Here is a 144,179-nt window from a genome sequence, read left to right as displayed (position 1 = left end):
CCAGGTACACATGGGAACCAGAGGTGGAGACCTTGGTAGGGCCCTGGCTCAATTAGAGAGCAGATGGATTTTTCGTCTGGGAGCCATGAGTCCACAGGGTCTCAATGAGAGTCTTGGTTTTGCGGCATTTCTATAAATATACCATTGGAATATCTATGGTAGTTTTCCATGTTTAGATGTTTAGGGACATCCTTTTTAGTGTGATTTTTAACATATGTTGTATTTGTTTTGTTTTTTTATCTGTTACTAATTTACTGTTTTTATTTTTGAATTGATAATCTGGAAAGGATGTGTTATGCGATGACCACTTTTTGTCCCCCACAGCCTGAGGAGGCATATCTTAGTCTTGGAAAGCTATGATATTAGCCATCTGCACATCAGAATATTCTTGGAGAAGAATGATGAACTATAATAAGGAGTGGAGAGAGCATACGTGTTCTCCCTTATATATTATAAATAAGAATAAGTCTGCATAAAGCTTTTATGACTGTTCTACTTACTTGTACAGAGTATATAATATTATTTATAAGTGCCTGTTGTAGGCTGTATAGATATGTGGGTGTAGGTGCAATAATTGGGATCCGAGTTTTAAATATCTTTAATTATATTTTTGATCTCTATATTTGGGACTGTGAGAGCTTTGCATTAATATGCCTATGTGTATCATATTGTATCATTCACAGGCCGAGCACTTAGCACTTTGTATGGGACACATAATATGTTCCTTTTATAATATTTAATAAATCAATTTCACTATCACCCTTAGTCCTCACTATTCTTCACGTTCACATGTTTTCCTTCCCCGGATTTTTTAATCACTTTAATATTTATATATCGCTTATATTTAATCATAATGGATGATGTCGCATGGTCTGACACTTTGGTCTGGAGGATTTCACCCTTTAGATATATTAATAATAATATTCACCCCCCATCTTTAGTTTTATTTTATTTTTTTTTTTTTTTAATATATTTTTATTTTTTTATTTATACATATCTTCATCACGTTCACATATTATTAATCTATATATGTAGGCTGTCTAAAAGAAATTCATCTTCCTGTTTGTATATGGCTATCCATGATATGCAAACATGGATTTACTGATTGCGATTTTATGTCATGTTTACTTAGATTAATCATATTCCCTTATATGTGTATCCGTATCCCTCTAAGTTTATTCTATGGGCTTAGTGTCCGCTAATACGTATCAGGGCTTGATAGTTTGATCCTTTATATTGCCGTATTTCGGCACTTCTTGTGTCCTCCCCACTTAGTGCGCATGCGCTCCATGCCTGTTTCTCCGTGCTTTCCGGGAGCGCTCTGTTCTGGAGACGCTAGCGTGTCAGCTTGCGTTCCAGTGAGCGCTATCCCGGAAATGCTTGTTTGTATTTCCGGAGCAGCCAGGTGCCGCATGCGCCGTTATGCTGGGGGGACGTTCACTTTACATCTTTGGTCGCGCCTCCACTTCACTTTCCGCACTGCCATTGGTAGTAGGGGATTTATAAGGACGGTTTTATCTTCACACTAATCACGCCCCCGGAAGAAGCTAGGGCGAAACGCGCGTCGGGGCGCTTGTGGGAGTCGGAGTTCTTGGCACGATTAGGTAATATAACATCTCTTTTAGTATTCTCTTGGTCGCTGTAGCAGCAGTATCAGTGATGTGGGTGTAGCTGTCTCTAGATATAGTACGGATGCAAGGTTAATACAGTGGTGTTGGGTGGTATGAGAAAACCCCCCCTTGTATATGTATACAGTTTCCCGTTCTTATTGTGATATTCAAGTGTCAGCTACTTACCATCCTTTCACCGTAGTCTCTTTGTCATAGGGCCAGTAAGATTCATTCTACTAGATTATTGTGTCTATATACCTATTATTACATTCTTGTATATACAGTGCTAGATATTTCTCCTCCCACCGGACACTTTGTTATTTGTATCTATAAAGCCATGTTATATGTTGTTGTTTTTATATGTTTAATAAAGGTATAGTGTTTTTTATCATGATGGATCTCTTCATGCGGTTAATTTAATGTTAGTCCGCCATTGATTGCAAATAGCTAGGGGAGAGTGCAGGTAAACCAGCCCCTTTAGTGATGTCACAAGCCTAAAAGTATAAGTTACTGCCAGTCAGCCCAGGCTTCAGTCTTGCCTGAGAAGCTGTTGCACCAGGATCCTCTGATGAATTGGGATGTCTGGCTCCTCCCAACAGCATGGTTAGCTAAGATGATCTAAGCAACATGTGAGTGTTTATCTTCTTTAATCCCTGTTTTTTTGTAATTGCTGTACATACTTTAATTGTCTCATATTGTAAAATCTTTTTATACTTTCTGTAAACACTGCCTACCTTTTGGAGTAAACTATAAAATTACTAGTCGTCTCTCTATGCTCTATAATGAATTTACACGTGCCTGAAGTTAATTACGCTACTAATTTGGGTTGGCTAAAACACCTCTGTTGAGAAATCTGAGCTGGTGGCAGTGAAGTGTGTTCTGGGCTGGGTGGGTAAAACTGGCAGCGATGAAACAAGGTTTTATAAGCTATTGTCTGGCTGCGACCTGAGCATTTATACGGTAATTCCCTTGCTGCAGTGTACCTGCTAGTCAGTCCACAGTGAAGCTGCCCATCCGGCGGCTAATTATCCTAGGTGTAGTTCCCTGACTAACCTGAGGGTAAGGGGGGAGCCAGAGAGCTGCAAAGCGGAACTGGAAAGCGGGATATACATAAATCCCTGCAGTTCATGACATATTGTGGGATAACTAAACTAAGCCCCTGCAGTAAATTGATAGGTCAATAGCCTGGTTTGTGTTTTCATCACATTGTAGCAGTGGTGGGATAACTAAGATAAGCCCCCTGCACATGTGATAGCCATGTGGTGGCCAAAGGTCACCCCTTTTTTCGTGAGAACGCTCATGGGTACCAATGCAAAATAACAATACAAAATTGGTAACAGAGCTCCAGACATTGGGTGCAAGTGCTACCTCTGCACCCATTTGTCGTACTCTGTGACCATGCAGTTCTACTTAGGGAAGAGGACCCCCATATTTTGTTTTGGGCCACATTTGCAGCATTACGTCATGGGTTCCTAATATATGTAGCCACTAGTGATGAGAGATTGTGAACGGATAAGGATAAGGTAGCATTTTCGAACATATTATTCGAGCACGCTGAAGACACTCGGTTAGCACATGAGCATGCTCGGAGAACATCTATTCTGAGCACGTTCACTCATCACTAGTAGCTACCCTAAAAGTCAATGTCTATCCCATTAACAAGCTACGCAACTTGACTTACAATATTTAACCAAACTGTAGTCTTCTTCAAATTGAAAAGATACAAATCCGTAGATGGGTTTTCAAGGTTCTTGCTCTTGACTAGCACAGAGCAGGATACTGATTGGGTAGGTGAGAGGCCTTTGACAGAGGTCTAGAACCTTATTAGCTAGGTGTTACTTACCGGACTAGGCTCCAGGACTGGACCAGGCTCCTTCTCCTATGGTCTCCACCCTTTGGTGTTATCCATACCAGGTTTTACAAGTTGTCCAACCAACTACAGTTACATCATCACCAAAGACCCTTGAAGGCCGGCTCTGACACTAATGTGCATCCAGTTTAAGGTTAGCTGTGTGTTCAGTTACCTTGTGCCTTGCAGTTTGCTCAACATTTCTCCTAGCCATTGCAAACTCCTTTTTTCCTATAATATGCAGCTACTTCCCGATTCAGACCTGAAATTAACCTTTTGTCTGCTGGAAGCACAGCAAACTCTTCTCTGGACATGTTCACACTACAAATGCTACTGCAAATCCTGAATATCCTATACATCTACAATTCCTGTGTGCGTCTTTCATGGCTCTTTTGTCTTCTGGTATTCACTACTCTGCTTGTCTGCAGCCTCGTCCTCACTGTTCCACTTGCCATCTGGCATCAACTTTGGTCCATGTTTCTCACCCTGACCTTTCTACTTAGAGAATCCATTTCACTAGCTGAGCCCATATCACTAAGCTCCTTGGGAAAAAGACAATGCAAATTAACGCTTTTTCAGGAAGAAAAAGGCTGGCTTTCTTGTTTCACCTATTAAGGTAGCTACTCTATAAGTAAATGTTGACCCTTTACTGAGCCTTCCAACATTACAAGCTACATTTAGCCAAGTTAGAGTCTTCTACTCTCACCCAGCCAACCACGACCCCAGATTCACCAAGAAGAGCAAAAATCCTGAAACAGCAGTTTGCAGATAGTTGTCTTCTCTTTTCTATCCTCTGGATAGATGATAACTTTGTTATCACTGGGGGTCCAACCAGTGTGATCTTCACAAAGTCTGAAAATGGGTTCTGGAAGGCCCCAAATGAATGGAGCAGGGCCATCTGCATCACCATTCTATTTATTTTCCATGGAACAGCAGGAGATATCGTAGTAGAGGGCATGTAGATAAAGAGTGAAGTAATGTCGTATATGCATGGTCACTGTATCATTCCAACTGAGCTTTTCAGAGCCTCACTCTTGGGTTCGGTGGGGTTCCCAGCATTTACATCTCCACTGAACAGAAATCCTATGAATAATAAATAGTAAATAAAACCTCTCAATGTTGGGACTTTTTAACGCCAACTTTGAGATACTGCTGAAGTTCTAGATAAGGCAGAATAGTAATACTATACACACAATTAAAGAGGTTTCAAGGACTTAACAATTGGTCCGGTGACCTATTCACCAAATAGGCCATCAATGTGAGATCAGTGGGCATCTGACACCCTGCATCATCACCAATCATCTCAAAACTGGCTGAAACTCAGCGATATGCTGGCTGAATACAGCAGTGGCTTAGAGACCTCTATAGAGTACTGGATTTATCTCCTATTCAAGCTCCACTTCCTCGTTAATATCTGTGAGATACAGAACAGTTCCTGAAGTGTTCCATCACTCATGCCTTGTTGTTGCAGATTTCAGCTGATTGGTGGCAGTGCAAAGTGTTGGACCCGTATCGATCTCATATTGCCGACGTATTCTATAGGTAGGTCATTAGTAGCGATGAGCTGTAAAGTTCGAAGTTCATTCCAAACATCCGGTGCTGAACTCTGAACATGAACATCTCCCGGACGTCCGTTTTAGTGTTCGAGGTTCTGGGAGAAGAAAGAGACAATCCTCTGCTTACTATGACCATTTTACAGCACCAAAGTTTGGGTCCTCATTGACTTCTATGGAATTCGGGTTCTGGTTCTAGTTCGGCTAGAGTTCTGGTACCTGGAGCGAACCTTGGACTAAGGTTCGATCGAACCCAACACATCCAACCATCCAGGGGTCCGCTTATCCTTAGGTATTAGTTGTTGAGTCCTGGACAACCCACTTAGGTTTCGGTATGTAGCTCCCTAATGCTACCTGCTGGGCTGGTACTCATCACATCCTGGAGACTCTATTGGTCAATAGACATTTCTCCGTCAATTGCCCATTATTCAGCACAGCAGAAATAACACTCACCCTACCGCGCTAAGAAAGTTTTTAAGAGTAAAAAAGAGGAAATATATCAAAATTCAATAATTTTAAAAAATAGGTTCTACAAACTTACTTTAATGAGACATTACCTTTAAATAAATCCATAAACTCTATAGAGGCCTCCTAGAATACTTTTCTATCCCCCCACATCTGGGAAAGATGATGCAGGTCACAGGCAGAAAACTCCCACCAAAAATAGCCGACTTCATTCCACATGAGTAAAATATCCACAAGTTACAGAACAGTGGATAAAATATCATTATATATATATTTTTCCGGCTATGAAATATAGATCCTGTAGGATTTGATATGTCAGAGTCGATTTAAGGATACAGAGCTGGAATGGACGTGGGACCTTACTAGATGCTTTCTTACAGTCCAAACACATGGTCGTAATCAAGTCTTCGCAACGTGGAGACCTGTGCCAACTTCAATCTTACCTTTCTTGTAATGCAAAAGAATTTTCTATGTCCATGTTACTTTATGACGGCCCTAGAGGAGCGAAGAAAAATTAATTTAAAGACTCGTGTTAAAGATGTATTATCTGCTTGCTGTCAGCGAATTGTTCAATTCCTTGCTGTTATCCCGAAGATGGGACTCAGTGCTGGCTTCACAACTGAACAAGTCCTATGTGACCATCACATGGCCAGGACAGATTTGTATTTACTAAAAGTTAATGATGGAAGTTCCCATTCATTGAAGGCAAGCAGAGATCTTGAAAACCTGTGGGATATTGTGTACATGAATTATATCATTACTGTTGTAAGATAATAAGGCAAACTTATCAATACTATCTAACGTTTTGTCTTCATAACAGGGGAGTAACAGTCGTGGTCACGGAGGGTGTGGGAGGAGGGCCTGCTAATACCAGCACCTAATTCAGCGGGATGTGCACCTGAGGACGCATATTCAGAAAAAAAAAGGATTGTGGAGCAGAGACCCGCCGGCTCCCTGCACAGCACTACATGCCACTGGCCAATCAGAGGGCGGCAGCAGGTGTCTGTATGCCCATCATGACAGCGACATCATGTGATGTGCCGGGCAAGTTGAGGTCAGCTGCAGGCTCCTGCGTTGGCTGTAGAAGAGCATGCTCATGGGAGCTGGGGAAGGTAAGATAATAGTTTATTATTTTTTCTAAAAGTGTTGGAATGGAAAGGGGGACATTATTACTGGAAAGGGTTCAGAATGGGGGACATTATTACTGAGAGGTGCCAGGATGGGGGACATTATTATAGAAATAGGCCAGGATGGGAGACATTATTATTGGAAAGGGTTCAGAATGGGGGACATTATTACTGAGAGGCGTCAGGATAGGAAACATTATAACTGGAAAGAGCTCACGATGGGACATATTATTACAGAGAGGTGCCAGGATGAGGACATGATTATAGGAAGAGGCCAGGATGGGGACATTATTGCTGGAAAAGGCTCATTATGGGGGACATTATTACTGAGAGGTGCCCGGATGGGAGACATTATTACTGGAAAGGGCTCAGGAGGGGGGAAATTATTAGTGAGAGGCACCAACATGGGAAACATTATTATAGGAAGGGGCCAGGATGGGGGCATTATTACTGGAAAGGGCTCATGATGGGATACATTATTAGTGAGAGGCTCCAGGATGAGACATTATTATTGGAAGGGGCCAGGATGGGGGACTTTATTACTGGAAAGGGCTCAGGATGGGAGACATTATTAGTGAGAGGCACTAGAATGTGAGACATTACTATAGGAAGGGGCCAGGATGGGAGACATTATTAGTGAGAGGCTCCAAGATGAGAGACATTATTATAGGAAGGGGCCAGGATAGGAGACAGTATTAATGAGAGGTGCTAGAATGCGAGACATTACAGTAAGAAGGGTTCAGGATGGGGGACATTATTAATGAGAGGTGCTAGAATGCGAGACATTATTATAGGAAGGGTCCAGGATGGGGGACATTATTAATGAGTGGTGCTAGAAAGTGAGACATTATTATAGGAAGGGACCAGGGTGGGGGACAATATTAATGAGAGGTGCTAGAATGCGAGACATTACAGTAGGAAGGGTCCAGCATGGGGGACATTATTAATGAGAGGTGCTAGAATGCGAGACATTATTATAGGAAGGGTCCAGGATGGGGGACATTATTAATGAGTGGTGCTAGAAAGTGAGACATTATTATAGGAAGGGACCAGGGTGGGGGACAATATTAATGTAAGGGGCATCATTATATGGAATGATGTGTTTATAGGATACAGAATGCGACAATGGCTCATATATTTAACCTTGAAGCAGATCGGAGCCCAGATCCAAATTTTGCACTTTGACCAATCAGACTTACCGTAAGTTACAACACTGCTTAAAATGCAGCAATTTTATCACAGTGGTTCATGCAGTTTTATAAACTTGGTGCAGAACTTATACTGGTAATGTTGGGTTTATACCATCTATTGCTTGTCACCCCTAAATTCACATTTACATTTTGTCTAATGGTTTGAGCCTTCGGCAAGAATTAAATAGAACATAAATAAAGTTAAACATTTTTTTTAATTATTTTAATTCTTTTTTATGACATTTTTTATATAATATTTTATTGCCTGGCCCTGAACCAAACCCTTTGGTGCGACTCTTTGGTACAGCTCCCCCAGCAGGTCTCTGTGTTTGTTCTCACAAAAGTGAGTAGAGCAGCAGAGATCTGTGGAAAAGGACAGTGCCGTCTTTGTCATTTTAGTTGCTGCCTATGCAGAGAGAAGCAGTCGAGATGAGTTTGCTCTCTGCATTGGAAGTGACCAAGATGACCACATTCACTTTGTTATACTGAACGCTTAGTTATCTCGATTTCTGCATATGCAGGGTGCAGCAGCCAATCACAAACTCACCCTGACTGCTGCGCTCTGCATAGGAAACTGTGACACAGACCTAGATGTCAAAGAAGCCCCTGGCTGCTCTAATCTCCTAGCTGCACCATTCAAAGGTGAAGCAAAAGTGAATTTTGCATTGCGCCGTTCATCTCTTATTCCTCCTGGAAATTTATGAGGACCTGGATGCCTTTCTGGAAAATTATAATTTTACGGTTTTTGGGTAATCAAATCTGCGTTGATCCAGGGAACTAATCTGGAGGGGAGTCTGGAAGGAATTTTTCCCCTAGCATCTGCCTTGTGCTTTTTATTTTTCCTTCCTCTGGATCAACACTCTAGAATTATAGGGTGAGCTCGATAGATTTGTGCCTTCACCCACTTTGACCCCTTCACCCCCGAACCTTTTTCCATTTTTACTTTCCTGTCTTTCATTTCCCTTCTTTCCAGAGCCATAACTTTTTTATTTTTCTGTCAATATGGCCGCTCGAGGGCTTGTTTTTTGCAGGACCAGTTGTACTTTTGAACGATAGCATTGGTTTTACCATATATTGTACTGGAAAATGGAAAAAATATTCCAAGTGCAGTGAAATTGCAAAAAAGTGAAATTTTAAAAAACAACATTTTTTAACTCCATGTTCACCAAATGTCAAAAATTGACTGCCATTATGATTCTTCAGGTCATTACGAGTTCATAGGTACCAAACGTGCATAGATTCTTTTTTTATTTTGGTGGTGAAAAAAAATTGCAAATTTTGTTTTAAAAAATTGCATCATTTTCCAAGACCCGTAGCATCCCCATTTTTCTAGATCTGGTGCTGGTTATTTTTTGTGCGTCGAGCTGATGTTTTTATTGATACCATTTTGGTGTAGATATTATGTTTTGATTACCCCTTAATAATAATAATAATATTTATTTATATAGCGCCAACATATTCTGCAGCGCTTTACAAATTATAGAGGGGACTTGTACAGACAATAGACATTACAGCATAACAGAAATACAGTTCAAAATAGACACCAAGAGGAATGAGGGCCCTGCTCGCAAGCTTACAAACTATAGGAAAAGGGGAGACACGAGAGGTGGATGGTAACAATTGCTTTAGTTATTCGGACCGGCCATAGTGTAAGGCTCAGGTGTTCATGTAAAGCTGCATGAACCAGTTACCTGCCTAAGTATGTAGCAGTACAGACACAGAGGGCTAATACTGCATAAAGTGTATGAGAACATGATGCGAGGAACCTGATTATGTTTTTTTTTTTTTTATTATAAATAGGCCACACAGGGATCGTTAGGTTAATGCATTGAGGCGGTAGGCCAGTCTGAACAAATGAGTTTTTAGGGCACGCTTAAAACTGTGGGGATTGGGGATTAATCGTATTAACCTAGGTAGTGCATTCCAAAGAATCGGCGCAGCACGTGTAAAGTCTTGGAGACGGGAGTGGGAGGTTCTGATTATTGAGGATGCTAACCTGAGGTCATTAGCGGAGCGGAGGGCACGGGTAGGGTGGTAGACTGAGACCAGAGAGGAGATGTAGGGTGGTGCTGAGCCATGGAGTGCTTTGTGGATGAGGGTAGTAGTTTTGTACTGGATTCTGGAGTGGATGGGTAACCAGTGTAATGACTGGCACAAGGTAGAGGCATCGGTGTAACGGTTGGTGAGGAATATGATCCTGGCTGCAGCATTCAGGACAGATTGGAGCGGGGAGAGTTTGGTAAGAGGGAGGCCGATTAGTAGAGAGTTACAATAGTCCAGACGAGAATGAATAAGTGAAACAGTAAGAGTTTTTGTAGAGTCGAAAGTAAGAAAAGGGCGAATTCTAGAAATGGCATTTTGATGCAATGTTGCATCGACTAAAAAAACATAGTTCTAGCGTTTTGACTTTTTTTCTTGTTACGCCGTTTAATAATCGGATTAATTCCTTTTATATATTGATTAGTGATGAGCGAGTGTACTCGTTGCTCGGGTTTTCCAGAGCACGCTCGAGTGATCTCCGAGTATTTGTTAGTGTTTGGAGATTTAGTTTTCATCACGGCAGCTGAATGATTTACTACTACTAGACAGCTTGATTACATGTGGGGGGTTCCCTAGCAAACAGGCAACCCCCACATGTGCTCAGCCTGGCTAGTAGCTGTAAATCATTCTGCTGCCGTGATGAAAACTAAATCTCCGAGCTCTAACAAATGCTCGGAGACCAGCCGAGCAACGAGTATACTCGCTCATCACTAATATTGATAGATCAGTGGATTCTGAATGCGGCGGTTCCAAACGTGTATTTTTTTAATTGTTTTATTTTGAATGGGGAGAATAGGGGGTGATTTAAACTTTTAAATTTTTTTTATATTTTTTAAACTTTTTCTTTTTTACTATACACTTGCTTCAATAGTCTCCATAGGAGGCTAGAAGCTGTGTTCATCCGATTACTTGTTTAATACATAGCAGGGCTTCAGCCACAAGTTTCTTCACTCAAACGCAATGAGATAAGTACGAGGCTGCTCGGTTTGGGTTAGGAGACTTGTGGCATGTGTCATGGTCCATGTCAAGTGTTTTTTTTTCTTTGATGTTAATAAAGCTTAACCCCTTCACTATGCGATCAATTTTTCCACTATTTCATTTTTGGTTGTTTTACCTCCCCTTCTTCCAAGAGCCACAACTTTTTTTAGTTTTCCATCCAAATAGTTGAACGAGAGCTTGTTTTTTGGGGGGGAATAGTTGTAATTTTGAATAAAACCATCTGTTTTATCACATGATGCACTGGAAAGCAGGAAAAAATTCCAAGTGCGTTCAAATTGCAAAAAAAAGTGCAATTCCACAATGCTTTTTTTGAGTTTTTTAATTACCATGTACACTATATGGTAAAACTGACTTGACAATATGATTCTCCAGGTCAGTATCACTACGCAGGTAACAAACATGTATAGTTTTCTTTTATTTAAGTGGTGAAAATAAATTTGGAAATTTGTTAAAAAATTAAAAATTTTTTTGCTTGCGTAGCCATATTTTGAGACCCGTAGCATTTTCAATTTTCGGGATATGGGGCTTGGTGAGGGCTTATTTCTTGCTCTCTGAGGTGTCATTTTTAATGATCCCATTTTGGGGCAGATACGATGTTTTGATCACCTGTAAAAGTATTTTATTGCCTTAGGGGCCTTAAATCTGCGATCATCCAATCTTTTGTATCACACATAGAAATGTTACAATACTGCTGCATATAGCGAAAATCATGGTCCACTATGAATTCCAGCTAAACGCTGACTTTCACAGGAGTACCGTAATGACAGGCACAGGGGTCTTCTGCTGACCCCCAGCTGCCATGGCAACCCATCGGGATGCCAGGGTGACTAGGTGGTTCTTAGCCCTTCAAGACTTCACTTTCCATGTAGAGCATAGGCCAGGGAAGTTACATGGCAATGTGGATGCTATCTCCCGAATTCCCTGTTTAGTGTCTGAAGGTGCCAAAACCCCCAGCTATGGGCAGAGGGGGGAATATGTGACAGGGTCACTAGCACAGTGTACGAGGGGAGATATGTATCACTGCGCATGTTGACGTCAGTGGCATGAAACCAGGATATGTTTCCTCCAGCACACTAAGTGTTGGGAGGGTTAAAGAAAGCTGCATACATTGGCTGGTTTTATGTGAGCACTCATAGACTGGGAGGGAGCATGCTCACCATATCTCTTCCTGCAGAGCCAAAGCCGCATGTGTACTAGCAGGACCTGCGGTGATGTCTCAATCATGTGATCATCACATGGTCCTGGTTAAATACCTGGACATGAGAGACAGTCTCGATGGTGTCTTGGGAGAGGAGGTACTCCCACGGAGCTCCAAGGAGGAGTGGAGAACATTGCCAGGTGTCTGCAGGTTGAAACCTGCAGAGAAAATGATTCTGCTATACTTTATTTGTTTTGCTTTCTGATAAGCCAGGAAGGCTCTGCTTTTATTTTCTGAACCCTGCCTTGGTATATGCTGACTTCAATAAACCAGCAGGTGTTTCACCATCAAAGTGTTTCTGTGTCTACTTGAGGAAGTAGCTAAGCGTGGAAGCCCCTCACAGTATGTAATTATTGATTAGTCTTTGCAAAGTTATGAATTTTTGTAATATTGTTCCTTACCATATTTTATCTCCTTCTCAAGCACTATGCTGCTGTGCGGTTTCCAAGCCTTGTGCATGACCATTTTAACAGCTTCTCAGCATGATCTGTACATTTTATTCAAACAACCAGTCTATGGGAATTACCCCGTCTGATCCTCTCTGCTCTCCACCTCTGTACTCAGACAGGCTATCTGTTTGAACGTAGTACTGAGCAGCCATTGAGAGTAGCTTCTAAAGGTGCATGAACTTGGCATTGAAACAGCCCTGCAGCATGGTGTTTGGGAGAGTTGGAAGCAAAGTAAGGTGCGATGACACAGCATTTTTACTTAATCATGCCATTATGCCAGACGTAAATTCCATAGGTCCAGAATTATAGGCTATTGTCTGAATTATTCACTCTTCTTGTAGGTTAAATTGATATTTGTAAATTAATGTATGGTTGTTAGTTACCTCTTATATCAGCTCCTACAGTTTATTGCACTATTATCTCTGCAAAACAGGGATGCAGGGTCACTGAACAATGATAATGGCTGATATGTTGATTACACATTACACCAGGCCATGTAGTTTGTTGACAGACAAAGATAACTATAAATAATCAAACAATGTGAGTTAATCTCATCACCCCTTTCCCTTGACCTATGAATCATGTCTTGAAGGACAATTGTGAACTATTTAAGGAGACTTTGCCTCTGTTCCAAGTGACTCTACAGGATGTCAGCTGAAAGAACACAGATCTGCTCCACTGACCATCACTGAACCGTAAGAGACATCTTAAAGAATCCAGGTTTGGACAATCAGGTCACCTGACCACGTAGCTCACTGTTGTCGGTTAGCTTCCTAAGCTTGTCATTACATCCTCTCTGAGAGCGCCCACCAAAAGCGGGGTACCACTGGTGGGGGTAGTTGGCCCTGGAAGCGGCTCTAATCCCAGAGAGTCAGCAGAAGGTTGAAACTGTACTTTTCACCATCTTCGGTAATTGCTGGGACTATTCTATAAGTTAATGTTTGTTGATGGTTCAATAAATTATTGCCACACTGTTTTACCCTCACCCTGTGTTGTCTGAGTATTATTATGCCCACAGTTCAAGGAGTGGTAATTCAGTGGGGATGATCCCTGGTCCATGTGGTCTCAAGATAGAGGACTAGAGCTGACCTCCGTGACTTCACATAAGGTAATAAATTGTATTACAAAATAAATACCTTGGCAATGCCTAAAGGATAACTAAATAAAAGGAAAGTTTAATTCCTCTTAAATCAATGCATAGTCGCTGTATTATAAGCTTTAGAATTTTGTAAGGCTTTGGGAACACAGGTTGTATCCACTGTGGATTTCATTGTGAACATGGTGCAGATTTGGTACAATGCAAAGGGTAAAATTTGAGATGATTTATGCTACAAATTTTCTCGGCAGTGTGTGCATGAGATTTCTTACAACCCAATAACGCCGTAGACACTGGAATTCTGACCATCAACGATGTTATGTATCCAGTTATCAAAATAGAAGGGGTGATTGGGTCACTTGCCCTGGAAATCAACTACTTTTAGTATGTTGGGGTTCTCCTCCAACTATCATTCCTGTCAAGCTGGTTTATCCTCTGCAAAACCCTAGTATTTAAAGAGGATCTTTTACTGCTGCTTTTTAATTTAGTTACCAAGCTACATTGGCTGAAGAGTTTTTTTTAATGTTTTCTAAAATTAGTTGTTGAGATATGGTCTTCTGAATTTGACTGTGCCCAATATGCAAATTTCCCCTTCAACCAAGAGGGCAATTACTGAGATTCTTCTCTTTGGGTGTTTACTTTATCACCTCTAGTATGCTGGCCAATCACAAAATGGAGCATTAAAGATGGGAAAAAAGTAATTTGATTCATCCAATGGACTACATATTTTAAACACCAGGACAAATTATAGAACCGCAGTATAAGAAGAAACACTCAAGGTCGGTTTAAGTTAGAGACTTGGCCAATACATTTATATGCATCCGAATGAGTTGTAGCCATTTATCAATTCCTAATGCGCCAATAGCATTTTATTGGTTGGTATAAAAAAGTATAAAGCCTGCAGAGAATGTGAAAACAAGCATTTTCAAAGTAATCTGGAGAGGGAGTTCACTTAACAATTTGGTTACGATCACAGCCATGTATACAGAATGGGATCTAAACCTCCACCAAGAGCAATGTCTCCCAACCTTCCAGGAACAATGTGATGATGATGAACAATGTGTTTTCCGGCATGATGGAGACCATATCACAAGATAAAAGTGATAACTTAGTGACTTGGTGAATAAAACATTGACATTTTGGGTCCATGGTCAGGAAGCTCCTCAGATCTCACTCCCATTGAGAACCTGTTGTCAATCCTCAAATATTGGGTGGACAAACAAAAACACAGGAATTGTGATAAATTCCAAGCACTGATTAGGCAAAAATGGGAAGTCACCACTCAGGATTTGACTCAGAAGCTGATATCCAGCACGTCAGGGCGAGTTGCAGAAGGCTTGAAAAACAAGGGTCAACTCCGTAAATTGAGTCTGTATACATTTGATATATTTGTCAATAAAAGAGAAAAAACTTATTTATGAGATACTGATAACTGTACTTCAGTAACCATACAAACAGCTGAATAAAAGATTGAAAACACTGACTTTTGGGCACGAGCAGTAGCGTAGCTACCAGGGGGCAGAGGGTGAGGGGACCCCGGGCCCGCTGCTCTGAGGGGGTCCACCCGGAGCTACGCTACTGTAACACAGCGCACCGATACAGTTACATTCTGCGGCAGAGCAGGGGGAATCAATCTCCCTGCAATGCCGCCCGGCAGCAATGAGGCTGCCTATAGGGATGCAATATAGTATACAGGCTGCCTTTGGGAATGCAATATAGTATATTGCACCCCCATAGGCAGCCTGTATAGTATATTGCACCCCCATCCATAGGCAGCCTGTATAGTATAATGCACTCCCATAGGCAGGGCCGTATTTAGAGTTTCTGCTGCCCTAGGCACTTTTAGTGCTGCCTCCCCCTTTGGTGAGTATGGCACTATCGGCAGCGACTTTGGCAAGAATCGCTGTTGTGAAAGTAGCCTTTTGCAGCAGATCGGGCAGTTTTTCCGCATCTGCCGCGTAACGGATCACTTACGGCAACACTGCGTTTGGTTTCATTCATTCCCTTTGGGATTTGCGGCACTTGCTGTGATCTGGCAAATGCGGTATCATACCTCCCAACTTTTGAAGAAGGGTAAGAAGTCTAAAGGTGCGCCGCGGCAAATTTTAGGCCACGCCTCTGACCACACCCATTTCACAACTAGTAATTATAACCCCCCAAAAAATATGGCCACACAGTGCTCCATACTGTATAATGGCCACACATGATGCTCAATACTGTATAATAGCCACACATGATGCTCCATACTGTATAATGACCGCACATGATGCTCCATACTGTATAATGGCCATTGGCCACACATGATGCTCCATACTGTATAATGGCCACACATGATGCTCCATACGGTATAATGACCCCACATGATGCTCCATACTGTATAATGGCCACACATGATGCTCCATACTGTATAATGACCCCACATGATGCTCCATACTGTATAATGGCCACACATGATGCTCAATACTGTATAATAGCCACGAGGCGGTCGGTCGGGAGGTAAAAAAAAAAAAATACTTGCTGACTTGTTCAGGTGTCGCCCCCCGCATCGTCCCTGCCCTCGGCACGTGCCCTCGAGTGCCTAGTGGCAAATACGGCCCTGCCCACAGGCAGCCTGTAAAGTATATTGAATATACTATACATGCTGCCTACAGGGGTGCAGAATACTATACAGGCTACCTATGGGAGTGCAATATACTATACAGGCTGCCTATGGGGGTGCAATATACTATACAGGCTGCCCATGGGGGGGCAATATACTATACAGGCTGCCTATGGGGGTGCATTATACTATACAGGCTGTCTATGGGGGTGCATTATACTATATAGGCTGCCTATGGAGGTGCAATATACTATACAGGCTGCCTATGGGGGTGCATTATACTATACAGGCTGCCTATGGAGGTGCAATATACAAGCTCTTTCCACTTCCTGCCGACTTCAACTGAAAAATATTATGTATCCGTACATTCCTCATCCATGAATCTGCAAAAACCCTAGTCTATGCCTTCATCATCTCCCACCTTGACTACTGCAACCTCCTGCACTGTGGCCTCCGCTCTAACACTCTTGCACCCCTCCAATTTATTCTAAACTCTGCAGCCTGACTAATCCACCTGTCCCACCACTATTCCTCGGCCTCTCCCCTCTGTCAATCCCTTGACTGGCTCCCCACTACCCATAGACTCCAGTTCAAAACCCTAACCATGACATACAAAGCCATCCACAACCTGTGTCCTCCATATATTTGTGACTTTGTCTCCCGGTACTTACCTGCACGCAACCTCCGATCCTCACAGGATCTCCTTCTCTACTCCTCTCTTATCTTCTCTTCCCACAATCACATACAAGATTTCTCTTGCACATCACCCCTACTGTGGAGCTCTCTACCCCAACACATCAGACTCTCGCCTACCATCGAAACCTTCAAAAAGAACCTGAAGACCTACCACTTCCGACAAGCCTACAACCTGCAGTAACCATCGATCGACAAAACTGCTGCACGACCAGTTCTACCCTCACCTACTGTATCCTCACCCATCCCTTGTAGATTATGAGCCCTCGCAGACAGGGTCCTCTCCTCCTGTACCAGTTATGACTTGTATTGTTTAAGATTATTGCACTTGTTGCAGTCGTACACAACTCATCACATGTAAAGCGCCATGGAATAAATGGCACTATAATAATAAATAATAATAATAACAACAATATACTATACAAGCTGCCAATGGGGGTGCATTATACTATACAGGCTGCCAATGGGGGTGCAATACACTAGACAGGCTGCCTATGGGGGTGCAATATACTATACAGGCTGCCTATGGTGCTGCATTATACTATAGAGGCTGCCTATGGGGTTGCATTATATTAGGGGCTGCATTATACTATAGAGGCTTCCTATGGGGGTGCATTTATATTAGGGGCTGCATTATACTATAGAGGCTACCTATTGGGGTTCAATGTATTAGGGGCTGCATTACACTATAGAGGCTGCCTATGGGAAGTGCATTATACTATTGAGGCTGCCTCCTTTGAGGGTGCATTATATTAGGGGCCTATGGCAGTGCATTATATTAGGGGCTGCATTATACTATAGAGGCTGCCTATGGGGGTGCATTATATTGGGGGCTGCATTATACTATAGAGGCTGCCTATGGGGGTGCATTATATTAGGGGCTGCATAATGCTATACAGTCTGCCTATGGGGAGTGCATTATACTATTGAGTGTGCCTATGGGGAGTGCATTATACTATATGGAGGCCTATGGGGAGTGCATTATACTATATTGTGGATTGTCTGGTGTATTATACTATATGGAGTCTATCTAGGGGGGCATCATACAGTGTGGAGATTAGTGTTAGAGCTATCAAACTGTTTGGGGGATACTAAGGGGTCAGTATATATATATGTGGTGAGGGGTCATTAGACTGTATAAGAGAGCCTCATATTGTGTAGAGGGGAGTTTTAAAGTGGGGAGACATTATTAAATGTAAAGTGGGCACTTATTGTTATAGGGGAACCTTCAGGTTACTGTGACTGTCAAAGGGGCACACAGGGCAATATTACTTTTTAGGGGACAAAATGTGGGCACTGTTTTCTAGGGCACTTGCACCTGGCATTGTTATATTATAGAAAGTTGCTTTAGAATTTAGAGGGCAGAGAACCAAACAGTAGGTGCAGTAATAGGGACACATACGGCAGCAGCGGCTCAGTATTGGGGTATCAGGTGCAGTAATAGGGACACATAGGGCAGCAGCGGCTCAGTATTGGGGTATCAGGTGTAGTAATAGGGACACATACGGCAGCAGCTCAGTATTGGGGTATCAGGTGCAGTAATAGGGACACATACGGCAGCAGCGGCTCAGTATTGGGGTATCAGGTGCAGTAATAGGGACACATACAGCAGCAGCGGCTCAGTATTGGGGTATCAGGGGCAGTAATAGGGACACATACGGCAGCAGCGGCTCAGTATTGGGGTATCAGGGGCAGTAATAGGGACACATATGGCAGCAGCGGCTCAGTATTGGGGTATCAGGTGCAGTAATAGGGACACATACGGCAGCAGCGGCTCAGTATTGGGGTATCAGGTGCAGTAATAGGGACACATTCGGCAGCAGTGGCTCAGTAATGGGATATCGGCAGGATGAAGAGTTTGTGCAGGTTGGGAATAGTCCCTTTGAGACGGTGCTGTAAATCAGACGTAAAATGTGTCTTTCTTGTAATCTCTGCAGCCGAGGCTGGAAGAAGTTGTCTGGGCCAGATGGAAAAGACAGGAAAAGTGACGATTCCATCATAAAGAACGTCAGCGGTAAGTCATTATCTGTAACTGTGCTATAATATCTTATATGTTCTACAGGGCTGGTATCTACCACTGACCATATGGCGGTAATATCAATACTGGTCTTTATATAGAGATTATCTTCAGTAACAGCGCGGTCATCTGCTGAGGTTCTCCTCCACTATTAGGGTGCGTCACCAAGTTGTAATGAAGGTTACCTGGTTAGGGGCCACTCGGAAGCTTCGCCTCCCTGAACCAAAACCCTAGCTACGCCTTTGGGCACGAGTGTAGGTAGCGGATACTCTGCTTGCCTTTAGATCTCCACATATTAAGAAAAAAGTCGAGAAAGTAGAAAGGTGAAGATAAAAGTACTTGACTTTTTCACTTGAAGTCTCAAACTGACCTTCCACATTAGTATTGTAGCATTTGTTTTGCCAAATAATCTGACCATCAACATTTCAGAGTAAGTTGGCACATCAAGGAGGAATTTTAAGAAAAAGTGAACTAATAGAGTGGGCTCGTACAAAGACCACAAGCTTCCAATCACGACATTTGTGTTAGACATCGCAAGTGATTTTCTGCAAGATGTGACCAGATCGTCTTCGAAAGACTAGTGGTTCAAACTTTACTAACCAAATTACATACAGTCAACATAAGCCTTTCCTTATACAGTCAGCTTGATGGAAATGAGCCTATTGCTTATTAATCAATTACATTGTTTTAAGGCAAATTATTTACAGCTAAAGCTAAAACAATCATTGGAAAAAGTTAAAATAAAAGAGTCAATGCAGATAATTTGTAGATTGGACCAGCAAATGCCCATGATGTGGTTTGTCAGATTGGGTTCTTAGATGGTCATGGTGACTTATCTTTTAAATCCGTATTAGTATAAAATGTAGAAAAAGTAGCAAAATCATTATAATTAATACCAGAGAACGCCTGGTTCTTAGAGTTCCTGGCCAAACTTGTACAGAAGAAAGGCCGACGGGAGGTTCAAAGTATAAAATAAAAACTATAGAGTCTTAGCAAGAGCTAAAGAAATTTTACTATCCACTGAAATAAATGGAAAACACGATTCACCACAGGAATGTTCACGAGCGCAACGCCTTGTACTGGAATATAAAGATGGAACCCAAGTTGTTATCCTAAACCCGCCGACAGAATGTGAACCTCTCTACAACATCACTTATGTAGGATTGGAACTGGAAACTTTTTAGTCTAAAAACTGATGTTTCACATGTATAAGAGGGGCCAAATCTAATTGCCATTTGGAATAAAGGCATACTAAATAACTGTATACACTGAGTAGTCATTTTATTAAAGCCGCTGATCCTGTAGAGCCTTAAACCATCTTTGGCCTTCAGAACTGCAACAGTTTGATGTGGTATAGATACCATTTGGTTTGGGAATCGTTCTTAGGGAACATTGGCCAGTGCGGAAAGAATAACTCCTTGCAGTAGGTGCAAATTAGTGGAGGTACTGCCATGCCCTGAACCAAAAATATAGGAATTTTTGGGGACTGTTAAGGCCAGAAAACCACGGAAAAATTGCTGTCATGTTCCTGGAACAAATCCAAGGCTTTATGAATTTTGTGGCATGGTCCCATTATTTGTGTCCTTGCATCGTAGGTTAAACATAAATGAACTTGGTTGGCCACAATGCTTATATTCACCAAGAGGGCTCAAAGTGCGCCAAGAAAACAAGTCACTCACCATAACTCTACATCCACCAATCAGAACTGTGACCCTCCCATCGGCAGGGTGCAACAGAAATCTGTATTAATCTCTGCCAAACAATGTTTTTCCACTGCTCAGTTATCTAATTTTTTGCCTCTTTTGACCACTGAAGTTTTGCCTCAATGGCACTAGAACGGGTCATCTGCTTTTATAGCTCATTCGTGCTGAGCAACAGATGCATTAGTTGGAGCACCAGTTTTTGCAATTTTCTTGAGTGTGCACCCCCCATTCGTCAGAGTGATTCTTGATGTCCTTTTCTTATCATTTTATTGATGAGCTGGATCCAGTGTCGCTTAGTAGTTTTCCTCAATCACACTATTTCTGGTATAATCTTAATAAAACTGCAGAAAGATGGCAATTGTTGAAACCATGCCTCAATCCGATGTTTCTCAGATCCCCCAATTTTCCTATTCTAATGTAGATTAAAATCAATTTATCCCCAAAGTCAAGAGGAAAAAAAGGTTTTGTTGCTTGCCTGTCCCAGCTCCAGTGCCAAGTTTTGCTTCCTTCTCCTATTTACATCTTCATCTGTCCGGGTTCACACAGTGCATGCGTCTAACAGCCGCGAGACATGCAGCCGTGGGGGCTCAAACATATTTTTCGAGCACGTCGAAGACACTCGGCTAGCACCCGAGCATGGCGGATAACACCTTTGGACTGGACGCAGATAAGTACTTTGACCGTCTGTTGTACATAAACTGAATTCTCCATTGCCCGTTAGTTACTCAAGAAATAAACACCTACAAAATATGTGAGCAAATTTATAAATTACATTAATTTCCTTGCAAGCGAAGGGATTCAAGCTTCAGGAGGCTAATTTGCATATTCCAGGTGCCTTCTGGGAGAAGCGAAGTCTCCCTAAGCTAGAAGATCGTTGGGTACAGCCGGGACCAGCTGCTTCGAAAGCATCACCAAAATTTTTGCCTGTAGGACATTATTGCAAGAGAGCTTGGCTGAGTAGATTACACAAGAAGGAAAACACACAGCAAGTCAGCAGGATCTAGGAGCAACATGGCAGATGTGACAACCTACATGGTGAGCTGCAGCATGTGCTACATGTTCACAGATCGACCAGAAGAAGAATCCAATTTCACCTGTCAGAAGTGTAGACTAGTGGCCCTTTTAGAAGAAAAGGTGCGGGGTCTGGAAGAAAGAATAGCAACTTTGAAACTCATCAAAGAGAATGAAGACTTTCTAGACAGAACAGAAGCATCTCTACTGGTCACAGAAGGTGCAAAAAGTGTCAGAGAACCTCCAAAAGCAGATGAGTGGAAGCATGTGACCAAAAGAAGCAAGAAGACCATGGAGAAATCACCAACCACACAACTGAAGAACCGATATCAAATCTTTGTAGAGGATGAAGATGGCACACCTAAGAATGAAGCAATACCAGCAAGCAAAAAAGAAAAGGGCACACAGCAACAAGTGACAGCAAAAAGTACAGCCAAGAAGCAACGAAGAGTGGTGGTGGTGGGAGACTCACTACTGAGAGGCACCGAAGCAGCCATCTGCAGACCGGACATAACTGCAAGACAAGTATGCTGCCTTCCAGGTGCGATGATCAAGGATGTGACCGATAGGATACCAAAGCTCTTCAGCTCCAAGGACGTCCACCCATTTCTTCTGATACATGTTGGCACCAATGACACGGCAAGGAAGGACCTACCGACAATCTGCAAGGACTTTGAAGAGTTGGGGAAGAAAGTAAAGGAACTGGATGCACAGGTAGTTTTTTCTTCTATCCTTCCAGTAGACGGGCATGGCACCAGGAGATGGAACAGGATCCTTGATGCAAACAACTGGCTAAGATGATGGTGCAGACAACAAGGATTTGGATTCCTGGACCACGGTGTGAATTACTGGTATGATGGACTCCTCGCCAGAGACGGACTACACCTCAACAAACCTGGGAAACACACATTCGCCAGAAGACTCGCTACACTCATCAGGAGGGCGTTAAACTAGAAGAAGAGGGGACGGGAAGAAAAACATTAGACTCGAACAAAGACGACCCAGGAAAACATACTCAGAAGGGAGGTAAGAACATTTCTAAAACAATCCACAGTGAGGAGATTGGAACAAAACAAAATCCTCTAAACTGCATGCTCGCAAACGCCAGAAGCCTGACAAACAAGATGGAAGAACTAGAAGCAGAAATAGCTACAGGTAACTTTGACATAGTGGGAATAACCGAGACATGGTTAGATGAAAGCTATGACTGGGCAGTTAACTTACAGGGTTACAGTCTGTTTAGAAAGGATCGTAAAAATCGGAGAGGAGGAGGGGTTTGTCTCTATGTAAAGTCTTGTCTAAAGTCCACTTTAAGGGAGGATATTAGCGAAGGGAATGAGGATGTCGAGTCCATATGGGTTGAAATTCATGGAGGGAAAAATGGTAACAAAATTCTCATTGGGGTCTGTTACAAACCCCCAAATATAACAGAAAGCATGGAAAGTCTACTTCTAAAGCAGATAGATGAAGCTGCAACCCATAATGAGGTCCTGGTTATGGGGGACTTTAACTACCCGGATATTAACTGGGAAACAGAAACCTGTGAAACCCATAAAGGCAACAGGTTTCTGCTAATAACCAAGAAAAATTATCTTTCACAATTGGTGCAGAATCCAACCAGAGGAGCAGCACTTTTAGACCTAATACTATCTAATAGACCTGACAGAATAACAAATCTGCAGGTGGTCGGGCATCTAGGAAATAGCGACCACAATATTGTACAGTTTCACCTGTCTTTCACTAGGGGGACTTGTCAGGGAGTCACAAAAACATTGAACTTTAGGAAGGCAAAGTTTGAACAGCTTAGAGATGCCCTTAATCTGGTAGACTGGGACAATATCCTCAGAAATGAGAATACAGATAATAAATGGGAAATGTTTAAGAACATCCTAAATAGGCAGTGTAAGCGGTTTATACCTTGTGGGAATAAAAGGACTAGAAATAGGAAAAACCCAATGTGGCTAAACAAAGAAGTAAGACAGGCAATTAACAGTAAAAAGAAAGCATTTGCACTACTAAAGCAGGATGGCACCATTGAAGCTCTAAAAAACTATAGGGAGAAAAATACTTTATCTAAAAAACTAATTAAAGCTGCCAAAAAGGAAACAGAGAAGCACATTGCTAAGGAGAGTAAAACTAATCCCAAACTGTTCTTCAACTATATCAATAGTAAAAGAATAAAAACTGAAAATGTAGGCCCCTTAAAAAATAGTGAGGAAAGAATGGTTGTAGATGACGAGGAAAAAGCTAACATATTAAACACCTTCTTCTCCACGGTATTCACGGTGGAAAATGAAATGCTAGGTGAAATCCCAAGAAACAATGAAAACCCTATATTAAGGGTCACCAATCTAACCCAAGAAGAGGTGCGAAACCGGCTAAATAAGATTAAAATAGATAAATCTCCGGGTCCGGATGGCATACACCCACGAGTACTAAGAGAACTAAGTAATGTAATAGATAAACCATTATTTCTTATTTTTAGTGACTCTATAGCGACAGGGTCTGTTCCGCAGGACTGGCGCATAGCAAATGTGGTGCCAATATTCAAAAAGGGCTCTAAAAGTGAACCTGGAAATTATAGGCCAGTAAGTCTAACCTCTATTGTTGGTAAAATATTTGAAGGGTTTCTGAGGGATGTTATTCTGGATTATCTCAATGAGAATAACTGTTTAACTCCATATCAGCATGGGTTTATGAGAAATCGCTCCTGTCAAACCAATCTAATCAGTTTTTATGAAGAGGTAAGCTATAGACTGGACCACGGTGAGTCATTGGACGTGGTATATCTCGATTTTTCCAAAGCGTTTGATACCGTGCCGCACAAGAGGTTGGTACACAAAATGAGAATGCTTGGTCTGGGGGAAAATGTGTGTAAATGGGTTAGTAACTGGCTTAGTGATAGAAAGCAGAGGGTGGTTATAAATGGTATAGTCTCTAACTGGGTCGCTGTGACCAGTGGGGTACCGCAGGGGTCAGTATTGGGACCTGTTCTCTTCAACATATTCATTAATGATCTGGTAGAAGGTTTACACAGTAAAATATCGATATTTGCAGATGATACAAAACTATGTAAAGCAGTTAATACAAGAGAAGATAGTATTCTGCTACAGATGGATCTGGATAAGTTGGAAACTTGGGCTGAAAGGTGGCAGATGAGGTTTAACAATGATAAATGTAAGGTTATACACATGGGAAGAGGGAATCAATATCACCATTACACACTGAACGGGAAACCACTGGGTAAATCTGACAGGGAGAAGGACTTGGGGATCCTAGTTAATGATAAACTTACCTGGAGCAGCCAGTGCCAGGCAGCAGCTGCCAAGGCAAACAGGATCATGGGGTGCATTAAAAGAGGTCTGGATACACATGATGAGAGCATTATACTGCCTCTGTACAAATCCCTAGTTAGACCGCACATGGAGTACTGTGTCCAGTTTTGGGCACCGGTGCTCAGGAAGGATATAATGGAACTAGAGAGAGTACAAAGGAGGGCAACAAAATTAATAAAGGGGATGGGAGAACTACAATACCCAGATAGATTAGCGAAATTAGGATTATTTAGTCTAGAAAAAAGACGACTGAGGGGCGATCTAATAACCATGTATAAGTATATAAGGGAACAATACAAATATCTCGCTGAGGATCTGTTTATACCAAGGAAGGTGACTGGCACAAGGGGGCATTCTTTGCGTCTGGAGGAGAGAAGGTTTTTCCACCAACATAGAAGAGGATTCTTTACTGTTAGGGCAGTGAGAATCTGGAATTGCTTGCCTGAGGAGGTGGTGATGGCGAACTCAGTCGAGGGGTTCAAGAGAGGCCTGGATGTCTTCCTGGAGCAGAACAATATTGTATCATACAATTATTAGGTTCTGTAGAAGGACGTAGATCTGGGGATTTATTATGATGGAATATAGGCTGAACTGGATGGACAAATGTCTTTTTTCGGCCTTACTAACTATGTTACTATGTTACTATGTTACTATGACTGGAAGGGAACCATCTGTCAACTAATGAGCATCTAAAAACTATAATTTAATGCACGATTTGGAAAAGGAAACAAAATGCTGAGCGCAGCAGTAATGGCTGAGGGCACGACGTATATACATCCTGTCACATTAAAAAAGCCGATATATCCTGATTGCTAACATCATCATCACATCTGCGGTGCGGGTCCTGTCCGTGTTTCGTACTTTGCATCTTCATCGACATATTCATCAACTAATTAGGATTTCTGCATTTCTGGCCTATTGGGTTCATATAGATATTTACGGAGTTTAGAGGAAAACGACAGCAAAAAATACAACTTCCTATTATAATGATTTACTAAGGAGTTCTGCAGACATCAGGCAACCAAATATGTTCAATTTGACGGAATAACTAGATGGACTGATGAGGAAAAGGACTTGGGTGCTGGGGCGGATGCTGACAGCTCACTTTGGTTTGGCCATGGCACTAAGTGAATCATTACACCAGGTGAAACTAAATCTACCAATGAATCTGGTTTGGACTGACATTGAGTGGAGATGGAAATCCAAATTATATCCAGATGTAGCACCTGCCAAGCCATACTTGTATTGCAAATGTTATGCCAATGGAAAGATGGCTACATCATCGGTAAGTTTCGCACTTGCTACATCGATCCTCACAAGATCTCCTTCTCTACTCCCCTCTTATCTCCTCTTCCCACAATCGCATACAAGATTTCTCTCGCGCATCCTCCATACTATAATAATAAATAATAATCTGTATGTTACCCTGTACACCAGAGATTTCCGAGAAAGGGATCCCCTGAAAAATGTTTCCACTTCCGGTGAACCCATTTTCACGATCTTTCCTCACAGAAACTTGACAGAAAAGCAATTACAAATGTTATATTTTGAGAATTATTGCCTGCCCCGATATCAAGCATTGGCCACTGGGTTCTCTGATTTTCTTTCTATGTCCAAAAATTATATCAACCATTTTTACCACCTATGAAGTTTTGGGGATGGGAGTGCTTACTTTCATCATGGAGATCAGCTCTTAAAGGTGTTGTCCAGGACTATTTAAGTTTTTTACTATAGGCATAAGAACTAACAGGCAGATAATTGCTAACTACCTGCCTGCTGTTTGCGACACTGCTCTTCCGGCACTGAGTAATCAAAGACCGTTCCTGTCCACAATTCAGCTATTTCTTCTGACGGCACATCAACAGAACAATGGCTTTTCTTCCACTCTGCTCTGTCGATGTGGTGTGACTGCCAATGTCATGCTGATTGACAGCCTACTTCCCACTGCCTAACTGCGGGGAGCTGGCTGTCAATCAGCATGATGATGGCAGTCACACACCACCGACAGAGCAGCCCGGAAGAAGACGAGCTGCTCTGAGCCGGTGCGGGATAGAACAGGCAGTTGTCCCTGTTAGCAACTACCTGCTTGTTTTTAGGCCCAAAGTAAAAATAAATAGTCCTGGAAAACCCCTTCAATGAAATGCTTCATGTGAAAAAAATATGCCGATGGCCTCTCTCCTAGTGTCTTGTTTGGCTTATATCCCTGGTCATGTTGCAAGGCGTGTTAGACTTTCGGACATCGGCTACAATTCAGCATTGCTATTTCTCCAGTTTTTTTGGAGGAGTAATTTGCTCTTTTGCTCGTTATTAGTGTTTTTAGTATTTGAGCTTTACTGTCTTTTTTTATTTTGCGCCTTTTTGAAGCTATGTTCCTTTTTTTTGATTTAGTTAGAAACACGTGTGCACAACCATATGAGGTGCACGGGTAGGTTCCCAAACCGTAATCAGCAAATAATACAAAACCCGGCACTCAACTTTGTGGTGTGAAGAAACGAAAGATTTATTATCCCAAATCAGAAAACGTTTCGGTCCCACAACTGGACCTTCATCAGTAACTGAAATAAGTATGTACATACAATTCAGCATAATTAAAAACCATAATTGGGAAAACATAAATAAAACTGTGAACAAAAATAACCAAAGTATATACAACATATGCAACATCCTATGCATATGACTATGGCGAAAATGATGGTGGGTGGATACTAGTGGTATAAGAGAGTGACCTATGTCGTGGCACAGTGGTAGTACAGTGGTGGAGTTTTACATACCGTTTACTGGGACAATATATAGATTCAAGTGGCTATATGGCCTGCCTGGGAGGTGGAACATAAATCATAGTGAGAGAGTGGACTGAGGTACTATAAACGAGAAGACAAAAGAAGCAGGAGTGTATGGACACCTACCCGGAGGTAGCTACCAATATAGTATTGGATATCCAGAGAGAAAAGTTACAGCCTAGAAGAAATAGAACATCTATGACGGACCCTGATGGAGTTACATACTGGAGAGACGCTGAAGAGTGTAGCATGTAATTACCTATATGGGTGCTGTCATCGCGGCGTCCACCGCTGAATAGCAAGTGAGGAGAGAGGGCCGTGGGGCTGTTTATATAGTGGCAGAGACTGGGAGGATGTCAGCTGTGAGCATGAGAGCGGTGCTTAACCGCCCAGGAAGTGGGCGGAATTAGGCAGAAGTGACCTGCCAGGAAGAGCAGGTCACATGGACGGTGGTGTGCGGGCGCCATCTTGGAGGTGGCAGTGCTAAAAAGTAGATAGACTGTGCCTGACCACAGCCGCCAGTGTGCGATACATAGGGCTATAAGGGCGGCTGGAGTTCGCATGTCCAGACGCTTACATCGGGTATGAGAGGCTATGTGCGCAGCGATTTATACACTACCCGGAAAAAAGACTGTAATGCGCATGCCTGTAACTGCCTGCATTAAGCTGTGTGGAAAAAAAAAAAAAAAAGAAAGTGCGGCAATAAAAATACTGCAAATAAATGAAAATGAGCCTGTTAAAAATGAAAGAAGGCTAATTAGCAAACGCCAGGCAGGAGTAAATTAACCGCATGTACATGTACCCGAATACAGGGATACTATAATGCCCATCAGGGGCCACGGGAAGGTTGTAGTGCAGTTGTAAGGTTAAAGATGGCAGAGGAGAGGTATGTGTAACCGTCATAGAAAGAGGGTATATATAAACTGAAGCAGATTGGAAAAAAGGTATAAGGACCAAGATGCACCAACATACCGGCAGGCCAATGGTAGAAAGGATGGAAAAATGACAGCCATCAGAGGAGAGAGCAGTAGTGGAAGTGTTTTGACCGATGACAAGAACAGTACTGAGATGGTGTTGATAACACATAACAATAATAGCTATAACAGGGGGATGTGAGTATCCTGAGCATAGTGATGACAAGTGGGTGGAACTGTGCTCGTGATCCATTATGCCGACAATTCAATATAGACGACTCTAAAAAAACAGAGAAAAGCGAGTTAGTAACAAAGTAGGGTAATATTGATATACATCATATAAACGCCATCAGCTCATAGTCCCGATTCAAGCCTTTCGGAGAGAGGGTTTCCAGAGTATGGATCCAGAAAGCCTCCTTCTTTTTGAGCAAAGTGATCCTATCACCACCCCGCCTTGGGGGTGGTACATGGTCAATGACCTGGTATTTTAATTGGGAAACAGAGTGTCCTTGAGTATGAAAGTGGTATGGGATGGGAAGGAGTAGGTTGCTACAACGGATGGTGGATTTATGTTTTGAAATCCTATCCCTGACCGGTTGTGTAGTTTCCCCTATGTAAAGTAAGCCACACGGGCATTTGATAAGGTACACTACATAGGTGGAGTCGCAGGTGAAGAAGTTCTTGATATGAAATGTTTTGCCAGATCTGGGGTGTTGGAACGTGTTCCCTTTTGTATGTTATTGCACTGTGCGCAATGAAGGCACGGAAAGGTGCCAGTCTTTGGTCGTGAGAGGAAGATCTGTCGACGTGGGTCCTTAGGCCCAATGTCAGCTTTGACCAGATTGTCCCTTAAGTTGGGGGGTCTCCTAAAGCATGGTAAAAAGGGCTCCTTAAATTCTGGTATGTCAGGGTGGGCTGTAGAAAGGAGATGCCAGTGTCTCCTGATGGTTTTGTGAAGAATGAAGGAGAAGGGGTGATATGCATGCACGAAGGGAATGCGTTTTTCTGTGTTCCTCCTGGCTATTTGGGGTGGAGGGTCCCTAGACCGTGCCAGTATTGTCGAGGGATAACCCCTCTTAAGAAATTTCGTGGTCATACCCTGGAGACGTTCCTCACAGAGTATTGGATCCGGGACTATGCGTTTGACCCGTTGGTATTGTGATATAGGAATCGAGCGTTTCGTGGATGGTGGGTGGAAGCTCTGGTAGTGTAGCAAGCTATTCCTTTCCGTTGGCTTAGAGTATAGATCAGTAGTAAGTAGGCCCGCTGAATCTTTGAGCACCGTAGTGTCTAGAAAATTAATGGCGTTCTGGTCATGACTGATAGTGAATTTGATGCCTGGCCAGGCATCATTGAGGAAAAGGAAGAACTCCTGCAAGGACTCCAATGAGCCCCCCCATAGGCAAAAAACATCATCTATGTATCGTTTCCACACGGAAACGTTGTGAATAAACAAAGGATGTTTGTAGATGACGGACGTCTCGAATAATGCCATGTACGTGTTAGCGTACGGGGGCGCTACATTGGAGCCCATTGCGGTCCCCCGTCTCTGCAAGTAAAAGGAATCCTGGAAGAGAAAAAAATTAATTATAGAGTACCGTTGTCAGTAATTCAATACAAAGATTGATCTGGTCCTTAACGTCTAAAGTTACCAGGAGGGTGTTTGGAGGTACCCTATGTAGATCCCTGATACATTGTAAAAAATCCCCAGTGTCCAAGATGAATGATGCTGATCTCTGAGTAATAGGTGTGAGGATTTTTTCCAGGTATCGTGATAGTGGGGAAATGATTGAATCTGTGGAGGCCACAATTGGCCTGCCCAGGGGATTAGACAGATTTTTGTGTATTTTTGGTAAGGTATAAAATACCGGTGTGATGGGGTTCTTCTTTCTCAGAAAAACACTTGTCTTAGGATCAATGATCCCTAGGTGTGAGTATTTGGTGATGATGCTATCAATTTTACCCCTAATCTCTGTAGAGGGATCTCTCGAGAGTCGGTCATAAATAGAGGTATCATTAAGCTGGCGATGGATCTCCGCTATGTATTGTGCCTTGTCCATTATGACAAGCGCGCCACCCTTGTCTGCTGGTTTTATGATGAGGTTGGGGTCTTTCTGTAGTGTGACTAATGCCTGATATTCCGTAGCAGAGAGATTAGATGGATAGTGTAGTCTACCTTTTTCAATATCGTCGCGTATAGTGTGGAACGACTCTTGGACGAAGCCAATAAATGTCTCCACAGCGTGGGAGCCCTGAGGTGGGCGGAAGGAACTTTTGTCCCGTAGGCCTAATGTCACAATAGACATAGGGTTGGTACAGAGGGCTTCGAGTCCCCCTCCGTCCCACCCTGTTTAGTGACTGTTCTGATTATTGTCTGAGGTTTGAACAGATACTTAATAAATGTTCATTTGATCTGATAACACTCACCCTAGAACATCTTCACAAAGCAATTGATACCAACGCGGCCAAAATCAAAAGTATCGAAACTCAGCTATCTTCCACCGGTACAGCAGAGGAACTGAGCACCTTGAGGACCCAGATCCAGGAGCGGGTTGATCTACATAAAAGGGATACTGAGAACCGCAAACGCAGCAAATTCTCTCGTGACACGATTGACTACGAGACTAATCAAGTATACCGATGGCACGACAACTCGACATCAAGACGCCAACCTGCACGCAACCAGAGATCCTCTACAGACTATTCCACCTCGGGCTCAGACCAAGAGAGGAACGCCCTCCCCTCTACTTCAAGCCTTTTTTTAGGACAACGACGCCGATTTCCAAAAAGAAAACCCAACGGAGCGCCTCCAAGAAGGGACACCACGGATCAAATGCGGATCACGAGATCCAAGGTACAGAATCATTGGTGGTGAACATTTCTTCTAGATCCCTGGGGGTTGCAGAACTTGGGGTATTACAAAAGGGCTTGTCTTTCTGTCCCTCGTATCAGTGTAAAACATTTGATCTAGAGATGGACTTACAACGCTTTTTTCGTTTACTAAGACTTAAGACCCATTTTGCCTCTTCTCCAATCAACACCCCACCCCCCTGTACCAACCCTATATCTATTGTGACATTAGGCCTACGGGACAAAAGTTCCTTCCGCCCACCTCAGGGCTCCCACGCTGTGGAGACATTTATTGGCTACGTCCAAGAGTCGTTCCACACTATACGCGACGATATTGAAAAAGGTAGACTACACTATCCATCTAATCTCTCTGCTACGGAATATCAGGCATTAGTCACACTACAGAAAGACCCCAACCTCATCATAAAACCAGCAGACAAGGGTGGCGCGCTTGTCATAATGGACAAGGCACAATACATAGCGGAGATCCATCGCCAGCTTAATGATACCTCTATTTATGACCGACTCTCGAGAGATCCCTCTACAGAGATTAGGGGTAAAATTGATAGCATCATCACCAAATACTCACACCTAGGGATCATTGATCCTAAGACAAGTGATTTTCTGAGAAAGAAGAACCCCATCACACCGGTATTTTATACCTTACCAAAAATACACAAAAATCTGTCTAATCCCCCGGGCAGGCCAATTGTGGCCTCCACAGATTCAATCATTTCCCCACTATCACGATACCTGGAAAAAATCCTCACACCTATTACTCAGAGATCAGCATCATTCATCTTGGACACTGGGGATTTTTTACAATGTATCAGGGATCTACATAGGGTACCTCCAAACACCCTCCTGGTAACTTTAGACGTTAAGGACTTGTACACGTCCATTCCGCATCTGAACGGGCCAGATCAATCTTTGTATTGAATTACTGACAACGGTACTCTATAATAACTTTTTTCTCTTCCAGGATTCCTTTTACTTGCAGAGACGGGGGACCGCAATGGGCTCCAATGTAGCGCCCCCGTACGCTAACACGTACATGGCATTATTCGAGACGTCCGTCATCTACAAACATCCTTTGTTTATTCACAACGTTTCCGTGTGGAAACGATACATAGATGATGTTTTTTGCCTATGGGGGGGCTCATTGGAGTCCTTGCAGGAGTTCTTCCTTTTCCTCAATGATGCCTGGCCAGGCATCAAATTCACTATCAGTCATGACCAGAACGCCATTAATTTTCTAGACACTACGGTGCTCAAAGATTCAGCGGGCCTACTTACTACTGATCTATACTCTAAGCCAACGGACAGGAATAGCTTGCTACACTACCAGAGCTTCCACCCACCATCCACGAAACGCTCGATTCCTATATCACAATACCAACGGGTCAAACGCATAGTCCCGGATCCAATACTCTGTGAGGAACGTCTCCAGGGTATGACCACGAAATTTCTTAAGAGGGGTTATCCCTCGGCAATACTGGCACGGTCTAGGGACCCTCCACCCCAAATAGCCAGGAGGAACACAGAAAAATGCATTCCCTTCGTGCATGCATATCACCCCTTCTCCTTCATTCTTCACAAAAACATCAGGAGACACTGGCATCTCCTTTCTACAGCCCACCCTGACATACCAGAATTTAAGGAGCCCTTTTTACCATGCTTTAGGAGACCCCCCAACTTAAGGGACAATCTGGTCAAAGCTGACATTGGGCCTAAGGACCCACGTCGACAGATCTTCCTCTCACGACCAAAGACTGGCACCTTTCCGTGCCTTCATTGCGCACAGTGCAATAACATACAAAAAGGGGAACACGTTCCAACACCCCAGATCTGGCAAAACATTTCATATCAAGAACTTCTTCACCTGCGACTCCACCTATGTAGTGTACCTTATCAAATGCCCGTGTGGCTTACTTTACATAGGGGAAACTACACAACCGGTCAGGGATAGGATTTCAAAACATAAATCCACCATCCGTTGTAGCAACCTACTCCTTCCCATCCCATACCACTTTCATACTCAAGGACACTCTGTTTCCCAATTAAAATACCAGGTCATTGACCATGTACCACCCCCAAGGCGGGGTGGTGATAGGATCACTTTGCTCAAAAAGAAGGAGGCTTTCTGGATCCATACTCTGGAAACCCTCTCTCCGAAAGGCTTGAATCGGGACTATGAGCTGATGGCGTTTATATGATGTATATCAATATTACCCTACTTTGTTACTAACTCGCTTTTCTCTGTTTTTTTAGAGTCGTCTATATTGAATTGTCGGCATAATGGATCACGAGCACAGTTCCACCCACTTGTCATCACTATGCTCAGGATACTCACGTCCCCCTGTTATAGCTATTATTGTTATGTGTTATCAACACCATCTCAGTACTGTTCTTGTCATCGGTCAAAACACTTCCACTACTGCTCTCTCCTCTGATGGCTGTCATTTTTCCATCCTTTCTACCATTGGCCTGCCGGTATGTTGGTGCATCTTGGTCCTTATACCTTTTTTTCCAATCTGCTTCAGTTTATATATACCCTCTTTCTATGACGGTTACACATACCTCTCCTCTGCCATCTTTAACCTTACAACTGCACTACAACCTTCCCGTGGCCCCTGATGGGCATTATAGTATCCCTGTATTCGGGTACATGTACATGCGGTTAATTTACTCCTGCCTGGCGTTTGCTAATTAGCCTTCTTTCATTTTTAACAGGCTCATTTTCATTTATTTGCAGTATTTTTATTGCCGCACTTTCTTTTTTTTTTTTTTTTTTCCACACAGCTTAATGCAGGCAGTTACAGGCATGCGCATTACAGTCTTTTTTCCGGGTAGTGTATAAATCGCTGCGCACATAGCCTCTCATACCCGATGTAAGCGTCTGGACATGCGAACTCCAGCCGCCCTTATAGCCCTATGTATCGCACACTGGCGGCTGTGGTCAGGCACAGTCTATCTACTTTTTAGCACTGCCACCTCCAAGATGGCGCCCGCACACCACCGTCCATGTGACCTGCTCTTCCTGGCAGGTCACTTCTGCCTAATTCCGCCCACTTCCTGGGCGGTTAAGCACCGCTCTCATGCTCACAGCTGACATCCTCCCAGTCTCTGCCACTATATAAACAGCCCCACGGCCCTCTCTCCTCACTTGCTATTCAGCGGTGGACGCCGCGATGACAGCACCCATATAGGTAATTACATGCTACACTCTTCAGCGTCTCTCCAGTATGTAACTCCATCAGGGTCCGTCATAGATGTTCTATTTCTTCTAGGCTGTAACTTTTCTCTCTGGATATCCAATACTATATTGGTAGCTACCTCCGGGTAGGTGTCCATACACTCCTGCTTCTTTTGTCTTCTCGTTTATAGTACCTCAGTCCACTCTCTCACTATGATTTATGTTCCACCTCCCAGGCAGGCCATATAGCCACTTGAATCTATATATTGTCCCAGTAAACGGTATGTAAAACTCCACCACTGTACTACCACTGTGCCACGACATAGGTCACTCTCTTATACCACTAGTATCCACCCACCATCATTTTCGCCATAGTCATATGCATAGGATTTTGCATATGTTGTATATACTTTGGTTATTTTTGTTCACAGTTTTATTTATGTTTTCCCAATTATGGTTTTTAATTATGCTGTATTGTATGTACATACTTATTTCAGTTACTGATGAAGGTCCAGTTGTGGGACCGAAACGTTTTCTGATTTGGGATAATAAATCTTTCGTTTCTTCACACCACAAAGTTGAGTGCCGGGTTTTGTATTATTTCCTTTTTTTTGATTTGTCATCAGCAATTTTGCTTAGTTTTGGTGTAGTTGAAGTAAAACGTGCGACATGATAAAGGATTTTGTCGCTTTTTGCGCAAAGGAAGAAGAACAAAACAGTTACGGAAAAAATAGAGCATTGTTCATTGTGTGCCAAATTCATAAACTGCCTGCGCCATTTTCATTAATTTGGAGCAAAAACGTCAGAGAATACCACAAAATAAAAAAAGAAAAGTGGCTTAACACAATCACAAATGATGAATTGGGCCGGTTGACTGCCAATAGTTGGCACTGAACAGTTTTCTGCCCTTTGGGATAGAGATAGTTATTGACTATGGTGCACTTATTTATGCGCATGAACAACAAGGACTAGAGCTGAGTGAATCTATGGAAAATTGAATTTGCCAACTTTGTCAAATTTTCTCCAAAAATTCAATTTGCGGCGAACAAATTGTTGCAAATTTCAATACTGGAAAGCTTGTAGTTGCTTGGAAAATACACGTGGGGGAGAGGAGAGAGAAAGAGGACCCCCCTTGACCATAAGAGGTTACACTCTACAGGAGAGAGAGGACCCCACTGACCATTACAGCTTACACCTTACAGGAGAAAGCGAGGACCCTGCCGACCATTAGCGCTTACACTCTATAGGAGAGAGAGAGGACCCCGCTAATCATAAGAGCTTACACTCTACAGGAGAGAGGACCTTGCTGACCATAAGAGCTTACATTCTATAGGAGAGAGAGGACCCTGCTGACCATAAGAGCTTACACTCTACAGGAGAGAGAGGACCTCACTGACCATAAGAGCTTACATTCTATAGGAGAGAGAGGACCCTGTTGACCATAAGAGCTTAAACTCAACAAGGGAGAGGACCCCGCTGACCATAAAAACTTACACTTTACAGGAGAGAGAGGACCCCACTGGCCATGAGAGCTTAGGCCGGGTTCACATTGCGTTAACAGCAGCCCATTCAACACATATGTTAACGGGCTGCTGTTAACGCAAGTGCCGGTATGGCAGCGCGGTAGCGCAGATAGAGCATCTGCTAGCCCTATCTGCGCTAGCGGTGACGGACCCGGAAATGCTGTAGCCCGCGACTCGGGGTCCCTCACTCAATGATGGCACATCGCTAGCGCACGCCCATTGTGGGAGTGCGCTAGCGATGCGTCCAACATTGGATTCAATGGCGGCATTATCGGACTGCGTTACAACGCGTTATGCTGCAGTGTAACGTAGTCCGTCTGACGGACGGGTTTAACGCAATGTGAACCCGGCCTTACACTCTACAGGAGAGAGAGGACCCCACTGGCCATAAGAGTTTACACTCCACAGGAGAGAGAGAGAGGACCCTGCTGACCATAAGAGCTTACACTGTACAGGAGAGAGAAGACCCTGCTGACCATAAGAGCTTACACTGTACATGAGAGAGTGGACCCCACTGACCATAAGAGCTTACGCTCTACCGGAGAGAGAGAACCCCACTGACCATAAGAGCTTACACTCTACAGGAGACAGAGGACCCCGCTGACCATAAGAGCTTACACTCTACAGGAGAGAGTGGACCCCGCTGACCATAAGAGCTTACACTCTACCGGAGAGAGAGGACCTCGCTGACCATAAGAGCTTACACTCTACAGGAGACAGAGGACCCCGCTGACCATGAGAGCTTACACTCTATAGGAGAGAGAGAACACCACTGACCATAAGAGCTTACACTCTACAGCAGACAGAGGACCCCGCTGACCATAAGAGCTTACACTCTACAGGAGAGAGAGGACCCCGCTGACCATAAGAGCTTGCACTCTATAGGAGAGAGAGAACACCACTGACCATAAGAGCTTACACTCTACAGGAGAGAGTGGACCCCACTGACCATAACAGCTTACACTCTACAGGAGAGAGTGGACCCTGCTGACCATAAGAGCTTATGCAGCGCCCCAGAGATCTGGTCGTTGCAGTATGGCCCCAAGGCGAGTAGCGGTACGTCCAATGGTACTAAAGAGTTATCCTGACCAGGTATCACCAGAACTCATTACGCTTCACACTCCGGCCACTAGGGGGAGGAAAAGGCTTTATTTATTGGGCCACTCCCCACACTGGTAAAACTAGGGGCTTGGGAGGAAGTTAGTTAGAAGCTGACTGGGTTGGAACCAGGCAACATCCCGTGGCAGGGGGTGTTGTGGGGAGAAGACACAGGGGGGTCCCTGTCAGGCGTGGGAACCTGGCAGGCGCCTAGCGAACAGAACAGAAAGGAACGGAACCGCGCCTGCACACCTTGCGGCGGTATCCTAAGAAAGAGACAAGAGGGGAAGAATATTGTGGAACAGTGTAAACGAGATCAGCACAAAGGAGAGCCAGTAAGAGTCGTGCCGAGAGAGGAAGGCAACATCTTACTGAGGCGCGTAGTCGGTGGCCGGATCACCGTAGGAGTAACTGACTTCAGGCCTTACTTCAAATTCCGCTGGACAGTTAATCATAGGTTGGCTGTCTACCTTTTACACCTATGAAGACATAGGGGGCAACATTGGGAGAGGGGCGTCTCTAGGGTCCCGGAAGACCTCCAAGCCTTCCCGTCAAACGGGTGGCGTCCTAGCCATACTATATCTGGGGGACGTTAGAAACTAGCAACATCTGGAACCAAAGAACGAGAGAGAGAGAGAGAAAGCTGTAGAGAACGAACGAAGGAGAGCAGCAGTTGTGAGGACTATTCCGAATGCTCAGCAGGGTAGGACTACAACACACAGGCGCTATTGGTAGGCAACGATTTCCATCTGCGAGGGAAACTCTGGATGTGCCCATCGGACCGGCCAGTCTCTGATAGCCCGGTTGAACGTGCTCTGGACTGAGTGTACTGAAGCCTTCAGTAAAAGGTAAAGAGACTGCAACCCTGTGTCCTCATTATTGCCTGCACCTCACACCATCTTTATCCACACTACTGGGAAGCCCTGGGGATTTACTTCACCTGTGGGAAGGTATACCATCCGGCTGCTATTCCATTACCCCAGTGGACCCCACAGCAGCGTCGGTCACCCTGACCGAACACCACAGGTGGCATCACAAACAGACTGTACTACCATTTTCATTGGACGCCCCTTAGCAGGGTCACAACCGGGTCCAGCCACCGTGACAACCGCAGAACCGAAGGAGAAGGGACCGGTACCGAGTGACTTGTGGCCCTGTGTCTGGGGGCGCTCCACTTACACTCTACAGGAGAGAGTGGACTCTGCTGACCATAAGAGCTTACACTCTACAGGAGAGAGAGGACCCCGCTGACCATAAGAGCTTACATTCAACAGGAGAGAGATGACCCCGCTGACCATAAGAGCTTACACTCTACAGGAGAGAGAGAGGACCTCACTGACCATAAGAGCTTACACTCTACAGGAGAGAGAGGACCCCACTGACCATAAGGGCTTACGCTCTACAGGAGAGAGTGGACCCTGCTGACCACAAGAGCTTACACTCTACAGGAGAGAGAGTACCCCGCTGACCATAAGAGCTTACGCTCTACAGGAGAGAGTGGACCCTGCTGACCACAAGAGCTTACACTCTACAGGAGAGAGAGGACCCCGCTGACCATAAGAGCTTACACTCTACAGACAAGAGAGAGACTTATCCAGTGACTCTGGAGATGGTAAAAGACTCTACTGTACAAATTGTGCTGCGCTGGGAACCGCTGATATGTGTTAGCCATTCTATGATAATCCCCTAGATGTCATAAGAGCAGGGCATTATCCGTAGGGCACATAGTAATGTAAAATAATGTTTGCTCGCTCTCTGCAGCTTCAGCAATGGGGCAGTGAATCGAATCTCAAAATGTTTGAATTCTAGTCGAACTCTATCCTCCGCGAATCAATCTGCTCACTTCTACCAAGGAGTCTATAAAATGCCCTTTCCCTACTATTCTAATCTGCTTCCACCTGTGTTCAGATATAGCAAAGTTGAAATTGACAGATTATACACCATATTCATAACTTATCACAGACGGTTATCTCTCTGACGAAGATTCCGATAATGTAACATTGCACAGACCATGGACTGATGTCATATTACTCTGAGTCAAGGTAAGTTTTGCTGCTTCTGAAGCTTCTTCTGTTTAAAAAGTTAAGTAATTATCGAAAGATCAGGTAAGGTTTTGTTCATATCTGAGTTGATCAATTCCTTTCTTCTGCTCAGTTGAGTGCAAAATCCATCTAAAAGAAATAATTGATTTAGGCCTCCTTCACACGTCATAGTGATCCCTGTACAGGAAAACCAGTACTAGTGAGATCCGTGGTGTGTGTCAGTGTGACAGCAATGTATGATACACGGATACCACACTGACACACACCACGGGTCTCACTAGTGTATCCGTTTGCTGTCTGTGTGACACACCACCTGAGAAAAGCATTGCAGTTCGTGCTGTTCCCAGGCAGCAGCTTTCATCATTGTCGCTTGGTCTCCCTGAGATCAGCGCAACCAGGCGATAATGATGGGAGTTGTATTGAGCATCTGCTGTGTACATTCTGTGTAAAATGAAGAAAAATGGCTTTGGCTCCTGCGTAATTTTCATAATCAGAAGAGGGAAAGCCCATGGCTGGGGGCTGATATTATTAATCTGGGAAAAGGGACAATATACCAAAAGATTTCTAGCTCACAGTTGTTTGCTTAGACTTTTACTGGAGAATTTACAGGGGACTCCAGAAAAAAAATGACGTAGGGTCCACCTGTTCAAACCAGCTAAGGCTATACAGACAGCTGTGGTCTGATATTAATAGCCTTGGAAGGGACCAGAGATATTGCCACCCCAAGCTCTGAAGTTCAGCCCTTAGCTGCCTGTGAAGTTTTGCATCCATAAGATTCCCCAAATCTCATACTTAGCTTTGCTCTTTCCACTTGCCCTGTGGCGTTGGCAAGTGGGGTAATATCTGTGGGGTTGATGTCAGCTTTTATTGTCAGCTGACATCAAGCCCAGGGGTTAGTAATGGAGGGGCTTCTATAAGACATTGCTAACCTCATAGTAAGTTTTAAAATAAACACACAGCAAGAATAAAATCCTTTATTTGAAATAAAACCCAACATCCTGTTTTGCACATTTACATGGTACCTGAGAGAGCAGTTGGAAAGACCGCAGGAAGATAGGCTTGTCAGCGGATCAAGCAGGTTGCCAACACTGTGACAATAAGTGTGAATTGAAACTCCCAGTGCAAAATATGTAAAAAGGCCATTCTGTACCATATGCCATGTATAATATGGATGACTTCAGGTATTGCAGAGAAGCAACCTCGATACCCTTAGCCAGGGCGCAATTATTCTCTTGTATCTCAAGCTCTGTGTCCACTACAGTTGTCACTAGATTTGTGAAAATGTATTCTAGTGGAAATAAATTCTAGCTCGGTCTCTAGCCATGGTGGCTTGATGGATGAACGCTCTGTAGGAAGATCAATCTTGTTAACGCCTTTAGGCTGTGTGCCCACGTTCCGTTTTTTATGCATTTCTGAAGCGTTTTTTGCCGCAGCGGAAATGCTAAAAAACGCATTTCCATGCAATCCTATGGGATTCCGCAGTTGCTGTGCCCATGCTGCGGATTTTCCCGCTGTGGAATTGCATAGCGGTAAAATCCGCAGCACGTTCGTTATTTCTGCGGAATCAGGGCGATTCTGCAGCCATAGGATTGCATTGAAATGCTCAGTCTATACGTGTAGCCAGGATTGCTCCTCCAGGCCCTGTGAACCATATACCTGTAAAAAAAAGTATTAAAAATAGGGATATACTTACCTTCCGATGCCCCCGGTGTCCTCCCGGCTCTCAGCGGTGCACGCGGCGGCTTCCGTTCCCATGGATGCATTGCGCGAATCACCTGGGATCACGTCGCGGTCATGCGGCCGTGATGTCACAAAGGTCCTTTGCGCAAACCATCCCTGAGAATGGAACGTACCCGGAGCGCCGCTGAGGAGATCGGGGGCCGTCGGAAGGTGAGAATAACCATATTTTTTTCTTTTTTAATTATTTTTAAGAGCCTATATTTTACTATTGGTGCTGCATCAATAGTAAAAAGTTGGTCACACTTGTCAAGTACTATGCTTGTGTGACCAACCTGTCAATCGCTTTTCCAAACGATGCTTCAAATCGCTTGGAAAACGCAAGCTAAAAACGCTTGTAAAATGCATGTGAATTCCGCATGCGTTTTACCCGTGGCAGGAAGTTGCGGAAATGCTGCGGACATTTCTGCAGCATTTCTGCAATGTGGGCACATAGCCTTATACTTATTTCCTCCAAGGTCTTCTCCACTATTATCTTGATAGTACTAAGCCATCGGGTTTCTGGTCATCCCCTTACCCTTGTTCCTTTTATTCTTCCGACCTCCACTGATTGTTCTCTTTGAATGATGTGTCCACAGTAGGCAAGTCGTAGCTTTATGATCCTATCTTCGAGTGACATGTCTGGCTTGATCTGTTCCGAAACTTGACTTGTTTGTTCTTCTTGCCATCCATGGTATTGATAAGAACCTTCTCCAGCACCACATTTCAAAGTTGTCTATTCATTTCATACAGTACTTTGTTCTAATGGAAACAACAACAAAAAAAAGAAACCCCATGGTTGGTTTGATTCTAGCTGTTGAACCAATAGGGTTGTACTTTTTCTTGTTCAAAATGGCTGCCATGCCAAGACAAGAAAAATGTCAATATCTCTGTAAGTAAAGAAAGCATAATTTCCAAACTTTTGCTGCTTCTTTAACTCCTGGTGTAATATTGAAGGCAATTCTCTGTATCTTAGGGGCAAATCCACTTTAACTATGGACTGTTCCATCAATCTAACAATACAAGACTATGGACCCTTATCCGATAAGTTCATTTTGCCACATCGACTGCGTGAAATCTGCTGAAATCTACTTTATATGTGATTTATGCCGGATTTTTGAGAATTACATCACACATGTTGATCCCATCCGATGCAAGGAATTAGATGCAGGCTTAGCTCCTGTCTGTGTCTATGAGCTTGTGAGAAAATGCGCAGAATGTTCTAAGAATCTCATCATTCAGAGATGTAATATTATCAGCGCTCGCTGCAAATGTCATAAGGACAACATCACAGGGGAAAGCGCTTTAACAGCTGGGAGATACAACAGATGTTCCCCAGACAGGACTACTATAGGAAGATGCAGTTTACGCAGGTCGTGTTTCATAGACACATAGAGCAATGCTGCCAAATATTCAAGATACAACGATTCAACGAGGAGAAGTATGTCCTGCTGTGGATCAGAACCAACATTCTGCTGAAATTTACAACCTGATCTGTTTTCCATCTTGACCCGTGCACTTTGGTGAACTTTTGCTTTCTCTCGTCTGTATTACCGTATTGATGCTGGCATGGCCGTCAACTGGTGCTCATAGCGTATTACAAAATACCGTATGCTCTCAGATTAATGCCGTCATTCTTTGGCTTGCTGCTCTGAAATATTACGCACTTGGGTGAGTTAATGTCTTTTTTTTTCTGGACTCAAAACTAAGATAACACAGAAAAACAAAAAGGAAACAATACTGAGAAGAAGCTTGAAGACTTCACAATCCTGGCCAAGGGATATGTTGTCAAGACAACACCAATAAATAATACAATTACCATAACATTATGTTTATAGGCTTTTATTGTTTCTGATGAATGATTATTATTTTGACATTTCTGGTTATAATTTATTGTATTTTTTCTGTTTGCTTTTTACTAATAAAAATTGCCTTCTATTTACAAGAATATAACTACTATAATACTGCCCCTATGTACAATAATATAACTACTATAATACTGCTCCTATGTACAGGAATATAACTACTATAATACTGCTCCAATGTACAAGAATATAACTACTATAATACTGCTCCTATGTACAAGAATATAACTACTATAATACTGCTCCTATGTACAGGAATATAACTACTATATAGTGAGAATCTGGAATTGCTTGCCTGAGAAGGTGGTGATGGCGAACTCAGTCGAGGGGTTCAAGAGAGGCCTGGATGTCTTCCTGGAGCAGAACAATATTGTATCATACAATGATTAGGTTCTGTAGCAGGACGTAGGTCTGGGGATTTATTATGATCAAATATAGGCTGAACTGGATGGACAAATGTCTTTTTTCGGCCTTACTAACTATGTTACTATGTATGTTACTATAATACTGCTCCTATGTACAATAATATAACTACTATAATACTGCTCCTATGTACAGGAATATAACTACTATAATACTGCCCCTATGAACAAGAATATAACTACTATAATACTGCTCCTATGTACAGGAATATAACTACTATAATACTGCTCATGTACAAGAATATAACTACTATAATACTGCTCCCTATGTACAAGAATATAACTACTATAATATTGCTCCTATGTACAGGAATATAACTACTATAATACTGCCCCCTATGTACAAAAATATAACTCCTATAATACTGCTCCTATGTACAAGGATATGCATACTATAATACTGTCCCCTATGTACAAGAATATAACTACTATAATACTGCTCCTATGTACAGGAATATTACTACTATAATACTGCCCCTATGTACAGAAATATAACTACTATAATACTACCCCTATGTACAAGGATATAACTACTATAATACTGCCCCTATGTACAAGAATATAACTACTATAATACTGCTCCTATGTACAAGAATATAACTATGATAATACTGTCCCTATGTACAAGAATATAACTACTATAATACTGCCCTTATGTACAAGAATATAACTACTATAATGCTGCCCCTATGTACAAGAATATAACTACTATAATACTGCTCCTATGTACAAGAATATAACTACTATAATACTGCCCCTATGTACAAGAATATAAGTGATATAATACTGCCCCTATGTACAAGAATATAACTGCTATATTACTGCCCCTATGTACAAGAATATAACTGCTAAAATACTGCCCCGATGTACAAGAATATACTTACTATAATATTGCCCCTATATACAAGAATATACTTACTATAATACTGCCCCTATGTACAAGAATATAGCTACTATAATACTGCCCCGTATGTACAAGTATATATCTTCTATAATACTGCTCCTATGTACAAGAATATAACTACTATAATACTGCCCCCTATGAATAAGAATATAGCTACTATAATACTACCCCCTATGTGCAGGAATATAACTACTACACTGCTCAAAAAAATAAAGGGAACACTAGAATACCACATCCTAGATATCACTGAATGAAATAATCCAGTTGTAAATCTTTATTCATTACATAGGGGAATGTGTTGAGAAGAATAAAACCTAAAAATGATCAATGTAAATCACAACTAACATCCCACGAAGGTCTGGAGTTGGAATGATGCTCAAAATCAAAGTGGAAAATGAAGTTACAGGCTGATCCAACTTCAGTGGAAATGCCTTAAGGCAAGGAAATGATGCTCAGTAGTGTGTGTGGCATCCACGTGCCTGTATGACCTCCCTACAATGCCTGGGCATTCTCCTGATGAGGCAGTGGATGGTCTCCTGAGGGATCTCCTCCCAGACCTGGACTAAAGCCTCTGCCAACTCCTGGACAGTCTGTGGTGCAATGTGACGTTGGTGGATGGTGCGAGACATGATGTCCCAGATGTATTCAATCAGATTCAGGTCTGGGAAACGAGCAGGCTAGTCCATAGCTTCATTGCCTTCATCTTGCAGGAACTGCTGACACACTCCAGCCACATGAGGTCTGGCATTGTCCTGCATTAGGAGGAACCCAGGGCCAACCACACCAGCATATGATCTCACAAAGGGTCTGAGGATCTCATCTTAGTACCTAATGGCAGTCAGGCTACCTCTGGCGAGCACATGAGGGCTGTCGGCCCTCCAAAGAAATGCCACCCCACACCATTACTGACCCACTGCCAAACCGGTCATGCTGAAGGATGTTACAGGCAGCAGATCGCTCTCCACGGCATCTCCAGACTCAGTCACATGTGGTCAGTGTGAACCTGCATTCATCTGTGAAGAGCACAGGGCACCAGTGGCGAATTTGCCAATCCTGGTGTTCTGTGGCAAATGCCAAGCATCCTGCATGGTGTTGGGCTGTGAGCACAACCCCCATCTGTGGACGTTGGGCCCTCAGACCATTCTCATGAAGTCGGTTTCTAACCGTTTGTGCAGACACATGCACATTTGTGGCCTGCTGGAGGTCATTTTGCAGGGCTCTGGCAGTGCTCCTCCTGTTAATCCTTGCTCAAAGGCTGAGGTAGCGGTCCTGCTGCTGGATTGTTGCCCTCCTATGGCCCCCTCCATGTCTCCTGGTGTACTGGCCTGTCAACTGGTAGCACCTCCAGCCTCTGGACACTGCACTGAGACACAGCAAACCTTGCCACAGCTTGCATTGATGTGCCATCCTGGATGAGCTGCGCTACGTGAGCCACTTGTGTGGGTTGTAGAGTCCGTCTCATGCTACCACGAGTGTGAAAGCACAACCAACATTCAAAAGTGACCAAAACATCAGCCAGAAAGCATTGGTACTGAGATGTAGTCTGTGGTCCCCACCTGCAGAACCACTCCTTTATTGAGAGTGTCTTGATAATTGCCAATAATTTCCATCTGTTGTCTATTCCATTTGCACAACAGCATGTGAAATTGATTGTCAATCAGTGTTGCTTCCTAAGTGGACAGTTTGATTTCACAGAAGTTTGATTTACTTGGAGTTATATTCTGTTGTTTAAGTGTTCCCTTAATTTTTTTGAGCAGTGTATTTTTTCTTGCCTGAAATACAAAGGAAATGTGTCATCTGTAACTTAAGGCCTTTTAGAGATCATTTCATATTCGCTTTGCTTACCTGTTCACAAGAACAGTAAATTTGAACAGGGGTGCCCAAACTGTTACATGCCTCTGTTAATACAAAGATGCAAGACATAATATACACAACGCAATTGCGGCCATTGTCCACCACCCTTACATTCCAACAGGACCGTGACCCAAGACACAGCTAAAAACATCCAAGGATGACGTGGCTTCTATGAGCTTGGATCTAAATCTTATTGAACATCTTTAAAAGTAGCTGAAACGTGGAGTCTGGAGAAGGCACCTTCATGCTTGAGACAGTGGGAGCGGTTTGATCTCGGGGAGTGGGCCAAAATAGGTGGAGAAGTCTCATTGAGAGTTACAGAAATTGTTTGATTGCAATGATTACCCCAAAACGTTGGGTAATAAGATATTAAGCTATGGGTATCATCATTTTTGTCCATGCCTGTGTTGTGGATTTTTTTGAATTTTTCTGTTGAAGTAAAATTCCAAATCAATGTGCGATTCTCATTAGTTGATATTTAGTTAATTGACATTGAAAACTACTTTCGTCAAGGTCAAGTTATCACAGTGAACTCGATGGGCTTGTCTTCCTTTAACAGAAGAACATCAACAATTTTGTCCATGTGTGAATGTTGTGATTTTTAGGTCATCAATGTCAGGTTATTGAGAGTCCGACACCCAGTACTCCATAGATCAGCTGTTATCAAATCTGGCAGTGAAGCTGAAGCAGCACAGCTCTTAGACGTAACAATCACTGTCGCAGAGGGTGCGACCGGGTCCATAGTGGAGGGGGACCTGCGGATCCAAATGCCTATTTAACCTGGATGTGCGTCCTTGGACACAAATTTAGCTGAAATGTTTTGACAAACAGAGGGCGGCAGCTGACATCATGGCAGTGACAGCAGGTCGAAGTCAGCTGCCTCCTTCAGCACTGGCCATAGAAGAGGACGCCGTGTGTCGTGGGAGTAGAGATGGTTAGAATACTCATCTGTTTATTTTTAAAATGTGCTGGAGAAGAACAAGGGACATTATTGCTGGAATGGGCCCAGGATGGTGGACATTATACTAGGAAGAGGCTGAGGATGAGAGACATTGTTAAAGGATGGGTCCCAGAATGAAGGGGGTCATTATTACAGAAAGGGGCCAGGAGATAGACATTATTACTAGAAGGGACCCAGAATGGGGGGCATTATACCAGGAAGTGGCCTAGGATGCGTGACATTATACCAGAAGAGAGCCAAAGATGGAGGACATTGTTATATGGGGGCATTATTACAGAAAGGGGCCAGGAGATAGACATTATTACTTGAAGGGACCCAGGATGAGGGACATTATACTAGGAAGAGGCTGGGGTAGGAGAGACATGTTTGTTATAGGATGGGTCCCAGAATGAAGGTGGTCATTATTACAGAAAGGGGCCAGGAGATTGACATTATTACTAAAAGGGACCCAGAATGGGGGACATTATACCAGGAAGTGGCCTAGGATGCATGACATTATACCAGGAGAGAGCCCAGGATGGGGGGGACATTATGTGGGGGCATTATTACAGAAAGGGCCCAGGAGATGGACATTATTAACAGAAGGGGCCCAGAATGGGTGACATTATACTAGGAAGGGGCCTATCATGTAGGACATTACACCAGAAGAGAGCCCAGGAAGGGGGAACATTGTTATATGGGGGCATTATTACAGAAAGGGTCCAGGAGATGGACATTATTACTAGACATGGCCCAGAATGGGGGACTTATACCAGGAAGGGGCCCAGAATGTGGGACATTATGCCAGAAGGGAGCCCAGGATGGGGGAACATTATTATAGGGGTGGCATTGTTATAGAAAGGTGCCTAGGACAGGGAACATTAATTCAGAAAGGGAGTAGGAGGGGAACATTGGAAGGAGTCAGGAAGAGGAACATTTTTACAGGAAGGGGCCATGATGGAGACATTATTATAGGAAGGAGATAGGATGTTTTAATAGGTTCTAGAATGTCATAAGGTCCCATACATCTGACCAACAATCAGTTGGGGCCCAGGTCCAAATTTCGCAGCAGGGACCATGAGACTCTAGCTATGACATTGTTTACAGTCCTCAGGAATAGTTTCCATGAGCTGAGAATGGCTGATCGATGTCGTGCGGGGTTCAGATATCGCTAATCTTATTATGCTCTCTCCTAAGGATAGGATATAAGTATTGAAGTACTGGACTTCCCCTTTAATTTATTTATTAGACTTTTTTTCTGGAGTTCTATATTGAAGGCCTGGGGTCTTTCAAGTTCATGCTCCACCTGGTAATGTCATTGACCAGTTTATGTGTGGACATGGAATGTGCTGGACTGAAAAATACAAATGAACAATGCCAACAAAATTGTATTGTTTCCACGGAGAAATTTCCCTTCATTAGAAGATTAGCTGATGGCAGGGCTCTCTAGAAAGTAAACTAAAGGGGGAAACTAAGGAAATGACTGCAGGGTATAAAATCTGGTTATAATATAATTAATAAACCACACCAAAAATTAAACGAATGTATAACCAATGTGATTTTCCTTCTAAAAGCAGTGGACCGTTTGATTCTTTACATGTAGGACTGCTAAAAAGTTCAGACCTCTGAACTCGGTTTTGTAACTTGCAGCTGGAGACAGGAATTTTAATTGAAACATGAGATCATTGGTCCCTTTACACAATTACCTCACTTTGATTACTTCCCAAGGTGAAAATCAACACCTCAGAAATATCAACTGCTAAAACATTTAATGCTGATAGACAAAACGTAAAAGGAAAAAAAAGATTATTCCAAAGACGTCTCCACAACGGACTCTTTGGGTTAACTCATCCATAACATTAGATATGAAAAGGAAGGAGAAAAATTGTAGATGCCCAAACAAAAATTAAATTATAAATATTAATGTTACAGACATATTTTTAATCCAAAAATCTATTAGATTTCAGTCCTGCTTGGCTTCAATGTTGTGCAGATCCTTCCTGGTCTTCTTTATTTTTTCTTCCACTTGTTTTCAGCTTTGCTCAATCTCGAGCCAATGCAACTTGATGGGTGAATGCTCTGTAGGAAGATCGATTTTGTGCAAGCCTAGATAGGTCCACCATGGTCTTCTTCACAGTTATTTTGATTGTATCAAGACATCAAATTGCTGGTCTTCCTCCTTGCCATATCCCTTATGTTCTACCAACCACGATGTCCTTCTCCAGTGATTCATATGATGTTTCCAAAGTAGGCAAGTCATAGCTTGGTGATCCTTGCTTCGAGTGGTATTTATTGCTTGATTTGTTACCAAAATTGATTTGGTGGTTCTTCTTGCCATCCATCATATTGATTGGCATCCATGGTATTGATCCCTGTCTTCTACTTGTTTGAACTGTCTTTATAGGCTTTCAAGGATTTTGTATAGTGGTAAATTCTGAAACTGTGGCTATTGGTGACCCACTATAGTTGAGCAAAAAATATTTAGATGACCCTGAGCCAGCAGCCACATTGGTAATCCATGGTCACCAGACCAGAGAAAGGCAAACCTCCTCTTACCTGCTGCCATCACCAGCCCGTTTTCTGATTAGTATGCACATCATCATTATGGCACAACTGCACTCTGAGTGTAGTAATCAGAATAGGTGCTAGAATGTTGGCAGGTAGGAGGTAGGAGGAGGTTCTCTGGTCTGGCAGCCATGGACTACCAACGATTTCACTCCATCAGGGTTTTGCAAATCTTTTTGCTCCACTCTAGTGACTACGGATTTTGGGCGTTATATATATTGACTGCGTGGTCACCAAGGACCATATTTGTTCTTGTTAAGGAGAAGATGATCATTGGCACCCCCTAAAGATATGATATTGCCAATTTAATGTTAACTCGTACAATTTAAGTTGGTTGCCTAGAGTATGATATGTAGCCGTGATAGTTTCAACAGTAGAAATCTGATGGTAATGAGAGTGAGCTGGAAAGAATTACATCTATTCAGGCCCTGGAACTGGTTAGAACCTTGGGAGCGAAAAGGTGATGCATTCTAGATTGTGGTTGTTATTAGTAAGAGACTGAGAAGCAATGAGCTGAAAGTACAAAGCCCACACAAGGCTGTGTGTAAGGAAGGACAGAGACCTGAAACTGAGGGAGAAGATACACATTAGAGATTAGAAAAAAGTTTTTTACAGTGAGGGTGATCAATGAGTGGGACAGGCGCCCACGAGAGGTGGTGAGTAGTGTTGAGCATTCTGATACCGCAAGTATCGGGTATCGGCCGATACTTGCGGTATCGGAATTCCGATACCGAATTCCGATACTTCCCGCGTATCGGATACCGGAATCGGAAGTTCCCAGAATTCAAACTGCACGCAGCAGCCAATGAGGAATGAATGAAAGTGTGGGCACATCCTGTTTAGCATGGTGGGCATGTAAGTACTGGCAAGGCTGTGATTGGCTGCTGAAATGATGTCACACTGCACTATAAAAAACGCTGCCGCCATTTTGCGCTCACTCTGCTGTGATTTCAGTTAGGGACAGGACGCTGTGTTCTAACTGAGGGCCAGTTGAGATAGCTAATTGCTTTATTTTGCTTTCCCAAGGCTAATTTAGCAAAACGCTGTGTGTTGTTCACTGTTCACCTTGCTCTTGCCTTGCAGCGCTGTTTTAACAGTGTTCTGCAAGGTCTCTGTGTGTGTGTGTGTGTGTGTGCAGCTCACTCTGTAGTCTGTGTGCAACCATATACCCGGTTGTATTCAGCTCAGGGGGGGTTCACACTGCCTCATACAGTTCTATCCATTGTCCTTTTTTGCTCATAGTGCAGCCTGCTGCACATTTTTTCTAAAATTTCCTATTAGTGTTTTTCCACCCGTCTCCAGCTAAATTGTGGAAAAACACTACATAGGATAACCTAGAGGGGTTTTTTTGGGCCTTGCAGCGCCGTTTACGGCTGTCTGCACGGTCTCCGTGTGAGCGCAGCTCGCCCTGTAGTCTGTGTGCAGCCACAGCCGGTTGTATTCAGCTCAGGGTAAGTCACTGCCTCATACCGTGAAAAAACTTTTCCTTTTTTTCAAATAGTGCAGCCTGTTTAAAATTTTTTTTAAAATTTCCTATTAGTGTCTTTCCACCCATCTCCAGCTAAATAGTGGAAAAACACTACATAGGATAACCTAGAGGAGGGTTTTTGGGCCTTGCAGCGCCGTTTACGGCTGTCTGCACAGTCTCCGTGTGAGCGCAGCTCGCCCTGTAGTCTGTGTGCAGCCACAGCTGGTTGGATTCAGCTCAGGGTGCGTTACTGCCTCATACCGTTAAATAACTTGTCCTTTTTTTCAAATAGTGCAGCCTGTTGAAATTTTTTTTAAAAATTTCCTATTAGTGTCTTTCCACCCGTCTCCAGCTAAATAGTGGAAAAACACTACATAGGATAACCTAGAGGAGGGTTTTTGGGCCTTGCAGCGCCGTTTACGGCTCTCTGCACGGTCCCCGTGTGAGTTAATCTCGCTCTGTAGTCCGATCTGCAGAAAAAAAAAAGTAAAGTTCACCAAACACCACTTAACACTTGTGTAGGCCACATTTTATAAATAATAAAGTCTAGTCCACACTTTACAACATTAGTGTTTCTTACACCTGTTAGGAGGAGCATTTCAGGAATAAGCACACTAAGGCCTTAGTACTTTTCTGCTTATCTTTATCTGTCAACCAAGATGAAGAGGGCAGGGAGTAAGGCACGTGGGCGTGGGCGCGGAGCAGGGAGAGGAGCAGGGAGAGGACGTGGTGATTCTGTGCCTGCTGCGGGCACCGGTGACTCATCATCACTCAGTTTCAGCAGGGAACAGTCCTTCATGCGCAGCTTTGTCGGAGAGCGCTGTGCACCGCTGCTGCGTGAAGATCAAATTGAAGCCGTTGTCGGATGGATGGCAGCTAACGCATCGGCATCAACTTCAATTAGTGCCACATCCTCTCAGGCACAGACCACTGGAGAGCAGCCATCTGTCTCTTCACCACCTGCCAAATTGGCCAGGCAGTCAGAGAGCCCAGGACAGGAGCCGTCTCTACTTCTGTTCTCTGAATCTCTTGGCTTGGAAACAGGGGGCCAGCCAAGCAGCATTGGAGAAATGGAAGAAGAGGCAGTGTGCAGTGATGCCCAACAGCTTTGTCTCTCTGACTCTGAAGAGGCGGGTGGGCCAGTGCCTGCGGTGACCACAGCGCAGTACGCATCTGATGATGAAACTCAGGTGCCGCTTTCTGGTGCGTACTGTGCTGCCGAGACTACCCAGGAGGAGCAGTTCGTGGCAAAGGGTAGTGGAGATGATGAGGTCGTTGACCCATCGTGGCGTGAGGAACAGGAAGGTGGTGGGAGCAGCTCAGAGGAAGAGATTCCCCTTACGGGCCAAAGAGGTAGAGGGAGGGGGAAGACTGCGGAGCCTGTAGCCTCCACTTTGGCACCCGTTAGGAGCCTGTCTCTTTCAAAAGCCAAAAAGGGAGCTCCCAAGACTTGCAATGCCTGGTCCTTTTTTGACACAGTTGCAGATGACATTTGTTTTGTCAAATGCAAGCTGTGTCATCAGAAAGTCAAAAGAGGTAAAAGTGTCAGCAACCTCAATACCACAAATATGTGGAAACATGTGCGGACCAGGCACGCGGTGGAGTTACAAAAACACACTGAAGACCTAGGCCAACCAACAGCGGCAGCTACCACCTCTTCAGCTCGTGTTGCATCTTCCTCCAGCTCACGCACAGCTGGTTTGGCTTCCTCCCAGGATCGCCATGGAAGAACCTCTGGCACTGTTGTCCAGAGACCTAGTGTAATTCCACCCACAGCACCACATTCCCAGTCATCCTCACACTCCCAGTCTACTCTACAGCCATCGGTAGTACAGGCATGGGAGAAAAGGCGGGCATTCTCGGCCAACCACCCCCGAGCACAGGCTCTGAATGCAGGCATTGCCAAACTTCTGTCCCTGGAAATGCTCTCATTTAGGCTGGTGGAGACTGACAGCTTTCGTGACTTGATGGCATTGGCAGTCCCACAGTACAAGGTGCCCAGCCGCTTTTACTTCAGCAGGCAAGCTGTCCCTGCCCTGCACAAGCATGTGGAGGGACACATAAAACACGCGCTACTGAACGCCGTCAGTAGCAAGGTCCACCTCACCACCGATGTGTGGACCAGTCAACATGGACAGGGGCGATACATTTCCCTCACTGCCCATTGGGTTAATGTTGTTGAGCCAGGTACAGATCGTGCGAGTGGCGCAGGACGTGTCCTGCCCACTCCAAGGATTGCAGGAATCCAGTCTGTACGCATTGACTCCTCCTCATACACAAGTTCCTCAGAATCATCGCTGCAGGAGCCGTCACAGTCCACCTCCACATGGACCCGTGAACGTTTACCTATGACCGACATGAGCACAGCCGTGGCCAAACGTCAGCAGGCCGTCTTGAAACTAGTTTCATTGGGGAATCGAAGCCACACAGCGCAGGAGCTCTGGAATGCCATCAAGCAGGAGAGCGATGTGTGGTTAGTGCCAGCGAATCTCCAGCCAGGCATGGTAGTGTGTGACAATGGCCGAAATCTGGTGGCAGCTTTGGCCATTGGCAACCTCACTCACATCCCATGTCTGGCACATGTGCTCAATTTGGTTGTGCAGAGTTTTCTGAGGGACTATCCGGATCTTCATGCACTGCTGCACAAGGTCCGCCTAGAGTGTGCTCACTTGCGGCGTTCCAGCTTGGCAAGATCCCGCATTGCTGCTCTGCAGCGCCGAATCCGCCTTCCGGAACACCGCATCATATGTGACCTACCTACCAGGTGGAATTCCACGTTACATATGTTGGAGCGGTTGTGTGAGCAGCAGCAAGCAGTAATGGAGTACCAGCTGCATCAGGCGCTAAAAAGTCGCAGTCAGCGCCGATCAGACTTCACAACCACAGAGTGGGCCACTATGAAGGACGTCTGCCAGGTTTTGCGTCCTATCGATTATACCACGCGGATGGCAAGTGCAGATGATGCACTAGTCAGCATGATTGTCCCCCTTATCTGCCTGCTTCAACAAACTTTGCAAGCGTTAAGGGATGATGTTGTGGAAGAGGTGGAGGATGAGGAGTCACCTTTTCCATCAGCTTCTGGAGAGTCAGCGCCAGGTGGTTCCTCACAAAGGGGTACGCAGGGGCCAATTTGTGAGGAGGATGAGGAGGAGTCAATGGAGGAGGAAGAGCTCCGTCCAGAGGAGGGAGTGACACAATTGTCCAGTGGTCAGTGTGTACAGCGAGGGTGGGGTGATGACGAGCGGGCAGAGATCATGTCTCAAGCAGGGGACAGCGTTTCTGGGCCAGTTGGCAGTCTGCAGCACATGGTGGATTTCATGCTGCAGTGCCTGAGAAACGACCGCCGCATCGACCACATTCTCAACATGCCTGATTATTGGGTGTTCACCCTCCTCGATCCTCGCTACCGGGACAACGTCCAAAACCTCATCCCAGCATTGACCCGGGAGTGTAAAATGCGGGAGTACCACGACACACTGGTGAATTCCATCATCTTCTCCAGTCCAACTGAGAGGAGTGCTGCTAGTGCTTTACAAAGCAGCTCAGTGCGTCGAGGCAGTGGGGGAGGCTCTGCACAAAGAGGGAGCAGAAGCAGTGCCTCTGCCCAAGGCAAGCCCAGTATGGCACAACTGTGGCAAACTTTTGTGTGCCCGCCCCAAATGTCTACACCATCACCAGCGGCTCCAGTCAGCAGGAGGCAACGGTTCCGTCAGATGGTGACAAACTACATGGCTTGCCCTCTTACTGTACTCCCAGACGGCTCTTCCCCGTTCAAGTTTTGGGTCTCTAAGCTGGATACATGGCCAGAGCTAAGCCAGTATGCATTGGAGGTGCTGGCTTGCCCTGCGGCTAGTGTCTTATCGGAACATGTCTTTAGTGCCGCAGGTGGTGTACTAACAGACCGTCGCATGCGACTATCCTCCGATAACGTTGACCGGCTTAATTTCCTGAAAATGAACCAGGTCTGGATCTCGCAGGAATTTGCCACTCCTCTGCCTGATTAAGTAATTGGGTGTCATCCAGGTCTCCTGATGTGTTCATCTTTCTACCACCTGAACTGCTATTCCTGGGCTCCAACACCCCCAGTTGCGGCTCAGAAGTGCAGGCTGCACAGTCAAAACATACAACCCAGTGTTATTGGGTTTCAGTAACGTCAACTGATCCCCAGCTGTGTAGCCGGCAATGTGTCCTGCGACCGCCATGCTGGCACAACAACCTAAGTGTAAGGGAACCTGTCCCCCCCCGGCGTTTGTTACTGAAAGAGCCATCTTGTGCAGCAGTAATGTTGCACAAGGAAAAGGTAGCTCTTTTAGTTTAGCTCCTTGCACACGCAGAGCTTAACACTTATAAAATGTGTTCACTGATACCGTTATACCGTCCCGGAGCTGGGACTTTCCTTCATAATGTGACGCAGCACAGCCGTCATTCCTACCCCCTTGGTGCCATGCGCTGCCTCCTCAGCGTTGTTTTAAGCTGTCACGGAGCCTGCGCTGTTCTGTTCTCCCTTGGCCATGGCCAATTTGCGCTGCCTGTCTTCTGACATAATTTGGTGTCAGGCTGGCTGTGCCTGTGCGCCCGCGCTGCCCGAGAAGCCGCCTCGCAGTGTCTTCTGATTGAATCACACTGTGAGCCTGGGATCCATGGGCATGCGCAGTGCATATCTTCACCTCGGGCTCTCGCTCCTCTCCCTCCGCCTTCTTTAGACTGTGCGCCGTCAGCTGATCCCTAATAGCATGCCATGGCCGTGACGCCGCACAGTCTGAAGAAGAGGGAAGGAGGGGAGTGAGAGGCGAGGATATGCACTGTGCATGCCCATGGATCCAAGGCCCGCAGTGGGATTACATTAGACGACACTGCGAGGTGAGATCTGGAGCAGCGTGGACGCACAGGCACTGACAGCCTGACACCAAATTATGTCAGAAGACAGGCAGCGCAAATTGGGCATGGCCAAGGGATAACAGACCAGCGCAGGCTCCGTGACAGCTTAAAACAACGCTGAGGAGGCAGCGCACGGCACCAAGGGGATAGGAATGACAGCTGTGCTGCGTCCCATTACGAAGGAAATTCCCACCTCCGGGACGGTTTTACGGTATAAGGGGACACATTTTTAGTGTTTACTTCTGTGTTTGCAAGGAGCATAATTAAAAGAGCAACCTTTTCCTTTTGCATCCTTAGTGCTGCACAAGATGGCTCTTTCAGCTACAAACGTCTTGGGGGGGGTTAAAGGTTCCCTTTCAACTTGCTCCAATCAGGCTTCGGCCTACACTCTTTTCCTCTGCTCCTCCTGCTGTCCCTGGGCTCTAACATCGCCAGTTGGTGCCTGGAAGTGCTGTCTGCACAGTCAACAGTCGCTCCTCTGTTATTGGGGTTCAGTAACGTCAGCTGATCCCCAGCTGTGTGTGCGGCAATACCTCCAATCTGCTCCTCCTGCTGTCCCTGGGCTCTAGCACTGCCAGTTGGTGCCTGGAAGTGCTGTCTGCACAGTCAACAGTCACTCCTCTGTTATTGGGGTTCAGTAACATCAGCTGATCCCCAGCTGTGTGTGCGGCAATACCTCCAATCTGCTCCTCCTGCTGTCCCTGGGCTCTAACACCGCCAGTTGGTGCCTGGAAGTGCTGTCTGCACAGTCAACAGTCGCTCCTCTGTTATTGGGGTTCAGTAACGTCAGCTGATCCCCAGCTGTGTATCCGGCAACGTGTCATGCGACCGCCACGCTGGCACAACAAAAATGTAAGGGAACCTGTCCCCCCCCCCCCCAGGCGTTTGTTACTGAAAGAGCCACCTTGTGCAGCACTAATACTGCACAAGGAAAAGGTCGCTCTTGAAATTATGCTCCTTGGAAACGCTGAACTACACACTCATGTAATGTGTCCCCTCACACCGTCCAACCGTCCCGGAGGTGGGACTTTCCTTTGTAATGTGACGCAGCACAGCCGTCATTCCTACCCCCTTGGCTCCATGCGCTGCCTCCTTAGCGTTGTTTGATTCCGTCATGGACCCTGCGCTGTTATGTTATCCCTTGGCCATGCACAGTTTGCGCTGCCCGTCCTCTGACATCATTTGTTGTCGTCCTGGCTGCGCCTGTGCATCCACGCTGCCCGAAATGCCACCTCGCAGTGTCGTCTAATGTGATCCCACAGTGGGCCTGGTATCCATGGCCATGCGCAGTGCATATACTAGCCTCTCAGTCCCCTTCTTCATGCTTCTTCAGACTAGGCGGCGTCAGCTGATCCCTAATAGCATGCCACGGCCGTGACGCCGCACAGTCTGAAGAAGCAGGAAGGAGGTGAGTGAGAGGCGATGATATGCACTGCGCATGCCCATGGATCCCTGGCCCGCAGTGGGACTACATCAGATGACACTGCGAGGTTGGATCTCGGGCAGCTTTGACGCACAGGCACTGCCAGCCTGACACCTAAATGATGTCAGAAGACGGGCACCGCTAACTGTGCATGGCCAAGGGATAACATTACAGCGCGGGCTCCGTGACAGAACCAAACAACGTTGAGGTGGCGCACGGCACCAAGGGGGTTGGAATGACGGCTGTGCTGTGTCACATTACAAAGGAAAGTCCCACTTCCGGGACGGTTTAACGGTGTGAGGGGACACATTATAGGAGTGTGTACTTCAGCGTTTGCAAGGAGCATAATTTTAGGAGCCACCATTTTCCATGTGCAGTATTACTGCTGTACAAGATGGCTCTTTCAGCAACAAATTCCTGGGGGGGGGTTAAAGGTTCCCTTTCAACTTGCTCCACTGCAGTGTTGTGAATTCTGTGGTCAAGCTCCCTCCTGTGGTCATGAGTGGTACTTCGGCTGGTTCTGTCTATGAGCTTCCTCTGGTGGATGTGAGTGGGGCTGCGGCTTCTGAGTTTCCTTTCTCAGGTGACGAGGTTAAGTCGTTAGGTGCTGCTCTATTTAACTCCACCTAGTTCTTTGTTCCTGGCCTCCAGTCAATGTTCCAGTATTGGTCTTGCTCTCTCTTGGATCGTTCTTGTGGCCTGTCTGCCCTGCATTAGCTAAGTTTTGCTTGTGTTACTTTTGTTTGCTATATTTTCTGTCCAGCTTGCTATATTGGTTTTTCTTGCTTGCTGGAAGCTCTGAGATGCAGAGGGAGCACCTCCGTACCGTTAGTCGGTGCGGAGGGTCTTTTTGCCCCCTCTGCGTGGTTGTTTGTAGGTTTTTGTGCTGACCGCAAAGCTATCTTTCCTATCCTCGGTCTATTCAGTAAGTCGGGCCTCACTTTGCTAATATCTATTTCATCTCTGTGTTTGTATTTTCATCTTTACTCACAGTCATTATATGTGGGGGGCTGCCTTTTCCTTTGGGGAATTTCTCTGAGGCAAGGTAGGCTTATTTTTCTATCTTCAGGGCTAGCTAGTTTCTCAGGCTGTGCCCGAGGCGCCTAGGTCTGGTCAGGAGCGCTCCACGGCTACCTCTAGTGTGGTATGATAGGATTAGGGATTGCGGTCAGCAGAGTTCCCACGTCTCAGAGCTCGTCCTATGTTAGTAACTATCAGGTCACTTTGTGTGCTCTTAACCACTAGGTTCATTGTGGTTCTGAATCACCTGTTCATAACAGTACTGGAGGCCCAAAGTACTAATGCTTCTCAATAGAGGGAAAAGAGAAGTTCTGAGACCATTTTTTTTTCTCCGTACTGTGTTTTGTCTTTCTTTTCCCCTAGACATTTGGGTGGTTCAGGACACAGGTGTAGTGATGGATATTAAAGGTCTGTCTTCTTGTATGGATCATCTCACTGCAAGAGTACAAAATATTCAAGACTTTGTGGTTCAGAATTCTATGTTAGAACCAAGAATTCCTATTCCTGATTTGTTTTCTGGAGATAGAGCTAAGTTTCTGAGTTTTAAGAATAATTGTAAACTGTTTCTGGCTTTGAAACCACGCTCCTCTGGTGACCCAGTTCAACAAGTCAAGATCATTATTTCTCTATTACGTGGCGACCCTCAAGACTGGGTATTTTCCCTTGCGCCAGGAGATCCTGCATTATGTAATATTGATGCGTTTTTTCTGGTGCTCGGATTGCTGTATGATGAACCTAATTCAGTGGATCAGGCAGAGAAAAATTTGCTGGCTCTGTGTCAGGGTCAGGATGAGGTAGAGATATATTGTCAGAAGTTTAGGAAGTGGTCTGTGCTCACTCAATGGAATGAATGTGCGCTGGCAGCAATTTTCAGAAAAGGTCTCTCTGAAGCCCTTAAGGATGTCATGGTGGGATTTCCTATGCCTGCTGGTCTGAATGAGTCTATGTCTTTGGCCATTCAGATCGGTCGACGCTTGCGTGAGCGTAAAACTGTGCACCATTTGGCGGTATTATCTGAGCATGGACCTGAGCCTATGCAGTGCGATAGGACTTTGACCAGAGCTGAACGGCAAGAACACAGACGTCAGAATGGGCTGTGTTTTTACTGTGGTGATTCCACTCATGCTATCTCCGATTGTCCTAAGCGCACTAAGCGGTTCGCTAGGTCTGCCACCATTGGTACGGTACAGTCGAAATTTCTTTTGTCCGTTACTTTGATCTGCTCTTTGTCATTCTATTCTGTCATGGCATTTGTGGATTCAGGCGCTGCCCTGAATTTGATGGACTTGGAGTATGCTAGGCGCTGTGGGTTTCTCTTGGAGCCCTTGCAGTATCCTATTCCATTGAGAGGAATTGATGCTACGCCTTTGGCCAAGAATAAGCCTCAGTACTGGACCCAGCTGACCATGTGCATGGCTCCTGCGCATCAGGAGGATATTCGCTTTTTGGTGTTGCATAATCTGCATGATGTGGTCGTGTTGGGGTTGCCATGGCTACAAGTCCATAACCCAGTATTGGATTGGAAATCAATGTCTGTGTCCAGCTGGGGTTGTCAGGGGGTACATGGTGATGTTCCATTTCTGTCTATTTCATCATCCACCCCTTCTGAGGTCCCAGAGTTCTTGTCGGATTACTGGGATGTATTTGATGAGCCCAAGTCCAGTGCCCTACCTCCGCATAGGGATTGTGATTGTGCTATCGATTTGATTCCTGGTAGTAAGTTTCCTAAAGGTCGACTGTTTAATTTGTCTGTGCCTGAGCACGCCGCTATGCGGAGTTACGTAAAGGAATCCTTGGAGAAGGGTCATATTTGCCCGTCGTCGCCATTGGGAGCAGGGTTCTTTTTTGTGGCCAAGAAGGATGGTTCGCTGAGGCCTTGTATTGATTACCGCCTTCTAAATAAAATCACGGTCAAATTTCAGTACCCCTTGCCGCTGCTGTCTGATTTGTTTGCTCGGATTAAGGGGGCTAGTTGGTTCACCAAGATAGATCTTCGTGGTGCGTATAATCTTGTGCGTTTTAACCCCTTTACCCCCAAGGGTGGTTTGCACGTTAATGACCGGGCCAATTTTTACAATTCTGACCACTGTCCCTTTATGAGGTTATAACTCTGGAACGCTTCAACGGATCCTGATGATTCTGACATTGCTTTCTCGTGACATATTGTACTTCATGACAATGGTAAAAATTCTTTGATAGTACCTGTGTTTATTTGTGAAAAAAACGGAAATTTGGCGAAAATTATGAAAATTTCACAATTTTCCAACTTTGAATTTTTATGCAATTAAATCACAGAGATATGTCACACAAAATACTTAATAAGTAACATTTCCCACATGTCTACTTTACATCAGCACAATTTTGGAACCAAAATTTTTTTTTGTTAGGGAGTTATAAGGGTTAAAAGTTGACCAGCAATTTCTCATTTCTACAACACCATTTTTTTTTAGGGACCACATCTCATTTGAAGTCATTTTGAGGGGTCTATATGATAGAAAATACCCAAGTGTGACACCATTCTAAAAACTACACCCCTCAAGGTGCTCAAAACCATATTCAAGAAGTTTATTAACCCTTCTGGTGCTTCACAGGAATTTTTTGAATGTTTAAATAAAAATGAACATTTAACTTTTTTTCACAAAAAATTTAATTCAGCTCCAATTTGTTTTATTTTACCAAGGGTAACAGGAGAAAATGGACCCCAAACATTGTACAATTTGTCCTGAGTACGGCAATACCCCACATGTGGGGGTAAACCACTGTTTGGGCGCATGGCAGAGCTCGGAAGCGTAGGAGCGCCGATTGACTTTTCAATGCAAAATTGACAGGAATTGAGATGGGACGCCATGTTGCGTTTGAAGAGCCACTGATGTGCCTAAACATTGAAACCCCCCACAAGTGACACCATTTTGGAAAGTAGACCCCCTAAGGAACTTATCTAGAGGTGTGGTGAGCACTTTGACCCACCAAGTGCTTCACAGAAGTTTATAATGTAGAACCGTAAAAATAAAAAATCATATTTTTTCACAAAAATTATCTTTTCGCCACCAATTTTTTATTTTCCCAATGGTAAGAGAAGAAATTGGACCCCAAAAGTTGTTGTACAATTTGTCCTGAGTACGCTGATAGCCCATATGTGGGGGTAAACCACTGTTTGGGCGGATGGGAGAGCTCGGAAGGGAAGGAGCGCCGATTGACTTTTCAATGCAAAATTGACAGGAATTGAGATGGGACGCCATGTTGCGTTTGAAGAGCCACTGATGTGCCCAAACATTGAAACCCCCCACAAGTGACACCATTTTGGAAAGTAGACCCCCTAAGGAACTTATCTAGAGGTGTGGTGAGCACTTTGACCCACCAAGTGCTTCACAGAAGTTTATAATGTAGAACCGTAAAAATAAAAAATCATATTTTTTCACATAAATTATCTTTTCGCCACCAATTTTTTATTTTCCCAATGGTAAGAGAAGAAATTGGACCCCAAAAGTTGTTGTACAATTTGTCCTGAGTACGCTGATAGCCCATATGTGGGGGTAAACCACTGTTTGGGCGGATGGGAGAGCTCGGAAGGGAAGGAGCGCTGATTGACTTTTCAATGCAAAATTGACAGGAATTGAGATGGGACGCCATGTTGCGTTTGAAGAGCCACTGATGTGCCCAAACATTGAAACCCCCCACAAGTGACACCATTTTGGAAAGTAGACCCCCTAAGGAACTTATCTAGAGGTGTTGTGAGCACTTTGACCCACCAAGTGCTTCACAGAAGTTTATAATGTAGAACCGTAAAAATAAAAAATCATATTTTTTCACAAAAATTATCTTTTCGCCACCAATTTTTTATTTTCCCAAGGGTAAGAGAAGAAATTGGACCCCAAAAGTTGTTGGACAATTTGTCCTGAGTACGCTGATAGCCCATATGTGGGGGTAAACCACTGTTTGGGCGGATGGGAGAGCTCGGAAGGGAAGGAGCGCCGATTGACTTTTCAATGCAAAATTGACAGGAATTGAGATGGGACACCATGTTGCGTTTGAAGAGCCACTGATGTGCCTAAACATTGAAACCCCCCACAAGTGACACCATTTTGGAAAGTAGACCCCCTAAGGAACTTATCTAGAGGTGTGGTGAGCACTTTGACCCACAAAGTGCTTCATAGAAGTTTATAATGCAGAGCCATAAAAATAAAACAAAAATTTTTTCCCACAAAAATTATTTTTTAGCCCCCAGTTTTGTATTTTACCGAGGTAAGAGAAGTAATTGGACCCCACAATTTGTTGTCCAATTTGTCCTGAGTGTGCTGATACCCCATATGTGGGGGGGAACCACTGTTTGGGCGCATGGGAGGGCTCGGAAGGGAAGGAGCTCCATTTGGAATGAGGACTTAGATGGAATGGTCTGCAGGTGTCAGATTGCATTTGCAGAGCCCCTAATGTACCTAAACAGTAGAAACCTCCCACAAGTGACACCATTTTGGAAACTAGACACCCTAAGGAACTCATCTAGATGTGTTGTGATAGCTTTGAACCCCCAAGTGTTTCACTACAGTTTGTAACGCAGAGCCGTGAAAATTAAAAAAAAAAATCTTTCCCCCCAAAATTATTTTTTAGCCCCCAGTTTTGTATTTTCCCGTGGGTAAGAGGAGAAATTCGACACCAAAAGTTGTTGTACAATTTGTCCTGAGTACGCTGATACCCCGTATGTTGGGGGGAACCACCGTTTGAGCGCATGGCAGAGCTTGGAAGGGAAGGAGCGCCATTTGGAATGCAGACTTAGATGGAATGGTCTGCAGGCGTCACATTGCGTTTGCAGAACCCCTAATGTACCTAAACAGTAGAAACCCCCCACAAGTGACCCCATATTGGAAACTAGACCCCCCAGGGAACTAATCTAGATGTGTTGTGAGAACTTTGAACCCCCAAGTGTTTCACTACAGTTTATAGCGCAGAGCCGTGAAAATAAAAAAATCTTTTTTTTTCCCACAAAAATTATTTTTTAGCCCCCAGTTTTGTATTTTCCCAAGGGTAACAGGAGAAATTGGACCCCAAAAGTTGTTGTCCTATTTGTCCTGAGTACGCTGATACCCCATATGTTGGGGTAAACCCCTGTTTGGGCACACGGGAGAGCTCGGAAGGGAAGAAGCACTGTTTTACTTTTTCAACGCAGAATTGGCTGGAATTGAGATCGGACGCCATGTCGCGTTTGGAGAGCCCCTGATGTGCCTAAACAGTGGAAACCCCCCAATTATAACTGAAACCCTAATCCAAACACACCCCTAACCTTAATCCCAACAGTAACCCTAACCACACCTCTAACCCTGACACACCCCTAACCCTAATCCCAAACCTATTCCCAACTGTAAATGTAATCTAAACCCTAACTGTAACTTTAGCCCCAACCCAAACTGTAGCCCTAACCCTAGCCCTAACCCTAGCCCTAACCCTAGCCCTAACCCTAGCCCTAACCCTAGCCCTAACCCTAATGGGAAAATGGAAATAAATACATTTTTTTTATTTTTCCCTAACTAAGGGGGTGATGAAGGGGGGTTTGATTTACTTTTATAGCGGGTTTTTTAGCGGATTTTTAGGATTGGCAGCCGTCACACACTGAAAGACGCTTTTTATTGCAAAAAATATTTTTTGCGTTACCACATTTTGAGAGCTATAATTTTTCCATATTTTGGTCCACAGAGTCATGTGAGGTCTTGTTTTTTGCGGGACGAGTTGACGTTTTTATTGGTAACATTTTCGGCACGTGACATTTTTTGATCGCTTTTTATTCCGATTTTTGTGAGGCAGAATGACCAAAAACCAGCTATTCATGAACTTCTTTTGGGGGAGGCGTTTATACCGTTCCGCGTTTGGTAAAATTGCTAAAGCAGTTTTATTCTTCGGGTCAGTGCGATTACAGCGACACCTCATTTATATCATTTTTTTATGTTTTGGCGCTTTTATACGATAAAAACTATTTTATAGAAAAAATAATTATTTTGGCATCGCTTTATTCTCAGGACTATAACTTTTTTATTTTTTTGCTGATGATGCTGTATGGCGGCTCGTTTTTTGCGGGACAAGATGACGCTTTCAGCGGTACCATGGTTATTTATATCTGTTTTTTTGATCGCGTGTTATTCCACTTTTTGTTCGGCGGTATGATAATAAAGCGTTGTTTTTTGCCTCGTTTTTTTTTTTTTTTCTTACGGTGCTTACTGAAGGGGTTAACAAGTGGGCCAGTTTTATAGGTCGGGCCGTTACGGACGCGGCGATACTAAATATGTGTACTTTTATTGTTTGTTTTTTTTTATTTAGATAAAGAAATGTATTTATGGGAATAATATATATATTTTTTTTCATTATTTTGGAATATTTTTTTTAATTTTTTTTTACACATTTGAAAATTTTTTTTTTTACTTTTTTACTTTGTCCCAGGGGGGGACATCACAGATCAGTGATCTGACAGTGTGCACAGCACTCTGTCAGATCACTGATCTGACTTACAGTGCTGCAGGCTTCATAGTGCCTGCTCTGAGCAGGCTCTGTGAAGCCACCTCCATCCCTGCAGGACCCGGATCCGCGGCCATCTTGGATCCGGGGCTCGAGCAGGGAGGGAGGTGAGGAGACCCTCGCAGCAACGCGATCACATCGCGTTGCTCCGGGGGTCTCAGGGAAGCCCGCAGGGAGCCCCCTCCCTGCGCGGTGCTTCCCTGCACTGCCGGCACATCGCGATCATCTTTGATCGCGGTGTGCCAGGGGTTAATGTGCCAGGGGCGGTCCGTGACCGCTCCTGGCACATAGTGCCGGATGTCAGCTGCGATAAACAGCTGACACCCGGCCGCGATCGGCGGCGCTCCCCCCGTGAGCGCCGCCGATCGCGCTGGACGTACTATCCCGTCCATGGTCATGGGGGCCCACCCCACCTCGACGGGATAGTACGTCCCATGTCAGAAAGGGGTTAAACAGGGCGATGAATGGAAAACAGCATTTAATACGCCCGAGGGCCATTTTGAGTACCTGGTTATGCCATTTGGGCTTTCTAATGCTCCATCAGTGTTTCAGTCCTTTATGCATGACATCTTCCGAGAGTACCTGGATAGATTCCTGATTGTATACTTGGATGATATTTTGGTCTTCTCGGATGATTGGGAGTCTCATGTGAAGCAGGTCAGAATGGTGTTCCAGGTCCTGCGTGCGAATTATTTGTTTGTGAAGGGGTCAAAGTGTCTCTTTGGTGTTCAGAAAGTTTCATTTTTGGGTTTCATTTTTTCCCCTTCTACTATCGAGATGGACCCTGTTAAAGTTCAGGCCATATATGATTGGACTCAGCCGGCATCTCTGAAGAGTCTGCAAAAGTTCCTGGGCTTTGCTAATTTTTATTGTCGCTTCATCAATAATTTTTCTAGTATTGCTAAACCGTTGACTGATTTAACCAAGAAGGGTGCTGATGTGGTCAATTGGTCTTCTGCTGCTGTGGAAGCTTTTCAAGAGTTGAAGCGTCGTTTTTCTTCTGCCCCTGTGTTGTGCCAACCAGATGATTCGCTCCCGTTCCAGGTCGAGGTTGATGCTTCTGAGATTGGAGCAGGGGCTGTTTTGTCGCAGAGAAGTTCTGATGGCTCAGTGATGAAACCATGCGCCTTCTTTTCCAGGACGTTTTCGCCTGCCGAGCGTAATTATGATGTTGGCAATCGAGAGTTGCTGGCCATGAAGTGGGCATTCGAGGAGTGGCATCATTGGCTTGAAGGAGCTAAGCATCGTGTGGTGGTCTTGACTGATCACAAGAACTTGACTTATCTCGAGTCTGCCAAACGGTTGAATCCTAGACTGGCTCGTTGGTCGCTGTTTTTCTCCCGTTTTGACTTTGTGGTTTCGTACCTTCCGGGCTCTAAAAATGTGAAGGCGGATGCCCTGTCTAGGAGCTTTGTGCCCGACTCTCCGGGTTTGTCTGAGCCGGCGGGTATTCTCAAAGAGGGGGTAACTTTGTCTGCCATCTCCCCTGATTTGCGGCGGGTGCTGCAAAAATTTCAGGCTAATAGACCTGACCGTTGCCCAGCGGAGAAACTGTTTGTCCCTGATAAATGGACGAGTAGAGTTATCTCTGAGGTTCATTGTTCGGTGTTGGCTGGTCATCCTGGAATCTTTGGTACCAGAGATTTGGTGGCTAGATCCTTTTGGTGGCCGTCTCTGTCGCGGGATGTGCGTTCGTTTGTGCAGTCCTGTGGGATTTGTGCTCGGGCTAAGCCCTGCTGTTCTCGTGCCAGTGGGTTGCTTTTGCCCTTGCCAGTCCCGAAGAGGCCCTGGACACATATCTCTATGGATTTTATTTCGGATCTCCCCGTCACTCAAAAAATGTCGGTCATTTGGGTTGTTTGTGATCGCTTCTCTAAGATGGTCCATTTGGTACCCTTGTCTAAATTGCCTTCCTCCTCTGATTTGGTGCCATTGTTCTTCCAGCATGTGGTTTGTTTACATGGCATTCCGGAGAACATCAATTCTGACAGAGGTTCCCAGTTTGTTTCGAGGTTTTGGCGAGCCTTTTGTGCTAGGATGGGCATTGATTTGTCTTTTTCCTCGGCTTTCCATCCTCAGACAAATGGCGAGACGGAACGAACCAATCAGACCTTGGAAACATATCTGAGATGTTTTGTTTCTGCCGATCAGGATGATTGGGTGTCCTTTTTGCCTTTGGCTGAGTTCGCCCTTAATAATCGGGCCAGCTCGGCTACTTTGGTTTCGCCATTTTTCTGCAATTCTGGTTTCCATCCTCGTTTCTCTTCAGGGCAGGTTGAGTCTTCTGACTGTCCTGGTGTGGATACTGTGGTGGATAGGTTGCAGCAGATTTGGACTCATGTGATGGACAATTTGACATTGTCTCAGGAGAAGGCTCAACGTTTCGCTAACCGCAGGCGCTGTGTGGGTCCCCGACTTCGTGTTGGGGATTTGGTTTGGTTGTCATCTCGTTATATTCCTATGAAAGTTTCCTCTCCTAAGTTTAAGCCTCGTTTCATTGGTCCGTATAGGATTTCTGAGGTTCTTAATCCTGTGTCTTTTCGTTTGACCCTTCCAGCTTCTTTTTCCATCCATAACGTATTCCATAGGTCATTGTTGCGGAGATACGTGGCACCAGTGGTTCCATCCGTTGATCCTCCTGCCCCGGTTTTGGTTGAGGGGGAGTTGGAGTATATAGTGGAGAAGATTTTGGATTCTCGTATTTCGAGACGGAAACTCCAGTACCTGGTTAAGTGGAAGGGTTATGGTCAGGAAGATAATTCCTGGGTCTTTGCCTCTGATGTTCATGCTGCCGATTTGGTTCGTGCCTTTCATTTGGCTCATCCTTGTCGGCCTGGGGGCTCTGGTGAGGGTTCGGTGACCCCTCCTCAAGGGGGGGGTACGGTTGTGAATTCTGTGGTCAAGCTCCCTCCAGTGGTCATGAGTGGTACTTCGGCTGGTTCTGTCTATGAGCTTCCTCTGGTGGATGTGAGTGGGGCTGCGGCTTCTGAGTTTCCTTTCTCAGGTGACGAGGTTAAGTCGTTAGGTGCTGCTCTATTTAACTCCACCTAGTTCTTTGTTCCTGGCCTCCAGTCAATGTTCCAGTATTGGTCTTGCTCTCTCCTGGATCGTTCTTGTGGCCTGTCTGCCCTGCATTAGCTAAGTTTTGCTTGTGTTACTTTTGTTTGCTATATTTTCTGTCCAGCTTGCTATATTAGTTTTTCTTGCTTGCTGGAAGCTCTGAGATGCAGAGGGAGCACCTCTGTACCGTTAGTCGGTGCGGAGGGTCTTTTTGCCCCCTCTGCGTGGTTGTTTGTAGGTTTTTGTGCTGACCGCAAAGCTATCTTTCCTATCCTCGGTCTATTCAGTAAGTCGGGCCTCACTTTGCTAATATCTATTTCATCTCTGTGTTTGTATTTTCATCTTTACTCACAGTCATTATATGTGGGGGGCTGCCTTTTCCTTTGGGGAATTTCTCTGAGGCAAGGTAGGCTTATATTTCTATCTTCAGGGCTAGTTAGTTTCTCAGGCTGTGCCCGAGGCGCCTAGGTCTGGTCAGGAGCGCTCCACGGCTACCTCTAGTGTGGTATGATAGGATTAGGGATTGCGGTCAGCAGAGTTCCCACGTCTCAGAGCTCGTCCTATGTTAGTAACTATCAGGTCACTTTGTGTGCTCTTAACCACTAGGTCCATTGTGGTTCTGAATCACCTGTTCATAACACTGCAGGCTTCGGCCTACACTTTGCTCCTCCTTGATTCCCTGGGTTTCAACACTGTCAGTTGCCACCTGGAAGTGTTGTCTACACAGAAAAAACACTAGCTGATGTGTCAGTGGGGTTCGGCACCGCCAGCTGTTCCCCTGCTGTGTAGTCGGCAACGTGTCCAGCACAAGCCACGCTGGCACAACAGAACAAAAGCTGCCACCAGTGCAGGCTTCGGCCTACACTCTGCTCCTCTCCTCCTCCTGCTGACCCTGGGCTCTAACACCGCCAGTTTTTGCCCGGACGTGCTAGCTGCACAGAGAAAAACACCAGTCAATGTGTCAGTGGGGTTCAGCACCGCCAGCTGTTCCCCTGCTGTGTAGCTGGCAACGTGTCCTGCAAACGCCATGCAGGCACCTGAACTGAAATTAAAGGGACCCTGACCCCCACCCCCAGGTGTTTATATGTATAACAGCCACCTTGTACAGCAGTACTGCTGCATTTGTACAAGGTGGCTGACTTTTTCTCCTTGCCCACGTTGAATTTAACACGTACAAAATGTGTCTCATTACAGACCATTACAATGTCCCTGAGGTGTGACTTTCCTTTTTAATGACACGCAGCACCCCCCTTGGTAGCGCTGCCCATCTTCTGATATCATTGGTTGGCTGGCTGTGCCTGTGCGTCCGCCCTGCCCGACACAACGCCCCTCGTTGTCTGATCTATTTTGACTGCGAGGGTGTGATTGATGGGCATGTGCAGTGCATATGTTCGCCTGTCTTAACTCATCTCCTTCCGCCTTCTTCAGACTGTGCGGCCTCATGGCCGTGGCAGGCGATAAGGGATCAGCTGAGGCCGCCCAGTCTGAAGCAGGTGTAAGGACATGTGTGAGCGGCGAACATATTTACTGCGCAAGGCCACAAATCCCAGCTCTGCAGTGTGACTATTAAAAGACACTGCGGGTCTGGGATTCATGGCCATTGGTAACCGCACCGGCCAACATGAAATGAGGTCATAAGACAGGCAGCGCTCACAGTGCATGGCCAAGGGATAACAAGAGCACAGACTCCTGTACAGCAAATAACAACGCTCAGGAGGCTGCGCCCAGCACCAAGGCGTTATTTATGTGCACCTGTGCTGCGTCTCCTTAAAAACACAAGTCACGCCTCCAATACAGTTCTACTGTACAATGGGCAAAATTGTGTACGTCTTTCATTCTGCGTGTGCAATGAGCAAAATTTAAAGAGCAACCTTTCACTTGTGGAGCATTACTGCTGCACAAGGTGTGGCTCTTCTACATTGTAACACCTCAGGGTGGGTTAAAGGTTACCTTTAAAATTGGTTCAATTAGGCTTCGGCCTACACTCTACTCCTCCTGCAGACCCTGGGCTCTAACACCACCAGTTGGGGCCCGGAAGTGCTAGCTGCACAGAGAAAAACACCAGCCAATGTGTTAGTGGGGTTCAGCACCGCCAGCTGTTCCCCTGCTGTGTAGCCGGCATCGTGTCCAGCACAAGCCACGCTGGCACAACAGACCAAAAGCTGCCACCAGTGCAGGCTTCGGCCTTCACTCTGCTCCTCTCCTCCTCCTGCTGACCCTGGGCTCAAACACCGCCAGTTTCTGCCCGGACGTGCTAGCTGCACAGAGAAAAACACCAGCCAATGTGTTAGTGGGGTTCAGCACCGCCAGCTGTTCCCCTGCTATGTAGCCAGCAACGTGACCTGCAAACGCCACGCAGGCACCTGAACTGAAATTAAAGGGACCCTGACCCCCACCCCCAGGTGTTTTTATGTATAACAGCCACCTTGTACAGCAGTACTGCTGCATTTGTACAAGGTGGCTGACTTTTTCTCCTTGCCCACGTGGACTCAACACGTACAAAATGTGTCTCATTACAGACCATTTCACTGCCCCTGAGGTGTGATTCTCCTTTTTAAATGACACGCAGCACCCCCCTTGGTAGCGCTGCCCATCTTCTGACATCATTGATTGGCTGCTTGTGCCTGTGCGTCCGCCCTGCCCGACACAACGCCCCTCGTTGTCTCATATATTTTGAATGCGAGGGTGTGATTGATGGGCATATGCAGTGCATATGTTCGCCTGTCTTCACTCATCTCCTTCCGCCTTCTTCAGACTGTGCGGCCTCATGGCCGCGGCATGCGATAAGGGATCAGCTGAGGCCGCCCAGTCTAAAGCAGGTGTAAGGACATTTGTGAGCGGCGAACATATTTACTGCACAAGGCCATGAATCCCAGCCCCACAGTGTGAATTATTGAAAACACACTGGGGGTCTGGGATTCATGGCCATCGATAACCGCACCGGCCAACATGAAATGAGGTCATAAGACAGGCAGCGCTCACAGCGCATGGCCAAGGGGTAACAAGAGCACAGACTCCTGTACAGCAAATAACAACGCTCAGGAGTCTGCGCCCAGCACCAAGGCGTTATTTTTGGACACCTGTGCCGCGTCTCCTTAAAAAGACAAGTCACGCCTCCAATACAGTTCTACTGTACAATGGGCAAAATTGTGTACGTCTTTCATTCTGCGTGTGCAATGAGCAAAATTTAAAGAGCAACCTCTCACTTGTGGAGCATTACTGCTGCACAAGGTGTGGCTCTTCTACATTGTAACACCTGAGGGTGGGTTAAAGGTTACCTTTGAAATTGGTTCAATTAGGCTTCGGCCTACACTCTGCTCCTCTCCTCCTCCTGCTGACCCTGGGCTCAAACACCGCCAGTTTCTGCCCGGACGTGCTAGCTGCACAGAGAAGAACACCAGCCAATGTGTTAGTGGGGTTCAGCACCGCCAGCTGTTCCCCTGCTGTGTAGCCGGCATCGTGTCCAGCACAAGACACGCTGGCACAACAGAACAAAAGCTGCCACCAGTGCAGGCTTCGGCCTACACTCTGCTCCTCTCCTCCTCCTGCTGACCCTGGGCTCTAACATCGCCAGTTGGGGCCCGGAAGTGCTAGCTGCACAGAGAAAAACACCAGCCAATGTGTTAGTGGGGTTCAGCACCGCCAGCTGTTCCCCTGCTGTGTAGCCGGCAACGTGTCCTGCAAATGCCATGCAGGCACCTGAACTGAAATTAAAGGGAACCTGCCCCCACCCCCCCAGGTGTTTCTATGTATAACAGCCACCTTGTACAGCAGTACTGCTGCATTTGTACAAGGTGGCTGACTTTTTCTCCTTGCCCACATTGAATTTAACACGTACAAAATGTGTCTCATTACAGACCATTACAATGTCCCAGAGGTGTGACTTTCCTTTTTAATGACACGCAGCACCCCCCTTGGTAGCGCTGCCCGTCTTCTGACATCATTGGTTGGCTGCCTGTGCCTGTGCGTCTGCCCTGCCCGACACAACCCCCCTCGTTGTCTCATATATTTTGACTGCGAGGGTGTGATTGATGGGCATGTGCAGTGCATATGTTCGCCTGTCTTAACTCATCTCCTTCCGCCTTCTTCAGACTGTGCGGCCTCATGGCCGTGGCAGGAGATAAGGGATCAGCGGAGGCCGCCCAGTCTGAAGCAGGTGTAAGGACATGTGTGAGCGGCGAACATATTTACTGCGCAAGGCCACAAATCCCAGCTCTGCAGTGTGACTTTATTAAAAGACACTGCGGGTCTGGGATTCATGGCCATTGGTAACCGCACCGGCCAACATGAAATGAGGTGAGAAGACAGGCAGCGCTCACAGCGCATGGCCAAGGGATAACAAGAGCACAGACTCCTATACAGCAAATAACAACGCTCAGGAGGCTGCGCCCAGCACCAAGGCGTTATTTTTGGACACCTGTGCTGCGTCACCTTAAAAAGACAAGTCACGCCTCCAATACAGTTCTACTGTACATTGGGCAAAATTGTGTACGTCTTTCATTCTGCGTGTGCAATGAGCAAAATTTAAAGAGCAACCTCTCACTTGTGGAGCATTACTGCTGCACAAGGTGTGGCTCTTCTACATTGTAACACCTGAGGGTGGGTTAAAGGTTACCTTTGAAATTGGTTCAATTAGGCTTCGGCCTACACTCTGCTCCTCTCCTCCTCCTGCTGACCCTGGGCTCTAACACCGCCAGTTTTTGCCCGGACGTGCTAGCTGCACAGAGAAAAACACCAGCCAATGTGTTAGTGGGGTTAAGCACCGCCAGCTGTTCCCCCGCTGTGTAGCCGGCATCGTGTCCTGCAAACGCAACGCAGACACAAAGCTGCCTCCAGTGCAGGCTTCGGCCTACACTATGCTTCCCCTGCTTACCCTTTGCTCCAACACCGCTAGTTGGGGCTCTAGGAAGACAATCTTGAATAGGCAACGCATCCGTGTTCCAGCACCGCCAGCTGGTTCTCGGGCAGTGTTTTTGTCACGGGTACTCCCTTGTGCCCAGCCTGGTTCCAGCACCGTCAGCTGTTTCCGGGTACTGTCAAACTCACTGAGACACCTATGCGTTGCCCCGTCGTGTTGCGGTCGGGTTAGCCAACTCCAGGGTGCCTCCAGTTTAGGAGCTTCCTATGTGGGCTGCGTGAATTGGCAGTCAAGGCTGGTTCTGTAGTGCCAGTAGGCCAAGCTCCCCCTGTAGGACTGTTGGGGTTCGGTAACTGCGGCTGCCTCGCGGCCTAGCTGTTCTCTCCTCTCCTGTGGACCTTCTGGTCCACCACCTGGTTCCAGCACCGTCAGCTGGTTCCGGGCAGAGCCTTTGGCTTAGGTGCCTCCTCCTGGGTATCCGAGTTCCACCAACGCCAGGCGGTCCTTGGTAGTGCTTTTAAGGGCGGGCACCTACAGCTTAGTAACCGGGTTCCAGCACCGTCAGCTGGTCCTCGGTGCCATTGGCTCTTGCACACTGGGGCAACGCATCCGGGTTCCAGCACCGCCAGCTGGTTCCCGGCAGTGTTTTTGTCACTGGTACTCCCTCGTGCCCAGCCTGGTTCCAGCACCGTCAGCTGTTTCCGGGTACTGTCAAACTCACTGAGACACCTATGCGTTGCCCCGTCGTGTTGCGGTCGGGTTAGCCAACTCCAGGGTGCCTCCAGTTTAGGAGCTTCCTATGTGGGCTGCATGAATTGGCAGTCAAGGCTGGTTCTGTTGTGCCAGTAGGCCAAGCTCCCCCTGTAGGACTGTTGGGGTTCGTGTGCCTTGTTATCTGCTTATGTTTAATGTATTTGTCTATATTTGCCCGTATTCACATGTAAAGCGCCATGAAATAAATGGCGCTATAAAAATGTATAATAATAATAATAATAATAATAACTGCGGCTGCCTCGCGGCCTAGCTGTTCTCCCCTCTCCTGTGGACCTTCTGGTCCACCACCTGGTTCCAGCACCGTCAGCTGGTTCTGGGCAGAGCCTTTGGCTTAGGTGCCTCCTCCTGGGTATCCGAGTTCCGCCAACGCCAGGCGGTCCTTGGTAGTGCTTTTAAGCGCGGGCACCTACAGCTTAGTAACCGGGTTCCAGCACCGTCAGCTGGTCCTCGGTGCCATTGGCTCTTGCACACTGGGGCAACGCATCCGGGTTCCAGCACCTCCAGCTGGTTCTCGGCAGTGTTTTTGTCAGGGGTACTCCCTCGTGCCCAGCCTGGTTCCAGCACCGTCAGCTGTTTCTGGGTACTGTCAAACTCACTGAGACACCTATGCGTTGCCCCGTCGTGTTGCGGTCGGGTTAGCCAACTCCAGGGTGCCTCCAGTTTAGGAGCTTCCTATGTGGGCTGCGTGAATTGGCAGTCAAGGCTGGTTCTGTAGTGCCAGTAGGCCAAGCTCCCCCTGTAGGACTGTTGGGGTTCGGTAACTGCGGCTGCCTCGCGGCCTAGCTGTTCTCTCCTCTCCTGTGGACCTTCTGGTCCACCACCTGGTTCCAGCACCGTCAGCTGGTTCCGGGCAGAGCCTTTGGCTTAGGTGCCTCCTCCTGGGTATCCGAGTTCCGCCAACGCCAGGCGGTCCTTGGTAGTGCTTTTAAGTGCGGGCACCTACAGCTTAGTAACCGGGTTCCAGCACCGTCAGCTGGTCCTCGGTGCCATTGGCTCTTGCACACTGGGGCAACGCATCCGGGTTCCAGCACCGCCAGCTGGTTCTCGGCAGTGTTTTTGTCACGGGTACTCCCTCGTGCCCAGCCTGGTTCCAGCACCGTCAGCTGTTTCCGGGTACTGTCAAGCTCACTGAGACACCTATGCGTTGCCCCGTCGTGTTGCGGTCGGGTTAGCCAACTCCAGGGTGCCTCCAGTTTAGGAGCTTCCTATGTGGGCTGCGTGAATTGGCAGTCAAGGCTGGTTCTGTAGTGCCAGTAGGCCAAGCTCCCCCTGTAGGACTGTTGGGGTTCGGTAACTGCGGCTGCCTCGCGGCATAGCTGTTCTCTCCTCTCCTGTTGACCTTCTGGTCCACATCCTGGTTCCAGCACCGTCAGCTGGTTCTCGGCAGTGTCTTTTGCTCTTGTACCTTCTGCTCCCCATCCTGGTTCCAGTACCGTCAGCTGGTTCCGGGCAGAGCCTTTGGCTTAGGTGCCTCCTTCTGGGTATCCAAGTTCCACCATCGTCAGGTGGTCCTTGGTAGTGCTTTCAGGCACGGGTACCTCCTGCTTAGTAACCGGGTTCCAGTAACGTCAGCTGGTCCTCGGTAGTTCCGTTGGCTCTTGGACCTTCGGCTACCCATCCGGGTTCCAGTACCGTCAGCTGGTTCTCGGCAGTGTCTTTTGCTCTTGTACCTTCTGCTCCCCATCCTGGTTCCAGTACCGTCAGCTGGTTCCGGGCAGAGCCTTTGGCTTAGGTGCCTCCTTCTGGGTATCCAAGTTCCACCAATGTCAGGTGTGTTATGACCTGGTGGTCAGGACAATAATGGACCTGGTGGTTAAGAGCACACGGAATGACCTGATAGTTACTGATAATAAGGACGAGCTCTGGGACGTGGGAACTCTGCTGACCGCAATCCCTAAACCTATCAACCACACTAGAAATAGCCGTGGATTGCGCCTAACGCTCCCTATGCAACTCGGCACAGCCTAAGAAACTAGCTAGCCCTGAAGATAGGAAAATAAAGCCTACCTTGCCTCAGAGAAATTCCCCAAAGGAAAAGGCAGCCCCCCACATATAATGACTGTGAGTAAAGATGAAAATACAAACACAGAGATGAAATAGAGTAAGCAAAGTGAAGACCGACTTACTGAACAGACCGAGGATAGGAAAGGTTACTTTGCGGTCAGCACAAAAACCTACAAAAAGACCACGCAGAGGGCGCAAAAAGACCCTCCGCACCGACTCACGGTGCGGAGGCGCTCCCTCTGCGTCCCAGAGCTTCCAGCAAGCAAGACAACAAATTAAATAGCAAGCTGGACAGAAAAATAGCAAACCAAAGAAATACAAGCTGGAACTTAGCTTCTGATGGGAAGACAGGTCACAAGAACGATCCAGGAGTGAACTAGACCAATACTGGAACATTGACAGGTGGCGTGGAGCAAAGATCTAAGTGGAGTTAAATAGAGCAGCAGCTAACGAATTAACCTCGTCACCTGTGAAAGGAAACTCAGAAACACCCACCAGAGGAAGTCCATGGACAGAACCAGCCGAAGTACCATTCATGACCACAGGAGGGAGCCCGACAACAGAATTCACAACAGTACCCCCCCCTTGAGGAGGGGTCACCGAACCCTCACCAGAGCCCCCAGGCCGACCAGGATGAGCCAAATGAAAGGCACGAACCAGATCGGCAGCATGAACATCAGAGGCAAAAACCCAGGAATTATCTTCCTGACCATAATCCTTCCACTTGACCAGGTACTGGAGTTTCCGTCTCGAAACACGAGAATCCAAAATCTTCTCCACCACATACTCCAACTCCCCCTCAACTAACACCGGGGCAGGAGGATCAACGGATGGAACCACAGGCGCCACGTATCTCCGCAATAACGACCTATGGAACACATTATGGATGGCAAAAGAAGCAGGAAGGGCCAAACGAAATGACACAGGATTGATAACCTCAGAAATCTTATACGGACCAATGAAACGAGGCTTAAACTTAGGAGAGGAAACCTTCATAGGAACATAACGAGACGACAACCAAACCAAATCCCCAACACGAAGTCGGGGACCCACACAGCGCCGGCGGTTAGCGAAACGCTGAGCCTTCTCCTGGGACAATGTCAAATTGTCCACCACATGAGTCCAAATCTGCTGCAACCTATCCATCACAGTATCTACACCAGGACAGTCTGAAGACTCAACCTGCCCTGAAGAGAAACGAGGATGGAAACCAGAATTGCAGAAAAACGGCGAAACCAAAGTAGCCGAGCTGGCCCGATTATTAAGGGCGAACTCAGCCAACGGCAAAAAGGACACCCAATCATCCTGATCAGCAGAAACAAAGCATCTCAGATATGTTTCCAAAGTTTGATTAGTTCGTTCGGTTTGGCCATTTGTCTGAGGATGGAAAGTCGAGGAAAAAGACAAATCAATGCCCATCCTAGCACAAAAGGATCGCCAAAACCTCGAAACAAACTGGGAACCTCTGTCAGAAACGATGTTCTCCGGGATACCATGTAAACGAACCACATGCTGGAAAAATAATGGCACCAAATCAGAGGAGGAAGGCAATTTAGACAAAGGTACCAAATGGACCATCTTAGAAAAGCGATCACAAACCACCCAAATGACCGACATCTTTTGAGAGACGGGGAGATCCGAAATAAAATCCATAGAAATATGCGTCCAGGGCCTCTTCGGAACCGGCAAGGGCAAAAGCAACCCACTGGCACGAGAACAGCAGGGCTTAGCCCGAGCACAAGTCCCACAGGACTGCACAAAAGAACGCACATCCCGCGACAAAGACGGCCACCAGAAGGATCTAGCCACCAAATCTCTGGTACCAAAGATTCCAGGATGCCCAGCAAACACTGAACAATGAATCTCAGAGATAACTCTACTAGTCCATCTATCAGGGACAAACAGTTTCTCCGCTGGGCAACGGTCAGGTCTATCAGCCTGAAATTTTTGCAGCACCCGCCGCAAATCAGGGGAGATGGCAGACAAAATTACCCCCTCTTTGAGTATACCCGCCGGCTCAGGAACACCCGGAGAGTCAGGCACAAAACTCCTTGACAGGGCATCAGCCTTCAAATTCTTAGAGCCCGGAAGGTACGAAACCACAAAATCAAAACGGGAGAAAAATAACGACCATTGAGCCTGTCTCGGATTCAACCGTTTGGCAGACTCAAGATAAGTCAAATTCTTGTGATCTGTCAAGACCACCACGCGATGCTTGGCTCCTTCCAGCCAATGACGCCACTCCTCGAATGCCCACTTCATGGCCAACAATTCACGATTACCAACATCATAGTTACGCTCAGCAGGCGAAAACTTTCTAGAAAAGAAAGCACATGGCTTCATCACTGAGCCATCAGAACTTCTTTGCGACAAAACAGCCCCTGCTCCAATCTCAGAAGCATCAACCTCAACCTGAAACGGAAGCGAAACATCTGGCTGGCACAACACAGGGGCAGAAGAAAAACGACACTTCAACTCCTGAAAAGCCTCTACAGCCGCAGAAGACCAATTGACCACATCAGCACCCTTCTTGGTCAAATCAGTCAACGGTTTAGCAACAGTAGAAAAATTAGCGATTAAGCGCCGATAAAAATTAGCAAAGCCCAGGAACTTTTGCAGGCTCTTCACAGATGTCGGCTGAGTCCAATCGTAAATGGCCTGGACTTTAACAGGGTCCATCTCGATAGTAGAAGGGGAAAAAATGAACCCCAAAAATGAAACCTTCTGAACTCCAAAGAGACACTTTGACCCCTTCACAAACAAGGAATTCGCACGAAGGACCTGGAACACCATTCTGACCTGCTTCACATGAGACTCCCAATCATCCGAAAAGACCAAAATATCATCCAAATACACAATCAGGAATTTATCCAGGTACTCTCGGAAGATGTCATGCATAAAGGACTGAAATACTGATGGAGCATTGGAAAGCCCGAATGGCATAACCAGGTACTCAAAATGGCCCTTGGGCGTATTAAATGCTGTTTTCCATTCATCGCCTTGTTTAATACGCACAAGATTATACGCCCCTCGAAGATCTATCTTGGTGAACCAACTAGCCCCTTTAATACGAGCAAACAAATCGGACAGCTCTGGCAAAGGATACTGAAATTTGACTGTAATTTTATTAAGAAGGCGGTAATCAATGCAAGGTCTCAAAGAACCATCCTTCTTGGCCACAAAAAAGAACCCTGCTCCTAACGGTGATGACGACGGGCGAATATGGCCTTTCTCCAAGGATTCCTTTATATAACTCCGCATAGCAGCGTGTTCTGGCACAGATAAATTGAACAATCGGCCCTTAGGAAACTTACTACCAGGAATCAAATTAATTGCACAATCGCAATCCCTATGAGGAGGTAGGGCACTGGCTTTGGGCTCATCAAATATATCCCAATAATCCGACAAAAACTCTGGAACTTCAGAAGGAGTGGAAGACGAAATAGACAAAAATGGAACATCACCATGTACCCCCTGGCAACCCCAGCTGGACACAGACATAGATTTCCAGTCCAATACTGGATTATGAACCTGTAGCCATGGCAACCCCAAAACGACCATATCATGCAGATTATGCAACACCAGAAAGCGTATATCCTCCTGATGTGCAGGAGCCATGCACATGGTCAATTGGGTCCAATACTGAGGCTTATTCTTGGCCAAAGGCGTAGCATCAATTCCTCTCAATGGAATAGGATACTGCAAGGGCTCCAAGAAAAAACCACAGCGCCTAGCATACTCCAAGTCCATCAAATTCAGGGCAGCGCCTGAATCCACAAATGCCATAACAGAATAGGATGACAAAGAGCAAATCAGAGTAACAGACAATAGAAATTTAGACTGTACCGTACCAATGGTGGCAGACCTAGCAAACCGCTTAGTGCGCTTATGACAATCGGAGATAGCATGAGTGGATTCACCACAGTAAAAACACAGCCCATTCCGACGTCTGTGTTCTTGCTGTTCAGCTCTGGTCAAAGTCCTATCACATTGCATAGGCTCAGGCCCATGCTCAGATAGTACCGCCAAATGGTGCACAGCTTTATGCTCACGCAAGCGTCGATCGATCTGAATGGCCAAGGACATAGACTCATTCAGACCAGCAGGCATGGGAAACCCCACCATGACATCCTTAAGGGCTTCAGAGAGACCCCTTCTGAAGATTGCTGCCAGGGCACATTCATTCCACTGAGTGAGCACAGACCACTTTCTAAACTTCTGACAATATATCTCCACTTCATCCTGACCCTGACACAGAGCCAGCAAGATTTTCTCTGCCTGATCCACTGAATTTGGTTCGTCATAAAGCAATCCAAGCGCCAGGAAAAACGCATCAACATCACGCAATGCCGGATCTCCTGGCGCAAGGGAAAATGCCCAGTCTTGAGGGTCCCCACGTAACAAAGAAATAATGATCTTTACTTGTTGAACAGGGTCACCTGAGGAGCGAGGTTTCAAGGCAAGAAACAATTTACAATTATTTTTGAAATTCAAGAACTTAGATCTATCACCAAAAAACAAATCAGGAATAGGAATCTTAGGCTCTGACATCGGATTCTGAACCACAAAATCTTGAATGTTTTGTATCCTTGTAGTGAGATTATCCATCCAAGAGGACAGACCTTGAATGTCCATGTTTACACCAGTGTCCTGAACCACCCAGAGGTAAAGGGGAAAATTGAGACAAACCACACTGCAAAGAAAAAAAAATGGTCTCAGAACTTCTCTTATCCCTCTATTGAGATGCATTAGTACTTTTGGCCACCTGTACTGTTATGACCTGGTGGTCAGGACAATAATGGACCTGGTGGTTAAGAGCCCACGGAATGACCTGACAGTTACTGATAATAAGGACGAGCTCTGGGACGTGGGAACTCTGCTGACCGCAATCCCTAAACCTATCAACCACACTAGAAATAGCCGTGGATTGCGCCTAACGCTCCCTATGCAACTCGGCACAGCCTAAGAAACTAGCTAACCCTGAAGATAGGAAAATAAAGCCTACCTTGCCTCAGAGAAATTCCCCAAAGGAAAAGGCAGCCCCCCACATATAATGACTGTGAGTAAAGATGAAAATACAAACACAGAGATGAAATAGATTAAGGAAAGTGAGGCCCGACTTACTGAACAGACCGAGGATAGGAAAGGTTACTTTGCGGTCAGCACAAAAACCTACAAAAAGACCACGCAGAGGGCGCAAAAAGACCCTCCGCACCGACTCACGGTGCGGAGGCGCTCCCTCTGCGTCCCAGAGCTTCCAGCAAGCAAGACAACAAATTAAATAGCAAGCTGGACAGAAAAATAGCAAACCAAAGAAATACAAGCTGGAACTTAGCTTCTGATGGGAAGACAGGTCACAAGAACGATCCAGGAGTGAACTAGACCAATACTGGAACATTGACAGGTGGCGTGGAGCAAAGATCTAAGTGGAGTTAAATAGAGCAGCAGCTAACGAATTAACCTCGTCACCTGTGAAAGGAAACTCAGAAACACCCACCAGAGGAAGTCCATGGACAGAACCAGCCGAAGTACCATTCATGACCACAGGAGGGAGCCCGACAACAGAATTCACAACACAGGTGGTCCTTGGTAGTGCTTTCAGGCACGGGTACCTCCTGCTTAGTAACCGGGTTCCAGTAATGTCAGCTGGTCCTCGGTAGTTCCATTGGCTCTTGGACCTTCGGCTACCCATCCAGGTTCCAGTACCGTCAGCTGGTTCTCGGCAGTGTCTTTTGCTCTTGTACCTTCTGCTCCCCATCCTGGTTCCAGTAACGTCAGCTGGTTCCGGACAGAGCCTTTGGCTTAGGTGCCTCCTTCTGGGTATCCGAGTTCCGCCAACGTCAGGCGGTCCTTGGTAGTGCTTTTTAGCACGGGTACCTCCTGCTTAGTAACCGGGTTTCAGTAACGTCAGCTGGTCCTCGGTAGTTCCATAGGCTTTTGAACCTTCGGGTAGCCATCCGAGTTCCAGTTCCATCAGCTGGTTCTTGGCATTTTCTCAGCCTTCTTGTACCTTCTGCTACATTTCCAAGTTGAAGATTCTAAAGTCGACGACCCGGAAGACCACCCCTAAGTTGTCGACGACACCAGAGACAACAACCAGTGAGATGACGACGACCCTGGAGATGATGACCCTGAAGACCACCCCGATGACGACGACGACGACGACGGCGGAGACGACGACCCTGGAGACGACGACCCTGGAGACGACGACATGGAAGACCGAGAAGCAGAAGAACAAGAGGCTGCAGAACAAAGAGCAGAAGAACATTAAGCATAACACTTAATATCAAAGCAAAAGATATTATCTAAATTATATGCAGAAGAAGACTAAGCAGTGTATGGGGGTGAGTCCGTTCCTCCTCGTGCTGCAGGCCAAACTGAACGCAGACAAATGTAACTTTTGTGACAGGCAGAACGGAAGGTGTAATCTTCAAACTTTTATAGATAACAACTACGGGAATGCCTGTCACAAATGAGAATATGATGAAAAAGTAGAATAGGAAGAATAATAACAGTTGAATAAAATGAATATGTAGAATAGGAAGAATAATAATAGTTGAATAAAATGAATATGTAGAATAGGAAGAATAATAATAGTTGAATAAAATGAATATGAAGAATGTAATAAAAAAAAAATAGGTAGAAGATGAAGAAGAAGATGAATAAGGTGAAGAAGAAGTTGATGTCAGAGATGCTGATGATGATGAAGATGAAAGTGTGGGAAAAGGAAAAAAAAAGAAGGGGAAGGGCGTGGAATAGTGAAACATCAATATCTGACAAAATAAAAAAAAATTTACATAGTCAATATCTTTGTCACTCCGAACGTCTTTAAAAAAAAAAAATCATGCTATTCTATTTGATTGGGCTAAACCTCTATGCCTTTAATGTCTCCGCCACCTCCCCAAATACATCCTGCATTATTCTTAGTTGTTTTCCTTCATGTAGAATGAACCTACAAGGAAAGAAAGGGTTTATTTTAATTCCGATATTTTGGTCCCATTGACTTGCATTGGGATCGGGTATCGGTATCGGCAATATCCGATATTTTTTGAATATCGGCCGATCCAATCCGATACCGATACTTTCCTATATCGGAAGGTATCGCTCAACACTAGTGGTGAGTCTCCTTCAATGGAAGCCTTCAAACAGAGGCTGGACAGGTATCTATCTGGGATGGTTTAGTGGATCCTACATTGAGCAATGGGTTGGACACGATGACCCTGGAGGTCCCTTCCATCTCTAACATTCTATGATTGTATGATTCTATGATAGAATGTTTCCACGAAATTCTGATATGTGGTTTTGAATCTGTAGCACAGCTGGTATTCTTGGGGACTGTGACAGAGATCTGGGAAAGAAAAGAAGGGAGCAACTCCAGTGGTATAGAGCTGGAGGTCCAGATAGGTAGCCATGGGTTTGTGGGGATTCTTGAAGTCTGACTTTCCTATGCTATCCAGGGAATCAATCATCATACCCTCTAAACTCTCCTAAATCCAGGAGCCAGCTGAGTATTTCTATTGTAACAAAAGTTGAGTGGAAGGGGGTTTCAATAGATGAAATGTACAAGCTGGTAGGTTCTTTAGTTGGCATTATTACATCATTACAGTTCATGTTCGAAAAATCCATTGTCACCAGACAATTAGGACAAGAGAAAATATAGCAACGAATATGAACTAACTGCATTGGAAAGGTTTTTTTTTAAGCAGAAATTTCACGGCAGAGAGAAGATTCCAGATTGTCTTTCCAAAAAGTATGAAATTACAGCAAAGTGGATGACAGAACCATTAGTGGCCATCCACCGAAGCTGAGAGTAACAGACAAAAATATACATCAAACTGTCCAAAATCAAAAATGTCCAGCATTGCTCTACATTAAGAACTCACAGAAAGCTAAAGTTTAATCCTTTACATGGTCTTTCAATACTTTTCTATGAAAAAATACTTTGTCCAAAATGGAAAAAAGTCAAGAAGTTCAAACATGCACCAAAACAAAGTACCCTGGGTGTTGAACATTAGCAGGAACCACTCTTGTCAGACATACCGAAATGTGAAATTCTTGTTTGACAGCTGTAGGCATTTTACCATAGTAGTTTATACATTGATTTCCATTTGGATGAAATAATCAGGGGGATGACTGACTTGTCTATTCTGCCTCAGGTCAGTGACTCAAAATACATGCCCATGGTCATTAACTGTCAGGAACAATAATATGTTTCACCCCCAAAATTAAGGCATCTCCAGAAGACTTTTTTTAATAAACGAGGGATTACAGGTCATACAATTCGATGATAATGTGAATGTGGGAGGAAGTAGTTATGTTCTCGGCGTACTTTTTTGTAATTTGCTCTAACATATGGTATATTACTTTGTATATCGGGTGCTTGTCTTTAATGCAGACTCAGCTCCTGAGCCTGTATCTTTCTGGCAGATGATTTACCACAGAATCATCTGCCTCTCACAGCAGTTAGAGGAGCTGGGTTCTTTACGCTGCTGTTAACCGCTTAAATGACACTGGCAAGTCAATTCAGATACTGGACTGTTGTGAATTCTGTGGCTGAGTTCACTTCTGTGGTCACAAGTGGTATTGCAGTCTCTGGGCTTCCTCCCTCAGGTGTTTTGGTGAGCTCGTTGGCTGCCTTGCTATTTAGCTCCACCTGAGTCTGTCTTCCTTGCTCCTTGTCAATGTTCCAGTGTTGGATCTGAGCTACTGCATCTTTCCTTGGGCCTGCTGCTCTGCTAGATAAGTGCTTCTAGTTTGTTTTCTGTTTTTTCTGTCCAGCTTGTTATTTTCTTTTGCTGGAAGCTCTGAGAAGCAAAGGGGTGCACCGCCGTGCTGTTAGTTCGGCACGGTGGGTCTTTTTGCCCCTTTGCGTGGTTTTCGTTTTAGGGTTTTTTGTAGACTGCATAGTTCTCTTTGCTATCCTCGCTCTGTCTAGAATATCGGGCCTCACTTTGCTGAATCTATTTCATTCCTACGTTTGTCTTTTCATCTTGCTAACAGTCATTATATGTGGGGGCTGCCTATTCCTTTGGGGTATTTCTCTGAGGTAAGTCAGGCTTGTATTTCTATCTTCAGGCTAGTCAGCTCCTCAGGCAGTGCCGAGTTGCATAGGTAGTTGGTAGGCGCAATCCACTGCTGCTTCCAGTTGTGTGAGGATAGATCAGGTACTGCAGTCTACAGAGATTCCACGTCTCAGAGCTCGTCCTATTGTTTTGGGTTATTGCCAGATCTCTGTATGTGCGCTGATTACTGCACGCTGTGTTGCCTGATTGCCAGCCATAACACTGGACACCATTACTAAAGAGTACTTTTCCTCAGACAAGAATCACGGGGAGGGTTTTTTAAGTATCCTGGGTCATCTGAGTGCTGGTTGAAGAAGTTGGGTAGTGTACACAGTTGCCCTAGGTCAGAAGTGGCATCAGAGGTCCCAACCAGAGGAAGGAGATTAGGAGATTAGAATATGAGGGAAGTCAGAGGACAAAAAATCAAGGTCAAGGTCTGAAACTGGAAAACTTTACTGAAGAGTACTTTTGTTCAGACAAGGTGCTTAGGAAGGATGTTTTAATTATTCTGGGTCGAGCTGAGCACTGGTTGGGGAAGATGGACAGGGGTATATAGTAGCCCTAAGTCAAAAGTGGCATAAAAAGTGGAGGAGACTAGAAGAAGGTCAGGGCAGGCAGGGGACAAGAATCAAGGTCAAGGTACAAGGCACATTGAAAACTGGAAGACTTTACTAAAGAATATTTTTGCTCACCCAAGGAGCTTAGGAAGGACGTCCTAAGTAGGTGGGCTAAGATATGCAGTGGTCCTAAGTCAGAAGTGGCTTCAGAGGTCCCAACCAGTAGAGGATTTCAACAGTCAGATTAAGGCAACAGTATAGAAATCTCCTTTAGGCCAAGATTTGGAAAGGAAATGGTTTGATAATATTGTTAATCATCGCACATGCTTGTTGTAAATGGGACATAACTCACAGAAACATGTACCCTCACATGCTTTTGAATGTTTGAGGGCTAAATAATGATTGATGACATCTAGTTAAGGGTTGTAGGAAAATATGAGACATTGAGTTGGATTTGCGCAGGTTTGAAGGACTTTGGCTGAACAGTGAAGACTGGCATGGTGCTTTGGTTGTCAACACATTCCACAAGGGCCAACGAGTCACACTCAGTTTACTTCTAATCTTTTCCATCCATAAATTCCTACGTTGAGGAGTAAACTTGTGGTAACTTCCCGGAGGCTGCCAGGCATCTAACATTCTCCTGCTAGAAAAGACACCCAAAATTGACTTAGTGTATACAATAACATGGTTTATTGGATTAACTTACACATTTCTACAAGATTTACAACTCAAAATAGTTAAAAGATCAGGAAAATCACCAAAAAGACAATTTATTTATTTAGACTGCCTCCTGCGTAATTCTAGAACTGCTCCGTAAGGCGACGCAGACACGACTGAATTATGGTATATCAGTACTGTATTTTGGTTCTTTGATTACCTTGGTATGTCTTCTATGAACTAACAATAAAACATGGACTCTGATTCATAAAGGGCAACAATAGTTGCTCTTGGAAAAATTAAATGCCCTTTGACCTTACTACGGCCAGACCCCCCACAATTAAAAAAAAACTTTCTAGTCAACAACTTTCTGTTGACTAGAAAGTTTTTTTTTTAATTGTGGGGGGTCTGGCCGTAGTAAGGTCAAAGGGCATTTAATTTTTCCAAGAGCAACTATTGTTGCCCTTTATGAATCAGAGTCCATGTTTTATTGTATTGTGATAAATTAGGCTGAATATGTCAGAGAGAGAAAAAAGCCCGGAGGGAAATACCAACACTGCTAAAAGGAAAATTAGCCACAGGAGATGATGATTTGAAAGATTTTCTGCAGAAAAAGCAATGTGATGAAATCAACACTTCTGTGACTCAATAACCACTGGAATTTAAGGCCAGTGAACAAGTAAAAACTTGATTTAACAAGCATAAAATCCTGACCAGTGAGCAATGGAGAGATTTCAATTAAAAAATGATGATAATTTTACGCTCACTTGCAGTACCAGTTCTAACCACTACCGCTAGCAAATTGTTTGCATAGGCACCAGTGCAACAGCTCCCCCCAATCTCTAGGTAACTGTGTATTCTCAACATTAGAATACAACTTGTTAGATGAGCTACAATATAATTTTTTAACTGGAGAACAGGTGCTACAAACTTTTTATGTGACCTAGGAGGGAAGTTACAGCAACGTGGATGTTCGGGAAAAGAATACTGGGTTTCTGATCTTGTGTCATATATATATATATATATACCCCCTATTGTGTTTGTTCACAAGCGAAGCTCTTAGGTTACATCACAAAACAGCAGAATTATATCCCCTCTTAAGAGTTTGTCCAGCTGTTGAAAGATGAGCGATAACAAAAGGATGGAGCCTAGAATACATTTTACGAGAGACGGAACATGGGGCATTGGCGGTAGACATCTATTTGTTGACTAATCAAATATTTTCGACCCACAAGGATTAATCTTAGCAGTGTATGTGACTATATATAGTGAGCCAAGGAGCTCTTCTTAATTACCCTTACATCTGAGATAATTTCTAGTGAATGGGTAATGACAGTGTATTTGGATTAGAAAAATTATAGTATGCACTTTGCAATTATATTATATAATTAGCAATATATAGTTAGTATATTTTGAAAAATAATGTATTATTTTTTTTGGTTTGGGTGACCACCAAAAAGAACTGATCACAGAGAGTCTCAGTGCCAGATCCCTCAGTGAACTGATGTAATCTGTATTCATTTTGTTTTCAGTGCCCCAGCAGGAGATATGAAGCATTGTATAATTATTATTATTATTGTTTATGTATATAGCACCATTGACTCCATGGTGCTGTACATGAGGGGTTACATACAAAATATAAATATCATTTACCGTAAACAAACTAACAATGATAGGCTGGTACAGAGGGGCGAGGACCCTGCCCTTGCGGGCTTACATTCTACAGGATGATGGGGAAGGAGACAGTAGGTTTGGGGTTTTCAGTGGCTCCGGTGGTGTTGAGGTAGTAGCATGGTCATTGCAGGTTGTAAGCTTTCTTGAAGAGATGGGTTTTCAGGTTCCATCTGAAGGATTCAAACGTGATGGCTAATCGGATGTGTTGGGGCACAGAATTTCAGAGGATGGGGGTTATTTGGGATAAGTCTTGGATGTGAATGGGTGAGGAACAAATAAGTATGGATCAGAGAAGGCGGTCTTGGGAGGACCGGAGATTATGTGAGGTTAGATATCGGGAGATTAGTTTGGAGATGTACGAAGGAGAAAGGTTATGGAAGGCTATGGTTATGGTCAGTGTTAGTAGTTTGAAGTGGATACACTGGGGAATTGGGAGCCAATGAAGAGATTTGTAAAGGGGAAAGCAGGGGAATACCGAGGAGAGATGGATTAGTCGGGCAGCAGAGTTAAAGGGACTCTGTCACCTGGATTTGGAGGGAACAATCTTCAGCCATAGGGGTGGGGTTTTCGGGTGTTTGATTCACCCTTTCCTTACCCGCTGGCTGCATGCTGGCTGCAATATTGGATTGAAGTTCATTCTCTGTCCTCCGTAGTACATGCCTGCACAAGGCAAGATTACTTAGCCTGGCTAATAGTTGATAATCGTTCAGCTGAGGCGATGAAAACTAAATCTCCGAGCACTAAAAATTACTCGGGGGACACCCGAGCGTGCTCGGGAAATCTCGAGTAATGAGTACATTCGCTCATCACTAGTGAAGACAAGATCTAAATGTATGTCCATCTCTGTGGGTGGCTGAGGAGGACCACTGCGTAAGTTCAAAAGATGAAGTAAGCGACAGGAATTTGGAGGCTGCTGGCAGGCAGGTGCCAATGGGGATAAAGTCATCCATGATGATGATGGGAATGTAAGCAGAGAGAAAGTGAAGAAGCCATGGTCAATAAAGGCAGTGGCTGGGCCTGGAGGTCAGTATACGACAGCCACTTGGAGGTTGGAGGGAAAGTAGATGCGGACATAGTGGACTTCAAAAGAGGGGAGGATAAGGGAGGGCAGAGGTGGGATGGGGTTGAAAGTGCAGGTGTTAGAAAGGAGAAGACACATTCCTCCACCATGTCTGTTGCCAGGGCGAAGATTGTGGGTGAAGTGGAGGCAGCAGTAACAGCGCAACAGGGAAAGTTGTGTTGGAAAGTGTCAGCCATGTATTGGTGAGGTGCAGGAATGAAAGATTGCTGTAGGTAAAGAGGTTGTGAATCACATGGAGCTTATTGCAGACAGATTGGGCATTCCAGGGTGCTCCATAGAGAAGGAGGAAGTTCGTATTAGGTAGGAAGCGATAAGAGGGGGAGTTAATGGGAAGCATCAGCTGTGGGGGTCCAGGATTGGGAGATATGTCGCCAGCAGTGAGGAGAAGCAGAGAGAGGGAGAGCAGGTGAGTGAAGGAGAGTGGCCGGCTTGTTTTATGCTTTAGTAGGAGAGATCTGAGGTTAAGGAGCAGGTCTGCAGATGAGGTCAGGTGAGAGGGTTAGAGGGAAGGAGAGATGATTATTTGTTTAGAGGGTGCTGGGGTTTGGGGATAGCGAAGGAGAGTCAAGATAATTGGAACTAAAACGAAGGGCATAGGTAAGCATGGTAAAAGAGTAGGTGTGTGTGGGGAAAAAGAAAAGTTAAGGAAATTTAATAAATAGTGGTTTCTCGTACCTTTTTGTTCACTTCTGGCATATTTCTGTTGCATGCTTAAATAGCCACACTGGATGGAGCCAGACCATGGTCATACAGACCTGGTACTGTAAATTTATGAAGCTTTAAGTGCACATTGAATTCACAATTAAGTAAATTAACCGCCAGAGTGATATATATATATATATATATATATATATATATATATATATGCAAGAGGTGACACACTGATTACTCCATAGCAAGGCTAGGTGCAGATGACCGTGTATTGTCTCATCTGAAAGAATCAGGTGGATTCTGCAAATCAAACTCTCATCAGTGTGTGATCATAGTGTGCTCTGATTTTCTCGGATTTCCTCAGATGATGAGAAGATAGTTAAAAAAAAGTCTCCATTTAGTCCATTCTGTCAGTCTGCAGAAATCAGACTGCACTTAGATATCATCTGAATGCAGTCCGATGTTTTCCATGGACTCATTGACTTGCATGGCCGAGCCCGATCCTAATATCAGATCAAACTCGGTCATGGAACACCTTTTTCTTCAAACTTCCGAAGAAAAAAGCTGACATATGCACGGCACCCGAGAATAACCTCAGTCCGAGTGCGATCTGATGTTTTGTCGGATCGCATTCGGAGCAAAAATATGGCTGTGGAGATGGGGTGGTTGGCAGGTGCCCGGTCCGCTAGCTGAAACCGCGTGGGCCAGGGATAATCCCACTGAACGCCTGCTCTCCTTTTAATGTGGACATAACGCTACTCAGAAAACACAGGGTGAGGGTAAAACAGTGTGACAATACTTTATTGAACAAAACAGACAGGTAACACGTATAACAGTCCCAACAAAATACCCCAATATGGTGCACATTGCAGAGTCTCGCCCTTCCGCTGACTCACCGAGATAAGAGCAGCTGATGCTTCAGAGCTTCCAGGGTCGACTATCCCACCTGTGGCACGCACACAGAGCGAAGGTAACGACAAGCGTAGGAAGATGACAGTCCATTCAGTTACAAGACCAGTTGACCGGAGGGTCACAACCTGGCTTCTTCTTCCGAGGCCGACTACCCCACCTGTGGTACATACAGAGAGGAGGTAACGACAAGCTTAAGGCTGCCGTCACACTAGCAGTATTTGGTCAGTATTTTACATCAGTATTTGCAAGCCAAAACCAGGAGTGGGTGATAAATGCAGAAGTGGTGCATATGTTTCTATTATACTTTTCCACTAATTGTTCCACTCCTGGTTTTTTGGCTTACAAATACTGATGTAAAATACTGACCAAACACTGCTAGTGTGACGACAGCCTAAAAAAAGGACAGTTCATTGAGGTAGAAGGCCAGTTGACCGGTGAGTCACAACCTGGCTTCTCCAAACATCTCCATGGAGCCAGGTGACTGGCGGGTCCCAATCCTGGTTTTCTCCAAACGTATCCATGGATTTGCGATGGTCAATGGAGCAGATCTATAGTCTTCCAGTTGAGGCCATGGTCCCCTAAGCTGGCATCCTGTAGAATGTAGTGACTGCTGTCGTGTCTCAGGTCCTTTGGATGTCTGGATGTCTTCGCTGAATCTCTAAGTCTCTTACAGAGGCATAGAACCTCTTTTTATGATTAACAAGTATCCTTCAATCCAGCAGTCACAGATAAGGGGAGGAATGGTGATAACCAACTCACATTGTTTGATTATATAATCTATTTGCATAGTTTTTCCTCCTCTGTTTTCAAAGTCAACAAGCTAACTGGCTTGGACAATGTGTAACTTGCATATCAACAAACATCACTAATTATCCAGTATAACAGCACAGTATGTTACATCAAAAGTCAACATTCAAAACAATATTGCAGGCTTTCACAACCAAAAGTCTGTTTTCTTGACCAATCAGAAAGAAACACATAAATTCAAAAGTCAGCATATAGATAACAGTGTTTCTTTCTGGTTTGCTGAAAATAGACGTCTGATTAGTTAAGATGCGATGTTGAAACACATGGACTGTGAACAATTCGGGTTTCCTGAATTGAGCTAAATGCCTCATATATGCTTATTACGATCCGAGCATGGTCCGTGTTTCACAGGCGTGAGATAACAGCCTAAGGTCTCATTTGCATAACCTTTTTTTTATTGGATTGCTATACGTTGCTATCTGTTTTTCAATGGGTCACTGCAGAAAAATCACAGCACGCACTCGTTTTTTCCATAAATTAGATGAAACTCGGTCATTAAAGTCTCTGGGTAAGCAAAAAAATTTGGATGCCATACCGAGCCACAGTACAGCATATGATTTTTATGGATACATTGCAATTCTGTAACAGGAAACTGTAAATGATCCTGTAAATGATTTATAGCTGCTGTAAAAAGCGGATTGTACACTTATGACAAGTAAGAAAAAAAATCGGCCACTTTTCTGGATGAAACTTGATGATTTTTTTTAATATGCTCTCGTGCACCTATCATATCAAGCAAATAGTCTGGACATCTGTCTTGAATGCCTGCCAGGCAAAGTGGATGTGATTTCATGAAAACTCCTGTGTCTGAAGATGCTGTTAAACTGTGTGAATATGGTGTCCAATTTTTTTTTTAGCCTTCTATGTGTCGCATGAAAAAAAACAAATGTAAAAGAAGCGAAGTTAATTTTTTAAGTGCAGAAATTAATGCATTAAAGCACGGCTTCACATCTGCACCAAAATTGTATCAAATAAAGGGGAAATCGAATGAAAAAAATGCAGCAAAAATTCAATAAGCAGTGCAGATAGTTATTGCGCAGTTTGCAGAATATATGCAGATAAAAAGCAGCAGAAAAAAATGCAGATGCAAGACCGGATGTAGCGAAGCTTATGTAAAAATGAGAACGTTGTAGCTGCTTCATCTGTGAATGAACAAACAAATTAAAAATCCAAAAGTTACAACTGATCCAGGTACAGCGGAACAGTCCCAGATTTTTGGTCTGCTGGATGTCCCTCACTGTCACCACCTTTCTGACATCTCTGCTAGCTAGGGTAGAAAAAGGCTAGGGTGGTGACACAAAATCTGGCCCTCTTTCTGTTCTGTGAAACTTAGGTATGAAAATTTTTATTTTCCCGAAATAAAGATCCAAATTTTCCCTTCGACCAACTGGGCATACACCACAGAACTTCTCTCAAATGCTGGCCAATCAAAACATGACCTCGCCAACAGAGAGGTTTCTATTCTGCCCGCCCAGTTGGTCGAAGGGAGAATTTGGATCTTTATTTCTGTGTGTGTGTGTGTGTGTGGGGGGGGGGGTAACTTTGTAATGGAGGGGCACAGAATAAAATGAAGAACTGTTTTGGAAGCAGCAGAGCTTCACATTTATGGTTTGATAACTGCTAGAGATGGATGGACACCTGGATGTTCGGGTCCAGCAGGTTTGACTGAACAGTTACAAAAATCACTTGAATGGAGGCCCAAACATCCAGTATTTGCGATGCTGTCATGTGAGCCTGAGAATGCAGCTGTGATCGGAGGTAAAAAGTTTACCTCCAGTCACTGGTGTCAGCAGATGGGACTACTGCTCCCATCAGCCATCAGCCTGCTGCAGCTAATAACAGTGAGAGCAGGAGTGCCTGTGCTGTAGATAAATATTTTTTAAAAAAAAGCATGGGTTCCCCTGTATTTTTGATAACCAGTCAGGCAAAACTGACAGCTGGGGGCTGAAACCTTCAGCTGTCAGCATTAGCAGGCTGATTATAAAGAATAGAGGGGTGCCCACTCCAATTTTTTAAGTTATTTAAATAAATAATTTAAAAACTAGCATGGGGTCCCCCCCATTCTTGACAACCAGCCTTGCTAAAGCAGACAGCTGGGGGCTAGTATTCTCAGTCTGGTAAGAGGCCATGAATATTGCGCCCCCAGCCTAAAAATAGTAGCCCGCAGCCGCCCAGAAAAGGCGCATCTGTTAGATGTGGCAATTCTCATGCTTTTCCCGACTCTTCCCACTTTGCTCTGTTGTGGTGGAAAGTGGAGTTAATATTTGTGCGGTTGATGTCACCTTTATATTATCTTGTGACATCAAGCCCTCGGCTTAGTAATGGAGAGGCATCTAAAGACACCTATCCATTACTAATCCTAAATATAGTTATATGGTAAATAAAGACACAGCCAGAATAAAGTTCTTTATTTGAAATAAAACAAAGCACACTTTTCCATTTGTATTTAAAAATAATAAACACAGTTATACTCACCTAATGCCTATTTGACTGAAGCCCTCATATTGTGTAATAAAACAAAAATAAAAACCAGCAATATACCTCACCTGTCCGTTGTCCGTTGTTCTGTCCCACGCTGTAACCTATGTCTGGGGAATAATAGTTTTAAACTTGGACAGTGCCAAGATGCGACATTCCAGGCTGAGAACAACTTGGTGAATGAGCTGCTGTGAGTGCAGCGGCGGTGACTAGCGGTGACATCGTGGTTACTGTCAGTCACTGAGACTGTGTTTCCTGCCGGGCTGAACTGCGGTATCCTCAGTGAGATCCCCTCTAGCACAATAAAAAAAAGTCTCACAGTGGAGAGGTGAGTTCACCGCTGTTCACCGGGTGAATTTCACTGCGGTGAATTTGAACTGCGGTCGAACTGCGGTTCGCCTCTGCATCGTGAGACTTTTTCTCACTGTGTTAGCAGGGATCTTACCAAGGCTTTATATTCTGTGTGTTTATTTACCATATACTGTAACTATAGGATTAGTAATGGATGGGTGTCTTATAGACACCTCTCCATTACTAAGCCGTGGGCTTGATGTCATCTGACAATACAAAGGAGACATCAACCTCACAAATATGAACTCCATGTGCCATCGCTACAAGTGGCAAGAGCCGAGCAAAGAATTGGCACATCTAATAGATGTGCCTTTTCTGGGTGGCTGCATGCTGCAATTTTTTAGACTGAGAGAGGGCAATATCCATGGCTCATTACCTGAGAATATTAGCCCTCAGCTGTCTGCTTTAGCAAGGCTGGTTGTCAAAAATGAAGGGGACCCCGCACTGTTTTTTTAAATTATTTATTTAAATAATTAAAAAAATTGGAGTGGGGACCCCTCTGTTCTTGATAACCAGCCTTGCTAACACTGACAGCTGAGGGTTGCAGCCTCCAGCTGTGAGTTTTGCCTGTTTGGATATCAAAAATACAGGAGATCCCATGGCGTTTTTTTTTTTAAATATTTATTTACAGCTCAGGCCCCAGCTGATGAATACTCCCATCAGCGGCTCCTGCTCTCACTGCTGCTGTTTGACCGGTGGTGATGAATTACCGATTATCAGATGCTGTGTTTGCTGCGCTGTCATGCACATGATAGCACCACTAACACCTTGTGTTCAGGCAGCCGAACTTACTGGTGAAGTCTGTGTTCGGTGTCCGTGCCCAAAGAGCAAATGTTCAATACGGACGCCGATCTTTACTGTTCAGATTCGCCAATCTCTTCTAACTACTTGTGGATCGCCCCATGGGGCTATGGGGTTCTCGGTACCAGGTGCTGCAGTTCACAGGGGGATGTCACGGTGGCTGACCCGGTCCGTGGCCCTGGGACATCCGTGTAAAAAGGAAAGATCTTTAAAGGGATAAAGTTTCTGTTCGTGACGCCACCTGTGGTATTCGGTCAGGGTGACCAACTGTTGTGAATTCCGCTCTTGGGCTCCCTCCGGTGGTTGTAAGTGGCACTTTTGTGAGTTCTGCTCTTGGGCTCCCTCCGGTGGTTTTAAGTGGAATGGCTGCTCCTTGGATTTAGCAGTCTGCAGCTGCTTCCACTGATTGTCTTTCTGCTCGGCTATTTATGCCTGGCTCTTCCCTTCAGCTAGTGCCACTTGTCAATGGTTCCTGGTTGGATTCACATCTCTCTTGGATTTCCCTGATATCCTGACCAGTTCAGCAAAGATATGTCCTTTCTTTGCTCTTTTCTGTCCACATGTTGTGGACTTATTCGTTCTGTGCATTCTATGTTTTGTCCAGCTTGTCAGTATGGATTAATTCAGTTAAGCTGGAAGCTCTGGGAAGCAGATTTACCCTCCACACCTTTAGTCAGTAGTCAGGTGTGGAGATTTTTGTAAACTCTGTGTGGATTTTTGTAGTTTTTAATACTGACCGCACAGTATTCCGTCCTGTCTTATCTATCTAGCAAGACTGGCCTCCTGTGCTACATCCTGGTTTCATTCTACGTATGTCTTTTCCCTCTCCACTCACAGTCATTACTTGTGGGGGGCTATCTATCCTTTGGGGATTTTCTCTGAGGCAAGATAGTTTTCCTGTTTCTATCTTTAGGGGTAGTTAGTTCTCAGGCTGTTACGAGGTGCCTAGGGAGTGACAGGAGCATCCCACGGCTACTTCCAGTGTTGTGTTGAGCTTAGGGACTGCGGTCAGTACAGGTACCACCTTCTTCAGAGCTCGTCTCATGTTGCTCCTAAACCATCAGTTCATAACACCAACGCTGCTTTAAGGGGTCCGCTGGGGTGATGTTATGGCAGCTAGATGGTATACCTTCCCACAGGTGAAGTATGTCCCCAGGGCTTCCCGGTGTGTAGATAGTGGTATGGTGAGAGGCGCAGAGAAGAACGAAGACACAAGGTTGCAGTCTCTTTACCTTTACTGAAGACTTCAGCATCCACAGTCCAGGGCACCAGATCACAGGGCAGGCAGAGTCCGGCCGGTTTGGAGGCAAGTCCAGAGTTCCCTTGTCCAGGTGGAAATCAGTAGCCTTCCCTTGCGCTGCAGTGGTGTAGTCCCTTGCTGCCTATGGCTTCACATAAGGGTCTCACAGATGTGGTGTTTCTCTCTCTGTCCCCCATATAGGATAGGACAAACCCGTATGACTGGTGGCTTGAGGCTGTTTATAGGGACTCTAGCACGCCCTGGCCTCCATGGGTTGCCACCGTCCCTCCTGGGTGTAGGGGCGGACAGGTAACTTGCAATTAGCTGTCCTGCCGGTCTCTGGAGCAAAGCATAAAGGTCCTTACTCCCTCGGTGTTCCAGCTACCGGGATTCTGTGCCTCAGAAGGAGGCAGCCTGTGTAGGGCTGGTCCCCTTCTGGTATCCTCTTCTTTGCTCTGACTTCCTTCACTCTCGTTGCAATACAGTTCTGCCTTCTGAATGTCTCTTTCTGGGAGCTGCAGCTCTGAGGGCATGCAGAGCTCCTTTGGACTCTCTGTCCACCTCAGACTACTGTCTAACTTTCCCTACAGACTACCAGTTATATACATATATGGGGAGTTACCTAATAAATATGAGCAAAAGCTCCCCCTGATGGTCTGGAGTGTGAAATGTGTTGCATGTTTGTGATACCTGGATGCAGTTATCCTTCTTTGCCTCCAAACGTAATATCTCTCTCCCTGAGAGGAAAGCAATACCACTGCGACGACCAGGACCCTGGGGCGCCGCACTTGCACTAAGCAAAAAAATGCAAGCAAAACCTAAGAAGAACTTTTTCCTTGTCTTTTGAGAGTCTGCATTCTTTAACATAAAGAATTAGTCTGCAAGTTAAAAATGTATAAACATAATAATATGATGGAGCCACATTATTTCTTGCCATCCCTGGTGGAAAAAAAAAAGAAAAAAAAACGTTCTTCTAAACTTTAGGGTTGTGAAAAATTCCTAAATTATTAGGAGCCAGTGGAGTGGAATGTATCTGATTCTATGGTCAAAACAAAAAAATACTCTATAGCTCCGCACTTTCCATAAGGCAGACGTCGGGGGGTTATGCTTCCTAAATTTCAAGGAGCTGGTGGAAAGGGAAGCATCTGGTGCTTGTTAAGTACGTTTGTAGGGCGGCCAATGAACACTACTCAGTGTCTCACCTTTCATTCCGCCAGGCTATGGTGGTAAAGTGTACAGACTAAATGCTCTTCAGATTGATTCAACCTGAAATATCAGATCGTTGCCTCCCCGCGACCTCACATCTTCTGCAAAGTCAAACAAGTAAAACACGACTTTTTCTTTTTTTTTTTCGTAGAGGAAAAGACTCACTTTTGATTACAACTCTTGACAATGACAGGAAATTAGATCATGTTGAGAAGTTAAGACGTAGCGTGCGCAGAACCTTATTTATAGGTCGGGAGAGAAAAATGACAAAAATAGCAGCTGTCAGTCTTAAAGATGAAATAATGGAAGCTGTCAGCTGGATGGAGATCGCCTTTATTTGCTGTCAGCTTGCATTGCGTGCCTTTAGGGAAGGGCTGAATGTTTGAGATATCAGAAGAATTATCTTAAAATTAGTCTGGAATACCCATAACCTTTTAGACTTTGTTCCGCTGGTGTTTGCTAATGAGTTTGGTCATGGTCCGGGGTCAGTGTTACTATGGCGGGTCTGACGTCGTTATTGCCTTGTCTGTGGTTCATATGGCCTTAGCGAGTCTGATTTGTCTATTCATTCTGGTGTCTGTATTACTTTAGGGGGTCTAAGGTTTGTATTTAGGGGTGCTGGCATAAGGAGTTTGTGTTTTATTACTTTAGAAAGTATATGGTTAGTATTCCTTTAAGTGGTCTGAGGCCTGTATCAATTTAGTGGGGTCGCTTTCTATTTCAGTGATAGTGTTTGGGGGGGTCAAATGTATGGTTAGTGTTTTTTGTTTTATTTTTTTTATTAATTTAGGGGATCTGAGGTCCATTTAATTTCAATATACCCTGCAAAAAAATTGTTTAGGGACCATTGGGAAGGAAAGTCAACAGCTCACCGGAGCTGGAGGAATTACAAACAGGGTACGGTGCAAAAGATAATTCCAGGCCGGTTCCAGGGTTGGAAATGTAGAACCAAAAAAAATTATGTTAGAAAAAAGTCTTTTGAAACTTAATGGATTCAAAGTTAAAATATTTTCTTTTCTAAGATAATGGCTGCTGGATCAACTATTTTTTTTCTTCCGCTTACCCCGCAAAACGATATAGTTGAGCCACCACTAGGGGGAGCTTATTGCATACTGTTTTACTATAGAGCTCAATATATAAACAGTACGCAATGAGCTTGTAAGCTCCCTCTAGTGGAGGCTGAAGGCTAGCACAATGTTATCATTTAACTCTATTTCTATACTGGGGATATTGAGCTCTGTATCAGAAAAACAAGATTCAGGTTGTTCTAAAATATTTTAATAAGCAAATCAATATATACTATGCGACCAAAGATGGAAATTCACTTTAGCAGTTAATCATACAAGCCTGGCAAACCCTTTAAAAGTCATCATGAGGGGTTTAGATTAAGTTGCTTTCCTGAGTTTGAGCGATAATATGAAAGTACTCTTGCATGGTTGCCAAGAGTCCTGATTTTGTACTATAAAATTTTTTGGGAACATTCGCACTGTTATGGCTCACCAGTTTGATAAGTCATAGGTCAAGCTAAGTGGCACAAACCAGTGGCACTGATGCAGAGGAGTTGGATAGGTTGGACCGCACGAAGATCAGTAGAGCTGGATATGCTGAAAAATATGTGATCAGCAAATAAACTGGTACCATAGAATAGTAGAGCCGAGTGTGCAGCAAAGTCATGTAAGCAGGGAGGTGCATTGAAACAGCAGAGTCTAGTGCAGAGGTCCCCAACTCCAGTCCTCAAGGCCCACCAACAGGTCATGTTTTCAGGATTTCCTTTGCATTGCACAGGTGATGCAATTATTACCTGGGCAAGACTAAGGAAATCCTGAAAACATGACATGTTGGTGGGCCTTGAGGACTGGAGTTGGGGACCCCTGGTCTAGTGTACAGAATGCACATTGGAGTAGCAGAGTCATGTAGACTACAAGGTTCCTAGATGTAGTAGGGCCGTAAGTGTGTGGACAGCACAGCAGAACAGCAGAGCCAACAGGCTTCTTGATGCAACAAAGCCAAGTGTGCAGACAGCACCTTGGAACAGCAGAGCTGGAAGATAACAGGCACCTTGATGTAGCAGAGGAAAGTATGCAGATAGTCCCTTGGAATGGTAGGAGATGTTTGTTAGGAGGTACTCTTTGTAATAACTGCTGCAGAGCCCAGCAATGACAGACCTCGGTTAGTCGAGTGGTTTAATTCATAGAATGCAGTGTATTACCTGAATACTCAGGTGGTGTGCAGCTGCTTGAGCAGGCCTTGAAAAGCTGCATTAACATGGGATCCAGATGTGGACTAGAGCAGAGAGAACTGACTTCTGGAGACATACGGGACCAGCACTGGTGCCAGGAAAGGTGAGTAACACCCAACAAAAAGTGGTCCAAAAGCAGGCATTCCCATTTGGTTCCTTCGGTTGTCCAAGGGAATCCAACATCCTTCTACTACCAGCGCTGGGAATTCTGGGAGGCAAAACATAAGTATTCACCTCACAAATCATATCTATTGTGATGTTATACCGAAGACATGAGGATTTTCCCAGTTCTAGATTTTTACTTTCCGTGATTACATTTAACCAGACCGTTACTAACGTATTACGGCAAGTCACGAACAATATTTATTCAGCGAAAACCACATGAGTGCGACCAGTTTGTTTTCTTTTCGGAAACCAGAATAGTACATCATTTTATTATTTTTGGGCTGTCCAACAGCTGAAACGACTCGCTCCGGTGCTGCCGGGGTAAGAGCCGCAGGTCTCAGGGGTGTCCTGTCCTACACATGTACAGGAAATTGAACGCAGAAATGATTGCACATAAGGCTGTTAAGGAAGTGACAAGGCTATAAAGCAGATCTGTCATTGCCACCATTAGAAACATTCCTTTTGCAGCGGGTCACAATTTAATAGTGACTTCATGTTGTAATTATACACTGGGTATTTCCTTTCACCTTGTTGATAACAATTTTTTTTTCTGAAAGAGGAAGGGAGGCGACTCCAAGTGTAGAGGACGCCATGTTTCAGGGCTTTATATTCATGACCTTTAAAGAGTTGAGAGGAAAGTTTTCCAGGAGGAATGTCTCCTCTGAAAAAAAGACCTAATGTTAAAATTAGGTTTTGTGTTAAATGCATGTAACAGTAGATAACACAGGATCCGACAGTCCCAATAGGTGATGTCACAGCTCACCTCCTCCTCCTGTACAATGACTGATAACAGCTCTATATACAGTAGATAACACAGGATCCACCATTCACAATAGGTGATATCACAGCTCACCTCCTCCTCCTGTACAATGACTGATAACAGCTCTATATACAGTAGATAACACAGGATCCACCATTCACAATAGGTGATGTCACAGCTCACCTCCTCCTCCTGTACAATGACTGATAACACCTCTATATACAGTAGATAACACAGGATCCACCATTCACAATAGGTGATGTCACAGCTCACCTCCTCCTCATGTACAATGACTGATAACACCTCTATATACAGGAGATAACACAGGATCCACCATTCACAATAGGTGATGTCACAGCTCACCTCCTCCTGTATAATGACTGATAACACCTCTATATACAGGAGATAACACAGGATCCACCATTCACAATAGGTGATGTCACAGCTCACCTTCTCCTCCTGTACAATGACTGATAACACCTCTATATACAGTAGATAACACAGGATCCACCATTCACAATAGGTGAGGTCACAACTCACCTCCTCCTCCTGTACAATGACTGATAACACCTCTATACACAGTAGATAAAACAGGATCCACCATTCACATTAGGTGATGTCACAGCTCACCTCCTCCTCCTGTACAATGCCTGATAACACCTCTATATACAGTAGATAACACAGGATCCACCATACACAATAGGTGATGTCACAGCTCACCTCCTCCTCCTGTACAATGACTGATAACACCTCTATATACAGCAGATAACACAGGATCCACCATTCACAATAGGTGATGTCACAGCTCACCTCCTCCTCCTGTACAATGACTGATAACCGCTCTATATACAGTAGATTACACAGGATCCACCATTCACAATAGGTGATGTCACAGCTCACCTCCTCCTCCTGTACAATGACTGATAACACGTCTATATACAGTAGATAATGCAGGATCCACCATTCACAATAGGTGATGTCACAGCTCACCTCCTCCTGTACAATGACTGATAACACCTCTATATACAGTAGATAACACAGGATCCACCATTCACAATAGGTGATGTCACAGCTCACCTCCTCACTCTCCCTTAACGATGCTTTGAACACACTCTTAAATGCTTCATCGCAGAAGTTTTGGAATGAGTCTATTGCTGCTAATGTACATGTGGAATTCCACGAAAGATCAGGAAGTATAAGAGTCTAAAAAGCCCCAGTAGCCATGAGAAAATTGCAAGATTTCATTTCCTTGTTAATACAGACCGTCATATGAAAACTTATAAAAAATTATTGCAAAAAAAAAAAAAAGAATCTAAAAAATATATTTGAGTCATTTTTTGATGATACATTTCCTTCCATTTTCCTCTTACCAAGAGTTTCTTCTGTCGAGGACTGAGCCCATCCCTGGGAAGTGCAAAATAAATAATAGATTTTTCTTTGTGTTTATTATTATATTGCAACCATAGGTTGGCAGTGCACTAATGGATGCCGTCTGTGTATATTGGTATGTAGCGATCATGTTCGGGTAGTGTATTATTTATTATCCAGTAAGGGGGCAGAGTATTGTATCTCGGTTTATTCAATGTTGGGCAGGGAGACGTTGCGTATCATTTTGGGTCCCAACCTATGCGGCTAGGTAGGGTCAACATAGGATTGAACTAAAGACCTTACTTTCCTACTTTTGGGACCCTGGTGTCCCTATGCACGATTCTATGTAATTTTAAAGGGAATCTGTCACCTGAATTTGGCGGGACAAGTTTGTGGTCATATGGGCGGGGTTTTCGGGTGTTTGATTGACCCTTTCCTTACCCGCTGGCTGCATGCTGGCCGCAATATTGGGTTGAAGTTCATGCTGTGTCCTCCGAAGTACACGCCTGCGCAAAGCAAGGCCCATATGACCGCAAACCTATCCCGCCAAATTCAGGTGACAAGTTCCCTTTAAGCTCATTTTAATATGTGAGTGGTGGTTATAAGCCAATCGGACCCTTATTGATCTGATCTGATCAATAGTAGTGATGGGCACAAGTGCTCGTTACTCGAGTCTGCCTTGGGTGCTCGGGTATACACAGAGTATTGCGGATGCTTGAGTCACATGTTCGACTTCCCGCGCTCGCATGTTTTACCGCTATAAGGCCCTTTCACACATAAGCTTTTTGCCATCAGTCACAATCCGTTGGCTCAATGGATCGACGGATCCGTCACAGATTGTGAAAAACTGATGCAACGGATCCGAGTAGGGGGGCCGGCTAAAGGATCCTAAAAGAATCGGAGCATGCTCAGTTAAAAAAAACGGAATCCGACGCCCGATTCCGTCATCTGACGGATCCATCGCTGTCTGTTTTTTCGATGGAGACAAAAAGACGTTACTATGTCCATTGTCTCCAGCCGCCGGATCAACAATTTTCAACAGATCCAGCGAACAACGGATGAAACGTGAGGCTATCCGTCACTAATACAGGTCTATGAGAAAAAAAAGGATCCGGCGGCATCAGTCGGTTGGATCCGTTTTTTTTTCCAAAATTTGACAGATTGCGACTGATGGCAAAAAACTGATGTGTGAAAGGGGCCTTAGACAGCCACAAAGCAGGCGGTGATTGCCCGTGTTTGTCAGGCAATTATCGCTTGTTGTGTAGCAAACTAGTAACGAGCACTTGCTCTCATCACTACTTTGTTCACCACGAAAAACCAAACTTAAACTCATATTTCAGTCCTTCATCTAAATGACCTGCTTACAGAAAATACGTGTAGTCATCATAGCTTTGCGTCACAAAGGCTTTACAGGCAAGGACATTGCTTCTTGCAGGATTACCCCTAAAATAACTATCTAACAGATCAACAGGAACTTTAAAGAGACAGATTCAATGGCTTTGACGAAGTGACTAGGAAAAACCAGCAAGTGACAGGACCGTCTCTTAAAGAGGATTCCGCTACAGGGTTGGTACAATGCTAGTACAGAGCTTGCTCAGGAATGGCAGCAGGCAGGTGTCAGTGCGAGTGTCACAGCGACTGAAGGCTTTTGGTGGTTGGACAGGTGTCAAAAAGGATAGCAAAGAATGTACTTTTCTCCAAGAAAACCATCAACGACGGACGGACATTCTGCATGAAGTGCCGGGATTGGACTGCAGAGGACTGGGGTGAGGTTCTTTTCTCTGATGTTTGGGATCTAGAAGAATGATTGTCCAGAGAGGGAAGGTGAGCCCCATGTGTCCCGTGTCTGCAAAAAGTAAATTGGCTCTTCAGAGAGGAAGAGAGCTACAACTCTAGTGCCACCTATTGGAAGGTAGCAATCCTACAAGTCAATGTTGACCCTTTAACGAGTCTTGTCACATGACTTAGGATAATAGCCAAACCAGAATCTCAATTTGCAGACAGTGTGTATCGGGGTACTGCCCCTCGTCAGTGCAAAGTGGAGATCTGGTTTGGCTGTGTGAGAGGCGTCCGACCGGGATCCAAAAAGTATAATTTCTCCTTGCAGAGATTGACATGCTAAGCATGCAGAGATGAGGAGACTTAAAGCCGCAATGCTTCTCTGGGTAATATGCTAATTATGCAAATTGTCTCTTCAGAGAGGTTCTAGCTCTCTTCCTCTCTGAAGAGACAATTTGCATAATTAGCATATTACCCAGAGAAGCATTGCGGCTTTAAGTCTCCTCATCTCGGCATGCTTAGCATGTCAATCTCTGCAAGGAGAAATGATACTTTTTGCAAAAAGTAAAGCATCCTGGGATTATTCATGAGTGGGAGCTTTTCTCCATGGAGGGGGATTGATCACAATTTCGCCTAAAGGTACCTTCACACATAACGATTTCTTTAACGATATCGTTGCTTTTTGTGACGTAGCAACGATCTCGTTAACGAAATCGTTCTGTGTGACAGCGACCAACGATCAGGCCCCTGCTGGGAGATCGTTGGTCGCTGGGAATGATCAGGACCTTTTTTTTGGTCGCTGGATCTCCCGCTGACATCGCTGGATCGGCGTGTGTGATGCCGATCCAGCGATGTGTTCACTGGTAACCAGGGTAAATATCGGGTTACTAAGCGCAGGGCCGCGCTTAGTAACCCAATATTTACCCTGGTTACCATTGTAAAAGTAAAAAAAAAAACAGTACATACTCACATTCCGGTGTCTGTCACGTCCCCCGCCTTCAGCTTCCCGCACTGACTGTGAGCGTCGGCCGTAAAGCACAACGCTGACGTCACCGCTGTGATCTGCTTTTACGGCCGGCCGGTGCTGACACAGTGAGTGCGGGAAGCTGAAGGCGGGGGACGTGACAGACACCGGGATGTAAGTATGTAGTGTTTTTTTTTTTTACATTTACGCTGGTAACCAGGGTAAACATTGGGTTACTAAGCGCGGTCCTGCGCTTAGTAACCCGATGTTTACCCTGGTTACCCGGGGACTTCGGCATCGTTGGTCGCTGGAGAGCTGTCTGTGTGCCAGCTCCACAGCGACCACACAACGACTTACCAACGATCACGGCCAGGTCGTATCACTGGTCGTGATCGTTGGTGAATCGTTAAGTGTAACGGTACCTTTAGAACAAGGCCATGCATAAGGAATAGGATCTAAACCATCTCCAATAGCAACTTCTCCCAACCCTCCAGGACCAACATGGTGATGAACAGTGTGTGGTACAGTATAAAAGACTCCAGACTGCTGTTATAGGGGGCTCCAGACTGCTGTTATAGGGGGCTCCAGACTACACCTCCAGACTGCCTTTATAGGGGGCTCCAGACTACACACCCAGACAGCTGTTATAGGGGGCTCCAGACTACACACCCAGACTGCTGTTATAGGGGGCTCCAGACTACACACCCAGACTGCTGCTATAGGGGGCTCCAGAGCTCCAGACTACACACCCAGACTGCTGTTATAGGGGGCTCCAGACTACACACCCAGACTGCTGCTATAGGGGGCTCCAGAGCTCCAGACTACACACCCAGACTGCTGTTATAGGGGGGCTCCAGAGCTCCAGACTACACACCCAGAGTGCTGCTATAGGGGGCTCCAGACTACACACCCAGACTGCTGTTATAGGGGGGTTCCAGAGCTCCAGACTACACACCCAGACTGCTGCTATAGGGGGCTCCAGATTACACACACAGACTGCTGCTATAGGGGGCTCCAGACTACACACCCAGACTGCTGTTATAGGGGGGCTCCAGAGCTCCAGACTACACACCCAGACTGCTGTTATAGGGGGCTCCAGAGCTCCAGACTACACACCCAGACTGCTGTTATAGGGGGCTCCAGACTACACACCAAGACTGCTGCTATAGGGGGGCTCCAGATTACACACCCAGACTGCTGTTATAGGGGGGCTCCAGAGCTCCAGACTACACACCCAGACTGCTGTTATAGGGGGGCTCCAGAGCTCCAGACTACACACCCAGACTGCTGTTATAGGGGGGCTCCAGAGCTCCAGACTACACACCCAGACTGCTGTTATAGGGGGCTCCAGACTATACATCCAGACTGCTGTTATAGGGGGCTCCAGACTACACATCCAGACTGCTGTTATAGGGGGGCTCCAGACTACACACCCAGACTGCTGTTATAGGGGGGCTCCAGACTACACACCCAGACTGCTGCTATAGGGGGCTCCAGACTACACACCCAGACTGCTGTTATAGGGGGCTCCAGACTACACATCCAGACTGCTGCTATAGGGGGCTCCAGACTACACACACAGACTGCTGCTATAGGGGGGCTCCAGATTACACACCCACACTGCTGCTATAGGGGGCTCCAGACTACACACCCAGACTGCTGCTATAGGGGGCTCCAGACTACACACCCAGACTGCTGTTATAGGGGGGCTCCAGAGCTCCAGACTACACACCCAGACTGCTGTTATAGGGGGCTCCAGACTACACACCCAGACTGCTGCTATAGGGGGCTCCAGACTACACACCCAGACTGCTGTTATAGGGGGCTCCAGACTACACACCCAGACTGCTGCTATAGGGGGGCTCCAGATTACACACCCAGACTGCTGCTATAGGGGGGCTCCAGACTACACACCCAGACTGCTGTTATAGGGGGCTCCAGACTACACACACAGACTGCTGCTATAGGGGGGCTCCAGATTACACACCCAGACTGCTGTTATAGGGGGGCTCCAGACTACACACCCAGACTGCTGTTATAGGGGGCTCCAGACTACACACACAGACTGCTGCTATAGGGGGGCTCCAGATTACACACCCAGACTGCTGCTATAGGGGGGCTCCAGAGCTCCAGACTAGTAACATAGTAACATAGTAACATAGTTAGTAAGGCCGAAAAAAGACATTTGTCCATCCAGTTCAGCCTATATTCCATCATAATAAATATCCAGATCTACGTCCTTCTACAGAACCTAATAATTGTATGATACAATATTGTTCTGCTCCAGGAAGACATCCAGGCCTCTCTTGAACCCCTCGACTGAGTTCGCCATCACCACCTCCTCAGGCAAGCAATTCCAGATTCTCACTGCCCTAACAGTAAAGAATCCTCTTCTATGTTGGTGGAAAAACCTTCTCTCCTCCAGACGCAAAGAATGCCCCCTTGTGCCCGTCACCTTCCTTGGTATAAACAGATCCTCAGCGAGATATTTGTATTGTCCCCTTATATACTTATACATGGTTATTAGATCGCCCCTCAGTCGTCTTTTTTCTAGACTAAATAATCCTAATTTCGCTAATCTATCTGGGTATTGTAGTTCTCCCATCCCCTTTATTAATTTTGTTGCCCTCCTTTGTACTCTCTCTAGTTCCATTATATCCTTCCTGAGCACCGGTGCCCAAAACTGGACACAGTACTCCATGTGCGGTCTAACTAGGGATTTGTACAGAGGCAGTATAATGCTCTCATCATGTGTATCCAGACCTCTTTTAATGCACCCCATGATCCTGTTTGCCTTGGCAGCTGCTGCCTGGCACTGGCTGCTCCAGGTAAGTTTATCATTAACTAGGATCCCCAAGTCCTTCTCCCTGTCAGATTTACCCAGTGGTTTCCCGTTCAGTGTGTAATGGTGATATTGATTCCCTCTTCCCATGTGTATAACCTTACATTTATCATTGTTAAACCTCATCTGCCACCTTTCAGCCCACGTTTCCAACTTATCCAGATCCATCTGTAGCAGAATACTATCTTCTCTTGTATTAACTGCTTTACATAGTTTTGTATCATCTGCAAATATCGATATTTTACTGTGTAAACCTTCTACCAGATCATTAATGAATATGTTGAAGAGAACAGGTCCCAATACTGACCCCTGCGGTACCCCACTGGTCACAGCGACCCAGTTAGAGACTATACCATTTATAACCACCCTCTGCTTTCTATCACTAAGCCAGTTACTAACCCATTTACACACATTTTCCCCCAGACCAAGCATTCTCATTTTGTGTACCAACCTCTTGTGCGGCACGGTATCAAACGCTTTGGAAAAATCGAGATATACCACGTCCAATGACTCACCGTGGTCCAGTCTATAGCTTACCTCTTCATAAAAACTGATTAGATTGGTTTGACAGGAGCGATTTCTCATAAACCCATGCTGATATGGAGTTAAACAGTTATTCTCATTGAGATAATCCAGAATAACATCCCTCAGAAACCCTTCAAATATTTTACCAACAATAGAGGTTAGACTTACTGGCCTATAATTTCCAGGTTCACTTTTAGAGCCCTTTTTGAATATTGGCACCACATTTGCTATGCGCCAGTCCTGCGGAACAGACCCTGTCGCTATAGAGTCACTAAAAATAAGAAATAATGGTTTATCTATTACATTACTTAGTTCTCTTAGTACTCGTGGGTGTATGCCATCCGGACCCGGAGATTTATCTATTTTAATCTTATTTAGCCGGTTTCGCACCTCTTCTTGGGTTAGATTGGTGACCCTTAATATAGGGTTTTCATTGTTTCTTGGGATTTCACCTAGCATTTCATTTTCCACCGTGAATACTGTGGAGAAGAAGGTGTTTAATATGTTAGCTTTTTCCTCGTCATTTACAACCATTCTTTCCTCACTATTTTTTAAGGGGCCTACATTTTCAGTTTTTATTCTTTTACTATTGATATAGTTGAAGAACAGTTTGGGATTAGTTTTACTCTCCTTAGCAATGTGCTTCTCTGTTTCCTTTTTGGCAGCTTTAATTAGTTTTTTAGATAAAGTATTTTTCTCCCTATAGTTTTTTAGAGCTTCAATGGTGCCATCCTGCTTTAGTAGTGCAAATGCTTTCTTTTTACTGTTAATTGCCTGTCTTACTTCTTTGTTTAGCCACATTGGGTTTTTCCTATTTCTAGTCCTTTTATTCCCACAAGGTATAAACCGCTTACACTGCATGCAGGGGTGCATTCGTGCACTTGTATTCGTGTATTTTTATTCAAAGTACTTTTTTTTCTAAGTACTCGGCAGTTATAACATGGCAGAATATAATCAAGCATCTCTTCTCTCTTCATACAGGTAAACAGATCATTCATTCTCTGAGCTGAAATATCCTGCATGTCTATTGCTCCAGTCCCTGACAGCAAGCAGCTTGAATGGTAAACAGATCATTCATTCTCTGAGCTGAAATATCCTGCATGTCTATTGCTCCAGTCCCTGACAGCAAGCAGCTTGAATGGTAAACAGATCATTCATTCTCTGAGCTGAAATATCCTGCATGTCTATTGCTCCAGTCCCTGACAGCAAGCAGCTTGAATGGTAAACAGATCATTCATTCTCTGAGCTGAAATATCCTGCATGTCTATTGCTCCAGTCCCTGACAGCAAGCAGCTTGAATGGTAAACAGATCATTCATTCTCTGAGCTGAAATATCCTGCATGTCTATTGCTCCAGTCCCTGACAGCAAGCAGCTTGAATGGTAAACAGATCATTCATTCTCTGAGCTGAAATATCCTGCATGTCTATTGCTCCAGTCCCTGACAGCAAGCAGCTTGAATGGTAAACAGATCATTCATTCTCTGAGCTGAAATATCCTGCATGTCTATTGCTCCAGTCCCTGACAGCAAGCAGCTTGAATGGTAAACAGATCATTCATTCTCTGAGCTGAAATATCCTGCATGTCTATTGCTCCAGTCCCTGACAGCAAGCAGCTTGAATGGTAAACAGATCATTCATTCTCTGAGCTGAAATATCCTGCATGTCTATTGCTCCAGTCCCTGACAGCAAGCAGCTTGAATGGTAAACAGATCATTCATTCTCTGAGCTGAAATATCCTGCATGTCTATTGCTCCAGTCCCTGACAGCAAGCAGCTTGAATGGTAAACAGATCATTCATTCTCTGAGCTGAAATATCCTGCATGTCTATTGCTCCAGTCCCTGACAGCAAGCAGCTTGAATGGTAAACAGATCATTCATTCTCTGAGCTGAAATATCCTGCATGTCTATTGCTCCAGTCCCTGACAGCAAGCAGCTTGAATGGTAAACAGATCATTCATTCTCTGAGCTGAAATATCCTGCATGTCTATTGCTCCAGTCCCTGACAGCAAGCAGCTTGAATGGTAAACAGATCATTCATTCTCTGAGCTGAAATATCCTGCATGTCTATTGCTCCAGTCCCTGACAGCAAGCAGCTTGAATGGTAAACAGATCATTCATTCTCTGAGCTGAAATATCCTGCATGTCTATTGCTCCAGTCCCTGACAGCAAGCAGCTTGAATGGTATCTGAGTCATTCCATCTTCGGCATTGAATCCTGCATGTATCTATATATGTTAGTCATCCTATTATGCATTTTTTGTGTTTATAGATATTTAATCTGACTTTGCATGTCCTTACTCAGCGAGATCACATAACTGTTTCAAAGTGGTCTATGATCCATGTAGACCTGGACATTTGTTTATCTGATCACTACATTTATTGTGTCCTGTTGTCTCAACTGAGTTTGATTGATTGCTAACGAGCTTTAACACAAAAAAAAAAAAAAAAAATAGGAAGATCTAAGGGCTAGCCTTCTATAAATGTAGACTTAGCTTGGGGAAGCATTCATGCAGGGGTGCATTCGTGCACTTGTATTCGTGTATTTTTATTCAAAGTACTTTTTTTTCTAAGTACTCGGCAGTTATAACATGGCAGAATATAATCAAGCATCTCTTCTCTCTTCATACAGGTAAACAGATCATTCATTCTCTGAGCTGAAATATCCTGCATGTCTATTGCTCCAGTCCCTGACAGCAAGCAGCTTGAATGGTAAACAGATCATTCATTCTCTGAGCTGAAATATCCTGCATGTCTATTGCTCCAGTCCCTGACAGCAAGCAGCTTGAATGGTAAACAGATCATTCATTCTCTGAGCTGAAATATCCTGCATGTCTATTGCTCCAGTCCCTGACAGCAAGCAGCTTGAATGGAAAACAGATCATTCATTCTCTGAGCTGAAATATCCTGCATGTCTATTGCTCCAGTCCCTGACAGCAAGCAGCTTGAATGGTAAACAGATCATTCATTCTCTGAGCTGAAATATCCTGCATGTCTATTGCTCCAGTCCCTGACAGCAAGCAGCTTGAATGGTAAACAGATCATTCATTCTCTGAGCTGAAATATCCTGCATGTCTATTGCTCCAGTCCCTGACAGCAAGCAGCTTGAATGGAAAACAGATCATTCATTCTCTGAGCTGAAATATCCTGCATGTCTATTGCTCCAGTCCCTGACAGCAAGCAGCTTGAATGGTAAACAGATCATTCATTCTCTGAGCTGAAATATCCTGCATGTCTATTGCTCCAGTCCCTGACAGCAAGCAGCTTGAATGGTAAACAGATCATTCATTCTCTGAGCTGAAATATCCTGCATGTCTATTGCTCCAGTCCCTGACAGCAAGCAGCTTGAATGGAAAACAGATCATTCATTCTCTGAGCTGAAATATCCTGCATGTCTATTGCTCCAGTCCCTGACAGCAAGCAGCTTGAATGGTAAACAGATCATTCATTCTCTGAGCTGAAATATCCTGCATGTCTATTGCTCCAGTCCCTGACAGCAAGCAGCTTGAATGGTAAACAGATCATTCATTCTCTGAGCTGAAATATCCTGCATGTCTATTGCTCCAGTCCCTGACAGCAAGCAGCTTGAATGGTAAACAGATCATTCATTCTCTGAGCTGAAATATCCTGCATGTCTATTGCTCCAGTCCCTGACAGCAAGCAGCTTGAATGGTAAACAGATCATTCATTCTCTGAGCTGAAATATCCTGCATGTCTATTGCTCCAGTCCCTGACAGCAAGCAGCTTGAATGGAAAACAGATCATTCATTCTCTGAGCTGAAATATCCTGCATGTCTATTGCTCCAGTCCCTGACAGCAAGCAGCTTGAATGGTAAACAGATCATTCATTCTCTGAGCTGAAATATCCTGCATGTCTATTGCTCCAGTCCCTGACAGCAAGCAGCTTGAATGGTAAACAGATCATTCATTCTCTGAGCTGAAATATCCTGCATGTCTATTGCTCCAGTCCCTGACAGCAAGCAGCTTGAATGGAAAACAGATCATTCATTCTCTGAGCTGAAATATCCTGCATGTCTATTGCTCCAGTCCCTGACAGCAAGCAGCTTGAATGGTAAACAGATCATTCATTCTCTGAGCTGAAATATCCTGCATGTCTATTGCTCCAGTCCCTGACAGCAAGCAGCTTGAATGGTAAACAGATCATTCATTCTCTGAGCTGAAATATCCTGCATGTCTATTGCTCCAGTCCCTGACAGCAAGCAGCTTGAATGGAAAACAGATCATTCATTCTCTGAGCTGAAATATCCTGCATGTCTATTGCTCCAGTCCCTGACAGCAAGCAGCTTGAATGGTAAACAGATCATTCATTCTCTGAGCTGAAATATCCTGCATGTCTATTGCTCCAGTCCCTGACAGCAAGCAGCTTGAATGGTAAACAGATCATTCATTCTCTGAGCTGAAATATCCTGCATGTCTATTGCTCCAGTCCCTGACAGCAAGCAGCTTGAATGGTAAACAGATCATTCATTCTCTGAGCTGAAATATCCTGCATGTCTATTGCTCCAGTCCCTGACAGCAAGCAGCTTGAATGGTAAACAGATCATTCATTCTCTGAGCTGAAATATCCTGCATGTCTATTGCTCCAGTCCCTGACAGCAAGCAGCTTAAATGGTAAACAGATCATTCATTCTCTGAGCTGAAATATCCTGCATGTCTATTGCTCCAGTCCCTGACAGCAAGCAGCTTGAATGGTAAACAGATCATTCATTCTCTGAGCTGAAATATCCTGCATGTCTATTGCTCCAGTCCCTGACAGCAAGCAGCTTGAATGGTAAACAGATCATTCATTCTCTGAGCTGAAATATCCTGCATGTCTATTGCTCCAGTCCCTGACAGCAAGCAGCTTGAATGGTAAACAGATCATTCATTCTCTGAGCTGAAATATCCTGCATGTCTATTGCTCCAGTCCCTGACAGCAAGCAGCTTGAATGGAAAACAGATCATTCATTCTCTGAGCTGAAATATCCTGCATGTCTATTGCTCCAGTCCCTGACAGCAAGCAGCTTGAATGGTAAACAGATCATTCATTCTCTGAGCTGAAATATCCTGCATGTCTATTGCTCCAGTCCCTGACAGCAAGCAGCTTGAATGGTAAACAGATCATTCATTCTCTGAGCTGAAATATCCTGCATGTCTATTGCTCCAGTCCCTGACAGCAAGCAGCTTGAATGGTAAACAGATCATTCATTCTCTGAGCTGAAATATCCTGCATGTCTATTGCTCCAGTCCCTGACAGCAAGCAGCTTGAATGGTAAACAGATCATTCATTCTCTGAGCTGAAATATCCTGCATGTCTATTGCTCCAGTCCCTGACAGCAAGCAGCTTGAATGGTAAACAGATCATTCATTCTCTGAGCTGAAATATCCTGCATGTCTATTGCTCCAGTCCCTGACAGCAAGCAGCTTGAATGGTAAACAGATCATTCATTCTCTGAGCTGAAATATCCTGCATGTCTATTGCTCCAGTCCCTGACAGCAAGCAGCTTGAATGGTAAACAGATCATTCATTCTCTGAGCTGAAATATCCTGCATGTCTATTGCTCCAGTCCCTGACAGCAAGCAGCTTGAATGGTAAACAGATCATTCATTCTCTGAGCTGAAATATCCTGCATGTCTATTGCTCCAGTCCCTGACAGCAAGCAGCTTGAATGGTAAACAGATCATTCATTCTCTGAGCTGAAATATCCTGCATGTCTATTGCTCCAGTCCCTGACAGCAAGCAGCTTGAATGGTAAACAGATCATTCATTCTCTGAGCTGAAATATCCTGCATGTCTATTGCTCCAGTCCCTGACAGCAAGCAGCTTGAATGGTATCTGAGTCATTCCATCTTCGGCATTGAATCCTGCATATATCTATATATGTTAGTCATCCTATTATGCATTTTTTGTGTTTATAGATATTTAATCTGACTTTGCATGTCCTTACTCAGCGAGATCACATAACTGTTTCAAAGTGGTCTATGATCCATGTAGACCTGGACATTTGTTTATCTGATCACTACATTTATTGTGTCCTGTTGTCTCAACTGAGTTTGATTGATTGCTAACGAGCTTTAACACAAAAAAAAAAAAAAAAAATAGGAAGATCTAAGGGCTAGCCTTCTATAAATGTAGACTTAGCTTGGGGAAGCATTCATGCAGGGGTGCATTCGTGCACTTGTATTCGTGTATTTTTATTCAAAGTACTTTTTTTTCTAAGTACTCGGCAGTTATAACATGGCAGAATATAATCAAGCATCTCTTCTCTCTTCATACAGGTAAACAGATCATTCATTCTCTGAGCTGAAATATCCTGCATGTCTATTGCTCCAGTCCCTGACAGCAAGCAGCTTGAATGGTAAACAGATCATTCATTCTCTGAGCTGAAATATCCTGCATGTCTATTGCTCCAGTCCCTGACAGCAAGCAGCTTGAATGGTAAACAGATCATTCATTCTCTGAGCTGAAATATCCTGCATGTCTATTGCTCCAGTCCCTGACAGCAAGCAGCTTGAATGGTATCTGAGTCATTCCATCTTCGGCATTGAATCCTGCATATATCTATATATGTTAGTCATCCTATTATGCATTTTTTGTGTTTATAGATATTTAATCTGACTTTGCATGTCCTTACTCAGCGAGATCACATAACTGTTTCAAAGTGGTCTATGATCCATGTAGACCTGGACATTTGTTTATCTGATCACTACATTTATTGTGTCCTGTTGTCTCAACTGAGTTTGATTGATTGCTAACGAGCTTTAACACAAAAAAAAAAAAAAAAATAGGAAGATCTAAGGGCTAGCCTTCTATAAATGTAGACTTAGCTTGGGGAAGCATTCATGCAGGGGTGCATTCGTGCACTTGTATTCGTGTATTTTTATTCAAAGTACTTTTTTTTCTAAGTACTCGGCAGTTATAACATGGCAGAATATAATCAAGCATCTCTTCTCTCTTCATACAGGTAAACAGATCATTCATTCTCTGAGCTGAAATATCCTGCATGTCTATTGCTCCAGTCCCTGACAGCAAGCAGCTTGAATGGTAAACAGATCATTCATTCTCTGAGCTGAAATATCCTGCATGTCTATTGCTCCAGTCCCTGACAGCAAGCAGCTTGAATGGTAAACAGATCATTCATTCTCTGAGCTGAAATATCCTGCATGTCTATTGCTCCAGTCCCTGACAGCAAGCAGCTTGAATGGTATCTGAGTCATTCCATCTTCGGCATTGAATCCTGCATATATCTATATATGTTAGTCATCCTATTATGCATTTTTTGTGTTTATAGATATTTAATCTGACTTTGCATGTCCTTACTCAGCGAGATCACATAACTGTTTCAAAGTGGTCTATGATCCATGTAGACCTGGACATTTGTTTATCTGATCACTACATTTATTGTGTCCTGTTGTCTCAACTGAGTTTGATTGATTGCTAACGAGCTTTAACACAAAAAAAAAAAAAAAAAAATAGGAAGATCTAAGGGCTAGCCTTCTATAAATGTAGACTTAGCTTGGGGAAGCATTCATGCAGGGGTGCATTCGTGCACTTGTATTCGTGTATTTTTATTCAAAGTACTTTTTTTTCTAAGTACTCGGCAGTTATAACATGGCAGAATATAATCAAGCATCTCTTCTCTCTTCATACAGGTAAACAGATCATTCATTCTCTGAGCTGAAATATCCTGCATGTCTATTGCTCCAGTCCCTGACAGCAAGCAGCTTGAATGGTAAACAGATCATTCATTCTCTGAGCTGAAATATCCTGCATGTCTATTGCTCCAGTCCCTGACAGCAAGCAGCTTGAATGGTAAACAGATCATTCATTCTCTGAGCTGAAATATCCTGCATGTCTATTGCTCCAGTCCCTGACAGCAAGCAGCTTGAATGGTATCTGAGTCATTCCATCTTCGGCATTGAATCCTGCATATATCTATATATGTTAGTCATCCTATTATGCATTTTTTGTGTTTATAGATATTTAATCTGACTTTGCATGTCCTTACTCAGCGAGATCACATAACTGTTTCAAAGTGGTCTATGATCCATGTAGACCTGGACATTTGTTTATCTGATCACTACATTTATTGTGTCCTGTTGTCTCAACTGAGTTTGATTGATTGCTAACGAGCTTTAACACAAAAAAAAAAAAAAAAAAATAGGAAGATCTAAGGGCTAGCCTTCTATAAATGTAGACTTAGCTTGGGGAAGCATTCATGCAGGGGTGCATTCGTGCACTTGTATTCGTGTATTTTTATTCAAAGTACTTTTTTTTCTAAGTACTCGGCAGTTATAACATGGCAGAATATAATCAAGCATCTCTTCTCTCTTCATACAGGTAAACAGATCATTCATTCTCTGAGCTGAAATATCCTGCATGTCTATTGCTCCAGTCCCTGACAGCAAGCAGCTTGAATGGTAAACAGATCATTCATTCTCTGAGCTGAAATATCCTGCATGTCTATTGCTCCAGTCCCTGACAGCAAGCAGCTTGAATGGTAAACAGATCATTCATTCTCTGAGCTGAAATATCCTGCATGTCTATTGCTCCAGTCCCTGACAGCAAGCAGCTTGAATGGTATCTGAGTCATTCCATCTTCGGCATTGAATCCTGCATATATCTATATATGTTAGTCATCCTATTATGCATTTTTTGTGTTTATAGATATTTAATCTGACTTTGCATGTCCTTACTCAGCGAGATCACATAACTGTTTCAAAGTGGTCTATGATCCATGTAGACCTGGACATTTGTTTATCTGATCACTACATTTATTGTGTCCTGTTGTCTCAACTGAGTTTGATTGATTGCTAACGAGCTTTAACACAAAAAAAAAAAAAAAAAATAGGAAGATCTAAGGGCTAGCCTTCTATAAATGTAGACTTAGCTTGGGGAAGCATTCATGCAGGGGTGCATTCGTGCACTTGTATTCGTGTATTTTTATTCAAAGTACTTTTTTTTCTAAGTACTCGGCAGTTATAACATGGCAGAATATAATCAAGCATCTCTTCTCTCTTCATACAGGTAAACAGATCATTCATTCTCTGAGCTGAAATATCCTGCATGTCTATTGCTCCAGTCCCTGACAGCAAGCAGCTTGAATGGTAAACAGATCATTCATTCTCTGAGCTGAAATATCCTGCATGTCTATTGCTCCAGTCCCTGACAGCAAGCAGCTTGAATGGTAAACAGATCATTCATTCTCTGAGCTGAAATATCCTGCATGTCTATTGCTCCAGTCCCTGACAGCAAGCAGCTTGAATGGTATCTGAGTCATTCCATCTTCGGCATTGAATCCTGCATATATCTATATATGTTAGTCATCCTATTATGCATTTTTTGTGTTTATAGATATTTAATCTGACTTTGCATGTCCTTACTCAGCGAGATCACATAACTGTTTCAAAGTGGTCTATGATCCATGTAGACCTGGACATTTGTTTATCTGATCACTACATTTATTGTGTCCTGTTGTCTCAACTGAGTTTGATTGATTGCTAACGAGCTTTAACACAAAAAAAAAAAAAAAAAATAGGAAGATCTAAGGGCTAGCCTTCTATAAATGTAGACTTAGCTTGGGGAAGCATTCATGCAGGGGTGCATTCGTGCACTTGTATTCGTGTATTTTTATTCAAAGTACTTTTTTTTCTAAGTACTCGGCAGTTATAACATGGCAGTTAGACAGGGCAGGAGACAGGTAAGACAATCTAAATCTATTCCCTATTCACTTGAAACAACACAAATACTCACCATATTTATTTGCATATTCTATATCCTGGCTGCTGCATTCACTCACATTCACCGCCCTTGCATTAACTCTCTACACTCCATCCATATCGGCCCCTCTGTCCTTGCCTCTCCTATGTATAGCACTCATGCTCTGTTCACATTGCTTAGCAGCGCAGATCCATTCAGTCCCACCATCCAACACAAGAGACGCTCTCACAAATCACTTAACCATCTGCTCACTCTTTCGATCCTCCTCCTCCTAGTTGCTGGAGACATCTCTCCAAACCCCGGCCCCCCATGTTATAGCCAGTCAAACCTCCCAATTGCTACACCCAGAAACCCCTCTAACCTTATTAATATTCCCTGCATGCCTTCTGTCTCTTTGAATTGTGCCCTTTGGAATTCTCGCTCTGTGTGTAATAAACTCTCCTTCATCCATGACTTCTTCCTTTCTAATTCTCTTAATCTCCTGGCTCTTACTGAAACCTGGATCCAGCAGTCAGACACCACCGCTGCTGCTGCTCTTTCATATGGTGCACTACGCTTTTCTCATACCCCAAGATCGGACAACAGAGCAGGTGGAGGCGTTGGTCTGCTCCTTTCACCAAAATGTACTTTCCAAGTTATCCCCCAAGTACCCTCACTTGTCTTCCCTTCCTTTGAGGTCCATGTGGTCAGACTCTACGTCCCCTTCTCCATGCGAGTGGTGGTGGTGTATCGTCCTCCCGGCCCCTCTCATCAGTTCCTGGATCACTTTGCCACCTGGCTTCCACACTTTCTTTCCTGTGACACCCCCACCCTTATCATGGGTGATTTCAACATCCCTATTGCCTCTCCCCTCTCCCCATCTGCTTCTCACCTTTTGGCTCTAACCTCCTCTTTCGGCCTCTCGCAGCATACTAACTCTCCAACACATGAAGATGGAAACTCCCTTGACTTGGTCTTCTCCCGGCTTTGCTCAGTGGATGATTTCACAAACTCCCCTCTCCCACTCTCTGACCACCACCTTCTTTCATTCTCTATCAAGAACTGCCATCCCGCTCAGGTCACCCACACTTTCCACACTTATAGAAACATACAGGCCATTAACACCCAGGAACTTATGAAGAACTTGCAGTCCTCATTGGCCCCAATCTCCTCCATCTCATGTCCTGATTCTGCTCTGAAGCATTACAATGAAACCCTGCAAAGTGCCCTGGATGAAGCTGCTCCTCCTATACATAAAACAACTCGGCACAGACGGCAACAACCGTGGCACACGCTGCAAACACGTTTCCTGCAGCGGTGCTCCAGGTGCGCAGAACGTCTGTGGAGAAAATCTAATCTACCCGAAGATTTCATCCATTATAAGTTCATGCTAAAGACATACAATTCTGCCCTTCACCTCTCCAAACAAACCTACTTCAACACCCTCATCACCTCCCTGTCCAATAACCCTAAACGTCTCTTTGACACGTTCCAGTCCCTACTCAACCCAAGAGCGCAGGCCCCAACCACGGATCTCCGTGCTGACAATCTGGCCAATTACTTCAAAGAAAAAATTGACCATATTCGACAGGAAATCATCTCCCAATCTCTTCATACCATGCACTGTCCTCCCTCCCCCACTGCATCTAGTTCACTCTCTGACTTTGAACCAGTTACAGAAGAAGAAGTAAGCAGGCTCCTTGCATCTTCTCGCCCGACCACTTGCACCAGTGACCCCATTCCGTCACATTTCCTCCAGTCCCTTTCCCCGGCTGTCACCTCTCACCTAACAAAAATATTCAACCTTTCCCTCACTTCCGGTATTTTTCCCTCCTCATTTAAGCATGCCATCATACATCCATTACTTAAAAAACCATCCCTCGACCAAAACTGTGCCGCTAATTATAGACCTGTCTCTAATCTTCCCTTCATCTCTAAACTCCTCGAACGCCTGGTCCACTCCCGTCTTACCCGCTATCTCTCAGATAACTCTCTTCTCGACCCTCTTCAATCTGGTTTCCGCTCTTTACACTCTACTGAAACTGCCCTCACTAAAGTCTCTAATGACCTACTAACAGCTAAATCTAATGGTCACTACTCCATGCTAATTCTCTTGGATCTCTCTGCAGCATTTGATACTGTGGATCATCAGCTCCTCCTCACTATGCTCCGCTCCATCGGCCTCAAGGACACCGTTCTCTCCTGGTTCTCCTCCTATCTCTCTGACCGATCCTTCACTGTATGTTTCGCTGGTTCCTCCTCCTCTCACCTTCCCCTTACTGTTGGGGTTCCTCAAGGATCAGTCCTAGGCCCCCTCCTCTTCTCTTTGTATACTGCCCCTATTGGACAAACAATCAGTAGATTTGGCTTCCAGTACCATCTCTATGCTGACGACACCCAACTATACACTTCTTCTCCTGATCTCACGCCTGCCTTATTAGAAAACACCAGTGATTGTCTTACCGCTGTCTCTAGCATCATGTCCTCCCTCTATCTGAAACTAAACCTGTCAAAAACTGAACTCCTCGTGTTTTCTCCCTCTACTAACCTACCTTTGCCTGACATTGCCATCTCCGTTTGCGGTTCCACCATTACTCCAAAGCAACATGCCCGCTGCCTTGGGGTCATCCTTGATTCTGACCTTTCATTCACCCCCCACATCCGATCACTGGCTCGCTCTTCTTACCTGCATCTCAAAAACATTTCTAGAATTCGCCCTTTTCTTACTTTCGACTCTGCAAAAACTCTTACTGTTTCACTTATTCATTCTCGTCTGGACTATTGTAACTCTCTACTAATCGGCCTCCCTCTTACCAAACTCTCCCCGCTCCAATCTGTCCTGAATGCTGCTGCCAGGATCATATTCCTCACCAACCGTTACACCGATGCCTCTACCTTGTGCCAGTCATTACACTGGTTACCCATCCACTCAAGAATCCAGTACAAAACTACTACCCTCATCCACAAAGCACTCCATGGCTCAGCACCACCCTACATCTCCTCTCTGGTCTCAGTCTACCACCCTACCCGTGCCCTCCGCTCCGCTGATGACCTCAGGTTAGCATCCTCAATAATCAGAACCTCCCACTCCCGTCTCCAAGACTTTACACGTGCTGCGCCGATTCTTTGGAATGCACTACCTAGGATAATACGATTAATCCCCAATCCCCACAGTTTTAAGCGTGCCCTAAAAACTCATTTGTTCAGACTGGCCTACCGCCTCAATGCATTAACCTAACGATCCCTGTGTGGCCTATATTAAAAAAAAAAAAAAAATTTATTAACTGGTTCATGCAGCTTTACATGAACACCCAAGCCTTACACTATGGCTGGTCCGAATAACTATAGCAATTGTTACCATCCACCTCTCGTGTCTCCCCTTTTCCTCATAGTTTGTAAGCTTACGAGCAGGGCCCTCACTCCTCTTGGTATCTGTTTTGAACTGTATTTCTGTTATGCTGTAATGTCTATTGTATGTACAAGTCCCCTCTATAATTTGTAAAGCGCTGCGGAATATGTTGGCGCTATATAAATAAACATTATTATTATTATTATTATTTAGGATGTTCTTAAACATTTCCCATTTATTATCTGTATTCTCATTTCTGAGGATATTGTCCCAGTCTACCAGATTAAGGGCATCTCTAAGCTGTTCAAACTTTGCCTTCCTAAAGTTCAATGTTTTTGTGACTCCCTGACAAGTCCCCCTAGTGAAAGACAGGTGAAACTGCACAATATTGTGGTCGCTATTTCCTAAATGCCCAACCACCTGCAGATTTGTTATTCTGTCAGGTCTATTAGATAGTATTAGGTCTAAAAGTGCTGCTCCTCTGGTTGGATTCTGCACCAATTGTGAAAGATAATTTTTCTTGGTTATTAGCAGAAACCTGTTGCCTTTATGGGTTTCACAGGTTTCTGTTTCCCAGTTAATATCCGGGTAGTTAAAGTCCCCCATAACCAGGACCTCATTATGGGTTGCAGCTTCATCTATCTGCTTTAGAAGTAGACTTTCCATGCTTTCTGTTATATTTGGGGGTTTGTAACAGACCCCAATGAGAATTTTGTTACCATTTTTCCCTCCATGAATTTCAACCCATATGGACTCGACATCCTCATTCCCTTCGCTAATATCCTCCCTTAAAGTGGACTTTAGACAAGACTTTACATAGAGACAAACCCCTCCTCCTCTCCGATTTTTACGATCCTTTCTAAACAGACTGTAACCCTGTAAGTTAACTGCCCAGTCATAGCTTTCATCTAACCATGTCTCGGTTATTCCCACTATGTCAAAGTTACCTGTAGATATTTCTGCTTCTAGTTCTTCCATCTTGTTTGTCAGGCTTCTGGCGTTTGCGAGCATGCAGTTTAGAGGATTTTGTTTTGTTCCAATCTCCTCCCTGTGGATTGTTTTAGAAATGTTCTTACCTCCCTTCTGAGTATGTTTTCCTGGGTCGTCTTTGTTCGAGTCTAATGTTTTTCTTCCCGTCCCCTCTTCTTCTAGTTTAACGCCCTCCTGATGAGTGTAGCGAGTCTTCTGGCGAATGTGTGTTTCCCAGGTTTGTTGAGGTGTAGTCCGTCTCTGGCGAGGAGTCCATCATACCAGTAATTCACACACACACACCCAGACTGCTGTTATAGGGGGCTCCAGACTACACACAGACTGCTGCTATAGGGGGCTCCAGATTACACACCCAGACTGCTGTTATAGGGGGGCTCCAGACTACACACCCAGACTGCTGCTATAGGGGGCTCCAGATTACACACCCAGACTGCTGCTATAGGGGGCTCCAGATTACACACCCAGACTGCTGTTATAGGGGGCTCCAGACTACACATCCAGACTGCTGCTATAGGGGGCTCCAGATTACACACCCAGACTGCTGTTATAGGGGGCTCCAGACTACACATCCAGACTGCTGCTATAGGAGGCTCCAGACTACACATCCAGACTGCTGTTATAGGGGGGCTCCAGACTACACACCCAGACTGCTGTTATAGGGGGCTCCAGACTACACACCCAGACTGCTGTTATAGGGGGCTCCAGACTACACACCCAGACTGCTGTTATAGGGGGCTCCAGACTACACACCCAGACTGCTGTTATAGGGGGGCTCCAGAGCTCCAGACTACACACCCAGACTGCTGCTATAGGGGGCTCCAGATTACACACCCAGACTGCTGCTATAGGGGGCTCCAGACTACACACCCAGACTGCTGTTATAGGGGGGCTCCAGACTACACACCCAGACTGCTGTTATAGGGGGCTCCAGACTACACACACAGACTGCTGTTATAGGGGGGCTCCAGACTACACACCCAGACTGCTGTTATAGGGGGGCTCCAGACTACACACCCAGACTGCTGTTATAGGGGGCTCCAGACTACACACCCAGACTGCTGTTATAGGGGGCTCCAGACTACACACCCAGACTGCTGTTATAGGGGGCTCCAGACTACACACCCAGACTGCTGTTATAGGGGGCTCCAGACTACACACCCAGACTGCTGTTATAGGGGGCTCCAGACTACACACCCAGACTGCTGTTATAGGGGGCTCCAGACTACACACCCAGACTGCTGTTATAGGGGGGCTCCAGACTACACACCCAGACTGCTGTTATAGGGGGGCTCCAGACTACACACCCAGACTGCAGTTATAGGGGGCTCCAGACTACACACCCAGACTGCTGTTATAGGGGGCTCCAGACTACACACCCAGACTGCTGCTATAGGGGGGCTCCAGACTACACACCCAGACTGCTGTTATAGGGGGCTCCAGACTACACACCCAGACTGTTTCACATATTTTCAAGGGATAATGTTCTTTTAAGGGCTCTTACATCTCCATCCACAAAAGATGTAGTTTTATTTATTTATCTATCAAGAAAGTGACGGTCAAAAATTAGAAGGTAGTCTATTGTAATGTAATGTAGAATAGTAATAATAATAATAAAAATAATAATATTGTATTAGGAGGAAGAAAATGAACATGTGGGATTTAGTGATTTCTATAGATCCACATTTCTCGCACATTAGCGTCCCGGAGACTCTGTACGTGAATGGTCTTCACTCGCTTAATGTCAAATACCTTAGAGAGACAGCTGAGGCCGATAGACGGCGACTTTGATCTGTCAGAGCGGCGCGAGCTCAGGCTTGTGAACAAGAGACGAGACACATAGAAGACGCTCTTAGGCTGGAGCAATTATATCTTAGGTAAGAAAAGAATATGTACAACACTGTACTATATGGCTTATGTATATATATTATTTTTTATTTATTAATCTAACTTTTTATATGCCTAGAATACATTTTCAATATTGTAATAAATTATTACAGGTGAATTTGTAGATCTTGCATGCTGCGTTTATTACCTAAAAATTGTTATTTTTTTTTTCTACTTTTTTTTACTGTCTTAATAATTTTGTACTCATTTTTATATTGAATTTGTTTTTTGTTTTCTTAATTTTTTTTTTGTTTATGTACATATTATTAAATGTATTATTATGGTTTCTATATATAATTAAATTTTATATATTATTTACATGGCAGTTAATCTTTTACTAATTATTAGTATTTAATATTATAAAATAGTGTTAACATTACTATATTTATATTAATATTACTAATTTGGGTTCTTTAATATTACTATTATTAATTTTTAATGCTAATATTATAATTATATTATTAACATTTTATATTATTATATATTTGCATTGTGCATACATGTTTTTGTTTACATGATTTAAAATTTAATTTAATATTATGTTATTTATATATTATTTATATACATATAAATATATATATACATACAGAAGTATATTTAATTATATATTTTCATGATATGTACATTTTTTTTACATTATGTATTTATTCAGTTTTATGCTCTGCATATATTATTGTATATATTATTATGATATGTACATAATATTTAATTGTGTTATGTGTACAGTAAATTTTAAAATGTATTATTATTACGGAGGACTATTATTTATATTTTAATGCAACTATGTTTCTTCTACTTGTTATTTCAATTTTCCGTTGGTATAGTAATAATTCATAATCTTATGAGGATAAAATATATATTAATAAAAAATAATACCAATAAGACTTATATTACATTATAATTAATTTCATTATTATTAATAATAATACATTTGATGATAATAAAAATGTAGATTAATAATCAATAACAATACTTATTATTATTAATAATAATACATTGATACATCATAATAAAAACTTATATTAATAACAAATAAAATATAATAATGATAAAAAATAAAGCTGTGGAATTACTGGCACTGTGAGTAAACTAAATAAATTAAATAAATACATATAGAAATAGAATAATAATTATCATTATTGTAAAATAATGTGTTTTAAAAGTTTTTTATTTTTTGGGATTGTGTAAGAAAAAGTGTAAATAATAAATAAAATATAATAATGATAAAAATAAAGCTGTGGAATTACTGGCACTGTGAGTAAAAAAAAATAAATTAAATAAATGCATGCATACATAAATAAAATAAAAACAATAATAATAATTATCATTATTATAAATTAATGTGCTTTAAAAGTTTTTTTTAATTTATTTGGATTGTCTAAGAAAAAGTGTAAATTCCTCATATATTAAATTGCCTGGCTTATTTCTAGTTTTCTTTTATGTATCATCATAACATTATATATATATATATATATATATATATATATACACGGTATATATATATATATATATATATATATATATATATATATATATATAGAAAAATGTGTGTATATATATACAGTTTATATACAGTATATATATATATATATATATATATATATATATATAATTATTTGTTCACTTTTTTAATTAATGTGTTTTTTCTATTTTTTTTCTTTTTTTATATAGCAGTAGTCCGGACCTGTGAAACGAGTATTATTGAACCTGTTCTGAATCTCCTTCCCGTCAGTTCTTTCGAGGTTCCATTCCAGGAGACGATTTTGTGGTCGGTCGTACGTACAACTTAATCTTCCCCCAGATGTTCTTTTCCGCTTTAGACGATGGTAAAAAGATCTCACGTTCTGGACGGTCGGTGAAATCAATGATTGCAATAAGAACACTTCCAGAAAAAGGAATAATAAGCCGTACAATAATATAATCAGGAAAAAAGAATCTGAGCCCCGTGCTTTGGCGACGGAGACTTTTATGATTGAGTTACACTTTAATAGCTTGTTCTGCCTTCATAAATGTTATTTATTACCCCGCGATCATAAATTGTCTTGATTTTTGTTGCAACCTGGTGCTTGTAAGAAATAATAATAATAAAAAAAATTAATATGGAAAAATCTAATAAAGTTCGCAGCAAATTGAGATAATTTATAATTAGTAAAAACATTGTAAGAATTATTTTTTTTAGACTTTTAAATAAATGAAATATTTTTTTATTTATTTATTTTATTATTTTATTGTTATTTAAACAAAAAACGTATTAATAATGAAAAACATAACGGAAATGATGAGGGGCAATATAGGAGTCAGGGTTATCGATCCTGTAGTCTATTGGGGTGTGTTTAACCTCTTACTACATCTTGTCATAATAGTCAAAAAGACTGACATATTGGTGATAGGTCATCAGTATTACATAGTGGGGGGTCCAACACTCGCCTCCCCCCAAACCGATCCGCTATAACCTAGTGTTGCAGGAAGTAGGTAGAGTAAGAACAGCGCCGACCGCTGTGTAGTGGCTGTTCTTGGGTACTGCAGCTGAGTTCATATTCACTTCAATGGGAGCAGTATCCAGGGACAGCAACCATGCGGTATACAGAGAGCTACGGCATTCCAGCTCCATACACCAAGTGATTCCTGTAACCATGGCCACAATCATTGGAGGTGCCACATGCCAGACCCCAACTGATCTCATACTGATTAACCTAAGGATTCCTCATCAATATCTTAATCCCTGACAACCCCTTTAAGGCTCTATCTATCTATCTATCTATCTATTATCTATCTATTATCTATTTATTATCTATCTATCTATCTATCTATTATCTATCTATCTATCATCTATCTATCTATCTATCTATCTATCTATCTATTATCTATCTATCTATCTATCTATCTATCTATCTATTATCTATCTATTATCCATCTGTTATCTATATTTTCTATCTATCTATCATTTATCATTCTATTCTAGTATCCATCTATAATCTGTCTTATCTATCTATCTATCTAATTAACAAAAATTTGGCAGCACTACCAAAAAAAAAACGGGTGCAATAAAACCTGTAAAGGTGATCTCCAAACCTCCATAGAAGACTATCTATCTATCTATCTATCTATCTATCTATCTATCTATCTATCTATCTATCTATTATCTATCTATCTATTTATCTATCTATCTATCTATTATCTATCTATCTATCTATCTATCTATCTATTATCTATCTATCTATCATCTATCTATCTATCTATTTATCTATCTATCTATCTATCTATCTATTATCTATCTATCTATCTATCTATCTATCTATCTATCTGTCTATCTATCTATCTATCTATTATCTATCTATTATCTATTATCTATCTATCTATTTATCTATCTATCTATCTATTATCTATCTATCTATCTATCTACTATCTATCTATCTATCTATCTATCTATCATCTATCTATCTATCTATTTATCTATCTATCTATCATCTATCTATTATCTATCTATCTATCATCTATCTATCTATCTATCTATCTATTATCTATTATCTATTATCTATCTATCTATTATCTATCTACTCTCTTGAATCCACATTCTGTCTCATTTTTATATTTTTTGTGTCTTATATTTATTTTCTATCTATGTTACTTTCTTATGTAATAATAGCTGATCAATAGTAACATAGTAACATAGTAACATAGTTAGTAAGGCCGAAAAAAGACATTTGTCCATCCAGTTCAGCCTATATTCCATCATAATAAATACCCAGATCTACGTCCTTCTACAGAACCTAATAATTGTATGATACAATATTGTTCTGCTCCAGGAAGACATCCAGGCCTCTCTTGAACCCCTCGACTGAGTTCGCCATCACCACCTCCTCAGGCAAGCAATTCCAGATTCTCACTGCCCTAACAGTAAAGAATCCTCTTCTATGTTGGTGGAAAAACCTTCTCTCCTCCAGACGCAAAGAATGCCCCCTTGTGCCCGTCACCTTCCTTGGTATAAACAGATCCTCAGCGAGATATTTGTATTGTCCCCTTATATACTTATACATGGTTATTAGATCGCCCCTCAGTCGTCTTTTTTCTAGACTAAATAATCCTAATTTCGCTAATCTATCTGGGTATTCTAGTTCTCCCATCCCCTTTATTAATTTTGTTGCCCTCCTTTGTACTCTCTCTAGTTCCATTATATCCTTCCTGAGCACCGGTGCCCAAAACTGGACACAGTACTCCATGTGCGGTCTAACTAGGGATATGTACAGAGGCAGTATAATGCTCTCATCATGTGTATCCAGACCTCTTTTAATGCACCCCATGATCCTGTTTGCCTTGGCAGCTGCTGCCTGGCACTGGCTGCTCCAGGTAAGTTTATCATTAACTAGGATTCCCAAGTCCTTCTCCCTGTCAGATTTACCCAGTGGTTTCCCGTTCAGTGTGTAATGGTGACATTGATTCCTTCTTCCCATGTGTATAACCTTACATTTATCATTGTTAAACCTCATCTGCCACCTTTCAGCCCAAGTTTCCAACTTATCCAGATCCATCTGTAGCAGAATACTATCTTCTCTTGTATTAACTGCTTTACATAGTTTTGTATCATCTGCAAATATCGATATTTTACTGTGTAAACCTTCTACCAGATCATTAATGAATATGTTGAAGAGAACAGGTCCCAATACTGACCCCTGCGGTACCCCACTGGTCACAGCGACCCAGTTAGAGACTATACCATTTATAACCACTCTCTGCTTTCTATCACTAAGCCAGTTACTAACCCATTTACACACATTTTCCCCCAGACCAAGCATTCTCATTTTGTGTACCAACCTCTTGTGCGGCACGGTATCAAACGCTTTGGAAAAATCGAGATATACCACGTCCAATGACTCACCGTGGTCCAGCCTATAGCTTACCTCTTCATAAAAACTGATTAGATTGGTTTGACAGGAGCGATTTCTCATAAACCCATGCTGATATGGAGTTAAACAGTTATTCTCATTGAGATAATCCAGAATAACATCCCTCAGAAACCCTTCAAATATTTTACCAACAATAGAGGTTAGACTTACTGGCCTATAATTTCCAGGTTCACTTTTAGAGCCCTTTTTGAATATTGGCACCACATTTGCTATGCGCCAGTCCTGTGGAACAGACCCTGTCGCTATAGAGTCACTAAAAATAAGAAATAATGGTTTATCTATTACATTACTTAGTTCTCTTAGTAGTCGTGGGTGTATGCCATCCGGACCCGGAGATTTATCTATTTTAATCTTATTTAGCCGGTTTCGCACCTCTTCTTGGGTTAGATTGGTGACCCTTAATATAGGGTTTTCATTGTTTCTTGGGATTTCACCTAGCATTTCATTTTCCACCGTGAATACCGTGGAGAAGAAGGTGTTTAATATGTTAGCTTTTTCCTCGTCATCTACAACCATTCTTTCCTCACTATTTTTTAAGGGGCCTACATTTTCAGTTTTTATTCTTTTACTATTGATATAGTTGAAGAACAGTTTGGGATTAGTTTTACTCTCCTTAGCAATGTGCTTCTCTGTTTCCTTTTTGGCAGCTTTAATTAGTTTTTTAGATAAAGTATTTTTCTCCCTATAGTTTTTTAGAGCTTCAATGGTGCCATCCTGCTTTAGTAGTGCAAATGCTTTCTTTTTACTGTTAATTGCCTGTCTTACTTCTTTGTTTAGCCACATTGGGTTTTTCCTATTTCTAGTCCTTTTATTCCCACAAGGTATAAACCGCTTACACTGCCTATTTAGGATGTTCTTAAACATTTCCCATTTATTATCTGTATTCTCATTTCTGAGGATATTGTCCCAGTCTACCAGATTAAGGGCATCTCTAAGCTGGTCAAACTTTGCCTTCCTAAAGTTCAGTGTTTTTGTGACTCCCTGACAAGTCCCCCTAGTGAAAGACAGGTGAAACTGCACAATATTGTGGTCGCTATTTCCTAAATGCCCAACCACCTGCAGATTTGTTATTCTGTCAGGTCTATTAGATAGTATTAGGTCTAAAAGTGCTGCTCCTCTGGTTGGATTCTGCACCAATTGTGAAAGATAATTTTTCTTGGTTATTAGCAGAAACCTGTTGCCTTTATGGGTTTCACAGGTTTCTGTTTCCCAGTTAATATCCGGGTAGTTAAAGTCCCCCATAACCAGGACCTCATTATGGGTTGCAGCTTCATCTATCTGCTTTAGAAGTAGACTTTCCATGCTTTCTGTATAAATCATATAAATTTCTATTAATCTGCTCTCAGTTTCATTTTTGTTAAATTTCATAGAAATGTACCCCCAAATTACAGACGCAAAAATGTTCATGGATAAATTAGAATACAATAAGTGCTGACAATGCTGCGTCCTCTGTGCAGTGTGTACTGTGCCCTGAGCAATGAATATTACATCTCACAGCTTCTCCTCCTTCACTATACCTGGGGATTTTCTGCATCTAATTCAATTCTATGGAAGAAATCGGCACTTAACTCAGTGTAAACACAGGGGAAATTGTCATCTTGTCGGTGACAAACAGGCAAAAACAGAAAAGCAAAGTGGGAATGAGATTCCTGTAAATCCCATCTACGTTGCTGGAACTGTAAGACGCTGAGAAAATACAAAAGTGCAAAGTGTGAAAAGCTCATCATGTGAACACAGTCTAATAGGTTATTAGTATAGATATAGACAAGAAAGAAACAGATAATAGAAAAATAGTTACTCTGATACTAGAGAGACAGATGATAAATAGATATATTGTTATTGGAAGACAAATAGATGAAGAAAGATAATAGATAGATAGATAGATAGATAGATAGATAGATAGATAGATAAATAGATAGATAGATAATAGATAGATAGATAAATAGATAGATAGATGATAGATAAATAGTTAGATAGATAGATAGATAATAGATAGATAGATAGATAGATAGATAGATAGATAGATAGATAGATGATAATAGATAGATAGATAGATAGATAGATAGATAGATAGATAATAGATAGATAGATAATAGATAGATAGATAGATAATAGATAGATAGATAGATAGATAGATAGATAATAGATAGATAGATAGATAGATAGATAGATAATAGATAGATAGATAGATAATAGATAGATAGATGATAGATAGATAGACGATAGATAGATAATAGATAGATACATGATAGATAAATAGATAATAGATAGATAGATAGATAATAGATAGATAATAGATAGATAATAGATAGAAAGATGATAGATATATAGATAATCGATAATAGATAGATAATAGATAGATAGATAGATAATAGATAGATAATATATAATAGATAGATAGATGATAGATAGATAGATAGATAGATAGATAATAGATAGATAGATAGATAGATAATAGATAGATAGATAGATAAATAGATAGATAGATAGATAATAGATAGATAGATAAATAGATAGATAGATAGATGATAGATAAATAGTTAGATAGATAGATAGATAGATAATAGATAGATAGATAGATAGATAGATAGATAGATAGATAGATGATAATAGATAGATAGATAGATAGATAGATAATAGATAGATAATAGATAGATAGATAATAGATAGATAGATAGATAGATAGATAATAGATAGATAGATAGATAGATAATAGATAGATAGATAGATAGATAGATAATAGATAGATAGATAGATAATAGATAGATAGATGATAGATAGATAGACGATAGATAGATAATAGATAGATACATGATAGATAAATAGATAATAGATAGATAGATAGATAGATAGATAATAGATAGATAATAGATAGATAATAGATAGAAAGATGATAGATATATAGATAATCGATAATAGATAGATAATAGATAGATAGATAGATAATAGATAGATAATATATAATAGTTAGATAGATGATAGATAGATAGATAGATAGATAGTTAGATAGATAGATAGATAATAGATAGATAGATGATAGATAAATAGATAATAGATAGATAGATAGATAATAGATAGATAATAGATAGATAGATAGATAGATAGATAGATAATAGATAGATAATAGATAGAAAGATGATAGATATATAGATAATCGATAATAGATAGATAATAGATAGATAGATAGATAATAGATAGATAGATAGATAATAGATAGATAATAGATAGATAATAGATAGATAATAGATAATAGATAGATAGATGATAGATAGATAGATAGATAGATAATAGATAGATAAATAGACCTATTACAGATATCTGGTAGGTATAGACAGAATCACACATGTACAGATGTGCACACACAAGCCATGATAAGAAATAGTGAATATTAGACCTATTGAGTGTAATATAATGACTATATGTATCGTCCACATTAATACTTCCCACCATTGCCTGATATTATACCATATCACAGATAAGTGCAGGAATTCTCCGGATGCCGTATACCCCGCAGTAACAGAAGTCTGAGCCCCCCGGGATGAGCGTTTTCTGCAGCACAAGCTGTGAATAGCTGATATTTGTGCGGCCGGCTCTGCATACACCCGTGGGTAATATTTGACAACTATCCTGATACCTTTCACTGTGTGATATATGTGGCATCATCGTAATGTGACTACATGAATCATGGTAATGGGATATGTGACACGATTGGGGGTCCTGTGATAAGCACATGGATTTTCTATTTTGCGGTTAGCAGCTGTCAGTCTTCATACTATAACATAGCGACTTGTTTGGCGCAGGTATGCCTGGTTAAAGAGCCCACCCCGGAATGAAATCAGGCACTGAGCACATAATGGAGAATAGATATTTATCTTTTTGATCATTAAAAAAGTATAAAAAACCCAACCTAGCCCATATTATGCGCCTTTATAGACGTATACAGCCCTGCATCCCATGCGAATGTGCAGCCAAATTTCATTTAGTGGTGACTATAGTTGTGGCTTTATATAAATCTATAGGACATTCTTGCAAATTACAATCTGGATACTGGAGAAGCGCAGATGCAGGTGTAATGCCCAGGAGAGGTTACATGGGTGTGCAGTCGCATGCGTGTCACAGGCAATGTACAAACTCCATTCGACTGCTGGGTAGAAATCACTGGTTGTCAATGACCTTTCATCATATCATCTGCAAGTGACACTGTAACCAAGAGGAGTCATACCAGAGATGGAGACCACATAGCTGCTACAGAGGCCTTGTAGAAAGAAGGGCCAAGCCCTGGTTTATTACTATCATCTTGGTGGCAAGAACCTTTGCATGACTCCATTCTGTAGATAATAGGTTCTCCCATATTGTCGAAGAACAAGAGGTTGAGAGTCTGGTCCTTTTATTTTGACTGGGACCATCACTTTAAGACTCATGAACCCCTTTGTAAGTCAATAGGGTCATTGGGCACCGGTGGTATTTATAAACAAGTCCACAAGTGCGAAAATAGCCCTTGTTTTCACGCTAGGGTAGTCCGCCTTTTTGGCAGGATACTTCCCAGATCACGATAGCCTCAGATCTGTCAGCAGAAGAAGATGAGATCTAAACGAAGCCAGAGAACCAGAAATCAAGCTAAAGCACAGAAGATATGGAGCAGAGATGAGTAGAGTAATGCAGTGTATGAGAACTTGCGGCAAACACTAGGCGCAAAGACGGATGATAAATGTCTGAAATACAACAAGGCCAGACGATGAGAACAGTACCACAGAGCAGAGAAAAAGCTTCGTAGTGGTGGAGCCAGAAGTTACTGTTGTCAAATCAATACCTTAGGAGGGGTTACATGTGACAACAAATCTTGATCCCCAATTTGGCTAAATTTGGATTAAAACAGAACATTCACCTCATGAAAAGGTTTAGGTGGGACGCAGTGACCCGTCCACTTTAGGTGAGAGGATAGATTCACAGAACACTGGTTCAGACGCAATATCAGTAGTCCATGGCCTCCAGATAGGTGACTCTCCTGGTACCTCCATGGCTACTCTTTTGTTTAGCCAACTGGTGTGTCGTCATGTGTGCTCGACATTGCAATGACTACTTTCCTACAAATCGGAAGAGGTACCAGTGTTACCAGCACGTAGGAGGCGATTTGCAGGGCTCCCATCCGGCGACCAAAACTACTGACATTTCCACTGGATTAGGTTCCTGGAATCGATTCACTGATCTCTACTGTCCACTTATCAGATACCCAGAATATTAGAGTAATCTCAACCTATTTTCATATCTATGGAGCGATATTTTCGTATCTATCAAGGTTATTTATGCAGGACTTTGTGATAGACCATGTTTAACCACTAGTGGTGGCTATTATAAGATGGGTAGACTATGGCCATAGCGGAAAGTACCACAGTCACCTCCAGTACTCTTCTAGGTTGTGGTATTAGTACAATACTACATTTGTTAATAGGGTGCGATGAATAAAGTCCTTATATCATGATATCACTATGAGTCTCAATCGTTGACATGAGGCTTGATGGACCAATGACATCACCAAATTTAAATTTTTCAATTTGCAAGGAGCTACTTAAAGAGTAACCATCGTTTTATGTTTTTTTTTTCCAGAAATTAACAGTCGACATGGAAATAATAACCTTTGTAATAAATCTTATCAGAGAAATCTGCTTCTTTCTCCTCCTGGACTGATCTTTTATTCTCAAAATTCGTATTTCACCAGTAAAATCTGTCTTCAGTGAATATAGAATTTACCCTCGAATTGATAACTTTGAGTATTGCAAAGTTTCCTCTTTTCACCTCTGCTATTGATTTATGAAATAAAAAATGAAAACGACTGTTACTCTTTAAGACTATATTACAAGTTTATTATTATTTATTATTATAGCGCCATTTATTCCATGCCGCTTTACATGTGAGAAGGGTAGTACCTAATAAAACATAATAATGTACAACAATCTAGAACAAAATCAGTCACCGACTGGTACAAGAGGAGAGAGGACCCTGCCCGCGAGGGCTCACAGTCTACATTTAGATGTTTTTTACTCTTTAAAACAATGTGATTTACATATTCCATGACACATTTTTTAACAGAACAAGTAGTAGACTGGACATTTTTAGACTTACGGTATGTTCTCTCTGGGTCGACTTCAATAACGACTACAACTACATTATAAATCCCATGTGATCTCTAAATACAAATTACTTTCCATGATCTCATTCCATTGACTCGCTATTAAGTCCATCCTGTCCCCGAGGTTCCAACGTCATGGAAGACACAGTTTCGATAAGTGACCGATCACCAACAGGTGGGAATACGTGGCATTTTTCGAGAACGAGGTACATGTTTTATTTACGTGTTTACCTTTCTCCTTTCATGTAGCTATGATACTGGAGCCCCCCGGATTATTGACATTATTCCGTCTTTAGTAATTAATGTCCTGGACACGGGGCGTGTCGATCTCCATGAAGGTCATTGCGTGACAAGCAGACTAAAGTATCAGTAATCCATGAATGTCCGTGCAGATGCCAGTGATGCCACAAGCGGAGGATCAGCCTCTGCATCTACAATTAACTGTAGTCATTCAAAACAAGGAGTTACAGAGTCAATCTTTTGGGTCTAGAATAATCATCCTGGTGACATAGACATAGGATGAATCCATTAAAGTTTCCAGGACAACTGCTTTGGAGAGCCACCTCGATAGATGAGGCAGTTGTGAATAGCTCTTCTTAAGGCAAACATTTCTAGTAGAAAAGTAGTTACATAGAGCTTTGCTTGCTCTGGAGGACTTCTCCAGTCCTGCATACATTTTAATTGTCTCTGTGTAATTCTTACTTTCTCCTGTGGGGGAGCTATAGGGAAATTGAACACTTATTTTTAAAGGGAATAGTCAGCGCTATGAGTATACAGAGTGGCGGCTGTTATCTCGCCCCCAGTCTGACCGACTGCCGACCCTGCATGCTCAGAGCGGTGACTGAACCTGCGTTGGCGCCATCCCGAGAGGAATAAAGTTAATTTTCTCCCAACAGCGTTTGGCTATGTGAAGACGCTCGGCAGGTTAATAACTATTAAACTGCAGGTTAATAGCGTTTTTTCTGGTGACAGGTTCCCTTCAAACTCCCTCAAAGTTGCTGCTGATCAATGAGGATCCTACCTGGGATACACATTTTGATTTGCTTATTATCAAAAGATCTTTGCAGCAATTAGGAGGTATCCAAAGCAGAGCGCCCCTTAACCACTTTACCCCCCAAGGTGGTTTGCACGTTAATGACAAGGACAATTTTTAAAATTCTAACCATAACTCTGGAATGCCTCAATGGATCCCACTGATTCTGAGACTGTTTTTCTCGTGACATACTGTACTTTATGACAGTGGTGAAATTTCTTCACTATAACTTGCGTTTATTTGTGAAAAAACAATTTTCAAACTTTAAATTCTTATGCCTTTAAAACAGAGAGATGTGTGACACAAAATAGTTAATAAATAACATTTCCCACATGTCTACTTTACATCAGCACAAGTTTTGAAACAACATTTTTTTTTTGTTAGGAAGTTATAAGGGTTAAACGTTGACTTCACCTTTTTCCAACAAAATTTAAAAAAACTTTATTTTTTATTAATTTTATAGGGACCACCTCACATTTGAAGTGACTATGAGGGGTCTATATTGATAGAAAATACCCAAAAGTGACACATTCTAAAAACTTCACCCCTCAAGGTGCTCGAAACCTCATTCAAGAAGTTTATTAACCCTTCGGGTACCTCACAGGAATTTTTCAAATGTGAAAAAAAATGAACATTGAACTTTTTTCCGCAAAAAATTTACTTTAGACCCAATTTTTTTTATTTTCAAAAGGGCAGCAGGAAAAAATGGATTACAAAATTTGTTGTACAATTTCTCTTGAACATGCCGATACCAAATATGTGGGGGAAAACCAATGTTTGCGGACATGGCAGAGCTCGGAAGGAAAGGAGCACCATTTGACTTTTTGACCGCAAAATTTGCTGGAACAATTAGCGGGCGCTATGTCACATTTGGAGGGCCCCTGATGTGCCTAAACAGTGAAAATCCCCCATAGGTGACAACATTTCGGAAACTTCTTGCTTCACAGAAGTTTATAACGTTGAGCCGTGAAAATAAAAAAAAAATCACATTTCCCCCACAAAAATATTTTTTAGTCCAAATTTTGCATTTTCATAAGGGTAAGAGGAGAAATTGCACCATACAATTTGTAGCACAATTTCACCTGAGTGCATCGATGCCTCTTATGAGGGAGAAAACTACTGTTTGGGTGCATGTCAGGGCTTGGAAGGGAAGGAGCGTCATTTGACTTTTTGAATGTAAAATGGGAGGGACAGAGCTCTATTTGCCCACTGGAGCTCAGACTTTTCTAGAATAGTTTGAAGACTCCATATACAGAGCCCTTAATTGCAAGAAGAGCAGAATCCCCCATCAAGTGACCCAATTTTGGAAATTATACCCCTTTGGGAATTTGTCTACAGGTATGGTGATGATTTTGACTCCATGGGTGTTTTCCAGAAACAAGCAGCAATGAATGTTGCCAAGTGAAAATTGCAAACGGCCGTTGCAGTGACCAGTGCATTGTAGTGACAAGAGATGAGCAAACACCTGGCTGTTCGTGTCCGGCGGGTAAGGCTGAACAGGTACAAAAAGTTCAGGTTCAGGTACCAGAACAGTATCCAGGCCCGAACCTGAATCTGGACCCCATTCACTTGAATGGGGGCCCGAACATTAAGTGTTTGCCACGCTGTCATATGCATGACAACGCGGCAAACACCGCATCTGATTAGCAATGAAATCATCTCCACCAGTCAGAGAGCCATGGGTCCCACACTGTCAAATGACAGAGTGAGTACTCAGCTATGACCGGAGGTATACAATTAACCTCCGATCACTGGTGTCAGTGGATGGGACTACAGCTCTCATCATCCGTCACTTGCTGCCGTCACTTGCTAATATCAGCAAGAGCAGGAGCGGCTGATGGGTGCATTCATTAGCCGTCTCCTGCTCTGTAAATAAATAATTTTAAAAAAACCCGGCGTGGGTTCCCCTGTATTTTTGATAACCAGCCAGGCAAAACAAACAGTTGGGGGCTGCAACCCTCAGCTGTCAGCTTCAACAAGGCTGGTTATCAAGAATAGAGGGATCTCCACGTCATATTTTTTTAAATTTAAATAAATAATTTAAAAAAGGCGTATGGTCACCTCCATTTTTGACAACCAGCCTTGCTAAAGCAGACAGCAGGGGGTTTGTATTCTCAGGCTGGTAAGGGGCCATAGATATTATCTCCTCCAGCCTAAAAAGAGCAGCCCGCAGCTGCCCAGAAAAGGCGCATCTATTAGATGCGTAATTTCTGGAGCTTTGCCCAGCTCTTCCTACTTGCCCTGTAGCGGTGGCAAGTGGGGTTCATATTTGTGGGGTTGATGTCACCTTTGTATTGTCAGGTGAAGTCAAGCCCATGGCTTAGTAATGGAGAGGCATCTATAAGACACCTATCCATTACTAATCCTATAGTTGTATTGTAAATAAAGATACAGCCAGAATAAAGGCTTTTATTAGAAATAAAACAAAACACACTTTTACTTTTTTATTTAAAAATAAAAAACACAGTTTCACTCACCAAATGCCTATTCCACCGAAGCCCTAGTTCTCCTGCAATAAACCAAACATAAAAAAACAACAATACCCCTAACCTATCTGTCGTTCTGTCCCACGCCGTAATCCATGTCTGGGGGAAAAACAGTTTTAAACCTGGACGGTTCCAAGATGCGACCGTCCAGGCTGAGAAACAATGGTGAATGAGCTGCTTCGAGCGCATCCTCAGTGACCGACGGTGACGTCATCGAGGTTACCTCTGGTCACTGAGGCTGCATTCCCAGCTGGTCTGAACTGCTGTGATCCCCGGTGCTAGCGAGGATCTCAGCGAGGTTACCAAGGGTTGCAGCCCACAGCTTTGAGTTTTACCTGGCTGGTTATCAAAAATACAGGGGAACCCACGCTGGGCTTTTTTAAAATTATTTATTTACAGCGCAAGAGACGGCTAATGAATACACCCATCAGCTGCTCCTTCCCACGCTGTTATTAGCGGCAGCAGGTGTCGGATGATGGGAGCAGTAGTCTCATCCACTGCCACCAGTGACCAGAGGTAAACTTTATACCTCCGATCACAGCTGAGCTCTCACACTGTCTTTTGACAGCATGGGAACCATGACTCTCTGACCAGTGCGGATTTCAGTGCCAATCAGAAGTGGTGTTTGCCGCGCTGTCATGCACATGACAGCGTGATAAACACCCGGTGTTCAGGCAGCTCTACTCGAACAGTAACATAGACTTCCTGATGAAGTCCATGTTCGGTGCACATGCCCAAACAGTAGGTGTTCAGTACAGATGCCGAACATTACTGTTCGAGTTCACCCATCTCTAGTAGTGACCAGTACGTTATGCTCACGCTTCTGGAGACATGCACCCATAAGTTAGGTGTGCTCTCATCGCTTCAGAGATGCTAAACATGTGGACGCTATGTGTGGTTTCGGTATACTATGGGGCACAAAAAGGAGGGGGGGGGGGCATTTGGATTTGGGAGCTCAGAATTTGCTAAATTACTTTTGATTTCCAGAGCCTTTGTACTACTAGTAATGTGGAAGCCCCATGCACAGGTGCCTCTCACAAAATTAGAATATCATCAAAAAGTTCATTTATTTCAGTTCTTCAATACAAAAAGTGAAACTCATACATTATATAGAGCCATTACAACCAGATTGATCTATTTCAAGTGTTTATTTCTGTCAATATTGATGATTATGGCTTTCAACCAATGAAAACCAAAAAGTCATTATCTCAGGACATTAAAATAATTAACAAAAAACATCTGCAAAGGCTTCCTAAGCATTTAAAAAGGTCCCTTAGTCTGTTTCAGTAGGCTCCACAATCATGGAGAAGACTGCTGACTTGACAAAAGGCAGTCATTGACACACTCCACAAGGCGGGTAAGCCACAAAAGATCATTGCTAAAGAAGCTGGCCGTTCACAGATTGCTGTATCCAAGCATATTAATGAAAAGTTAAGGAAAAAGGAAAAAGTGTGGTAGAAAAAGGTGCACAAGTAACCGGGATAACCGCAGCCTTGAAAGGATTGTTAAGAAAAGGCCATTCACAAGGAGATTCACAAGGAGTGGACTGCTGCTGGAGTCATTGCTTCAAGAGCCACCACACACAGACGTTTCCAGGACATGGGCTACAAGTGTCGCATTTCTTGTGTCAAGCCCCTCATGACCAACAGACAACACCAGCATTGTCTTACCTGGGCCAAGGAGAAATGGAGCTGTTATGATCCGGTGACCTTGGAGCTGCATGAGAACTTTCACTGGAGAAGGTGGTCACTATACTGACCGCAATCCTGAACTTAACACCGCACCTAGAAGTAGCCGTGGAGTGTACCTAACACACCTAGACACCTCGTCACAGCCGGAGGACTAAATACCCCTAAAGATGGAAATTGGAATACTATCTTGCCTCAGAGAAAATCCCCAAAGGACAGACAGCCCCCCACAAATATTGGCGGTGAGTCGGAGAGGAAAAAACATACACAGGCAGAAAAACAGGATTTAGCACAGGAGGCCACTCTAGCTAGATAGGACAGGATAGGACAGAGTTCTGTGCGGTCAGTATTAAAACCCTTCAAAACATACACAGCAGAATATACAAAAAACTTCCTACATCTACTAAAAGATGTAGGAGCGTTAATCTGCAACTCCAGTGAATCCTACAATCAGAGCGGGAATAAAACTGAAACAAGCACACAGCAGTGTGCCACAGATACAAAAACCAAACACTTATCTTTGCTGAATTTGGCAGCCAGCAGGAGAAGCCAGAAAGTGATCCAACACTTCACAAGGAACATTGACTTCTGGCAAGGGCTAAAGGATCCTGCACACCTAAATATCCCAGTCAGAATTGTAATCATCCGATACACCTGGCCAGGACTGCGAGTCAGAGACAACTGCATTCCCACCTACAACCACTGGAGGGAACCCAAGAGCAGAATTCACAACATGGAGCGTCCCCGCGGGGAGTGGGGTACTCGGTGCCGGGTCCTTCAGGTTCACAGGGGGGATGTTACGGTGGCTGACCCGGTCCGTGGCCCGTGGGACGTCCGAGTTAAAGGGAAAGGTCTTTAAATGGATACTGTATGTTCGTGATGCCACCTGTGGTATTCGTTCAGGGTGACCGACACTGCTTTAAGGGGTCCGCTGGGGTAATTAGCTGTCCTGCCGGTCTCTGGAGCAAGGCATAAAGGACGGTTGCTCCCTTGGTGTTCCGGCTACCGGGATCTTGCGCCTCAGAAGGAGGCAGCCTGTGCAGGGCAGAACTCCTCTGATATACACTCCTTTGCTGTGACTTCTTCACCCTCTCTACAATACAGTTCTCTTTCAATGTCTCTTTCTGGAAGCTGACACACTCAGGGCAGGCGCAGCTCCGTGTCCTTCTGTCTCGGCCTCTGACAAGCTCCCACCCCTGTCAGGGACCAACTACCTGAGCCAAGCTCAGCCAGCAACTGCCTAGCTTCCTCCCCAGGGAACCAGTTATACCTAAGTGTGAAGAGTGCCCTAATAAATAGGAGCATAGCTCCCCCTGGTGGCCTTATGTATGAAATGTGTTGCATCTTTGTGATACCTGACAAAGAGTTCTCCTCCATTGCCTCCAAAAGTAACACCACTCCCCCTAGAGGAGAATGATATTACTGCAACGACCAGGACTCTGGGGCGCTGCAGAAAAAGAACTGAACTGTTTCTCAGTGGTCAAAGGTGTTGTTTTCAGATGAAAGTAAATTTTGCATTTCATTTGGAAATCAAGGTCCCAGAGTCTGGAGGAAGAGTGGAGAGGCACACAATCCAAGCTGCTTAAGGTCTAACATGAAGTTTCCACCATCAGTGATGGTTTGGGGAGCCATGTCATCTGCTGGTGTAGGTCCACTGTGCTTTAGCAAGACCTAAGTCAGCGCAGCCATCTATCTGGAAATTTTAGAGCACTTCATTCTTCCCTCTGCTGACAATCTTTTATGGAGATGGGAATTTCATTCTCCAGCAGGACTAGAGTACCAATATCTGGTTTAAATATCACTGTGCTTGATTGTCCAGCCAACTCGCCTGACCTTAACCCCATAGAGAATCTATGGGTTATTGTCAAGAGGAAGATGAGAGTCACCATACCCAACAATGCAGTTGAGCTGAAGTCCGCTATCAAAGCAACCTGGGCTTCCATAACATCTCAGCATTTCCACAGGCTGATCGCCTTCATGCCACGCCGTATTGATGCAGTAATTGATGCAAAACGAGCCCCGACCAAGTATAGAGTTCATTTACTGAACATACATTACAGTAGGCCAACATTTCAGTTTTTAAAATAACTCTTCAAGCTGGTGTTATAATGTATTCGAATTTACTGAGATAATGACTTTTGGGTTTTCATTGGCTGTAAGCCATAATCATCAACATTAACAGAAATAAACACATGAAATAGATCACTCTGTTTGTAGTGACTCTATATAATATACTAGATGGAGGCCCAATGCTATCGCATCGGGAGGGTGGTAATGTCACGATAGGGGCAGGCATGCGGTGCTGTTGTTGCCTAATGGCATCCTGTGATAATCTAATGACTTTTGCATCAGGGGACTCATGTGCTTGACGCCTACGCTTATATGCATTGTTTTTGTCCCAGCGATGCTGTTGCTCTTCAAGAGTCTCATTTGCCCTTTGTTGTATTTGATGTTGTGCCTTTGCTGCTTTCCTTTCATTGTCATCGGCGTACTTTTTAGGAGGAGCCATGTTGGCATTGATATTTGCTTTTTAAAGGGGTTTTCCCACGAACAAAAGTTCTTTTTAAAAATTGTCTGTGTCTGACTGTGTACAGAACCTACCACATCTCCTGGGCAGGGGAGGAAGCAAAAGACAATACTGACATTACAGCAGGAGGTCGCAGAGGATACATTTTGTGAGGTAAAATATTTTTTTAAAACAGTCAGTGAAATATTTTACCTCACAAAATGAATCCACTGTGATCCCCTGCTGTAGTGTCAGTATTGTCTTTTGCTTCCTCCCCTGCCCAAGAGATGTGGTATGCTCCATACACGGTCAGACACAGTCAATTTTAAAATTAACTTTTGTTCATGGGAAAACCCCTCTGCCTGTAGATACGTCACGCATCTGCTGCCGGGATCAGCCAAATGATTCACCGCACCTGCGCATAATTCGCGCAAGCGCAGTAAATCAGACCATTGCCAACTTTGTGCAGACAGATAGCGGCGGTCACATTAAAACTGTGCATGCACTCCACCTGTACAAAGATGGTGGCAGTCAGTCAATTATTCGGCTGATCCCGGCACCGGTGTGTTCACAACGGTGTTCTGCTGGTGTTACCGTGCAGGAGGCTGCGTGAGAGTGTGAGTGTGTATGGGTTTGTGAGTGTGTGAGTGTGAATGTGAGTGTGAATGTGAGTGTGAGAGTGAGTGTGAGTATGAGTGTGCGTCAGTGCGAGTGTGAATGTGAGAGTGAGTGTTAGTGTGAATGTGAGTGTGTGTGTGAGTGTGTTAGTGTGTGTGAATGTGAGTGTGTGAGTGTAAATGTGAGCATGAGTGTGTGTGAGAGTGTATGAGTGTGAGTGTGTGAGATTGTGTGAGTGTGAGTGTGTGTGTGGTGCGTACGGCGTATAGAGTGTACCGCACAATAGGTTGGTACCAGCAGCAGTTTCCATATTGAGACACTCATCACTTGGGTGTCCCAATATGGCGGTCAGTGAACTTCCTCCACTTGGAATTCTGGGATTGAAGGACGTTCAGACGAAAGTGGATGACAGACAATTTAAGGTAGTGATATAAATAGATGAGTTTCACTTTTTGTATTGAAGAACTGAAATTAATTAACTTTTTTATTTTATTCTAATTTTGTGAGTAGTACCTGTATTTCCGTTAACAGATGGCGGACCTGAGTGGGGTCTTGCTTTTTTTGTTGATTGAGTTGGTATCACGTTTATCTGGCACTCTAAGCTGAGCACTTACTTTGGGGTTTCCATCTAAATCTCCGAGTGACGTGATTCAGATGAAACCCCCAATGGATCCATTCACTATAATAAAGCAGCAGTTGCTCTGGACTCCGTCTTGCCTCTGTTCAGCAGTGTCCTTCTTTTCAGAAACTGCCCAATGACACTTTTATGCAATCCTAAAAAGACGGATACTGCTGGATCACAGTTCAGACGATGTCCACAGTGCCTTATAGGGAATCTTCTGCCAGAGGTTCTATCTGAATCACGTATTTCAGAGATTTACATGGAAACCCCGATGTAAGCGCTCAGCGCAGAGCGCAAGATAAATTTGCGCCGAGCCTTACTGCGATCTTTAAGAGGCAGAATAAACAAAACAGCAGATGAATAATTGGTTTTATTTTTTTTTACGCCCTTTCTCATGCAGTATAGTCATTAGACGACTTTATTCTTCTGGTCGGTGAGATTGCAGTGATACCAGATACATATCAGGTTTTTATGTTTGGTTGCTGTCACACACTAAAAGACACTATTTATCGCAAAAACTTGTATCTGCAACAACATATTTTGAGAGCTATAATTTTTCCATATTTCGGCC

Source organism: Ranitomeya imitator, chromosome 1 (assembly GCF_032444005.1).
Source record: "Ranitomeya imitator isolate aRanImi1 chromosome 1, aRanImi1.pri, whole genome shotgun sequence".
Lineage (NCBI taxonomy): Eukaryota > Metazoa > Chordata > Amphibia > Anura > Dendrobatidae > Ranitomeya > Ranitomeya imitator.
The sequence above is the reverse complement of the archived record's forward strand: the minus strand, read 5'-3'. Positions refer to the sequence as shown.